Source organism: Pinus tabuliformis, chromosome 2_1 (genome assembly GCF_031772625.1).
Source record: "Pinus tabuliformis cultivar Carrire ecotype Pingquan chromosome 2_1, CPIR1, whole genome shotgun sequence".
NCBI lineage: Eukaryota > Viridiplantae > Streptophyta > Pinopsida > Pinales > Pinaceae > Pinus > Pinus tabuliformis.
In genome coordinates this window covers 209,223,208-209,367,386 of record NC_142299.1, presented here as the reverse complement: position 1 = coordinate 209,367,386, position 144,179 = coordinate 209,223,208, and the positions used below count along the sequence as shown (strand labels likewise).

At 38.8% G+C, this 144,179-nt stretch overlaps 2 protein-coding genes across 2 annotated transcripts; both read right to left on the bottom strand.

Annotated features, from left to right (window-relative positions):
* Nucleotides 1-39,923: 39,923 nt before the first annotated feature.
* Nucleotides 39,924-98,235, bottom strand: LOC149199484 (auxilin-related protein 2-like). Its single transcript, XM_089402458.1, is given in 9 exon segments — nucleotides 39,924-40,326; nucleotides 55,755-55,931; nucleotides 83,076-83,165; nucleotides 83,718-83,783; nucleotides 84,044-84,141; nucleotides 84,312-84,450; nucleotides 84,566-85,659; nucleotides 85,662-86,278; nucleotides 97,358-98,235. Coding segments are annotated over 9 exon segments (2,907 nt in total). The 5' UTR covers nucleotides 97,945-98,235; the 3' UTR covers nucleotides 39,924-40,287.
* Nucleotides 98,236-118,722: 20,487 nt separating this feature from the next.
* On the bottom strand, nucleotides 118,723-143,332 carry LOC149199483 (uncharacterized). The gene is made up of 3 exons (XM_089400586.1): nucleotides 142,413-143,332; nucleotides 122,263-122,860; nucleotides 118,723-122,094 (listed from the first exon to the last, which is right to left on the bottom strand). Exons 1-3 carry the CDS (start codon nucleotides 143,330-143,332, stop codon nucleotides 118,723-118,725), a joined length of 4,890 nt encoding a protein of 1,629 aa, XP_089256712.1.
* Nucleotides 143,333-144,179: the final 847 nt, after the last annotated feature.

Genomic DNA, 144,179 nt, shown 5'->3' with positions numbered 1-144,179 from the left:
AAGGAAATGCTTGAAAGAAATAAATAACTTAAAAGCAAATAACCACTTCCAATGGCACTAGACACCATTCATGCTGCTGCAAATAAAAGAAAAGAAAGTCACTTTTAAAATCAAAGATAATGATTATCTCTCCCTAACTCCCTACTTCAAACACATAGTGCTGTGTAAAGTACGATTAAGAAGTAGCTCAAGTTGAATTAGAAAAGTGATTAAAAATAAGAAAAATATACTTTAAAGACTAGTGATAACGTTTTGCTCTTTCTAACTCTCTACTTCTGCCATATGTACTATGCAAAGTATGATTAGAAAGTAGTGAAAGATTAGTCTAAAAAGCACTCAAAGCCAACTGCAAATTAGTGGTATTCTGATCCTTAAAAGATAGCAATTTATGATAAAAGATCATTCATGTGTTAGCAGAACTTTGAGAAATAAGACTAAAAATCAGCTATGAAAAACAAAGGCAGCAACTTGAACCTGTCAAATTCAAATACCATTAGTTTGTAAAGCAAATACACAAACATAAAAACAAATCCCGGGCTAAAAATCTGCAAGGAAACAATACTGATCAGCTTGAAAGAAAAGAAATCAAATAAATCAAACTATACATGTTTAAAGAAATGCTGAATGAGAAAATAAAGAAATGCTGAACATAAAATACTTTACAGAGGCTAACATGAATAGGGGCCCTCTACTCATTCAGCCACAAGAAGACTTAAGGAACTGAAAGCTTCAAAACATCACTATTTCTATTGCTCCATTTGCAGAAATATACAAAACAGAGTTTGCAAAAGCTCTTAAAATTATCACAAGTTCAGAAAGTACAGCCACTAAAAAGTAAAATAAGCGTACGCAGACGCAGGTATATATAAGCATCTGAAGGATGGTCTACACGTACAGCTAATAACTGAAAAACAACTAACTGTAATGCGTATTTAAGGTTCATTGACACATCATAAGGCTGCGTGGATGAGATGGAGGTTCTGTCGTCATGGGCAATGAATCCCATGTTGGATCATGTCCCCTACCACCTGCAAAACGCGGACAAGTCACCGTTTGAGCTGACGTGACCTAACAGCTTACAATCACCGTTGAGCTGCCTTTATTTGACCATAACTTGACCAGTTTTGACCGGCAGTACGGATGACGTGGATGGTTGAAAAAATGGCACAGGAACCTCGAGCACGTTGATACCTAAGTGCCCATGTGGCTCATTTAGCAAACTGACACGTGGAACCTTGGGTTTAACAAAAAGGCTGCATGATCATCAGATGGCTGCGGGATCGCTGAATGGCTGCGGGATTGCCAGACAGCTGCGGAATTCCTACAAGTAAGTCAAAATCTAAACAAAACAGTCATCCATTAGCAAAACTTACTTGATCATGCTTAATGACACCTAATGTAATGATCTGGGTGGTTTTACAGTGAAAATGAGGCAAAAGTGAAGAAAAGATGAGGAAAAACTGAGGGAAATGGTAGACAAGTAGGTGTAGAGTAGAGGCTCTACAGTGTCGTAGAAGCTAGTAAGGAAACCTTGTGGCTTCGTCAGAACCTGTCAGAATTTGGCTTTCAGTAGCAGCGTCTGACTACACTTTGGTGTGATAATCAAAGTGCCATTCAGCTATGCAAAGATCCAGTCCAACATTAACGCAGCAAACACATTGAACTGCACATGCACTTCATCAAAAATCTCATTCACGACCATGTTCTTGAAGTGCAATAGTGTTCAACAGATGATCAAGTTGCAGACATCTTTACAAAGGCTCTCACAGAGGCGAAGTTCACTAAACTTCGATTTATGGTTGGAGTTCAGGAAGTTGTCACTAAGGGGGGATAGGCTCTAGTGCCTCCTTCCTTCTCCTATTGTGTCATATTTGTAAATCCTTCAATCCTATCCCAAGTTGTTCTTAAGGGGGGATGTTAGGATATTCCGACACATAGGAAATAGTTAAGTACAACTTGGTCTAGTATAGATTTAGGTATAGAGTTAGGTAAAGTGTGTTTCTTTACTATGTACATTTTGTAACTTACAATCCGACGGTCACGATATGTAGTGATCCGACGGTTCATTCTCTCCTCGGTATTACCGACACTTGATCCGTGGCTTAACACCTGATTGGTCCATGATCTCTATTTAAAGAGCATGGAGGGTCATTTGTAGGGTAATCCGTCTATGAGAGAAGCATATGTAAATTTTCATTCTTTTATTAATAAATTGCCTGAAGTGGCCGCATTGGCTCAGGCCGTGGACTGTTTCCCTCTTTGAGGGTTTTAACCACATCAAAATACTGGTGTATTGATCTGTGATCTGTTTGTGAGCAGTGTCCTTTGGTGTTCTGTCTGAAGAACTTACCCTGTGTCGTGGCGGAAAAATTCATTTGGGCTGACACAACTGACCTCCCTAGGAGTCTAAACTCTCTAGCGACAAACAAGACAAAATGGAGTAATCTTTCTCTAAATATACCTTTTACAACATGAAAACTACAAGTGTTTAGGCTTACCTTATTCCAAAACGCTGTTGTTGTAGTCCGTCCTTGCCGATCCGGATGAGCTCCTCCTTCAAGTCAATTCCTGCAACCACAAACAATCAAACAATTACCAAGCACTTGTATTTCATATAATAAAACATACATCCAACATGCAGACCAAGGAACACATGAAATAACTCATTAACACAAGTTATTGAGAAAAATAAACCAGTTTGTATTAATAACGAAACAAAGAAACTCTTACAACCTGGCCTTGGTGTTGTGCAAGTTCCTCCCAGGGTCCATCAAGTGTCTTCCTCTACTTTGACAAAGCTCACCCACTTCCAAGTAGAATCATGTAAAGACAATCTTTCCTCACAAAGGTTCTAATGGAAGACCTAAATCCTGCAGCATTTACCCAAAGAAAATGTATAGCTCCAACCTCTTCTCCCTCTGGCTCAATGTCTTTATTTATAGTGCTGTAAAGAGGTTATTCAGGTCCACTATCAATGGGATCATCCCCCTCTATGGGTGGGATAGCTCCCTTATTGATGGGATAAGTTCCCTCTTAATAGAGATACATGAACCAACTGGAGGCGCATCCATTTCATCAAACCGACCTCTAGAATGTTCTAGAAGTAACCACAAGTAACTTTTTTAAGATGAAACTCGCGCATCTTGCCTTTTACAGAAGGACGCACCTGTCCTTTAACATACAGAGCGTCCATGGACGCAGCTTTTGTGAACATGGTCAGCATCCCCGCAGGTAAGGCTAGAGAGAACCTGCGACCCCAGAGATAAATATAGTTTTTACAAGACTTTCTCTCTTCTTTGAGTTTGAGATGGATAACAGAGGCATAAGACTTGCCTAAGAGGGTAGCATGACTGTTGATTTGAGCCATACTAACTGTAAGTAGTCAAGGTGACATTTTTTAGTGTAACACCCTGTAAATTCCTACAGTCTGGCCTTGTTTCTAATGACTTCTCCATTTTCATTCAACTTGTTTTTGAATATCCATTTAGTTCCTATAATATTTTTATCATGAGGTCTAGGAACTAATTCCCAAGTATTATTCTTTTCAGTTTTCTCAAGTTCTTCATTCATGGCCTTGACCCAACATCCATCTTTGCATACTTCATTTACATTTTGAGGTTCGGTGGAGGATAATATGCTAGATCGATTGAGGATTCTGTAATAGTTCTTCTTATCTGTACACCTGCCTCTTTTTCCCCTAAAATTTGAGTTTTTGGATGATTTTTCTGAACATACCTAAACGGAGTCTTTTCTTCTACCATTATCTCTTCTTCTGGTGCTTCATTAGTTTCTTCTTCAATATCAGCATGATTTGATGTGGGAAAATACTCTCCATCTTCTTCATTGTCATAATCTTCTGTTTTTGTTTGTTTTGGATTTTTGCATGCTTCATCAACTACAACATCAATACTTTCAACAATTTTCCCAAGTCTTTTATTATAACATTTATATCCTTTACTTCGAGAAGAGTAACCAAGAAGAATACCTTCATCTGCTCTGGGCTCAAACTTACCAAGTTTTTCATCAGTCTTTTTGATATAACATTTGCTACCAAAAACTTTAAAGTATTTTACAGTAGGAGTCTTATCATACCAAATTTCATGTGGAGTTTGATTGCTATTTACCCGAACGTTTGCTTGGTTGATAATAGTTACAGCAGCAAATGTAGCTTCACCCGAGAAGGTTGCAGGAGTTCCAGATTCATCTAGCATAGCTCGAGCCATTTGTTGAACAGTTTTGTTCATTCTTTCTACCACTCCATTTTGCTGAAGAGTCCTTGCAGTGGAGAACTGCCTTTTTATTCCATGTTGTTCACAAAAGTCAAAGAATTCATCCGAGGTAAATCCCCTCCTCGATCAGATCTGAGGCATTTGATTTTTCGATCTGATTCATTTTCAACCAGAGCTTTGAAGGCTTGGAACTTTTCAAATGCTTAATCTTTATGCTTTAGCAGACCTATCCAACACATTCTGGAAAAACTATTAATGAACAAAATAAAGCATTCTTCTCCACGAGGTGACTTTTTCCTTGATGGTCCACATAAATCAGTATGAACAAGCTCAAGAGGCTTGCTAGCTAACCCTTCTTTTTCAATGAAGTGAGCTCTGGTTTTCTTACCGAATTGACATGGTTTGCATATTGTATTTTTAGGGATGCTGATATCTGGAAGATCACGAACAACCTTGAATATGCGTGTTTTTCTTATTTAAGAAAAGCTTAGATGTCCCAATCTTCTATGCCACAGCCAGTTGTCATCATTTTTGCTTAGATAACACTGTTGTTGTCCTCCCTTGAGTATGTATAAGTTGTTTGGAGTTCTTGTACCTTTGATCACGGTCTCCATTGTATCAATTTCACGAACAACATATCTGTTTGATCGAAACACCACTTCATTTCCTCGATCACACATTTGACTGACACTCAACAGGTTATGCTTTAAACCGTCTACATACGTAACATTTCCAGCTTTAACCTTTTCTTTCAAGAAAACAGATATTTTACTTTTTATGATAGCAAGAGTGTCGTTTCCAAATGAGACATTCTTTCTTTTTCTAAGGCATTATATGAGTGAAGTTTTTCTTTGTCACATGTCATGTGTTTTGAGCATCCACTATCGATGTACCACTGATTTTCTTGTCCTTCTGCATACAAGGCTATACCACATCTTTCTGTTTGAGATTCTTTCCTTCTCCATATCTTGGGATTTAATGGAGTTTTCTCCTTTTGAGATGATTGCCGAAATTTTCTCCTACATTCAGATTCTTCATGACCAAAGTTGTTACAAATTGAGTATTCTATTTCATTCATTCATTTGATTTCGTTCTTCTCTAGTCATGATGGTTTTGTAAGCAACACATTGAGCAGCTTTGTGTCCAAAATTATGACATGAAAAAGATTGCCCATTAAAGAAGTTCCTACTACTATCGAATCTATTGACCTGGTGATTGTAGTTTCTATTGATATTCATCTTTGGAGCAAATTGAGTATGATTTACCTGAGATTGGTTGTGGCTTATATTCATCCTTTGAATAAATTGAGTCTGATTTACCTGGTGATCTGCTTTATGACTTTGTTGACGATTGTCATACTGTTCACTGGTCTTTGCTGCATCAAGATAGCTTTTAATGGAGGTTGACGGCTTTTGTGATTGAGATGCTTCTTCAGTATATCCAAGACCTATCTTTATTAGAGGATAACGTTACACTTTGATAATTTCATCTAATATTTCTAATCCTTTAGAAAATCTAAGATTGAGAGATTTCGTTTTCTCAAGATCCTTTCTTATACCCACAATTTCACATTCTAGTTTTTCATTGTGTTTTTCTTTTTCAGCAAGTTGGTATGTCAAGGTATCTATAATCATATTCTTTTCTTCTAAACAGATTTTGAGTTTAGAAATTTCTTCATGAAGGTCGTCTTCTTCTAAAGCATCCCAAAAATTATCTTCATCATAAGCCATTAGAAGTCTATAGTCATTACTATTTTCATTTTCATCACTATTTGATAAACCATCACTATCTTCATGAGTATAGTAACTTCTTTTATTTACAACTTGTTTTCTTTTCCATTTTGCATATTCCTTCCCTTTTTCATATTTATCCTTATGAGGACATTTGGCAACAAAATGACTGACTCTGCCACAAGAAAAGCATTTGAAGGGTAGCTTACCTCTAAATCTTCTGGAGCCCCGTTGAAGCTTCTTGACAAAGTTTACCTCATCTTCTTCTTCTGAAATATGTCCTGATTCATTGTGTTCTTCCTTTCCTTTCGCTAAAGCTTTAAATGCGGCTTCTCTCATATCTGATGGACCTCCTTTTCTCATCTGAAAGACAGTTAAGATTCCGTGAAGCTGTGTCATAGTGATAGTCTGCAGATCCTGTTTTTCTTCTATGGCAAACACTTTTGATTCAAATTTAGCAAACAAGGATCTCAACACTTTCTCAACTAAAGTAACTTCCTTTATATCTTCACCCAGATTCTTCATACAATTAACAACCTCATCTCTACGTAGGAAGTAACTAGCTATACTTTCATCATTGTGCATCTTAAGAGTTTCATACTGAATTATGAGAGTTTGAAGTTTAGCACGTTTTACCTGAGAGTCTCCTTCGTAGCTCAGAACGATTTTGTCCCATATTTCTTTAGCTGATTTGAGCTGCATGACTTTGACAAACTCTGATTGTGACAGACTTCCCAATAAGGTATTGACATTTTTGCCATTGGTTTCATATTGCTTCTTACCTACCGTATCTCTAGGAATTGTTGTTGGAAATGTATATCCTCCTTCCACAATATCTTAGATATATGTTCCAAGTGATTGTATATAGGTTGTGATTCTTATTTTCCAATAAACAAAGTTGCTCCCATCAAAGATTGGCGGTCTGATGGATCCCACGCTTTCTTGATTACTCATGATGATGGATCTCCCTTCAAGCGATCAAGCTTCTTCTGAAGTACCTGCTCTGATACCAATTTTTGGAAATAATACTGAGAGGGGGGTGAATCAGTATTATCAGATCAATAATTTAATTTTCCAAACAGATTTATATACGCTACTTCAGCTAAGTGAACTAGCGTGTGCACGCAAATGTACTTAAAGGAACCAGCATATATGCAGAAAACTTTTGATTTAGGTTGTTTATTGTGTATTGAACTTTAACCAGTATATTAGATATTTATTAGATGGTGCAATAAAAGCAGAATAAAGCATCACACATAAGCAACACACATGAACACCAAAATCTAAGGTGGAAACCCAATGTGGGTAAAGACCACCTGCTGCTATCATCTCTGTCTCAAATCTTGTACTGGTGCAGACTTATACCAGTACCCAGGCATCCAACTGCAGAAGGTTGCAACCTTCTCTCGTTCTCCAGCTTCTACTGGAAGGGAGCTACAACCCCCTAGCTCTTGTACTAGCCTATATGTTTACTAGTACGTAGGTGCCAACCTACAGAAGACTACGACCTTCTTTCTTCCTCCAGGGACCACGTTTCATAAATTTTCAATCTGGATACTCCTAGAACACAACACCATAATCTGAAGGCTACGTTTCATCCAATTTTCATACTGGACCCATCAACAACATTGAAGCTCAAAATCAATTACCACTACAATACAACTATCAAATACATCTGCATCAACCAATCACTGAAACTCAAACATCACACCTGAATCAATCAATCACTTTGACAACCCATCATCATTGTAGCAAATCATAATCAATCAATCTAATCATTCAAAATACTGTCACCAAAATACAGTCACCAGAACCCACAGCAGAACCCAGAACTCTGCAACAGCAAACAGAAACAATTGAAACATACTTCATAAGGTATACGCTACTTCCCTGTGTCGAACCAGCGTGTATATGCGCTTTTATCAAATCCAACCAGTGTACACATCTGTAAATATTAATTCATAATTTTGCAGCTATTCCAGACTTCAATTATACCCAGATCATAACATTTACATAATAACACATGTGTCAGTATTCAAATCTAGATTATACATGATCAAGCCATATAATGATAATTCATTTCAAGCCTTAAGATCCTGATCCATCATTAGATCTCATCCTTCATCAACCGCTAAGGTTCATCCTTATTCAAATCAAGCAACGCACCATAAGCCAATAACTTGCATACTAGATCTCACACTTCATCAGATATTCGATACTTGCACACCTTGGCCTAATGATCTTCTCCTCCTTATATAGTTTTAGGCCTTTCTCAATACCATGGATCAAAACCACTTAGGACCGATACCTTGAACCAAATACCTAGGGTTAATACCTCGGACCAAATACCTTGGACCAATACCATGGATCAAAATACCTCGGACCAAAAACTTATTTTTCCAACATATATGTGCTTTTCCTTCTATGAAAGTGTGTGTGTACGTATACGCTACTTGTGTTCATGGAACCTGTGTGTATACGCAGCTTGGTCAAGGTGAATCTACGTATACCTCTCTTTCTTCATTCTTTGTAGTCTGATTTGTAATTCTTTGTTGTTAACATGTTGCACCATGATCTTTCATCTGAGTGAGTTGCCATCAAGGACAACACCTGTATCATAATGCCAACAGTTTCGGCAGACAGGTGAACTTTGCACGCAGGGTCGAGTAGGTCGCAGTGTGGTGGGCGGCAGTAGAACATGACCAACGTGAAAGAGTGGTGCAGGCTGGTTACACGGCAAGCACGCTGCACAAGTATGACAACGAGTGGAGTTGAATGGTAGCGATGTTGGTATTCTGGGGCGAGGCCGCTACAATGGACCTGAGAGTTGCGATAGGTGATCCAGGAAAGGGTTGATACAGCAGGACGTTGTGGGCGACACAGTGGTGACTTGGGCAGTGCACGGTGGAGGTGCACAACTTTGGTAAAAAGTGTGCAGGTCGTTCAGAGGCTACATGAATTGGTGAAAAATTGTAATTTTTTGTAAACCGATATTTGCATAATTATATTATTGGGCATACTTAGATTTGAGAGTTTCCCCTCCCTTATGATATGTGTGTACACTATTGAATTATATTTTATTCTGCTACATATCAATATTAACTGATAAAATATAATTGAAGTAATTTTCGTTGCATGATAACACAGCGAAAAATTGGTTTAAGTGTTGAGTAGGAGTAGTCCGTGAACTCAAGTAGTGGTGAAACGAAAAAGTTCGACGATGTTGCACCTACTTATGTGTGGTTGGAAAACACCAATGGCGTAGGGACGTGACACTTGGCATCATTTAAAATAAACTAATAAATATAATCTGGATATGAAAATCTTACAAATTCACATCAAGTGGTAAATGATGTTAGAAATCTACCCTTGCCATGTTGGAAAATGTTAGGTAGATAATGTACATAAGTAACTTAATTAGGTAAAAGGAGGAAAGGGGGACATATATTTAAGTATAAAGATTAATCCTAAAATAGTTAAACTTCATTAAGAGAAGAAAGTGGTGAAATAAACTAAGATTAATAAATTAAAATTAAAGAAATTTAGAGAACCTCTGTGTGGCAGAAGCCAAAATAAGAATATCCATCTAAGAGGAGAATTGAGTTATATCAGGAGGTAGTTAGGGAACCAAATCTGAGACTTAGCAATTGAATTCAATAATGAACACAAAGTAAGAATTAGAAAAGGGGGATCAAGAGACAACTAGGAGAAGAAATAGGAAGTCTTGTTGGGGTGAGGAAAAATATTATTTTTAAATTAAAATTTAAGTAAATAATTTTGGAGAGCATTGGTGAGAGGGTGACATATGGGTATGTGAAAAATTAAACTTTTGGATTAATAAAAATAATTAATTATGCATGAAATTCCAAGTCACCTATGAATCATCCTATAAAAGAATGGGAAAAACATGGGAGAAGGGATGGAATTGACTATGTCAGTGTAGTGGTTACGAGTTATAGCCGAGTTTAGTGAGTTAGAAGAATTTAGAGAGGGAACTCTTGAGCCAAGGGGTGCTAACCTCTATTAGCTAGCACACTTCCTCCATTGTACATCCCCATTGCATCTCAGGGGTCCACGAGGAAGGAGAGTACCCAAGGAGTAGGATGGGAGGTCAAGCGGTGGGTCACCACATTCGTTCCAAGCACGTCAACATTCACACTTGGAGGCGAACGACAACAAGAGAGTGCAAGTACTGGCAAGTCAAAATTGAATCTTGTCTTCTGGTGAATGATACCTATGTTAGTTAGGATGTTCTTTTATGAGTTTATGTTGTGTCTATATTTAATAACATGTAAAATAGATGATATGTGTAATGCATTAAAATTCATGGATGTTTGATGTAAGTGCTTTAATATTTCTGAGTTCTCAATGTTTATCTGTTTATGGTAGTATTCCTAGTTTTTCTCGCAATGTTTTCCAAAAAAAATAGAGGGTAGGTCGGTCCCTACATTTCCCTCTATTCCCTTCAACGGTTATGTTCTCAGAATCTTCTTTAATGGATTTTGCATATAGTTCAACAATCATTAGGAATTCCCATCTTCTACCATCTTTATTAACTGAGCCATTAGGGAAATTCTTTTCTTCCTCCTGTTCATAATTAATTAGATGAACAAATTATCAATTAGTGTAAATTCAAATCCAGTCAGCTAACATTATTATTAACCAGGACACCAAGAATATAACCCACCGAAATAAATCCTAATTGAATCTCTTAGGTTTACCCATTCCACATGGCAGGCGTCAAGTAATAGAATTTTGTTCTATTAAGTGTTTTTTTGTTAATCAGACACTAGAAAGTTTGGAAAATAGGGCCACCAAGAGAAAATACAAATTGTCTTTTTGGATTCTAGGGCAGTCTTGTTTGGAGTATTACCTATTAAAAGTGGAAATTTCACTAGATTTAATCTACAAAGGGCCTAAAATGAACAAATTCCTCTATGCACTCATGATTCAATCCTTCTACCCTCCATTTCTATTGTACCAATCATGAATTCTACATAGAACCTCAAATGAAAACAACACTTCAAATATACATATGAATTTTATTTATAAAATCAAGCTAGGAGACAAACATCTATTCAATGGATTAACCAACTCTAAATAGTATAACAAATTTCTTTGTCACTCTCATTGTTCTCTTTATTCTCACTAGTCCCACTGTTGCATTTCATGCTCAATGGTTTTCTTTATAGATAGAAAATCTAAATCTAGACAAATACATTTGTATCCTCTAAACATACGAAAATCGAAACAATCCTCCAACTTGCCCTAGAATGTCTATCCCCTTCAACTTCCTACTTAGAATAAACATATAAGTTACATTACATGGAAAAACACTCTCTTATCATAAACACATTTGAAATTTTTATATAACTATGACAAACTTGGGAAAAATAAACAAAATTACAAAATTCCATGACAATGGGGAAACCAACTTCCTCTCATAAAAAATTTAAGTGAACGACTAATTTGACTTTGAAAGATGCCCCTACATCATCCAATTAGCAATAATCTTTGAGATAATTTTGTATAAAAGGTTACACAATGCAATGGATAAAAGGTTTAGCAAGATAAAATTGTACCGACCACCCATCAAGAACCAAGCTCTTCGCCTTCTTAAAAGAGTGCAAGACTTCCTTCAACTCCTCTTTGGACACAACTACTTCAAGATCTACTTCCATTTCTTGATCAACAATCCTAGGAAATAATGTGTTAACCTTCATGTTCACTTTTGAATGTGAGACCTCAACTCTTTAAGTTGAAAGTGGAAATGTGCCTCTACAATAGCTACAATGCCTTCAAAATAATTTGTTTTTCCATCATCTGACCACCTAATTTCCTATATCACATTCACAAAGTTCTTGTAGTTTGCAAATTCGTGAAATAAATTAATATATATTTCACCCTCTACTAGCCAAATTGCTTAGGTTTTTAATCTCCATTCAATTTCTTCCAAGTCTAATAACTTCTTTTTTTATCCTCTAAATCACCAATTATTGATCATTAAAAACGCCAACATAATTCAAGTCAAAAAGAGAAACGAACTAGACCTCAACTATGCTAGATCTACACACCTTTCTTCTTTTTCTAAATAGCCCAATGAATTGTTAGTCCTTTAATCCTTTTGAGGTTTTCCACCAATTGATACATAGTGGTTTCTCCTTGTCTTAGGTCAAAATGATTCCAATTTGATGAGACCAAAGTTATAAACTCCTCTTCAACCAACAAAGAATGGTTGAATTTGAAAAGGGGAGTGCTTTTACCACCCTTATCAATTTGAAGAAGAATGGAATGATGGTTGAAATCTCCACCCAAACCAACCCATGACATGAACCTATCAATATTCCTCGAAACACTACTTGGATATAATGAAATAATCTAATATTTTTAGATATGCTCATGGAATGAGTTAAACTGGTTCAATATCATCAAGTTTGGCTCCTTTAAAGTGACAAAACTAATATGAGGGGATCATGTTAGGTAGCTTCACCCTAAATCTACCGAGGAAGAGTGATATTTAAATCTCCACCAAAATCAAATTAGCCTCAACCCAAAAAGGTTGGTCTCTCATATTTTCCCAAAAAATATTTCTCTCACAGTATGGCCCATAAAGATTGATGATCCTGAAGACCTTCCCAAGATAACAAGCTTCCCCTTATAAGAGGATACCTTCATCAATAACATTGGATGACACTGCATTAAAACTAGGGTTCCAACCTATCAAAAGACCACCATAATGACCTACTAAATTGATGGAAAAAAATGACAATTTTACAAATTTGAAGACAAAACCTCCACGACTTTAGCAACTAAACACAAATTTATTGAGTAGAATAACATCTAGACGAGAAACAAAAAATGACCATCTAAAGGCTCATTGTTTTTGGGCATCACCCTATATGACATTTAAGGATTGAACAAATCATGTGTTCACCTTCTTCAGGGATTCACCTGCTCTAAGAACCCTATTAATGGTAAGTTAGTTACCCTCATGCACTTCCTTTAAAGGTTTGGATTTGGATTTTGATATATTATATTTTTTTTCCATGATTAATAAATTTATTTGCTAGTGGCCCTACGCCACCTTCTACCTCCCCTTTTTCATCAACTTCCAAGATTTTTTTTGACATAAGCTAATAACTTGAAGATACCTTAGGTTTATTGGACCCTTGGGAAGGGCTAGTAAACTATTTGACATAGCTTCTTTTAAATAAAAAATAGAAGTAGAAGGAACTGAAGAAATAGAAGAAAGTTCATTTTGTATGACATTAGGTTGACAAAGTCTAAAACGATATTCAACAAAGGCATAACCTTAATAAGGGAGACTTGGTTTAGCACAGTCGGAAAAAGGAGGGAAATACCTTGGATTTTCAAAACTCCAAGAGAAGGCACAACTTCAATATGATCATATAGTTGTAAGGTAATGATTAAAACTCCCAAGCTTGAGTGAATAGGGCTTCTCTCCTCTATTGTAGGAGTAGCCTCTACAAGTGAGGTGTCATTATATGGAACTTGGACTAGTTTGGATATATGCTTCTTGACCCAACACTACCAGGTTTCTTCATTAATACCGTCGTTGTCATAAATACTGCCACTCCTACCACTGGTTCATTATCCTGCATACCATTCATCGGAGCCACAGTTAATGAACAACGTGGAGGTGAGAGGTATGTGCCATACCACCGGTCTGCCCTCCATAATATATAACGCTTGTACAGTCATCCATTGGCTCTACAGCGTTAACACCTCCCTCAGTTGATATGTCTTCCAGGTTCACTCTCTCGGATGCCTGGGGTCGGCGGTTCGAATCTGGCGATTTGTTGGTCTGTTGAAGCTCGAGAACAGAGCAAACTTTCGTCCAGCTGCAATAAAATATTCTACCATTCGGTTGTGCCCTGTAAAACCTATGCTTCGCTCCCAATGATCTTCCATAATTTCAAGACAAAACCGTGAAGCCTTGTAAATTAAACCGCTGAATTCCACCAAAACCATTTTCAGTGCCTGTTGGAGAAGAAGAAAAAGTTGTGCGGGAAGAAGGAACCTCAAATCTTGGAAGCAGAAGAACACTGGATACCGCCATGATCTTAATGGAACGCCAATCCCGGTTGAGAATGAATCGTAAGTCAAGTAGTCATAAACCTAATTGTAGCATAACCGCAAATTCAGTTTTCAAATCAGAGAGATGTAAATGTGGATGATAGGTTAAGCAGAGGATCCCAAGAACTCTCTCGGCCCAGCTTCATGTTCCAGACATGCCATTCGACTAAGAAATATTGGTCCAAGATCTCGTCTTTCTCTTTGATATTACCTTGGCCAGCTACGCATAGTCTTAAAGAGAGAGAGTCCCAAAGTCTAGGATTTTCTCTATTGCTCTATGCATGGAAGAGTGAGTAGAGTGGCTGCAACTGAGAACCTGTAGATCACCTGTGCTTTATTGCTACCTTTGACTTCTTAATTGATTATGAATATATATATCAATGAATGATTTATGGCTTCTGTGGAAGGAGTGAGAAATTCGATGAACAAGTTAAATTGCATTTAATGATGGGACCAACTTAATTTATCAAATAGGGCTCCAATTTTAGTAGATCTGCCGACAGATGATCTGGAATCTGGAATTTTAGGTTTTGATAAAATGTCAATGGCTATGGAGATTCATAATGTACTTTGTTGTAACCTAAGAAGCTCACCATTTATGGACTCTGTATTGAATAAAGGTGCATCATTAAGTTGTTTGATTCAATAGCTACTCTTTCAGCTAGAGATAGTTTTGATGAGCTAATGAGATTGGGTGCCGAACTAGGTCTATTGTAGATCCTATTACTTAGATTATCAATGCTGACTTTGGTGTGTGTTGCATACTTAGTTATAAATGGGGCGAGACTCCATTAAACACCAGAAATTATTGAAGTGAATTTAGTGATAAAATATGATTGCGTTTGTGAATCTTGAAAGAAAAGGTGTTTTATAAGTAGGCTTTAGAATAGTTAGACAAATTTCATTTGCAAAGATATTCGAAGATTAGCTCTTCTTTTGCACAATGTGAGTAGTTTGAGAAGTAAGTGCATTGAAGTAGCGAGTCATTTCTGCGTTGAAATTGGTATTGAGTTTTCTGCTACAGTGACTTGGTGATATTGGTATTCTGCTACTCATGTAATAGTTGTAACTATTTATCATTTTATAGGTCAATTTGTAGTTGAAGATAACGTCATTTCTCTGATTATATTGGTTTGAAATGGATAGAACGGATGGTGTATTGAAGCTATTGAATAATTTAGTACACTCCATTGTTGATGAGATGGTTAAGATCAACAAAACCTCTCTTTCCAATATTAAAATTTGTCTCCAAAATGCACAGGATAATATTAAGTTTTTGCAGCGTGAGACAAAACTACAACAAGAAGAGCTACAACATCGTAAGCATCATTTTGTTCAGAACATTGAGATAAACTCCCATTAGCAGCAAGTCAATATTGTTGAAGTTCATTCAAATTTAGTACCCAATGAAGCAGCAGTTGCACATGCAGATGCATAAATTTAGTCTGCACTTCCCAAGTCGGTCATCAGACCTTAGGAAGAGCTTGTCCACAACAAGCACAGAAATGGTCTTGGATATGACAAGTACGTGTCCTTTCATATTCCATATTACTCAAAGCCCATTCAGTTTCAAAGTGATGGATTCCTTCATGACAGTTCACCTTCAGCTGTTCCAGATTCTTCTCCTCTTCCACAGCAACAACAACAGATTGTGAAATGCCAACACTGTGACCGAGCTGGCCATATGAAATATCATTGTTTTGATCTTCATCCATGTAAGCATTGTCATAAAACCAGTGATTCTTCAAATAGATGCTACAAAAACAAGCCCCCTGCAAGAAAAAAAATTCATGTTGGATGGATCGCTTCTTGGCAATGGGCATCAACACCCAAGAAGATATTTCAGTCATATGTCCAAACTTGTTCTAGAGTATTGAACAGTGTTGCAGTTGATTTTTCTCCATCATCTCACCTTGTATCTGACAGGGGGGGAAGTGATGATCATCTACAAGCTTCAAAGCCACATCAAGTGAGCCTGAGCCACAACCTACCATACTAGATTCAGAGTTGCAGCCAAAGACAAAGATGCCCCTTGGGCATGCCTTCAGTTGGTGGTGCCTCTTCAAAGAATTGGAGACACTTCCTCTAGCATAATACTTCAGCTTCTTTCCAGTTTTGGAAGAGTTCCAGGAATTGCATTAAGCATTCCAGAGTTGGTGGTAATCCTTAAACCATCACAGGTTGAGACCTCCCTTTTCAGGTTGAGGTTCTCCCTTTTATGCGGGGCGAGACCTCCCTTTCATGGTTGAAGGTTTCCCTCTTCAAAACATCAGGAATACTTCCTCTAGCAGAAGACCTCAGCTTCTTGTCAGACCTGGAAGAGTTCTGGGAACTGCACTAAGCATTCCAGTGTTGGTGGTCATCCTTAAACCACCTCCCTTGATACCAACATTTCAGAGAGCACATTCAGCCTAGCGCTGCCATTTTTGCACGTTTTGTATGACAGCTCTCTTCTTGGACTCATACATAACCCTTCGGATTAAGGGGGAATATTGGACACCTAATCCTCTAAGGGTTGGTGTGGCAATTGAACAACCAAAAGGAGTCCAAGGGACCACTTGGAATATGAAACCACGGGTCACTCCTATGTATTATAAATGTATATCATATCAATAATAGATGTACTCTCATGCTTATCATTCATACTCTGTTGTTGCCATGTATGTGTTTAACACTTTCAAACTAGTTCATATGTTTGGTCAATCTTTGTAAACGAATGTATCAAAGCTTGGGAAAAAAAAACGGGTACATTGAACATCATTCTCCATTCCAAATCCACTTTTGGATAGATCCATTCAACGAAGGCTCTCACAACCCTTCTATTAGAACAATGCCAAAAAAAATTATCAAGTGCAATAAACTTCCCCATAACATTGGATATATCCTTAAAAACAAATTCTGACCAGAGCTCAATTAGTGAACTTGGGAGGAGGACCCATATATATTGGATGATGAAAATCTCTTGATAAGAATCAAATGTTGGGAAATGATTACTTAAGCACCAACTTGGAAAGGCCCCAAGCCAAAATCGAGCTATGATTTCTTCCAAGTCTCCTTCTGTGCAAAACTAAAAATACAACCAACCCTTCAAAAGGATATGAAATTGAGGAACATATCCAATAACCTTCTTACAACGCACTTCCAACCAACCAAAAAGATATTCCCACTTTACATGTTTACTCATAAGTTTCTAACCAGGGCATGTGATGATAGTTCTTCGACCTTGTCCATACCCATGTCATGCCCAAATAGAAGTTTAACCTTCTCTACTATAGCCCTTGTACATTTAAGTTTGGGTTTTATTCTATTTAAAGACGTGAGCTCCACAGTTAGGATCATGTAGGGCAATAGATTCGATAGCGGATGTATGAAGAGGAGTCAAATCTACATGTTGAAGCTCCAAGATAGAGGTAGGAGATGAAAGATGGAGGAATCACATTAGGGGAATTTTGAGGTATAAAATGGGCCTCCTAAGGAAATTATAAAATAATAGTGGAAAAAATAAAATTAAATTAAATTACATCATCAAATTTAGAGGGAAAAAAGAGAACTATTTTTTCAACTCGTATTTTCATTTATCTCTTTATGAGTTTACTCAAATTTCGAGCGGAAGCACTCATTGGATGCATAATTTGATTCATCATCCAAGGAGTACCTATGTTGCATACTTTCAAAGGACCCTACTACACGAAAAATGAGAAATATATGAAAATGTGATTGCAATCACGTTTTTCATGTATTTCTCATTTTTCGTGTAGTAGGGTCCATAAAAAGTATGCAACCTGGGTACTCCTTGGATGAGGAAATAAATTTTGCATCCAATGAGTACTCCCACTCAAAATTTGAGTAAAACCTTAGAGACATAAGTTGAAAAAATAGTTTTATTATTTTATTATTTTTTAATCTTTTTATTTTTTTTACTCCAAAAATAGTGAATCATCCCCCATGGTTGACATCATCATCTTGAATCCTATTGGTTCTTATAAAGTTTATTTTGGTTGTACATTTTTCTTAGGAGGCCGATTTTAGACCTCAAAATTCCCCTAATGACAGAATGATATGATATTTAGGGGTCCATGGGGAGACAAGATTAGGAACCTATGAATGGATGTCAATTGACTCTTAAGCATCGTATACAAAAATAAGACCAACTCTTAAGCATCAGATGAAAAAATAAGATAAGTCTCCATTAGGTCAACACTAAGTGTAGAAGCAACGTTAGACCTCCATTAAGTCTTTCGGGGTATGGAAAATTGCAAGTGAGGTATTTAGATATTCCTCCTAGCAATCGAACAATTCATTCTTAGGGTCCATAACCTAGGTTCTAGCCTAGGACAACAGTTAATCCTTAGGGAACTCTAATTCAAGTCCAAGAGGAAAAAACTTCAATTATGTACCATATACCAAGGACATCCTTCGTAGACCTCCCTTTCCTTCCCATGAAGCAATTGCACACCAAAGAGTTCATACATGCATCACAAACCTCCTAGGACATCATAGTTCTACCATGTTCCATAAATCAATTTAGTTACAACAAATGGATGGACAATCCATTAATATATGGATGGTTTGTTAATATAATTGTTGTAATCATTCATCACAATTAAACCCTAACCAATGACTACAACTCTGAATAGGTTTACAATAGATTATGCCCATTGCAAGAATATTAATGATAGCTCGTGCTTAGAACACATGCAAAAAAACCCTATTCCATGACACATACCTCCTATCCAAACTTTTAACCTCATCCCGACTCATATTGTCTACATTCACCTCACAAAATCCTATCTTCACTTATGGTTGAACTAATCCAATATTTCTAATGTTTGCGATATCATGTGCATAGGATATGTGTGCATTCCAAAATATCACTAACATGGATGGCTCTTAGGTGTCTCCTCTGGTTGATACAAAGGTTTGAATGTATAGAACAAGACCGTCCAAAAGCAATCAATTATCACACTAACAAGATTTGACTTTATAACATCATACTATGACAATGTGCATTTCAATACTTAAGAGTGAGTTGGGGCATTAATTGATGAATTATTAATCTTTATTTCATTACTCAATTGAAAAAAGTTAAAAGAAATATTCATGACTTCCCAACAACTTCAAATAAATTGTTAATTTACTTACTCTCCATTAGTGAATATATCAGTTTCCCGATTATAAATATTGATTCAAAAATTGAAATGTCACTAGTACATCATAGGTAATATACAAGTGTACTAAATTGAGTTTACCCTAGATGGTTGAGGAAAATTGTTCTGACCCTCCCCATACAAGATCAAGTCTTAGAACTCAACATTTTTAAGTTATGGAATAGAGTAACTTATGTAGTGCTCTTAAGAGAGTATATATCATGCATTGTTCTAGTACTAGCAACCTCTCTCTTGCCTTCGACCTAAGAGGAAGGTCAATTATTTTCCCCATTCAATCCCCAAAGCCCAAAATGTTTCCTTAAAAAATTGAGATAATGTAAAAATGTTGAATTTCTCAATGTATAATTTAATAATAACACTTTTTTCAAATTAAGCATTGTCAATCAAATCTAACTAGGATGGTCAGAAAGGAGAAATGTTATTCTTCTACTTAGGTTCAATGCAACTTCAACATGTTTCATTATTTGTAAATCAATTGTTGTTGAGGATGTGCACCATAAGAAAACATCTCCCTTGGGGGGAGAAGGGTAGGGAAAATAGTTACATCTATTAAAAAACAATAAAAAACATTATGAAGGCATAAGAAAAAATTAACAACCACACTAAAATAAATCTGCACATTTTCATGTAAATGTTGGGTGTCTTGACATTGGTTCAATTTGATGTATTTGATCATTTTATGCACTAGACAATATCATAATCAAACCATTGTTGGCCATCTAATTAGGACTATAGTTCTATTTGATGTATTTGACCATTCGACGACTAGACAATATTAGATCAAACTATTGATAGCTATCTCATCAAGATTTTATTTCATTTGATGAATTCGACAATTTTTCATTCAAACCATCATTGGTCATCATATCTACAATTTTTCCTTATTTGATGAATATTCAATGCAAAGCCCAACCACAATACAAGCTAAAATCCAACTAAAATGCATCTTAAAAAGTGTCTTTATGTCATTGCACAAAATTCAATTCATACTTTCCTATGATAAGGTACTTGTCCAAGTTCCTTTGTAATTGGTAACTTGCTATAACTCCCTCTTAGCTAGGGACTTGTCTATTCATCAGCAACTTCTTCGTGGGTCCTTCAACGGCTTGATCTTCTTTCATGTGATGTCATGAAGTCTTGGTTCGAACTTCCTTTTGGTAGGGCACCATGCATCGATCACTTTCCTTCCTGGTTTGTCATGTCATTGGTTCCTTTGTGGAAAGTGGTATTCTTGTCAAATCTCAAGATCTCTTGTCATATGGCTACTCCCTTGTCATTTTGTCCATGCTTCGGAATACTCTTCTCATGCATGTTTCATTGAACTTGCTTGTTCCCATGCTTCGATCGAGTAGCCCTTCATGACTTCATCATGTTATTGTTTCAACATTAAATGGTGCTTTTGTTGGATGGCTTCTTCAGCATGACATCTTCGTAGAGTAGAATCAATTATATGCACCTTTCATATCTCCAAGGCCTTCATAGGTGTCATGGGTCCTTTGATCTTTTCCTTTCTTATTCAAAGTTGTCCTCCCTTCCTTCGGGAGATGTCCTCAATTGATCTTTGTCAAATAGTGATTATTTATGATCATGGTGTTCTTCACATGCTTGATCTCTTTCTTCTCTTGCTTCTTCTTTGATAGATTAGTCAACCACCTTATGCTCCTTGTGAGAGCACTTCTTCATTGCTTGCTTCTGGGACTAGTCAGCATTCCTTCTTCACTTGCTTCTTAGTCAACAATCTTATACTCCTTAAGTGATTTTTTTTTTGTTGACCTCCATTGCATTGTAGTACATGCCTTCGAGCATGTCATTGGTGAAAGAGATTATTTCCTACTTGATCATGTTATAGAACTATTCCCATGACTCAATAATATACAAATGATAACATGACTAAACTTTGATGCATACATACCTCATCTTGATTCTCCTTTGATCATCTTAGCTTCAGTTGGTTATCCTTGGTGTGGCCCTTCTTGCTTCATCTTAGCTTACCTGCATGTCATATTTTTCTTGAATCCCATGAATGGGATTCCCAATGAGACATCTACTTTGATTATGAATTTTCTTTTGAAAATTCCATCATAGGATCTTGAAGACCCTTACGCTGCAAATGTTTCTTTCCTTATGATGATGGAGGTCTTCTAAGATTCTTAATCATGATTAATTTTCTTTCATTATGGATGAGGTTCTTTCTAGGTATGCTCCTTCTACATTAATATTTTGAGCTATATCTACCATGCTCCTATATTCTAGAAGATATTCCTACCCATGCATTTTTTTCTATTTATAAATGCTTCTTCTACAGGAGTATTTTGAACTCTATGTACTTCATGCTTCTCTATTCTAGAAGCCTTGCAATTTTATTATATTCATACATGCTCCTATACTACTCAAAACTTTGAAAGAAGACTTTAAGTAAAGAGTTTAACTTATTCATAGTAGAGATCTGGAGGATCTTCCTTCTTTTGCTTCTTGTCTTCTTCTTTCATTTCTTAAGTCACATGAACTTCCTCCCTTCTTTTGTTGTTGTTGTCCTTCTTCAGTGTAGGACAATTCCTCTTGTAGTGTCCATATTCTTGGCATCCAACGCATTGGACTTTAGACATATCTTTGTTGTTTGTTCTTCCTGGACCAAATTTGCCAAATTTTCCCTTTCTCTTGGCCATGGAAGCAAATGCTTGCTCCTTTGATCCCACATCTTCCTTGGCTTTGAGTCTGGTTTCCTCTGTCTTGCATAGAGACCACATTTCACTTAGTGTGGTAGCTTCCTTCTTGGCATATATGCTAGATGTGAAGTTGCCCCAATCATCAGGTAGAGCATTGAGTACTATAGTTGTCATTTCTTTGTCGAACATGACTTTCCCTAGCTCTTGAAGTTGATCTCTCATCTCAAAGATCTTCATGAAGTAGGGAGTTATTCCTTCCTTTGATATCTTCATCTTGTACAATTCATTTCTTAGAGATATCACTTCTCCAACTGTGGTTACTGAGAATAGCTCTACTAGTTTATCATAGATTTCTTTTGATGTTTCAAATTTGGAGACATAAGGAATGAGAGAGTCATTGATAGATTCTATTAGAACCCTTTGAGCTCTTCTCTCATCCATATTATACTTGGCTAAGGCTTGGGTTTGTTCCTTAGCATGGATGGTGATATTCCCTTTGAAATGTTTTAGAAGTTCATTCTCCTTGAGAAGTAAATCAATCCTCTTCTTCCATGCAAGAAAGTTATTGGTACCTACCAATTTGTTGCTTTCCTTGCAAAAAGACATTGATGTATATTCAGAAGGGGACATATACTTGATAGATTTTGAGATGTAGTAGACTTGCTTTCTCCTTGAAGACTTGATGGCTTGTCTTTCTAAGATCTTGATGTTATTCAAGTTGCCTTCTCCAAGTGGACTTGCTTGATGATGAGGTTTGCTTGATGACTTGTAGATGATGTAGGTCCTTCATTGATCTTCTCTTCTTTGTAGGTGCCTTTATGTATGGCTCTTCTTCTTGCTACGTAGTCTTCCTTGATGTGATAGATAGTAGGCCTTCTTGCCCTTGAAGTGATTGAGACTTCTTGGCTTGATGCTTCAACTTTGTAGATGTCATTCCTCGATGAGTCACCTTATGAGTGTTCTTGAGATGCTCTTTCCTTGATGTGTCACCTTAGCTTTGAAACCATGTTGAAGAATCTAGGGCTATTAGTTGTAGTGTGATTCTTCTTTGACTTGATAACAATTCGTGAAGCACTTTTACAATTATCTTAGCTTGATCTTGTTCTTATTATTAGTGTGTGTGTTTCATCAAACTGCTACCAAAAATATAAAGACAAGAACACAGATGTTAGTTCTCTGGCATGGCCAAAGCCTCTCTCTCTTAGAGAGGAATACTCTTCGATAAGTTTCTCTTATTGAAGCTTCTTATTGATCACTGCCAAACCCTAGGCCCTTGACTAGGGTGTCCTCCAAGCACAAGGCAAGTCCTTCCTCTTTTCTGCACTACGTTCCTTGGCACATGGACTTCCTCCTTCCGGCACTTTGCTCCCCAACACTTCATCCTTTTCTTCACTACTTTGTCTAGAGATAGACCTCAATATGTTAGCTTCTTGATGAGATTCTCTTCAAGATGTTCTTCACTTAAGGAGACACCCTTCTCTTGATCCAATGAGACTCTACTTGAAGTATAGGTGTATGACTATAAGGTTGCCCTAGACCCTTGACTAGGGTGTCCTCCAAGCAGAAGTCAAGTCCTTCCTCTTTTCTGCACTATGTTCCTAGGCACATGGACTTCCTCCTTCAAGCACTTTGCTCCCCAACACTTCATCCTTTTCTTCACTGCTTTGTCTAGAGATAGACCTCGACTATGTTAGCTTCTTGATGAGATTCTCTTCAAGATGTTCTTCACTTAAGGAGACACCCTTCTAACGAGACTCTACTTGAAGTATAGGTGTATGACTATAAGGTTGCCGTAGTTTTCTCACGTGTGGTATGTACCCTAGAGAATTAGGGTCATTTTCCTTCACTAGAGAGATAAGGATTCTTCGCTTGACTTGGGAGGCCTTATAAGCCTAGTTTCAAGCCCAAACAACACTAGTTCATACACTGTTTGTCCCTGCTGTCATACTCACGGATTTAACCTCCTTTTCTTCGCACGTGTGACTATTTCTAGCCCTAAAAACAATCCTCTCTACTTCAATTTTCCTCCTCCTTCCTTCGCTACACTAGGAGACCCTTAAACTTGTCCTTTTGTCACTTCTTCTTGACTTATATACTTCATTGATTTCAGAGTTGCTTGGTTTACGTTGTGAGGGAGTGGACAACCTCTATATAGAGGAATGTCCCTCCTTTAGGCCGACTTGAGGCCGACATCATCACTATAGGCGGACTTGACTATTTCCTCATCATTTTCATCGTTTAGCTTCCTTTTGGAGGATGTTGTTGCATGGAGAGGACTTGCACTTGTCTTGGAGGTATTCCTTTGACCTTGTATAATATTATACATAGTGTAATATGCCCTCTAAGGGTCTTCAACATTTTCTTTTGACTCCTTGACTCACCTATAGCACTTAACATGTGCTAGACCTATTTCAATGAGCAAGAAACTGACACATATTATAAAAATAATATTACATTTTGTTGAATAAGTACAAATATCAAAATTATATTTATGAAGACCGAACCTAGTTCCAAAGTCGGTCATCAGACCTTAGGAAGAGCTTGTCCACAACAAGCACAGAACTAGTCTTGGATATGACAAGGACGTGTCCTTTCATATTCCATATTACTCAAAGCCCATCCATTTTCAGAGTGATGGATTCCTTCATGACAGTTCACCTTTAGCTGTTCCAAATTCTGCTCCTCTTCCACAGCAACAACAACAGATTGTGAAATGCCAACACTGTGACCGAGTTGGCCATATGAAAGATCATTGTTTTGATCTTCATCCATGTAAGCATTGTCATAAAACCAGTGATTATTCAAACAGATGCTACAAAAACAAGCCTCCTGCAAAAACAAAAATTCATGTTGGATGGATCGCTTCTTGGTAATGGGCATCAACAGCCAAGAAGATATTTCAGTCATATGTCCAAACTTGTTCTAGAGTATTGAACAGTCTTGCAGTTGATTTTTCTCCATCATCTCACCTTGTATCTGACAGGGGGGAAGTGATGATCATCTACAAGCTTCAAAGCCACATCAAGTGAGCTTGAGCCACAACCTACCATACTAGATTCAAAGTCGCAGATTCAAAGTTGCAGCCAAAGACAAAGATGCCCCTTGAGCATGCCTTCAGTTGGTGGTGCCTCTTCAAAGAATTGGAGACACTTCCTCTAGCATAATACTTCAGCTTCTTTCCAGTTTTGGAAGAGTTCCAGGAATTGCATTAAGCATTCCAGAGTTGGTGGTAATCCTTAAACCATCACAGGTTGAGACCTCCCTTTTCAGGTTGAGGTTCTCCCTTTTATGCGGGGCGAGACCTCCCTTTCATGGTTGAAGGTTTCCCTCTTCAAAACATCAGGAATACTTCCTCTAGCAGAAGACCTCAGCTTCTTGCCAGACCTGGAAGAGTTCTGGGAACTGCACTAAGCATTCCAGTATTGGTGGTCATCCTTAAACCACCTCCCTTAATACCAACATTTCAGAGAGCACATTCAGCCTAGTGCTGCCATTTTTGCACGTTTTGTATTACAGCTCTCTTCTTGGACTCATACATAACCCTTCGGATTAAGGGGGGAATATTGGACACCTAATCCTCTAAGGGTTGGTGTGGCAATTGAACAACCAAAAGGAGTCCAAGGGACCACTTGGAATATGAAACCAAGGGTCACTCCTATGTATTATAAATGTATATCATATCAATAATAGATGTACTCTCATGCTTATCATCCATACTCTGTTGTTGCCATGTATGTGTTTAACACTTTCAAACTAATTCATATGTTTGGTCAATCTTTGTAAACGAATGTATCAAAGCTTGGGAAAAAAATCGGGTACATTGAACATCATTCTCCATTCCAAATCCACTTTTGGATAGATCCATTCAACGAAGGCTCTCACAACCCTTCTATTAGAACAATGCCAAAAAAAATTATCAAGTGCAATAAACTTCCCATAACATTGGATATATCCTTAAAAACAAATTCTTACCAAAGCTCAATTAGTGAACTTGGGAGGAGGACCCATATATATTGAATGATGAAAATCTCTTGATAAGAATCAAATGTTGGAAATGATTACTTAAGACCCAACTTGTAAGGGCCCCAAAGCCAAAATCGAGCTATGATTTCTTCCAAGTCTCCTTCTGTGCAAAACTAAAAATACAACCAACCCTTCAAAAGGATATGAAATTGAGGAACATATCCAATAACCTTCTTACAACGCACTTCCGACCAACCAAAAAGATATTCCCACTTTACATGTTTACCCATAAGTTTCTAACCAGGGCATGTGATGATAGTTCTTCGACCTTGTCCATCCCCATGTCATGCCCAAATAGAAGTTTAACCTTCTCTACTATAGCCCTTATACATTTAAGTTTGGGTTTTATTCTATTTAAAGACGTGAGGTCCACAATTAGGATCATATAGGGCAGTAGATTCGATAGCAGATGTATGAAGAGGAGTCAAATCTACATGTTGAAGCTCCAAGATAGAGGTAGGAGATGAAAGATGGAGGAATCACATTAGGGGAATTTTGAGGTATAAAATGGGCCTCCTAAGGAAATTATAAAATAATAGTGGAAAAAATAAAATAAAATTAGATTACATCATCAAATTTAGAGGGAAAAAAGAGAACTATTTTTTCAACTCGTATTTTCAATTTATTTCTTTATGGGTTTACTCAAATTTCGAGCGGAAGCACTCATTGGATGCATAATTTGATTCATCATCCAAGGAAAAATGAGAAATATATAAAAATGTGATTGCAATCACGTTTTTTCATGTATTTCTCATTTTTTGTGTCGTAGGGTCCATAAAAAATATGCACCCTGGGTACTCCTTGGATGAGGAATTAAATTTTGCATCCAATGAGTACTCCCACTCAAACTTTGAGTAAAACCTTAGAGACATAAGTTGAAAATACGAGTTGAAAAATAGTTTTATTATTTTATTTTTTTTACTCCAAAAATAGTGAATCATCCCCCATGGTTGACATCATCATCTTGAATCCTATTGGTTCTTATAAAGTTTATTTTGGTTGTACATTTTTCTTAGGAGGCCCATTTTAGACCTCAAAATTCCCCTAATGACAGAACGATATGATAGTTAGGGGTCCACGGGGAGACAAGATTAAGGACCTATGAATGGATGTCAATTGAATCTTAAGCATCGTATACAAAAATAAGACCAACTCTTAAGCATCAGATGAAAAAATAAGATAAGTCTCCATTAGGTCAACACTAAGTGTAGAAGCAACGCCAGACCTCCATTAAGTCTTTGGGGGTAAGGAAAATTGCAAGTGAGGTATTTAGATATTCCTCCTAGCAATCCAACAATTCATTCTTAGGGTCCATAACCTAGGTTCTAGCCTAGGACAACAGTTAATCCTTAGGGAACTCTAATTCAAGTCCAAAAGGAAAAAACTTCAATTATGTACCATATACCAGGGACATCCTTCGTAGACCTCCCTTTCCTTCCCATGAAGCAATTGCACACCAAAGATTTCATACCTGCATCACAAACCTCCTAGGACATCATAGGTCTACCATGTTCCATAAATCAATTTAGTTACAACAAATGGATGGACAATCCATTAATATATGGATGGTCTGTTAATATAATTGTTGTAATCTTTCATCACAATTAAACCCTAACCAATGACTAAAACTCTGAATATATTTACAATAGATTATGCCCATTGCAAGAATATTAACGATAGCTTGTGCTTAGAACACATGCAAAAAAACCCTATTCCATGATGCATACCTCCTATCCAAATTTTTAACCTCATCCCGACTCATATTGTCTACATTCACCTCACAAAATCCTATCTTCACTTATGGTTGAACTAATCCAATATTTCTAATGTTTGCGATATCATCATGTGCATAGGATATGTGTGCATTCCAAAATATCACTAACATGGATGGCTCTTAGGTGTCTCCTCTTGTTGATACAAAGGTTTGAATGTATAGAACAAGACCCTCCAAAAGAAATCAATTATCACACTAACAAGATTTGACTTTATAATATCATACTATGACAATGTGCATTTCAATACTTAAGAGTGAGTTGGGGTATTAATTGATGAACTATTAATCTTTATTTCATTACTCAATTGAAAAAAGTTAAAAGAAATATTCATGACTTCCCAACAACTTCAAATAAATTGTTAATTTACTTACTCTCCATTAGTGAATATATCAGTTTCCCGATTATAAATATTGATTCAAAAATTGAAATGCCACTAGTACATCATAGGTAATATACAAGTGTACTAAATTGAGTTTACCCTAGATGGTTGAGCAAAATTGTTGTGACCCTCCCGATACAAGATCAAGTCTTATAACTCAACATGTTTAAGTTATGGAATAGAATAACTTATGTAGTGCTCTTAAGAGAGTATATATCATGCATTGTTCTAGTACTAGCAACCTCTCTCTTGCCTTCGACCTAAGAGGAAGGTCGATTGTTTTCCCCATTCAGTCCCCAAAGCCCAAAATGTTGCCTTAAAAAAATTGAGATAATGTAAAAATGTTGAATTTCTCAATGTATAATTTAATAATAACACTTTTTTCAAATTAAGCATTGTCAATCAGATCTAACTAGGATGGTCAGAAAGGAGAAATGTTATTCTTCTACTTAGGTTCAATGCAACTTCAACATGTTTCATTCTTTGTAAATCAATTGTTGTTGAGGATGTGCACCATAAGAAAATATATCCCTTGTGGGGAGAAGGGTAGGGAAAATAGTTACATCTATTAAAAACATTATGAAGGCATAAAAAAAATTTAACAACCACACTAAAATAAATATGCACATTTTCATGTAAATGTTGGGTGTCTTAACATTGGTTCAATTTGATGTATTTGATCATTTTATGCACTAGACAATATCAGAATCAAACCATTGTTGGCCATCTAATTAGGACTTTAGTTCTATTTGATGTATTTGACCATTCAACGACTAGACAATATCAGAATCAAACTATTGATAGCTATCTCATCAAGATTTTATTTCATTTGATGAATTCGACAATTTTTCATTCAAACCATCATTGGCCATCATATCTAGATTTTTTCCTTATTTGATGAATATTCAATTCAAAGCCCAACCACAATACAAGCTAAAATCCAACTAAAATGCATCTTAAAAAGTGTCTTTATGTCATTGCACAAAATTCAATTCATACTTTTCTTGCTAATACTGTTGAAGAATCTAGGGCTATTAGGTGTAGTGTGATTCTTCTTTGACTTGATAACAATTTGTGAAGCACTTCTACAATTATCTTAGCTTGATCTTATTCTTATTATTAGTGTGCGTGTTTCATCAAACTGCTACCAAAAACATAAATACAAGCACACAGATGTTGGCTCTCTGCCAGGGCGAAAACCTCTCTCTCTTAGAGAGGAAAGCCCCTTCAGTAAGTTTCTCTTATTGAAGCTTCTTATTAATCACTGCCAAGTTTCTCTTATTGAAGCTTCTTATTAATCACTGCCAAACCCTAGACCCTTGACTAGGGAGTCCTCCAAGCACAAGTCAAGTCCTTCCTCTTTTCTGCACTATGTTCCCTGGCACATGGACTTCCTCCTTCCGGCACTTTGCTCCCCAGCATTTCGTCCTTTTCTTCACTGCTTTGTCTAGAGATAGGCCTCGTCTATGTTAGCTTCTTGATTATATTCTCTTCAAGATGTTCTTCACTTAAGGAGACACCCTCCTCTTGATCCAACGAGACTCTACTTGAAGTATAGGAGTATGATTGTACCACTGCCCTACTTTTCTCATAGGTGGTACGTACCCTAGAGAATTAGGGTCATTTTCCTTCGCTAGAGAGATAGCCTTCTTCGATTGACTTGGGAGGCCTTGCAAGCCTAGTTTCAAGCCCAAACAACACTAGTTCATGGATTGTTTTTCCCTGTTGTCATACCTGCAGATTTGAACTTCTTTTCTTCGCGCATGTGATTGTTTCTAGCCCTAGAAATAGTCCTCTCTTCTTTGGTTTTCCTCCTCCTTCCTTCGCTGCACTAGGATACCCTTAAACTTGTCCTTTTGTCACTTCTTCTCGGCTTATATACTTTGTTGATTTCATAGTTGCTTGGTTTACGTTATGAGGGAGTGGAAAGCCTCTATATATAGAGGATTGTCCTTCCTTTAGGCTAACTTGAAGCCGACATCATGGTTGTAGGCCGAATTGTCTATTTCTTCATCATTTTCATCATTTAGCTTCCTTTTGGAGGACCTTGCTGGATGGAGAGGACTTGCACTTGTCTTGGAGGTATTCCTTTGACCTTATACAATATCATACATAGTGTAATATGCCCTATAAGGGTCTTCAACATTTTATTTTGACTCCTTGACTCACCTATAGCACTTAACATGTGCTAGACCTATTTCAATGAGAAAGAAACTTGTTGACATATATTATAAAAATAATATTTATTTTTAATGAATAAGTACAAATATCAAAATTACATTTATGAAGACCGAACCTAGTTACATTTCTTTCAACACTCCCTCTTAACTATGGAGGTATTCATACAACGTTATAAGGTGTTTAGCTATGTTTCAATCTTGAAGAATTCACATAAGAGAAACCGGATTTGCAATCCATCTGTTATAACGTCATAATAACCAACATTGTTTCCACGGCAAGGCCTTGACTGACAACTCTATCTCTCAATAGATCAGAGCACAATGTTGGCGAGACCAATGACTTATAGACACCTTAGTCATTGTCTCTCAAGGTACATACCCACCCGGGTGTTCATTGAGTATGACCTTCTAGGACTATTCTTATCTTGGGTTCCCAGCCCTCAAAGAATATCGGTCCTCTTGCCTACTCTTGTCTTGGATGCCCTACACATCTTCAAAGAGTATCGGATGCCAGATGATTACCCAATCCTCCCATTCTTTCTTCCCAAGTGAAGACAAGAATGTTGTGTCTATCTCTTCCTCTCAATTGAGGAAGACATGCCCAAGTATCCTATGACAAGGTACTTGTCCAAGTTCCTTTGTAATTGGTAACTTGCTATAACTCCCTCTTAGCTAGGGACTTGTCTATTCATCAGCAACTTCTTCGTGGGTCCTTCAGCGGCTTGATCTTCTTTCATGTGATGTCATGAAGTCTTGGTTCGAACTTCCTTTTGGTAGGGAACCATGCATCGATCACTTTCCTTCCTGGTTTGTCATGTCATTGATTCCTTTGTGGAAAGTGGTATTCTTGTCAAATCTCAAGATCTCTTGTCATATGGCTACTCCCTTGTCATTTTGTCCATGCTTCGGAATACTCTTCTCATGCATGTTTCGTTGAACTTGCTTGTTCCCATGCTTCGATCGAGTAGCCCTTCATGACTTCATCATGTTATTGTTTCAACATTAAATGGTGCTTTTGTTGGATGGCTTCTTCAACATGACATCTTCGTAGAGTAGAATCAATTATATGCACCTTTCATATCTCCAAGGCCTTCATAGGTGTCATGGGTCCTTTGATCTTTTCCTTTTAGTCAGAGTTGTCCTCCCTTCGGGAGATGTCCTCAATTGATCTTTGTCAGATAGTGATTCTTTGTGATCATGGTGTTCTTCACATGCTTGATCTCTTTCTTCTCTTGCTTCTTCTTGGATAGATTAGTCAACCACCTTATGCTCCTTGTGAGAGCACTTCTTCATTGCTTGCTTCTGGGACTAGTCAACATTCCTTCTTCACTTGCTTCTTAGTCAGCGATCTTATACTCCTTAAGTGATTATTTCTTTTGTTGACCTCCATTGCATTGTAGTACATGCCTTCGAGCATGTCATTGGTGAAAGAGATTATTTCCTACTTGATCATGTTATAGAACTATTCCCATGACTCAATAATATACAAATGATAACATGACTAAACTTTGATGCATACGTACCTCATCTTGATTCTCCTTTGATCATCTTAGCTTCAGTTGGTTATCCTTGGTGTGGCCCTTCTTGCTTCATGTTAGCTTACCTGCATGTCATCTTTTTCTTGAATCCCATGAATGGGATTCCCAATGAGACATCTGCTTTTGATTATGAATCTTCTTTTGAAAATTCCATCATAGGATCTTGAAGACCCTAAACCTGCAAATGTTTCTTTCCTTATGATGATGGAGGTCTTCTAAGATTCTTAATCATGATTAATTTTCTTTCATTATGGATGAGGTTCTTTCTAGGTATGCTCCTTCTACATGAATATTTTGAGCTATATCTACCATGCTCCTATATTCTAGAAGATATTCCTACCCATGCATTGTTTTCTATTTATAAATGCTTCTTCTACAGGAGTATTTTGAACTCTATGTACTTCATGCTTCTCTATTCTAGAAGCCTTGCAATTTTATTATATTCATACATGCTCCTATACTACTCAAAACTTTGAAAGAAGACTTTAAGTAAAGAGTTTGACTTATTCATGGTAGAGATCTGGAGGATCTTCCTTCTTTTACTTCTTGTCTTCTTTCATTTCTTAAGTCACATGAACTTCTTCCCTTCTTCTTTTGTTGTTGTTGTCCTTCTTCAGTGTAGGACAATTCCTCTTGTAGTGTCCATATTCTTGGCATCCAACGCATTGGACTTTAGACATATCTTTGTTGTTTGTTTTCCCTGGACCAAATTTGTCAAATTTTCCCCTTCTCTTGGCCATGGTAGCAACTACTTGCTCCTTTGATCCCACATCTTCCTTGGCTTTGAGTCTGGTTTCCTCTGTCTTGCATAGAGACCACATTTCACTTAGTGTGGTAGCTTCCTTCTTGGCATATATGCTAGATGTGAAGTTGCCCCAATCCTCAGGTTAAGCATCGAGTACTATAGTTGTCATTTCTTTGTCGAACATGACTTTCCCTAGCTCTTGAAGTTGATCTCTCATCTCAGAGATCTTCATGAAGTAGGGAGTTATTCCTCCCTTTGATATCTTCATCTTGTACAATTCATTTCTTAGAGATATCACTTCTCCAGCGGTGGTTATTGAGAATAGCTCTACTAGTTTATCATAGATTTCTTTTGATGTTTCAAATTTGGAGACATAAGGAATGAGAGAGTCATTGATAGATTCTATTAGAATCCTTTGAGCTCTTGTCTCATCCATATTATACTTGGCTAAGGCTTGGGTTTGTTCCTTAGCATGGATGGTGATATTCTCTTTGAAATGTTTTAGAAATTCATTCTCCTTGAGAAGTAAATCAATCCTCTTCTTCCATGCAAGAAAGTTATTGGTACCTACCAATTTGTTGCTTTCCTTGCAAAAAGACATTGATGTATATTCAGAAGGGGACATATACTTACTTGATAGATTTTGAGAGGTAGTAGACTTGCTTTCTCCTTGAAGACTTGATGGCTTGTCTTTCTAGGATCTTTATGGTCTTCAAGTTGCCTTCTCCAAGTGGACTTGCTTGATGATGAGGTTTGCTTGATGACTTGTAGATGATGTAGGTCCCTCATTGATCATCTCTTCTTTGTAGGTGCCTTTGTAAGGCTCTTCTTCTTGCTATGTAGTCTTCCCTGATGTGATAGATAGTAGGCCTTCTTTTCCTTGAAGTGATTGAGACTTCTTGGCTTGATGCTTCAACTTTGTAGATGTCATTCCTCGATGAGTCACCTTATGAGTGTTCTTGAGATGCTCTTTCCTTGATGTGTCACCTTAGCTTTGAAACCATGTTGAAGAATCTAGGGCTATTAGTTGTAGTGTGATTCTTCTTTGACTTGATAGCAATTTGTGAAGCACTTTTACAATTATCTTAGCTTGATCTTCTTCTTATTATTAGTGTGTGTGTTTCATCAAACTGCTACCAAAAATATAAAGACAAGAACATAGATGTTAGTTCTCTGCCATGGCCAAAACCTCTCTCTCTTAGAGAGGAAAACTCTTCGATAAGTTTCTCTTATTGAAGCTTCTTATTGATCACTGCCAAACCCTAGGCCCTTAACTAGGGTGTCCTCCAAGCACAAGGCAAGTCCTTCCTCTTTTCTACACTATGTTCCTTGGCACATGGACTTCCTCCTTCCAGCACTTTGCTCCCCAACACTTCATCCTTTTCTTCACTGCTTTGTCTAGAGATAGACCTCGATATGTTAGCTTCTTGATGAGATTCTCTTCAAGATGTTCTTCACTTAAGGAGACACCCTTCTAACAAGACTCTACTAGAAGTATAGGTGTATGACTATAAGGTTGCCATAGTTTTCTCACATGTGGTATGTACCGAGAGAATTAGGGTCATTTTCCTTCGCTAGAGAGATAAGGATTCTTCGCTTGACTTGGGAGGCCTTGTAAGCCTAGTTTCAAGCCCAAACAACACTAGTTCATACATTGTTTGTCCCTGCTGTCATACTCACGGATTTGACCTCCTTTTCTTCGCACGTGTGACTATTTCTAGCCCTAAAAACAATCCTCTCTATCCTTCGCTACACTAGGAGACCCTTAAACTTGTCCTTTTGTCACTTCTTCTTGACTTATATACTTCATTGATTTCAGAGTTGCTTGGTTTAGGTTGTGAGGGAGTGGACAACCTCTATATATAGAGGATTGTCCCTCCTTTAGGCCGACTTGAGGCCGACATCATCACTATAGGCCGACTTGACTATTTCTTCATCATTTTCATCGTTTAGCTTCCTTTTGGAGGACGTTGTTGCATGGAGAGGACTTGCACTTGTCTTGGAGGTATTCCTTTGACCTTGTATAATATTATACATAGTGTAATATGCCCTCTAAGGGTCTTCAACATTTTCTTTTGTCTCCTTGACTCACCTATAGCACTTAACATGTGCTAGACCTATTTCAATGAGCAAGAAACTGACATATATTATAAAAATAACATTTCATTTTGTCAAAAAAGTACAAATATCAAAATTATATTTATGAAGACCGAACCTAATTACATTTCCTTCAACAAATACATGGAGAAAAAATGCTCCTACTACAAACTATACACCAGTGTGATAAATTTGCATCAGTTATGATTCCCTTTGTACTTTTATCTCATTCATCTGGAATAAATTAAGATTATAATGTGAGAGCATGCTCTTCTTAGATATTTAACATCAACGACGTCATGTTCGTTACATGTATAACAACATATAATGTATCACAAGGGTTAATTTATGACATGGAAGTTACATGTATAACAACATATAATGTATCGCAAGGGTTAATTTATGACATGGAAGTACAGCCCGTTTTGCTAATACTTTTTTTAGCAATCTCGCTATATGTTTACCAATGCACCAAAATTTGTATTTTGCATGGTATTTTGTGTTGAAACAAATAGCTATACATGCAAATACAAAATGGAAACTGTTTTGTGTTTAAACTAATATTTATACGAACAATACAAGATGGAGCAATGTATAAATTATCAAACTCTATGGATAAAACATTATAAAGCTTTTGTAAACTATATAAAAATGTTTAGACTTGAATCATTAACTTGAAATAAAGATGCTGACAATATTCATTTGCATTAATGACACTTTTTTCTCGTTATGTAACTTTTTATCACGGAAACTTTACATCTCAACCATAGTTGCAACATTTGCATATGAACTTGAATTCAATGCTCAACACACAAAAAAATGGAAGTATACATCTCTTGTATATTAAAATATGCAATTGGTTTTGAATTTAAGAATCTTCATCTCAAACACTCAATAAAGCAGAAAAATATACTATTTCTTAAATTTTTTAGATTAATTTATATTTATACATGTATTTTAACCATCATATATAACAATTGAAAAATTGAAAGAAACATTGATTCACCCCACCCCCTCGGTATTTCAACAAATATATTATTAAATGCAATTAAAAGTAAGTTAATCACACCATAATAATTTGCTGAATTTCGTACTAGTGCCAATTTTTCATACAATAAAAACCAATATGCCCAAATCTTGTTACTATGGTCTCAACCAGAATTCAAAGCATGAATATTTATCAAAATTTTATACACTAGCCTAGCAGATTGATACAAACAAAGGTATTAATTATAACCAGTCAACTACAAATATTATCCAACTAACAAATTTCAATGGTATTAATTATAACTAGTCAACTACAAATATTATCCAACTATTTTTTAAGTAGGAAAATTGGAAAAACAATCTCATGAATCAACACACGATGATTAGGTTTCCTTTTGGTAAGTAGCTGCATTTCAAGATTATTGATATCATGAAAAGTCACCTAAGACTTGCACTTTGTCTCACCCGTTTGAACTTGTAGCATGCCTAATTAGAATTTGAACTTAGGTCATCATCATAATAAGCGTAATGCATGGCTGCTGGATAATTTTTTATCCATCATGCAGTGTGGATAACTTTAAATCGGAAGTGTACAAGTGATTTGGTGGTAAGTGAAGACGCATATCACAATGATGACTTAGGTTCAAATTCCAACAAGTGTGTACTTGTAAAGGACTACATCAAAATAGAGAATGTTAAATTTCTGAAACCAATCCAGATTTATTTTCTCAAAAATTATTTATTTTCATAAATTTATTATATTACCTAAATCATTTCTGAATCGTTGGAAAATAAAATCATTCGTCTTTTAAATCCCAAAAGTTAATATACCATGGAAAAAAAAACAGAGAGATCAATCACACCACAACCACAAATGTATACCCATTAAAACTCTCCTTCATTCAATAATATTGCGAAAATCTGGGTTTCGACCAATAGAAAAATATAAACAAAAAAAAAGATGCAATCACCGGAATCTATAACTCGACTCCACTAGAAATAATTAGGCCCCAAGGTATTTCAGCCCTCCACAAATCAGCCCCTGAAGAAATTCGACTTGGACAATTCATCCCACTTCTCATCATGGAAAATTTTAGGGGCTAATGTTCGCCCAGTGGGCTAATTTTGCATGATTTTCCACAAAAAATATTCGCCAATTTCCAATTTTTATAAAAGATTATTCGCCCAAATTTTAGAATATAAAACCATTTTACATTAAAAATCGCCAACATTACATAGAGACTATATATAAAATCATTATAAATTTGAATAATTTTACAAATATATCAATAAACATTTTATAGTTTGCATATTAGATATTAGTGAGATTCGCCAATGTTTTAAAATTCAAGAAAATTTTCCATCCTTAAAATTTTCCTTGCTTCTCATCAGCAATTCAGCCCTAGATAAACCAACCTCTCCAATTCGCAACCTCCTTCACGCTTTAGCAATTCGGCCTCCCACGATCTCCAATTCTTGGCCTCTTGGAAATAATCTTCCTTTTTCTCCTCGATCAAGATGGGCCTCTCGCTCCAAAGATCAAGATGGGCCTCTCGCTCCAAAGAGAATCAATCTCTCCCTCTTTGAGAAATTGTTTTCTCAAAATGTAGTAGCAGCTTGTCTTGTGTTTTCACCTCCCCCTTAGGCTTCTCTTTATAATCTTCATTAAGTCAAACCCCTTACCCTAATCTCCTAAGTGATTGACAGTTGAGATAGGATCTCAACTCACTTGAGTTAAACGGTTGAAATCATATGTCACTTAAATATTCAAATTATTTAAATCATATCTAAGTCACTTAAATATTCAATTTATTTATCTTTAGTGCTTTGGCTTAATAGTCCACAATAATTAATCGACTTTAATTATTGTATTTTTCCCATATCAGACTTCGAATTATTTATCCTTAATGCTTTGGCTTAATAGTCCACAATAATTAATAGACTTTAATTATTGTACTTTTCCAAAATCAGACTTCGGAAAAAAATCAAGAATCACTTCACCAAGCAAACACCTAAATAGGCAATTAACCATCTCATACATGCTACGACACCAATATCATGTATAAGACCTTCCAAAGCTACCACAAAGATCAACATAAAAAGGGAATGCATGCATGCAGTCGTACTAGTTTGCTCTAGTTGTATACAAAATAGTGTTTCATAATCATGTTTCTAAACCAAGAAAAAATTGTTCCAAGATATACGAATCCACGGATCTAATCCGGATCCGGATAGGCCTAAATACACGTCCAAGAACCACCAACGTGGCGAATCCAACGGATCTCGTGTAGAATTACGGATTTCAGAATTTATTCAATGCGGGAGTTTTTTAGTTTTAGGTTTTTTTGGTCTTGATTGCATGTGTGGTCCCTCATTGTTCTTTTTTATGAGTTTGTCGACCATATAAAAGGTTGAGACATTGAGATTCCTTCAGACAGCGCACATAGACAGTTTGAGATTTCTTCATCCAGCGCAAAGGTCTGAGGGTGATTAACCAGGTAACGACCCCACAGATTTGGTCTGTTGAATAACATTGCGGATAGCAACATTTCTTTACAGGTTCCGTCAGACAGCATAGAGGTCTGAGGACGATTCACAGGTTTTTAATTCGTTTAATTTTTTGAACTTTTTTGGGGTGGCCATTTCTCTATGCCTGCAGCCTGTGGTTCGACTTAGGGAATGCCGCATGCATTATGGGCTCAATACCCGTGACCAATCAATTTGCTGTCAACCCATGACCAATCAATTTGATGTCAGCTGTCTTTGCAACATAGTGACAAATCATGGATGAGACATTCATTTTTGTACTTAATATTATCGTTTTTGTTTTTTTTTTAAAAATGGTATTATTTTTTGTACTTACCGTATCCTTGTCCTATCCGGATCCTGGATTTTCAAAAATCTCGCGAATCCGGATCTGGATCCATATCCAAATCCTGGTAACTTATATATTGGGCATCATCACCTTATATTGGTGCAATGTCTGAAAATTCAAACACCTTAAAATGGTTAAATCCATCACTTCTAATTTGAAGAAACAAGAAAACATCCTTATGTTCATTAGGTGTAATCCTACCAACGGATTGTCAAAAACTATGGATTATTATCAAAAACTTAAAAGTTAGTTTAATTAATAGACATTTTGGTTTTATGGATTATTATCAAAAACTTAAAAGTTAGTTTAATTAATAGACATTTTGGTTTTTTTTAGCAATTTTCAGGGTCAATTTATTCCAATTTTTTGCAAAATTTGAGTGCCCAAGGGTTCTCCAGGTTACTGAATCCATTTATACACTCAAAAACACATTTCAAACGATAAGAAATCACAATCTTGCCCACAATTATATTGCCAGATTCCAACAAAAAAAACCAAAACATTTATTAGTTAGACTGCCAAACTTAAAAGTTCATCGACAATTGCTTGAAAGTTATTCCCAACAACTCCTAGGAAGTGGTGTTCAGCTGCACCATCAATATTCTTGATTTACAGTCTATGTTAATATGATGGATGTAACTAGAAGTATATGGAAATTTCCATACAAACTTTAGCAGCAATGAAATGCACGTCATTTTATAGTCCTTGAACATTATGCAAGTTTATGACATAATACATAATCAGTGCATATAAATCCAATTACTATTACTAAATTATTCTTAGGGAAAATTCCCACATGGGGAGGACACGTGAGAAAACTGGAATATGTACTTGATGGAACCGAACAATATAGAAACCCCTGCCCGATCACAACATGATAATTAACAATGGAAAAGCTGCGAAGCAGTCTGACTGCATGGAAGAAATGTTACGTGGAAGAAACTTCAAATTAAAGGAAAATTGATTACTTGATGATGACGTCATTAAAAACTGGATTGAAAAGATTTTAATCGGAGTGTCCAAACAAAGAAGTTACCCTAATGTCAAATATTTATGTTTCCACCATATATCTTTTGTATAATTTGATGCCCTAAAAGTAAATCTGCATTAGCATATGAAATTATATTATGTACCGCTCAAAGAGAACCACTAATTTTCTGCACTCCATCCTCTTCTTTGGTATTTCCATTACACTATCTTGGAGAATTACATTATAGAAGCATATGCTAAACATGCTTTTCTCGAGTCCAATGCAAGAATGAAGTCTAAGAAAAATCTATTGACTAAACATGACTCAGTAGATTACTATCAATACAACTCGTAGAATGAGACCATGCCACTCAGATGAAGTGGTCAAAACCAACGGTACACGCATTGATCAAGACGTCCACACCATTCACAGTAATGAAACAGCCTATATCTAGACACAGGTCATCTACGTAAAAAGCCTAGTTTAGCACATGTTACATCAGGCTAAAAAATCATATTGTAAGAGAATAAATTGCCTTCCATAAAAGCCCCAAAACAAATAGGCCTGTGACACAGCCCTGGTGCATGGAATAATACTTATAACCAATTCTACAAACTTCACACATGTCGACTGCTGAACCTGAATCTTGTCCGGAAATTGGTTGCAGATCTGTCGTGATCATGCTAAACAAGATCCATGAATCTGAATTTGAGACCTATAAAATAATAGCAGAACTTTTATATTCAGGTTGTGAAACTGACCTTCACAACTGTCCTCCGATCTTGTTGAAGAAAATATCCAGTTACCAAAGACTCAAAACTTTCATCACTAGAAGAGTTCTTCTGAATTGAATTTGTTCCAGGCCTCCTGCATCACAGCCCATAGTGAAAATCGAGACACGAAAAAGAGTTAGAAAAACTAAACACGTAAAAATGTGAAAAAAAACATCTGATGAAAAACAATTACTATTGTAAATGTGGATATGCTATAAGATCTGAATAGGTGCAAAATTGCAAATACATACATCTAACTTCACTAATCATCTGATGAACCTTTGTTAACATATATAAACAAACTTGGGATGGCAGATATGGGAAGGGTTGCCTAGAGAAACAATTGGAACATATTTTGCATGGGATATTCGTAATTCATCTAATCTCCAAGCAGAAGCCTATGCCTTAACGCAAGGTCTAGTGACAGCCATTAATTCTCACCACCAGTCTATTGACAGTGGTGGGAGATGCAAAGGATATTATAAATCAGATGGTAATGAACAGCACCCTAATTGGTGATTTATTAGCATCAGTGTTAGCTTACACAAAGCAAGAAGCAACCAAATTCACCAGCATCAAGTACTATCATGTAGAAGAATAATCACTTAGCAGTTTTGCTAATCAAGCTAAATCCATAAAAGAGGGGGTCATGAATATCAATGATAATATTTCCAACCAACCTATCCCATATAGTTATTTTAATATGAGAGCCAAGGCACATACATGCAATCAAGGCCTCACATGGCACAGTCGGGTGGCAGGATGAGTTATGAGAAGAGCCATGAGACACCCTTTACGCATGCCCAGGCTCTCAGCTCCGCACAAATTTGAAACCATAAATGGAAATCTCACCCATGGTGAAAGTTTGTTTTTCCTGCCTGATTTCTCTATGAATTTAAGTATTTTACAACTGGGCACATGCACAGACAGTAAATGCTCCAATACCAATTCTATATTGGATCCCCCAGGATTTGAAGCTGAAACAACGAATCTGGAGTCTGGACAGAGGGTAGAACAGAGAATTCAAAAGTGATTTGGAGATTTCACTATAACCAAATTAGATTATCTGGAGCTGCAGGAGATTAGGCGAGTTCCAAGGAATGAAAAAGGAGTCTGAAGGGAAGAGAACTTCAATTTTCACAACCCCAACAAAAATGCATGAAAGTGAACACCAGGTTACTACTCAGATAGCAGCAATAATGGGTACTTTTGTTCAACAGAAGTGTCAGACAGCTGCAGGAGGCAGCATGAAACATGCTTAAGAAAATGGTTATAAGTTTCTGTACAAGAGATCTATCTGTGGCTTCAAATCAAGTGCAGTCAGTCAATCCCAACTGTGAGGAGCTGAAGCAAGAAGAAACAGTGCATCAGCTAGCTGAAGGCATGGAAATTGTCGAACCGCATTCCAACCCAGAGAACGCAGCAATGGAAGCAGGCAGTCATCATGCTTTCTGTTAAGTCATATGTTTTATAAAGTCATTAAGATCCTAGGTTTATTTTGCAGAATCTATACCACAAAGAGATACTCGCAAGTTTTGCCTAAATATCTAGATAGGTTTTGTTATAGGCCAGTAATTACTAATTAGTGCTGTGTTTTGTTCTTGTTTAAAAACTCTGAAACATAACGTTGATGTAATTTCCCTGAGCTTCACTGCAGTTTTTTATATTAATATAAAATCTTCCAGTTATGGTTTAAGAAAAAAACAGATATAAACAAACAAGTCCAATTCTAACACAGCAGTTTAAAAGACCTCAGCAATGGAATACTTTTATGCAAACATAATAGGTAAGAACCCAAGCTGCAACCAAACTATGTACACTTTTTATCCACTTTTGCACTCCCATTGTGCGGTGCCATTGGAAGTACTTGAGTCCCAATAAACTACTTAATGTGTTATGTTGTGGACATTGATAAAATTATCTTGACTTATGTTAAATTCCTGAATACAGATCTGATTTATATCCCAAGCAATTTTTTTATGACAAATTTATTTAACACAGTAAATTATTTTCTGAAATTGCTGAATAAAAATATGCTGGTATTTTAACAATAAACTTTGACTGCAGAACCACCAGTAGAAAATCAATCACACAGCAGAAAATATAACCCCTCCAATTTATCCTTCACTTTTATCTCTCAGAATAGATAAGGGCTCCCTTACATGGAAATTGACCCACAGAGAAATACAGAACTTTTATATGAAAAGAAACCTGTAAAACTCGGATCCCTGAAAAAAATTCAATCTGGAAAAAGATCATAATAGACAGACACTCACTCAACATGAACAAACTCCTAGGGAGGCCTTGAACCACTGCATGCTTGACACCTAGCCTATGTAGAAGTACCAGTCAGATGTCACAATCATCAAAAGTCCCTCTTCGCAAGGAAGGTATTCTGCACTACTCCTAGTTTATCTCTGTAGCAGACAAACTGCCCCTTTAACAAGGGCTTGATGATAATGTCTACAACCTGCTCAACTATGGAGATAGAATGAAGCTTCACAGCTGCTCTCTGGACCATGTCTCTGATGAAGTGATATCTGATCTCTTTATGCTTGGACCTACCATGGAACACTGGATTCCCCATTGCTGAAAAATATGTAGCTGCAGTGGGTATTTGAAGCTCGGATACCAGAAACGCTTCCCCCAACTCCTAGAAATGTCGTTCAGTGTTTCGTATACTGAAACACGTACGAAATGGCTTGGAAACGGAATCGAAACATTTCCACCACGTTTCACTTTTCCGGAAATAGTCAGCCCAAGATCGGAAACGTTTCAACGGAGTTTGAAAAAAATTGGATCCGTTTCCAGAAAATATGGATCTGTTTCCAAGTTTCCAGGTTTCCAAATGTTCCAGGAAGTTTATTGCAGGAATATATTCCAGGTTGTTTGTCAAGAGCATGTAAATCCAGCGGTATTCTTTGTAGACCTGATATCTATTGATTACAGCTCATCTAAAAGTGAACGTTTATATTGAAAAAGGATCGATGATATGATAGAGGTATTTGCCAACAAGTTTTCGACAATGCCAGATCTAAAGGATGGAAACCTGGAATCTGGAATCGAAACTGATAAGGTATCTATGTTAACATAGCTTGAGGCTAAGTCAACTTTCCGTAGAATTTATCAATAAGGTCAATAAATATGAGGGTACATGCTTTTACCAGTAATTTTTTGAGTGCTCAGGAGTCTGTATATAGCTGCCACTCGTCAGTTTTGTTTGGGACTAACAAAGCTGGGGATCCACAGGGAAAGGTGTTGGGTCAAATCATGCCCTCGCTGAATAGCTGGGTTAGCTAGTTTTCTAGATCAGCACTCTCCATAATGGTAGTTATAGAGACAGGTTGACTAGGAAACTCTGACCCTTGAAAGAGCTCAAGAGAAACGTTGACAGCCCAGCATGGGAAGAAGTCCTTTACGTTACTTCATCTGATAAAGTATCTAAAAGCTCTTTTGTTTCTTTTGCTGGAAGAGTTTTACAATTTAATTTTACTTGTCAGATGATACAGAGGGCAAATTGCCTTAGCTCCTTTGTTGCCTTTGTTGGAAGAGTTTTACAATTTAATTTTACAACTAGTCAGATGATACACTGGGGTAATTGACTTAGCTCTTTTGTTGCCTTTGTTGGAAGAGTTTCACAACTTAATTTTACAACTTGTCAGATGATACACAGAGGAAATTGCCTTTAGCTGTGCTATCCATCTTCACTGCAGATTGCCTGAGATGAGGGTATTTGCTAACAAACACTGAAATGCAAAATTATTATCTGTGGGGCTTCATGGTCATAGAAGTTCAAAATTTCGGTAACTCATCAGCATAAAGGCAATGGCCGTCTCATGTAGCACAATGAGTGCATCCCAACATCCCCTGCCCTTTGATAACAAAAGCACATGCAGCACTGCGCTACATTATAATCTTCAATCATTAAGACTGCATCAATAACTCCGTCTTTACATGCAAAAACTAGAAAGAAACAAGCAGCCTCAAATCTTAGAATCTTTTGGAGTGAAGGTTGCAATCAGATACCACCTCAACATGCCCAGTACCTAGAAATAGATAATGACAGAGAGGGAAAACCTGAATAGGGATAAATGATAAATCATTACTATATCCTTAGCATAAGAAAGCTTCCACTATTTCCACGGGACCAATTTTCTCCATACATATAGTCATTTGGATTTCCATGAAAAAACATGTTGATTTTTAATGTACCTTGGACAAGTGGTTTCCCATGGGTTAGTCCCTACCAAGGGAAAAGTGTCCAAAATAATTCTTATCCTAAGTGTGACTTTATAAAGTGAAAGTGACTTTATAAGTGGTAAAGATAATGTTAAATTATAAAGTGAAAAGTGACTTTAGAGTCTTAGACATAAAGTACAATGTGGGTACTTTATTTAATGGGTGATTTAATAAATAAAAAGTGAGAATTAAATGCACATTTATTTTCATTCCTTGATCTAAATGAATCTGAACCATTAGATCTTAGGGTTGCCCAAAAGTCATTTAGGGAAACAAAAGGGGGAAAAAAGAGAGACTGCATTCATTCTTCATGAGCAGATTGGAGAAAGGAGGTTGAACGCTGGAGAAAAGTTCTGAAGGAGAAATTTGTTGCAGCGAGCTGAATCAGTTATTTCTAGGCAAAGTTGGGCACGGAAATCAAGGCATAGAAGACAGCAGAAGGTACAATACGAACAGCATTTAATGCTGAGATGCATGCTGTTCGAAAGAAGTTTTTGAGAAAAAAAATTGAAAAACAAATCCGTACAGTTTGTACAGCAATACATAAATCCGTATAGTCATTATGGAATCCATTCCGTACAGTCTGTATCTGTACAGTACATATTTTCAGTTTTAAGTAGGCACGGAAATCAAGGCAAAGTGGGCATGGATTTCAAGGAGTTCTGGGCTGAAGAGATAAGTTGTATATTGTTGTTTTGTTTTGTATGCAAATATACTTTTCTTGAACCTGAAAGATAAATAAATTTGAAGAGCTCTCTAACAGGTTTTCCCTGGAGAAGATTGAAGGGGTTTTGCTTGAGTCTAAATACACCAAAAATCTGTGTGTATTTTTATGTGTGTTGCTGGTCTGTTTATGTCCATATTTATTTTCAGCATGTGTTGACAGTCCCATGTGTTTTAATCTGAAAATTTCATTTCCATAATTCTATATGTTGAATGTATGTTTATGGGAAAAGACATTTAACTGAATGGTTGGGATAATGTGAAATTAAAACCGAGTTGGGATTGTAGGAAACCGAGTTGGGATTGTAGGAAACTTTTTAGTCATCAAATTTCAACAAAACATCACTTGTTCAATTCAAACAGCACTACGCAAAGAAGAGAAATAAAAAAATAGCAAATATATTGGCAATCTGTAGATCACCTTATGAGACCTTACAATTTACAGTAGAAGAAACTTAATCTGGGAAGTATATTTTTCACTCAATAGCGTGACGTAACAATTCAAAAGATAGCATTTTATAAATGCAGTCTAAGATTGGCAGTACATATACAGCTTTAACCAAAATTTCCACTACAGCCAGCAGCCAAGCATAAACTAATCAAGAATTACCTACAACCAAAATTGCATGTAATGGATACAGATTTCTTAAAAATATTACTAAACAAAAAAAATGAAAAGAACCAAAAACATAGAAAATTCACAAATTATGATCTCTGAAAATATCTTACTCCAAATTTGTTAAGTTATGGTATGTTCTATGCTTAGAACAGTTTACTTATCTTTCTTTTTATTATCCACAGATTAGCAATCACATGTATATTAAGTAAAGTGCAAGATAGAACATTTAAACGATCAACAGAAAACAAGCCAAGACAAGAGACACAAGATGTGGCGGCTAGCCAGGGACAAACCCCAATATGGGGAAACCCTTTGATCAAATCTTCTTTTATCTTCAATAATTCAGCAGAGAGAAATAGTACAAAGATCTGATTTATATCAGCAGCAGCAAACCCTAGATCAGCCCTAAACTAGGGCAGCAATCCCTAATTTGAACTTGTCAAGTCTCCACTGGAGAGTCGTTCACCGTGCACCAATCCAAGACTTCGTCGTGCACCAGTCCAAGACTTTGTCGCGCATCAGTCCAAGATTTCGCCGTGCACCAGTCCAAGACTTCGCCGCGCACCAGTCCAAGACTTCGCTGTGCACCAGTCCAAGACTTCGCTGTGCACCAGTCCAAGACTTTGCCGCCAAGACTTCGCCGCGCACCAGTCCAAGACTTCGTTGTGCACTAGTCCAAGACTTTGCCGCGCATCAGTCCAAGATTCGTCGTGCACCAATCCAAGATTTCGTCGTGCACCAGTCCAAGACTTCGCCGCGCACCAGTCCAAGATTTCGCCGTGCACCAGTCCAAGACTTCGTCGTGCACCAGTCCAAGACTTCAAACGACCTGTTTCGGCTCGAGTGAGAGAGAGAGCCTTTCTGCGTAGGAGAGAGGAGACTCTTTTTCTGTGCAGGAAAGAGAGAGATATGATGAGAAGTGAGTGACCAAATGAGGAGTCATCTTGTATTTATATCCAAACGTTGAAGGTATCTTGTATTTATATCCAAACATTGAAGGTGAATAGATGTGTCTGTTGGGCGTCTAAGCCTACATAAGTTGCTGGCCGACTTTGATAATTTGTCAATAATCAAATTAAATTCATATCTCCATAAATACTTATCGGAATCGGATGATCTTTAGATCAATCCTACACCTCTCGACGAGAGGAATCTAGGAAAAGAAAAAATATTACCAGCCATGAATAAAGTGACCCACATGGAGTTTGGCCCTAGTTGCCAATTTTAACACTCCATCTCAACTAGGGAAAACTCCATCTGCAATTCGTCTGACCGTCACTACTATTCATCCATCAAATGCACTGCCTTGTTCAGCTTAACCCCTGCTCTGCTTTGTTCTGTTCTGCTCGAACTATGAAGAAGAAGTGATCGAGGATGTCCTCCACCGACCCGAAGTCAGTCTAGAGTGTGTACCACTTTCATTGGTCCCAAACCAGTCCTCTACTGACCCAAAGTCAGTTTCAGAGGGTGTACCACTCTCACTAGTCCCAGACCAGTATCATTGATCCCAGATCAATGGAGGTCATCCTAGCATAGGGAGTACGGTAGATACAATGATGCGTCCATCGATAGAACTACTATGGTCCCTATCCTCATTTCCCTGCTCATTGATCAGATGAGAGGTACTTCCCATGAGTCCCAGACTGCATGGGTAGGATGCCTCGACAGGAGAACTAATCATCATTTCCACAGGAGAATGAATCATCCTATCCAGTGGATGCCACGAAGAACTAATCATCCTGGCCTACAGGAGAACAAATTATCCTGTTCCACAATCGCCATGGAGAATGAATCATCCTAGCCCACAGGAGAACTAATCATCATGTTCCATAGTCACCACGAGGTGTCAGGGGAAGGTTGAACCTTTTACCCTGTACAAAGTGCACCAAGAGGGGATGATGAGTTACCCTGTGGTCATATGTTGCTCCAAAAAGTACCCCGCACCCCCCTGGAGCTCCCAAAGCTCAGTACATCATACTTGACCCTCAAAAGAGGGTTTCTGAACAACTCCAAGTCATTCTAGGAAAGTCAGAAATTTGACCTTTCCTAGGGGCTTTGTCAAAATGTCGGCGACTTGTTCATTTGTACCGATATGTTGGACTCTTGGAGCCTTATAGCTCCCCGCTGCACCATGTCACGAATATAGTGGTACCTGATATCGATATGCTTGGAGCGATCATGGAATACGGGATTCTCTGATAAACGAATCCCGCTCTGGTTGTCACATAGGATCACGATGGTATCCAATGTAAATCCAAACAGCTCACTGAAGAGCTTTCATAACCAGACTGCCTCACAAGAGGCCATGCTAGCAGCAATGTACTCTACCTCGGTGGTGCTCAAAGCCACAGACTTCTGCTTCCTGCTCATCCAGGATATCGAAGCAGATCCCAAGGAGAAACAGCACCCGGAAGTGCTCTTACGGTCCACCACATTGCCTGCCCAATCAGCATCAGTATATCCAAGTAGTCTCACATTTCCGACAGTGTATCTTAACCCATAAGTAATTGTGCCACGAAGATATCTCAGCAGATTCTTGGCACCAATCCAATGTATGTGGTGAGGTTCAACCATGTGTTGACTCAATGTGTTGACTACAAAGCATATATCTGGATGAGAGTTCACTAGGAACATCAATGCTCCGACGAGTTGACGATACTCAGTGGTATTTCGTAAAACAGGTCCAGCAGCACTACCGCTTAACTTCTTGAAGTCAAGCTCCATCGGGGTGGTTACGGGCTTGCAGTCCACCATGCCGAATCTCTCCAATATCTTCACCACATATTTTCCTTGAGATAGGAATATCTCCCCTGGTTTCTGCCAGAATTCAAGTCCTAGGAAATAGTACACAAGTCCTAGGTCTTTCATCTCGAACTCAAAAGCCAGCTCCCTCTTACATTCGTGAATGAGAGGGTCTGCACCTATTAGAAAGAGGTCGTCAACATATAGCACCAGTATGAGAGGCTTGTCATCTATAACCTTAAAGGTTGGGATCGGCTTCACTCCTAGTGAATCCCAGCTTCATCAAGTAGTTATCAATCCTCTCATACCATGCACGGGGTGTTTGCTTTAGCCCATAGAGGGCATTCTTCAACCTGCACACATGAGATTCTCGATCATGAATCTCAAATCCTTCGAGTTGCTCCACATAGACCTCTTCTTTGATCGAACCATGTAAGAACGCAGTCTTGACATCCATCTGATGTAGGTTCCATCCTTGCGAAGCTGCAAGGGCTATGATCGAGCGGATGGTGGCATATCTGGCAATAGGTGCAAATATCTCGTCATAGTCTATACCTTCCTTCTAGGAGAAGCCACGAGCGACAAAACGAGCCTTATACATTTCCGCACTTCCATCAATTGCATGCTTTATCTTGTAAAGCCATTTTGAAGTGACAACTGCCTTGTCCTGGGGTCTGGGGACTACATCCCAGACATCGTTCTTCATAATAGACTCATATTCTTCGGTCATAGCATCCTTCCATACTTGATGCTTGACGGCATCTATGAATGATGAAGGCTCAATTTTGGATAATTGTGCTCATGATGGTCAGGTATCCCTGATACTTGTTTGGTTTCTTACTTTCACAGAGGTTCCTCAAGGTGATGTGTGTCCTTCAGCATCAAGTGTCCCCCTAAGCCATGAAGGCCTCTTCTTTGAAGAGGAGGGCTTAGGCGGAGGAGGATCAATAGGATCCAGGGGTCCTTCCACATCGGTCATTGTCTCCTCTTCTTTTTCTTTCGGTTCCCTGGTGTCAGCTTCTTGAGTGTTCCTCAAAGTAGGAAGATTGTCCACCTTGCTAAGGGCCATATCTTCGTCAAAGGTGACATCATGACTAATCTCGACTTCCCTTTGACCAGCTACATAGATTCTATAGCCCTTAGTATTTTCACTATAACCCACAAAGATTCCTTTCTTTCCAGATGCACCCAATTTATTCCTTTTCTCTTTCGGCACATGAAAATATACCGGGCTTCCAAAAATTCTAAAATGAGATACGTCAGGTTTCTTACCGGTGAACATGTCTTCAGGAGTTTTGGAACCCAATGCTTGATGAGGGCTTCGGTTTTGTACATATGCAGCGGTTTTTGCAGCTTCGGCCCATAGAAACTTTGGATGTCTTTGATCATGGAGCATAGCGCGGACAACTTCCACAATCGTACGGTTCTTCCTTTCTGCCACACCATTATGCTCAGGAGTATAGGGTGTAGTGGTCTCCCTCTTAATGCCAGCCACTTTGCAAAAGTCATGAAACTCATTGGATTCATATTCAGTCCCATTATCAATCTTTAGGATCTTGATCTTCTTTTCGGTTTGATTCTCGATCAAGGCTTTGAAGTGTCGAAAGCAGGAGAACACTTCATCCTTCTTTTTCAAGAAATATATCCAAGTCTTGCGAAAATAATCATCTTTAAAAGTGAGGTAATATAAATACCCTCCCAAAGAGTTCACAGGCATCATACCGGATATGTCTGAGTGAACCAACTACAATATATCAGAGGTCTTGCTTGGCTTGAGAGGAATGGTCCCCTATTGAGCTTCCCTTCGGCACATCCTGGACATACACCTTCTTGCTCTAATCTGAACTCAGGCATCCCAGTTACCATTTTTCTTATAACAGGTAGAGTTTTATAATGAAGGTGAGCAAACCTCCAATTCCATAATTCGGACTGAAGAGATGTGTCACAAGTCATGACACCCAACAGACTTCCTCCAACCTGATATAATGAATCAACTCGAAACCCAAGAGTAAAAGCATCTTTAAAGTTCTTTTTCCATACACGTACCTTGCCATCGTTGAAAGCCACCTTGTAGCCTTTGTCTTTCATTGCCGAAATGGACACCAAGTTCTTTTTGAGATCAGGTACATACAATACATCTTGTAAGTGGATGTTATTACCCTGATTTAGTTGAAGAGTGACATTTCCTACGCCTTTCACAGGATATTTTGAATTGTCTCCAAGAACAATTTCCAGGTTGGTTTCTTTCTCTACCAGATTATAGAGAGCTTCTTTGTAACCAATGAAGTGCCTTGAGGCACCACTATCAATAAGCCAATTTCCCAACGAGTCTGGGGGAGCAGTAGTAGATAGAGCAGCTGGTAGATAATATTCATCTTGCTTATTGTCAACAGTGTTAGATTCATACCTGGAATTTCTTGCCTTCTTGAATGGTTGTCCTCTTCCTTGATTTCCGGCACTTCTTTTACCTCTGCCATTTGACTTGCCATTCCTTTGATTGCTTTGAGAGGGATTTTGATCATCGTCCCAGTGTAAGTCCCTTTTATCAGGGCACTCCCTTGCATAGTGACCCGTTTTATTGCAATTGTAACATCGTCCTTTGACTTCTCCCTTGGTCCATTTGTTCCTAGCAGCAACGGATGCATTTGATGGATGCTCAACAATTCTGCCTCTCACATGGTCCACCACTTCCTGTTCTTCTAATGTTAGATCGAGAGACATCTTCCATCAGTGATAGTCAAACTTCTCACGAAGTTTGTCTTCAGCAGGGAAGTGTGTTGAGGACCCCATGATTTCTTTCAGATAGCCTTAAAAACCTTCTCTTCAGTGATTGCTCTTGCTCTTGCTTGGGCTTTGTCTTCACCTCAACACTGATACCATGTTAAGTTATGGTATGTTCTATGCTTAGAGCAGTTTACTTACCTTTCTTTTTATTATCCACAGATTAGCAATCACATGTACATTAAGTAAAGTGCAGATAGAACATTTAAACAATCAAAAGAAAACAAGCCAAGACAAGAGACACAAGATGTGGCAGCTAGCCAGGAACAAACCCCAATATGGAGAAACCCTTTGATCAAATCTTCTTTTATCTTCAATAATTCAGCAGAGAGAAATAGTACAAAGATCTGATTTATATCAGCAGCATCAAACCCTAGATCAGCCCTAAACTAGGGCAGCAATCCCTAGATCGAACTCGTCAAGTCTCCACCGGAGAGTCGTTCAGCGTGCACCAGTCCAAGACTTCGTCGAGCACCGGTCCAAGACTTCGTCGTGCACCAGTCCAAGACTTTTCCGCGCATCAGTCCAAGATTTCGCCATGCACTAGTCCAAGACTTCGCCGCTCATCAGTGCAAGATTTCGTTGTGCACCAGTCCAAGACTTCGCCGCGCACCAATCCAAGACTTTGCCGCACACCAATCCAAGACTTCGTCGTGCACTAGTCCAAGATTTTGCCGAGCACTAGTCCAAGACTTCGCCGCGCACCAGTCCAAGACTTCGCCGCACACCAATCCAAGACTTCGCCGTGCACCAGTCCAAAACTTTGTCGTGCATTAGTCCAAGATTTCGCCGTGCATTAGTCCAAGATTTCGCCGTCCAAACCCTAGATCAGCCCTAAACTAGGGAGATCGAACTCGTCAAGTCTCCACCAGAGAGTCGTTCACCGTGCACCAGTCCAAGACTTCGCCGAGCACCGGTCCAAGACTTCGTCGTGCACCAGTCTAAGAATTTTCCGCGCATCAGTCCAAGATTTCGTCATGCACCAGTCCAAGACTTTGCCGCGCACCAGTCCAAGATTTCGTTGTGCACCAGTCCAAGACTTCGTCGCGCACCAGTCCAAGACTTCGCCGCACACCAATCCAAGACTTCGCCGTGCACCAGTCCAAAACTTTGCCGCGCATTAGTCCAAGATTTCGTCGTCCACCAGTGCAAGACTTCACCGCGCATTATTCCAAGATTTCATCGTGCACCAGTCCAAGACTTCGCTGCACATCAGTCCAAAATTTTGTCGTGCACCAGTCCAGACTTCGCCGTGCACTAGTCCAAGACTTCGAACGATCTATTTCGGCTCGGGTGAGAGAGCCTTTCTACGCAAGAGTGAGAAGAGACTCTTTTTCTGCGCAAGAGAGAGAGAGATATGATGAGAAGTGAGTGACCAAATGAGGAGTCATCCTGTATTTATATCCAAACGTTGAAGGTGAATAGATGTGTCTGTTGGGCGTCTAAGCCTACATAAGATGCTGGCCGATTTTGATAATTTGTCAATAATCAAAATAAATGCATATCTCCATAAATATTTATCGGAATCAAATGATCTTTAGATCAATCCTACACCTCTCGATGAGAGGAATCTAGGAAAAATATTATCAGCCATGAATAAGGTGACCCACATGGAGTTTGGCCCTAGTTGCCAATTTTAACAAAATTGCTCTCACAAATTCAGAAAAGAGGACTGCAATGAGAAACTTCATGTTTTAACATGCGGGAGGGTTATTTTATAGACAAAAGTTAGGGTTTTAGGTCCTCACACTTTTCCGTTTTCTGTTATTATAATGTTTTTAAATGTGTTCTAATGAAATATGGTTATTTTTAAAATCCACCAGCTTGAAGTTATCAGGAAGCTGAAAACAAATCTCCAGCAGAACCCAGCAATTCCTAACCAGAAACATATCCTGGACGGTTCTGGTTGTGCAACAAAGTGGATCCTGGATAATACGTTGGTGGATCTGGTAACATCTCCTACATTAAATCTGATGGGAAAAATAATTGTTGCACTCTATGGCTTCAGAAAGAGACCAATGTCGCTTTGCAATTTACCATTCAGCTTCTCGATCAAAATCTATTTCATGGACCTATAAATAGTCGTTGCACTTCCATTTTTATATCGCGCATAAGGGTTTGCAGCACTGTTTCAAGTGAGACACGAATGCATGAGCATTTGCAGGATTAACCATGAACAGGAGTGCTGGCATGCACAATCTCTGGGCATCTAAATGGTAAACTAATATTGAGGATGACTCTGTCCAGCTGTCACTTCTAGTTCTCTGTGGTCTTACTTGGTCAGAAAGAAACAGGTAACTGCCCAGTGCACAAAAAAAATCATTAAATTTCAAATTGTTAAAATATACAGACATAAGAAACTGCAATCCTCAAGGAGATAAAAGACCAAGCCACATGAAAGAGCTGGCAGACACAGCAATATTTACTATAGATAATCGACGATATGAGACAAAACACCGGAAGATCTCTCCAGACTCCCATAGAATACACCACATCGATAAGATCACCAAGCCTAATTCAGTCATATTAACTTTAACAGAAGAACAGGCATCAGAGAAGCATGAAATGGAGAAATGGGTACTGCCACTTTTAGGTCCTTAGCTAGGTGTTCACAGAAAACATTTATATCTTGATCTGATTATACTGAAGTTTGTGTAAATCCAAACCTCAATTTAAAAGCCCTTTCTCACTTCAGTTATCCCATAACCATGGTTTGTGCATTTTTAATTCATCCTCTTAAAGCATCCATGTAGTTCTAGATGATGTAAAAAAGAGATGCAGGCTATTGCTCACATAATAGCTAGTAAGAGCTGAAAGATGAGCTGCAATGCATTTAGAGATCATCAGAATTCTTACAACATAACCTAAGTACACAAAAGTGTTATAATTTTAATAAATAACAAAAAGGACTTGTCCAGATTCCAAACTCTGAGTTTGGCAGGACTTATCCAGATTCCAAACTCTGACTTTGGCTAATTTTCAGACAACACGATATCAAAATAAGGGTAGAGTTAAACTGAAAATGAATATAATAGCATTATTCAAGTCGTGTAAAAGCCATAGTTTTAAAACTCAGAACCGGTCTTCAGACCTGTCATTTATCAAACTGGGTTTCAAACCAAATTCAATGAACCAGTTTCTAAAAATATACGCAAAATAATTCATTTTTAATGAAAAATTTACTTTTAAGATTCCAAACGAGTAAAAATATGTGAAGTTTATTCATCTATATACATATAAGGATGAATATATTAAAATGGCACTGAGTACAATACATATCAACAATAAAATACATAATCAATGAGGCGCTAAATGGCCTCTAGAATCACTAAGAAGAAGCTATATAAACGTCATCTGGCTCAGAGTCTTCAGACTCCACAGGGACCTCTGCAACCTCAATAGTAGTAGCAGTAGCTGTAGGAGTACTAGGCCTAGCAGGAACAAAATTGTTTGGAAACAAAACTTCTGTATGCAGTAACTGCAAAGGACTTACGCTGCAATTAGGGAACTTAAATATGAGAAATTTAAGTTCAGTGCACAAAGTTTGAAGATTTGACTTAAGAGTAGTTGTTTTTTCTGAGATTGTATTATTAACAAGTACGGTAGAGTTGGGTGGAGGGTCACTGTGTAGGAATGTTGCATATTCCTCTTTATAGAAGTAGAGTTAACAAATCATGATCACCTGATTTTGAGTGGAAAAGGATGTAACCTTCATATGCACTTACTGTTTCAGCAACGTTTAGCCAACTACCATCTTTAATATTCTCCCATTATCTTTCTTAATCTCTCCTTTGCCTCGTTCCTGTGCTCAGTTTTCTCTTTTATGCTTCATTCATTTGTGAGAAGGATGGGCAACTTGAAAACTTACACTGCCTGGTTCTGCTACCAGGCATATGCATCTTAGTTTCCTTGCAGGTCTTGATTGTAGATATGAGAACTGACCGGTTCAAACTGTTTTTAGATCCAAACTGTTTGTTTACTGTTTAAAGATGGAGTTGGAAAAGGTTTCTAAATCCTTGTTTATTATGCAGTGTGCATGCATGAACCTCTTCAGAAACCACTGAAAGCTTGGCCAGTTCAAATCATGACCTGCTGGTTTGGGCTGGTTTGGACTGGTTTGTACCAGTTTTCTACCAAACCAGCTCACCAGTCCAGTTTGCTGGGCAGTTTGTTACCCTGCCCTGTCCAACTGGCTGGTTGACCGGTTCCAGTTTAAACTGGGCCGGATTTTTAAACACTGGTAAAAACTGCATGGAAAATTGACCCAAACAAACAATATTTAAACATGGCAAGCCGCAATGAGCTAAAGTTCACAGAAAAGATGTCCCAAATGCCATAGAGCAACTGCTAACTGTCTCATAATTGATTCCCAAGAATAAAGTAGGACACTGAATAGGTATTATGAAAGAATTAAATACCTTTAAGAGATCAAAAACTTTCTCAGCAATATATTTTTGTTGGATAGTTGCACCCTTTTGCTGCACCTTATCTGGGTGCACACACAAAGTGGCTTTCCTATAAACTTTCTTGACAGAAGAACCAACAATGATATCTGTCAATGATACTGGCTGCCAGCCAGCTTCTGGCCAAAGAACCTGATGACATCAAAAGCAACGAATGAATTAGAATTATATGTCAGAATGTTCATTGGTTAAAATACCAACTTCATTAATGGTTTGCTCTTTCTTTACAAACCCACTAGAAACCCAATTGAATCTGAATACAGTACAAGCATACTAAAACTGATTATAGTAATGATGACTAGAATCCAAAAAACTTGACAAAGGACACAGAGAATAAAAATAGGCATTATAGTAATGATGACTAGAATCCAAAAGACTTGACAAAGACCGACAAAGAATAAATATTAAATATACATTCTTCCCACTAATTTACCCCTTGTGAAGTCATTTTTGACATTGTGACATAAATCATCAAGGTAACTCTTGCTCAGAATAAGCTTTTCAAAATTTAATTGTTAATTATATATATTCATCTCATTCATGCCCGTTAGTCCATTCCTTCATCCTTTTGGAGTCTTGGTTCATCTCCTTTATAACAGTTCAAACCTCATTCCCTTTTACAAGCTAATTCATTTACTTTATTTTTACTATAGTCTTTGTATTTTAAATGGCAACATTATAGTAAATATGATGAGTAACTACTAAAAGAGAGTAAGCCAATCTAACATATGATTGTAAATTCAAGATTCCTAATGGGAGAGTGAAACAAAACGCCTATATGTAGTGAAAGTGTGTAGTATACACATATCTTGGAATGTCTCAAGTAAGAAAACACTTTAGAGACATATTGTTCGTGATCAGGATAATCATAAACTTATACGAGGTATCCACCATAGCTTCCTTGTGTATGATATGCCTACAATCTTATATATGCTTTACATCATAGACACTATGATGCTACAATGTAATTTCAAAATGCACTGGAAATCCTAAAAATCAAATTAGTGCTATCATATACGAGGTATCTACCATAGCTTCCTTCAGTATGATATGCCTACAATCTTATAAATGCTTTACAAAATAGACATTATGATCTGGAGTGATGCTGCAATGTAATTTCAAAATGCACTGAAAATCCTAAAAATCAAATTAGTGCTATATTATACTGTAGATGCTATTCAATAATAGGTTGAAAATATATGTACTCGATAAATTTAAAAGAATAGGTCAAAACAATGTACAAACAGTTAAATGAGAACAACAGAGAAGCCTACATTACATTATTAAGTTGTTTAAAACCTGAGTAACCATGGGTCCAATTGACTAAAGAGCTGATCAATAATGACGAATTACAAATAGTTACAAGGCTAACAAAATTGAAAAAGAAAGCCATATTATATGAAAAGATGAACCAAGGACAAAGGAACAATCCACTACAACTAAAACACATAAAATGCTCAGGTGATTAAATTATTATATGCAAAAGAAATAGATTGCCTGACATTCCAATCTGGTGAACAACACAGTATCAAAGGCTATGGTTCTATTCATGCTCAATGGGCAGCAATGAGTCTGTTCCACTTCTCAATAAACCATTTGACTACTTATTTCACCTGATGTAAGGATATAGGGGATACAAGTTAATGATTGGCTATGCCGACTGTATCCTATTCTGTACAAGAAAATTAAAAATTTTATGAGCTTGTTTTAATTGACTTTGCATGAGCAATAGACAGTATGCAAATAGTTACATATTTGGCATTTGCTGTCAATTGTCATCCAAAATATAAAGTTAAGACTCTTGTAAATCACCCTCAATGTGTACAGCAGAATTAGCATCTGGTAATAGATATATTAAGTGAATCAACTCAACTACCATTCATTAATAGTGCATGTTTGTGTGATACCTAAATGCAAAAACAAAATCTTGAAGTTGCCTCGATTTGACAAATTTCCTACTGTTCCTCTGGCCATCTCAGAACCAGAGCAACCTGAAGAACCCAAGCAGAGCAGCTATGGATGGGAGCCCATAGTGGCTAATCCTGAGCCTACAGCTGGAGAATGGGGGCCTCACCCTGAGGACGAAGAACTTCCCATGAAGTGGGTTTGATTTCTACAGCATCTTGATCAGTTCACTCACTCTGCTGTTATGAATAAAATATATATAGAAATAATATAAATAATGTAAATAACAATAATAATGATTAATGATTAATTAACTAATAAATAGTAAATGAAGAGGTATGTCCCTAAGGTCATGACTGTTGGTGAAGAGGGACCTGCCTAGGGTATATAAGCAGGCTTTCACCCTCATTGTAATCATCTCATCAATTCTTATATAATATTCAATATACAGTTATTTGTCCTACAATGGATGTTTCCGTTTTCAAAGTATTCTGAAGATTACTATTTGTGTAGTACAAACTTTGCTCGTTATATTGGTATCAACGCATACAGCTGAAGTATACGAACCTTGTTCGTTACATTGGTATCACTGATGGCATGGTTGTTTGTACTTGGATGTTATGGCTCTTTCTGACACTTTAATTTTAGTGGATTATGTAGCCGGTTTTGATTGATTAGGTGTTCTTGCCTTGTAACTGTTGATATCTCACAGCCCATTTCTTTGTAAAAAGCATGTATATAATAATATATTTTGTCTATTGATGGAAACATGAAGCATTTTATCACAAGAATGCCAAAGCCTGAGCTAACTTGACAACTGCTTCAAGGCAACAAAACAAAAAGCAAGGTATAGCCACTCCAGGAGGCCTTCATTCAGTTTAAGTAATACTCAATTATACTACAAAAAGTATCATAAATCATAAAGAACTATATAGAACTCATAACAAGTCAACTCCTATGATCTAACAGGAATACATATTCTCTCATTTATGCCTCACAAGAATGTTAGAATTCTTGAAGTTAGACAATGATTTCATCCAATATACCAAGGGTTGTCCCTTACGTCAATCTTAGCACAACTGTAACTATCTTTACAAATCAATTAGCATGCCTGCCTTCTCAACCAACCTCTGCATAGCTGATTAAGCATTCAGTATATCAAAACCATGTGCCCAATCAGCACACCTGTTGTGCCTTATTAACCTTTTCTTACGGCTAATTCAAATTCTCATATACACAAGAGCCTTCATGTTAGCGTGCTTCTCCTTTTTCCAGTTGATCTTTCTACTCCTGCCAAACCAAAAGGATTTGGCATGTTGCATAGTTAACCTTTCAATCTTGACATACTCACCAGTTGAATTCTACAATCTGATTCATGTGCATTTCCTTATGTTGAGAAATCTAGGGCATAGCAATTAGGTGATTTCTCTTGTAATGGTAACTGCTTGTGAATGCTTCTTACTTCATTAGATTAGGATCTTCTCTTTTAGTTAGATTGTCATAGTGTTCATCAAAAAACTACCAAAGCATAAACAATAAAGAGACAAGAGACACAGAATGGTTCACCTTGTTCACCTTTCCCTACTATTGATGACATATGCATAAGATGAGTGGTTCACCTTCTCCTATGGCATATGAGCAGGATGAGTGGTTCACCTTCTCCTACAAATACCCCAGTGAGAGATGCATATAGGCATCTGTCAGTTGTCACATGTGGACATGTTGGTGGGACGTGGTTCATCCTTTCCCCACATGTAGGATGCTCATTCCCTACGATCGATGGTTGACATGTCAGTGGGACGTGGTTCTTCCTTTCCCCACGTGTAGGATCCTTCCTATGATTGTTGGTTGGCATGCATGTAGGACGTGGTTCATCCTTTCCCTACTCTCGGTGGTTTGCATGCACGTAGGATGTGGTTTATCCTTTCCCTACAATGGTTGTGACATGTGACTGTAGGATGTGGTTTATCCTTTCCCTACGTGTGGTTGTGAGCAGGATGTGATTTATTCTTTCCCTGTTGTTGCCCTAGCATCATCCTACCCATGTAGTCTGGGACACATGGGAAGTACCTCTCATCTGGCCAATGAGTTGGGAAAGGTGGTTAGGGACCATAGCACTACCGATGGACGCATCGTGTACTATCTTACTCCCTATGTTTAGGATGCGTGATGTTCAACAAACTTGATTATTTGGGATCAAGTCTAATTGCAATTCTACACCTAGTTATGTGGACTGACTTTTGCCAGTAAAAGAGTGGTAAGGTCTTGTGACTCACTCTTGATTGATTCTTCTTCATTATCTATATCAGTGTTCAACAAAGTTGAGACGAGATGCAGAGATGGTTCATGATGATAGGATGGCATGATGATGGATGGACTGGCAGGTGAAATTCTCCCTAGTTGAGAGGGGGTGTTAAAATTGGCAACTAGGGCCAAATTCCACTTTGGGTAGCTCTTTTGAAGAAGATAATTGTGGCAATGAATTCCTCTTCTGAGAGGACCAAATTCGACCTAAAGATCACTAAAATTAAATCCTCTTCTGAGAGGACCAAATTCGACCTAGAGATCACTAAAATTAAATAAGGAAAAATATATTTTTGAAAGCAAGCCCACTCATGTGTAACTCATCAAGGTCGACTTGGGGTTAATTAACCAAGTTAAACCCCTCTCCATCTCCTATAAAAGGAAGTGCCCTCCAACCTCATTAGACACATCTTCACCACATATTTTTCTCTCTGAAATGGCCGCAAAAGGAAGGATGGATTCAGTGAAGGAGGAACAACAAGCTTGTCACCATTGTTGGGTTGTTTGATGGGTCGAGGTCATTAGACAGGAGGTCGAGGTTGTTAGGGATAAGTCTAGGCTAGTTTGAGAACTGTTAAGGGCAGCCGTAGTTTTGAGGGTTGTTTGGAAGAACTTATTGGGTTGTTTTGTGTAGGGTTTCTCATGTGCAAGTGGGCCGCAGCACTGGGAGATTAATTCAAGTAGGTCGCAAGCCTAAAACAACTTGGACAAGGCACTGAAAAGGTAAGGAGCATCCCAGGTAGGACACAAACTTAACCATGTGGAAACAGGTGAGTCTTGGGGCATTTTTGAGGGTTGAAATTAGCCCAGATCAACCTGGAAGAATGGACCGAATTACTAAAAAGGAGGTTGCACTTGCAACCCTTGAAGGAGGTCTGGAGGCGAGAAAAGAAGTTGATGCAGTGAACTAAGAAGCCCTAACCAAAATTTAGATGTGCAGCAAGCAGACTTCAGTCATTAATGACACAAGTGGGCAAATGTTATAGCAGTTGGTTGAGTCTAGACTTGTAATCAAAGGGCAGCATTCTCATAACTCTAAATCAAGCCTAGATTGGATGACGTGTGAACAATATTGGCGAGTTGAGTGGGTTGTTTCGTTGACACTTGGTCAGTGATATTGATCATCAAATTGGCTAGTCAGTTTGACCTTGACTTTGCATTATTGTACTCTCTTTCTGTTGATCATTTGATAATAATAATAAGAAGAATTGATCAAGGGTTTTCACCATCTTGGGGTTTTTCCCTGGCTTGAGCCATATTCTTGTATCCTCTTGTCTTGGCTTGTCTTCTGCATTTTTCGTTTATGTTATTTCTACATTTATTGTCAAAGTGATCATGATTTATGTGATTGCTAATGGAAATGAAATGGATAGATAATCGGGCTAATATGGAACATTGAAGTAACTGTCCTAAGCAAAGAACATGTTAACTAAATTTTACCTCTAGGCACTTGACATATTGATGAACTACATTGCCCCCATTCAGGTGTCTTTTAGATTAGATACTAAGCACCAAATCTCACAACAAGATGAATTATGCCAGCTCTACCATAAGCAAGAGACAAAGACAAAGATAGCAAGCCACTTTCTTATCAGATGCCCCCCAATATTAGGGATCCCTTCACTTTTTCCCAATATCCAAATCACTAATGCAGTTTTATATATAAAAGAGAGGCCTTCGAGCTCAAATCTTATATCCTTTGACCACCCACTTTGTTAGACAAGACCTAGAGGATCACATCTTTCTTCATGATGCTCCTAGTGGATAGGGGCACTAAGAGGCACACATCATTTCAACCCCTATATCCATCAAATCATAAGAGGTAGTCTGACCCTTGGCAATGAGACCCTTGCAAAAATATTTACATAGATATCAGATATATATAAGCCAAACTAGCAGGGTACCCCTCCTCCAATTCCTAGCAAAGGGCCACTTAGTATAGACAAAGAGATATTTACCAAGCTAGAACTAACCCTTCAAATCAATCCTCTATCTAGAGATTTTTCCCTTCGACCTCAAATGGTAGGTAAGTTTCAAAAATAACAATGGATTCATTAGGAGGTCAATCTCCCCCCTCCTTAACACTTGAAGCCTTGAGGGAAGGCTTGAGGTACTTTTCCTTATGCCCTCTTCTAGAGCATTGTACTTCACATTGGCATTGCATCAATAGAGATGCTTATATCTCATTGATTAACTTTGTTATTTTTCCTTTTATAGGGGGTGGCCTTTGCAATCCCAATATGTATTGACACTAATATACTAAACCATCCCATTGACCTATTTTTCGTCATTTATTCAACATTAATAAACATAGCTTATCTTATGCAATACTTGCATAATTTCTCTTTCATTTCTCGTGTAAGTATTCATGTTGATGGTATTGTGCTCATATCACTCTCGTGTAATTTTCATTGAACAATAATCAATACTATCTTCATCACTTTTATCTATAGTTTGGAGCTTCAAGACTCTCCACACTCCCTTTTGGTTATTCTTGCTCAAAGCCTTAATATTTTAATTTATGAATCTTATTTGGAACCTCTCTAACTTCCATTGAAGGGTAAAATATTTAATAATGCTAACAACTAGGGAGAACCATGTCACTATTCAAAATTTGAAAGTAATGCCTACAGCCCATTACTTCTTCCTTTTTCCTTTATTTTTTTTTGTTATTGTTGTCAATGTAGTTATCCATGCTACTACTAAACTCCCACCTTTTATGCTACTTTGGAGTCTAGATGTGAATTTTTAACCTCATTGACCTACTTTTTTTGGCCTTCATCAGGAATTGACAAAATTATACTATCTTATCTATTTAGGTTACATTCTTTGAACATAGAACATGATGTGGTTCTAGTGGAAGGTCAAGCAATTGAGCCTGCCTTACTTCCCCCATGCCTTGATGTGCCTATAGTTCTCCTTTCTACTTCACCTGTTACAACTTCAAGTCACAATCTCTTCTCCATCTTTCTTTTACATATATCCTTTACACGTTGCAAAAGTTGGTTACTTAAGCTCTAGGGAGACAATTATTCAATGCTCAACATCTCTACCTAAAGATTCTTATAATGTAGCATTTTTAAATGATAGAATTAAGATGCACTGAAATGAAACATGAACATTTGGGAAGGAACCAAAACAACCATTTTGGCATTTCTAAAATCCAATATCTCGTTTTTATTCTCAAATTACAGCCCCCTTGCAACAAACGGAGTTAGTTGTTGAATACATCCAAAATTGATCCAATTATAGCAAAAACTAAAGCAATGCAACACAAAAATCCCAAGAGAAAGAAATTCTTGTCCATTCCCAAAAAAGCCAAAAAGCACCCATTTTGGTCAAACCATCAGATTTGTGCACTTAGTGCCTACAAATCTGTGACCCATGATGGAAAATTGCAGAACCTTGTAAAGCACGTGAAAATGTGAAATATTTTGGATCATTTAAATCTAGCTAAATCACGATGGCTTCTTTTCTAGTTGTCACCAATTCCAATCGAACTACTAGCTGAGTTTTGGAGAATTAAACCTCCCTAGAATTATTGCATTCTTGTGAGAAGAGGTTGCAATTCAATTTCCAAATATATCTATAAAAAGAGTCATCCCCCCCTAATTTTGCAAAACCATCAAAGTGATAATGTTTTACTTCTAATACTTCCATTAGATTGAGTTGCCCACTCGCACCGATTGCATTTCTTCATTTTCGATACCATTATCATGACAAAATATTGCATCAAATATCGCCATCATATTATGGTCATTCCTGAACAAAGATTGAAGAAAGAAGAGTTCCATATATGACGTTAGATTGAAGAGAGCACAAAGTGAGGAAAAACCCCAAAGGACGACAGATTCAAGCTACTTTCAGCACACTAGACGTTATATGCTTCCACTCTCCTTTGTAATGCTTCTTTTAATTCAGTGAACATAAAGATTTTATTTTCTTTCCACTCAAAACATGCTTTATTGGTTCATGCATTTTTCAGAAGCAAAATAGAGTTTGGTGAACTAACAATAGGATTTTGCATTGGTAGGCCATTGTTAGGAAGATCTTGGTTGGTTGTTTCAATGTGTGTAGGATCATCAAGAGATCATAGCAGTTTGCAAACCCTGCTCCTCCTGATTGACTCAAGGCTTGAAGATTCTTGGAGGAGCCTTCTACAAGTGTCCTCCCCATTTCCTCCCAAATCTTTCGCCTGGTTTTCTTAAATATTCTTGGAGGAACCTTCTACAAGTGTCCTCCCCATTTCCTCCCAAAACTTTTTCTTGGTTTGCTTACTTTTTTCATGGTACAAAAAGAAAAATTAGAATAGCCTCCTGCATAATTATAATGCACCCAAGCATTCCAACCAACCATTGTGAGAGTGTTTTGTAAATTTGCACACAAAACCCCCCAATCAACAGCGATTTCAGAAACTAGATACACAAGTCACTTCAATAGTTTTTTGAAGGCGTTTCCAATCAGACTTTGTTTCTAGAACATCAACTAATATTTCAGGGGTGCTTCCTTGGACATTTTAATAATACAATAATATAAACTCTCCATATAGATGCTTTGAGCAAAACATTTGCATTTTAGGTTGTTACAAGACCCATTAATAGGATCCCCACATGCCCAAAATGCATCCAAAGCCTTTGATATTTTCGTGGAAGATAAATATGACATAGTGTTATCAGAACCGGACCAAAACTGGTGGAACTAATTGATCCAACCGTTTTGGTGTTTAAACAAGTCCAACCAGCAGCACTAAACCAACCTTTTTTTACCAAACTGATTGAGTCTATACAATGCAACAAAGGACCCTCCAAATGCAAAACATTTTTAAAGAAAACAATAATTTGAGTGCAACCTAATATTCAACCCTAGGGCCTTACTAATGCTACATAATTAATGGTAAAATAAAACGATGAAAATAAATGTTTCTCCTTTATCTTCAATTTTCATTGTTTAACATAAATTGTTAACATTACCATTAATTGACTCTGGATGTTTGAGAGTAATTCTGACATCATTGGATTTCATATGGCCAGAGTATAATTTTAGATCCCACTCAAAATCCAGCAAACTTAACAATTTTTAGGATTTCGAGATCAGGGGAATCGCAATATTTCCATTGGATTTCATGGTGTACGAGGGTATGGAACTAGTATTTAATCAAGAAAACCAAGCCCTCTATGTACTTAGATGTTAGTAGCATTGACTATTCAACTCCTCTATCATGACATTTTATGGTATGTTCTATGCTCGCAACAATTACTTCAATAATTTATTAGCCCAATAATAATTTCACTTTAGATTCTAAATAGCAATCAATTAGCATTCACCACTGACAATAACTGTAGATAGAACATCAACAATAATATGCACAAGAAGACAAGCCAAGACAATGAACACAAAGGCTTAGGCTAATGCCAAGGCAAAACCCAAACAATCCTTCTTAATGATTAAATATCAAATCTCTGTTGGATAGAGTTGTCATTGATGTCAATTAGATGGCAACTTGGGTGCATTGTTGAAAATTATGCAAACCCTAATCTTAGCCTTGTCGATGCTTGATGATGAGAACCCTAAACTGAAACCCTAACATTGTTGAAGCCCCAAGTGAGTTGAAGAAACCTTTGCCTCAAACCCTAGAATGAAAGCCCTAATCTTAATCATTAATGTTACCCACCCTAAAGCTAATTGTCAAACCCTAGACTTATTGGCAAACTCTAGATGTTGCCTTGTTTGCCTATTGAAAACTTTAGTTGCATCCCTAGAATAGTATGCTTGATCAAACCCTCACCCTAGTTAATGCCCTAACCCTAATTCTAATTTAATTTCCTAAAAAAACACTTTAACCAATCTACCTCACATTATTCCTATTGTAGCCCTAATCATTGATGAAACCTAACCAAAAAACCCTAAATAACATATGACAAATATATGAAACTGAAACACTAGTCCTATAACCCTAACCCCAAGTCCTAAATCCTGAAAACCTAACCCTAAATCGTAAAACTCTAAAAAGTTATTCATGAAAAATTATTATTTAAAAAAGGCCTCAAAACAACTTTTTAACTCGCCATTCCTTCACATTCCACCATAACGGTTGAAGTTGATTTAATGCGGATGCGACACGGGTTTGGCAGGTGGCCGAGCCACATGGTCTTCCGCGCTCTCACCTGTGGGAATTTAAGGCAGGCCTCTGTCACCCGGTCGGCACCATTAATCCGATGCATTGGTCGAGACCGTCCCTGTAATCTTAAAATCATGGCTCCGAGCCATTGGCAGACCTCCATTCCGCCTCTGAAATGCTCTTGCCACCCTGCAGTAGCAGAGCCAAGCGCTTGCACCGCAACGGGGCGACGTTGTAGGCTTCTCAGCTGTGTTGATCTGGGAAATGGTATCCACTTCTCCCACTCTATTTACTGCACCTTGCAATTTGATGCCTCGGCCTCTGCCTCTATCCCTGAACTGCATTCCCCTGTCATTTATAGTGTTAACTCTGCTGCCCTCGTCCTGCTCCAAGTCTGTAACTTGAACATTTCGGCTCACTCCTCGCTGCACCACCCCACTCAGAGCAATATGTCGCGACTTCATCACCGCATGCGCTGCAAGCGAGGCGGCAGCCGCGGACGAGCCATTCGACCCCCTCTGCTATCTCCCTTTGCTTTGAATTCCCCTTCATCCTCCCCGCCCTCCACCCCGTCCACTCCCCATTTCCATGGCAGTGATCAGGTTACCCGAAGCGGTAGGGGACGAGCTCGTCCCTGTGCAGCTCGTCGGGTCAATGAGGCCACCTTGACGCCCAATCTAAGTGTTGCCACCCAGTCCACTCAATTTCACTTCCTTTGCTCCATAGATAGACCTGTCATTATAGCCACCGTTTCGGTGGACTTCAGGGAGGAAGCTGGCACGCACAGTGACCCAGAACACAGCGCAGCGAAGAACCTGGTGCATCTGCCCCCCGACATTGCACAGAAGGTGTCGAGCACCAGCGATCAGCAAGAGGCCAAGGATCATTCGACCACCAGCAGACTGAAGAAGGCTTCAAGAGGAAAGGCCACCAGCGAAGCCAAAGGAGTTCAGGAAGACGCCAGAGAGACACACAACAATACGGGTGGCAAGCAGGCACAGGATACTAATTCAGGCGAGAATGGGTGTCTGATAGTGGAGGAGAAGCCACCGTCATAAGACACCTAGCACTCTCAAGCAGACAGGTCACATGCCCAGCTTGGTTTTTTTAGTAGTTTGTCTTTTACTGTTGTTTATTTCAAAATACATGGACAATTTGGAAATTCACCATGACAGTTAATTCCGAGTTTTGGCGCTGTAACCCCTGCGCAGGTAGCTCGGTTTTTTCTCGTCGTCGGACTGGTTTCCCCTCCCGGGGCAGTCTCACTTTAGTTTTGATGTTTAAACTGGTTATTTGGCTGTTCCAAACCCGCAGAGGCCGAGGCCATAACAAATTTATTAATTTAAAGTTATAACCCTAAAAACTATTCATGAATTATTATTTAAAAAGACCTAAAGACACTTTTTTAACTCTGCATTCCTTAATGTTCTACCATTATAATTACTAATTTAAATACATTAATAAAACTTTTATAATGTTACCTCCACAACATGCATACTCAAAGAATAACGCTATATAACATAACGTTGGACAACTCCACTCTAGACGTATTACACAGCTCCACTCATTCATAAGTCGGCTCCACCAGTAGAAGTCAGCTCCTTGTGACCATTCGGATCCCTTGCAAATAATATAAATACAAGTCAAATCATTCGTTGGTCGGTTTTCATGAGCTGAGGTATAGGACAAGAAATATAAGCGAAGAACAAAAGAAGTTCACATCTCGTGAACTTAGAAGTAAAGCTCTGTGAAAGCATTTGTGGAGAACTATGCGAATCTGTAGTGGGACATTTTTGAAATTGTGGAAACCAGTTGCACTCCATAATATCTCTGAACCTGTGGAAATCAATTATACCCAGAATTGTGCAGATCTATAGTAGCATATATTTTGAACCTGTGGTGAGTGTTTACACTCCAGAATTGTGGATATATTTCTTGTGGACCTGTAGTAGCGTATTCTTGGACCTGCGGAGAGTCATTGCATTTCATAATTATGTGGAACCATAGTTGCGAACAGGTGAGACTATAAGAATACTATAATAACTAAATTTATAATATCAATTTTAGAGTTATAAGAATATTAAGAGTAATAAGTCCTTATTTTTTGGTTTTTTGTCTTTTTAGTCTTTTTTACGAATTTTCCATCATATTCTTTCCCTTAAATTTACTAGATATATCTAATCTAGAATTCATTAGATAGCTTAAATATACATATTTAATTATTGGGCTCCACTTATAAAAATATACAAGCCATTAATAACTTAGGATTATTAATTATTAAGTAATAATGATATAACAATATAATTTTAAAGTAATAATTAAATCTATAATATTAATATTATAGTTAGAAGGATATTAAAGATAATAAATACATAATATTATTAATATAATTCACTATTAAGCATTTTAACATCAATATAGTTACTTTTTCTTAATTATTAATACTACAAGTTTAGTTAAGCATTATAATATTCATAGCATTATTAATTTAACATTCAAGAACCCAGAGTACATTATAATAATAGATATTAATTCATTGATTAAATTTATCTAATAAAATTATTATAATTAAAATAGTGTTAAATAAAAATTTTGGTACATGTCCTTATCCCTTAATTCAATGGAGTCTGATTGGTTGGTCAAAGTTAGCCGCTATATGGTCAAATATAGCCGTTAGTCCAATCCCATATAATGGTTTCCTAGTCAAACTTAGTTGTTGGAAGTTCTGCTCTCCCTATTTAACATGCAGCCATGGTCTAATTCTTCAACTTGTCCTGACAATGAACCACACAACTTGGTTTGAAACACGTCGACAAATATATCATAATGTGATTTACGCCGAAAAATTTTCTCACAAGGTGAGAGTATTTTTGTGTGAATTATATTACAGACCTGTAGAGAAGCTTGTCTTTCAAAGACTTAGCAGACCTGTGGTAACTTATTATTGCAGACAGTTTTGAGAAGACTATATCGATATAGTTCATTGTTGCAGAACAAAATCTCACCCTCTTGAAGACTTGTGATGGCTCATTAAAAGCGTTATTGCAGACCTCAAAAACATCTTAATTGAAGATACAGTTACCTTGTTTGCTTTGGACAATGGATTGTAAGGTTTGTCGAGAGTCCCAAGCAAGAGGGGCAATGCAGAATTGTTGAAGAAGCACTATTGAAAACCACCAAGAGCTATTTGAGGAACAAACCATTGAAAAAGACTATAGCTAGCTGGTGAAATATGTGGCACGCCCAAACAAAGATATCTCCACAAAAATCGCAGCAAAACAGTGCCAAATAAGCCTCGGTCAAAGTTGCTCAAAGGTCACTACAGAAAAGTCAACGTAGAAGAGCAAAGATGCCCAGTCCACCAACTGCACGTGTAAGAAGAATCTACTGCCTCAGATGTGTACAAACCAATCAAAAAAGAGAGAATGTGATGTGTTATGAGGTGCCAAAATGAGGAGGACATGTGTTATATTTATAGTGGTTGACGTGGGGTGAAAAGACCAATGTTTTAAGACTCCGACTCCGACTCCGACTCGGTCGAGGATCGACTCCGACTCCGACTCCGAAACGGTAATGACTCAGCCGGCTAGATTTCAATGACTCGGTCGTTGTAAAAAATACATTAAATATTTATTTTTTTTATAAAAAAACATAATTTTAAAGCTTTTAAACATAATTTTAGAGATTTTCATTCATGTTTCCAAACACACAACATTATAATATAGATGGAAGACAACATATGATCAAAGTAGGCTCATGAACCAATCCATTTTATCAAAATGGTACCCAATGGAAATACATAGTCAATTGTCATACATGATCAAAGACTCAAAACAAAAACACATAACCAAGGAGGCTAGAAATGGCCTTTACAACAAAAGTAAACTGTGACCAGACTCCAGTACTAGTACTACAGCTACTGGCTAGTAGCTACTGCCAGAGGAGCCAAGATCATGTCGATCAATCTCTGGATCATCATCAGAGTCAGACAGGGGATCCATGGCTCCTCCTCATCATCATCATCTCCAACTGCAGCTGTAGAAGTGGTACCACTAGCAGGTTGTGCAACTGCAGCAGATGCAAGCTAAGATAGAGTAGATATGCGGCTGCGCTTCTGTTGTGGCGGAGCAGAGGAAGCACCTACAACTGGAGTCCTTGCTGGCTATGAGACTGAGGCTGGTGGATTGGGATCTGCATTCAACTGAACAGCATGTTCAAGTTCAATTGATGTCTCGATATCTAAATCTAAATCAAGATCCTCATCAAGATCAAACTCTACTGGACGACTCTCCACTACCCAATCTGATGTTGGATCAATGTCTTCCAACACAATGGGATTTGAATTAGGTCTTTTGTTCAGCAAATGGTTTCGTCTGAGCCGGAGGTTGTATTGGACATAAACTAGATCATTTAACCGTTTTTGATCCAAACGGTTTCTCTTCTTTGTGTTACTTGGGAGCAGGGGCGAAAATGGGAGCGGGAGCGACATTTTCAGAAGCTCCTTGTTTGGGAGCGAATCCCAGAGGAGTTCGACAACCAATGTCACTAACATCAAGGTACATAGAGGGATTGGTGCTCTTGATTAAATACGAGTTCCATACCCTAATACATGACAAAATTCAATGGAAACATTGCAATCCTCCAATCCTGAAAAACTGATAAGTCTGCTGGATTTTGAATGAAATCTAAAATTATACTTTCTCCATATGAAATCCAATGAGGCCGAAACCACTCTCAAACATCCTGAATCATTTCATGGTAATGTTAAAAATTTAAGTAAAAGGATGAAAATGAAGATTAAGGAGAATGTCACTTTTACTTTAAGAATTTAACATTACCATGAAATTTGAATAGCATATCAATAGTAGAGAGCATTTGAGTGTGTTAAATAGGGTTTGGGAGGGGGAAATGGACCCCAAATGACATTTAGCAAATTCATATAACACCTTGGAGTCCAAACCAATCAGAAACCACCTTAAAAATCCATTAAAAAAATATTAAATCGATGTTTAACGTGTTCTGGGCCGGCTTTTTGTGACTCGGCCGAGTCATAACGGAAACGGCCGAGTTGGCCGAGTCATGGCTGACTCGGCCAAACGTACCGTATCAAAGGCCGAGTCATGGCTGAGGGTATCGGCTTGGATCAACTCGGCCGTTTCGGTATCGAAACGGCCGTTTTTTAAAACAATGGAAAAGACATGTCTATTCATCACTGGGTCGACTTGAAGAGGGGCAAACCTGAGCCGACTTGAAAATGAGGCACTTATAGGTGAGCAAAAATTCTAATTTTTGAGGTGAAGAAGAATGCCATCAAGGGTGATCCAATGGAGGGATGATCCATCAAAGGCGGGGATTCTAGGATGGGGAATTAGCCCTAGTTTCACTCTTTAACACTCCCTCTCAACTAGGGAGTAATTATGATTGTCAAGCATCCATCTGCTTGCTATGCCATCATGTCCATCATGTACCATCTTTGCAACTTGTCTCATTTTTGTTGAAGATTGATATTGTAGATCAATAAGAAAGGACCGAAAGAGGGTGGGTCACACAACCCTGCCACCCTCGTCAAAATGACAAAGGCAAGTCCTCATGTCGAAGGGGTAGAACCCCTACCAGGCTTGATCCTTAATGACCAAGTTGTTGAACTTCATTAACCCTAGACATAGGGAATAAAGTAGTCACTAACGCATTTGTTGGTAGTACTAATTAACCCTATAACCACTTTTCCCAACTCATTGGCCATATGAGAGGTACTACCCAAGAGTCTCAGACTACAAGGGTGGGATGTATGTTAGGATATCCATAGGGGAAGGTGAACCACTCACCCTATGCTCACATGGAGCGATATGTACTCCACAGGGGAAGGTGAACCACTCACCCTATGCTTATATAGCTCCAAGAAGTACCTTGAGCCCCTAGGAGCTCCCAAATATCAATCTCCAACTCAAGCGAGACCCTCATGGGAGGGCCTTTCCAAGACTCCAAGTCTCTCTCTCAAGGCTAAGAACTTGGCCTTCCCCAAAGGCTTCATGAGGATGTCAACATGTTCATCCGTCCTGATGTGTTGGAGCCTTATTGCTCCCCAGTGTACCATATCCTGGATAAAATGGTACCTGATATCAATATGCTTGAATCAGTCATGGAACACGAGAGACTCTAAAAGGCAAATCCCACTTTGATTATCATAGTAAATGACGATGGTATCCAGCACATGCTCAAATAGCTCACTGAAGAGCTTCCTCAACCAAATGGCTTCACAACAAGCCATACTAGCTGCAATATATTCAGCCTCAACAGTGCTCAATGCAACAGATTTTTGTTTTCGGCTCATCAATGAAATTGAAGTGGATCCCAAAGAGAAATAGCATCTAGATGTGCTTTTTCTATCCACCACACTGCCAACCCAATCAGCATCAATATATCCATGTAGTCTCAGATTCCCGATAGTGTACCTCAGTCCAAGTTGATAGTACCATGAAGATGTCTCAAAAGATTTGTTGCAGCAACCCAATGTATATGATGAGGCCCAACCAAAAATTGACTTAGTGTATTAACAACAAAGAATATGTTTGGTCATGTGTTCACCAAGAAAATCAATGCTCCCACAAGTTGTCTATATTCAATAGGATTTGCCAAATCCGGACCAGCAACACTTCCAAAAGTTTCTTGAAATTTAATTCCATCAATGCAGTCATTGACTTACATTCCACCATGCCACATGTTTCTAACAACTTCACAATATATTTTCCTTAAGAAAGGAAAATCTCGCCTGGCTTTTGCCAAACCTCGAAGCCTAGGAAGTAATGCATTAGCCTTAGGTCCTTCATTTCAAGTTCGAAAGTCAACTCCCTCTTACATTGATAAATGAGAGTGTTTGCACCAGTCAAAATCAGATCATCAATATATAAGACCAAAATAAGTGGCATGTCCTTTTCAACCTTGAAGTATTAGTTCATATCAGCGTAGCTCCTTGTAAATCCCAACTTCATGAGATAATTATCAATCATCTCATACCAAGCCCTAGGGGCTTGCTTTAACCCATAGAGGGCTTTCTTCAACCTGCATACATGTGTCCTTCTATCCTTCTCTTCAAGCCAATGTTTCAAAACTTTGACTCCGACTCCGACTCGACCGAGGGTCGACTCTGACTCCAACTCCGACTCGGTATCGACTCGGCCGACTCGATTTCAATGACTCGGTTGTTGTAAAAAATACATTAAATATTTATTTTTTTATAAAAAACACAATTTTAAATATTTTCATTCATGTTTCCAAACACAGCATTAGAATATAGAGAGAAGACAACATATGATCGAAGTAGGCTCATGAATATATCCATTATATCAAAATGGCACCCAGTGCACTCTCCAATACATACATGATGATGATATAGAGATCAAAACAAAAACACATAACCAAGGAGGCTAGAAATGGCCTCTACAACAAAAGTAAATTGTGACCAATACTACTGGTCACTGCTAGAGGAGCCAACATCATCTGGCTCAACCTCTGAATCAGAGTCAGACAAGGAAACCCACAGCTCCTCCTCATCATCATCTCCAACTGCAACTGTAGAAGTGGTAGCACTAGCAGGTTGTGCAGCTAGTGTCTACTGAGATAGACGAGATATGCGCTTTCGTCATGGTTGAGCAGAGGAAACGCCTGCAACTGGAGGACTTGGCATTGGCCCTGAGGATGGTACAAGTGGATCTGCATCCAACTGAACATTATGTTCGAGTGTTGCCCTCCACTTGTAAATCCAAATCAAGATCCTCATCAGAATCAAACTCTGTTGGATGACTCTCCACTACCCAATTTGATGTTGGATCAATGTCTTCCAACACAATGGGATCAGAATCAGGTCTTTTGTTCAGCAATTGGTTGCGACTGGGCCAGAGGTTGTATTGGACATAGACTAGATCATTTAACCGTTTTTTATCCAAACAGTTTCTCTTCTTCATGTGAATCCTCTCAAAGACAGACAAATTGCACTCACACCCAGTAGCACTGCAATTGAGGACAATGGCTACCAAAAGCCTCCCACCATTGTGCTACAAAAAACATAGGAGTGCAATGAGTTAGCTCAACAAAATTACAAATTATATCCAACTTTCAAATTATAAACGATTTAACAAAATAAGTATTAAGAATTTCAAAATTGAAATTTTTGCTTACCTGGCTCAACTGCTTCCCTTGCAATCTTTGCTAGGTTCTTCCCAAAGGTACCTATGGCTTTGCTGAAGGTTGTGACCTGTCTGTGTATCTCTAGCTGATCACACTCCAATGGGATCATGCGATCAATGAAGTCAATCAATCCATCTCTAACCTCCCCCCTCAAAGCTTTGGCCACCAGAGCTTTATAATGATACTATGGGTTCAAAAAATACCCAGCTGTATGTATAGGGCGATGGAGTTGATTGTTCCATCATTCATCAATGATTGCCCAAATGGGCCCATACTTAGCCACTTTATCCTTGTATGCCCTCTTTATTTCCTCCTTTGCTTGATCCATAGCCTCATAAATGAAGCCCATAGCCAATCCTTCCCCATCCACCAACCGCAACACCTTAACCAGTGGCTCAGCAATCTTCACAATCTTTGCTGCCTTTCTCCAAAATATTTCTTCATTAACTTTATTTTTCAATTCTTTACCATCCTGTTTGTGAGACCATTGGCTTTGATTCCATTCATCACTGGAAAATATCTTTTGCAAGTTTCTATGTTGTGAAAGCATAGATTGCAATGTCAAAAAATGAGTAGCAAATCTAGTGATGGCAAGCCTAATAATACCCCTGCCCCTTGTGTGTCTCCTCGTAAAGCTCAAAATCCATGAATGGTTGTAGATAAATTTTGATATGCTTTTGGCATGATCTACAGTGTTTTTGACCCAATCTAAATTGCCAATATCCTCAAGCATGAGGTCTATGCAATGTGCAGTACATGGCGTCCAAAATATGGTTGTGTTTTCCTTTAACAATTTAGCAGCAAGAACATAGTTAGAGGCATTATTTGTGATGACTTGAACAACATTAGCCACCCCCACCTCCTCAACAACCTCATCCAATAGCTGAAACAACAATTGTCCATCTTTCACCCTATCAGATGCATCAACTGATTTTAGAAACATGGTTCCCTGTGGGCAGAAGATAAGAAAGTTTATGATGGTATGGTTCCTTTGATCAGTCCATCCATCTGACATGATGGTACACCTTGTTCTTGCCCATGAGTCCTTGAAATCTTTCAAATACTCATTAATGGAGGCAATTTCTTTCTGCAAACGATACCCCCTTATCTCATGCATAGTAGGGCCTTTGAAGCCTTTTCCAGCAGCATGTATGGCATCAAACATAGGCTCATAATATGGTGAACGGGAAGCATTGAAGGGGATATCAGCATCATACCATCGTCTACATATGTAATCACAGGCAGTCTCACTCAATTATTTCTTCCAATGGTTATCTAAAGTGGGCTGCAAAGTTCTACTAGCTCGAGGACCATGTGCATCTGATGGAGAGGAGGGTGTGACAGTGAAATAACTTTTGATATTCATATCACCTTTCTTTTTCATTTTACCCTTACCATTTTCTTGAATAGACTCCAAAGAGGGAGGAACATATCGGAAGGGGTTGGATGCATCAGTAAAAGGGATAGAAGAAGAACCCACAAAATCAAAATGCGGGTTGTTAGCCATCATTTGTTGTATACTCCTCTTCCTCCCAATTTCGGCCTCTAATTCTTTTTGCCTAGCCTTTTCTTCTTTAAACTTCTCAAAGTTGTTTAACAAATCCTTCCCAATCTCCCCAATTTTTGGTGATTCACATGGAGTAATTTGGCCTCTAATCCCTGCCAAGTGTTGTTTCAGCCTATTAATGCCCCCAGGACCTTCCTTAATTTTTCTATGGCAAAATATTTGACTATCAACCATTTCAAGATATGCCCAAGCAGCATATTTCACTCTAGGTGTCATTTTTTCACTTGGAAATCGAAGGAAAAATCTGAAAATGAAAACAAAAAAAATAGCACTGCTTCAATGTTCATTTCTTTCACAAAAAACACTCTTTTCAATTTCCAGATTTGCACAAAAAATAAATAAGCAAAAACAGATTTTTAGAAGTGAAAAAAATACCTCTAGGCACAAACTGCCTCCTCAAAATTCCTCCAACAAACCAACTCCTCAATGTTGCTCCAATGGCTGCCCAAGAAGCTCCTCACTCCTACTACAATGCTTGCCCAAGACTCCTCACTACTACTCCAAAAACAAACTCCACAACTCCTCACAAACTCTCACTCAAATTCTCACTTAAATGCAATGAGATGGTTGTGAGGAAATGAGAGGGGTTGGGCAGGTTTTATAAGGTTTAGGAGAGGGGAATGGACCCCAAAGAACCCAAAGGCACATTACAGTGGGCTTTGGGGTCCCCAAAAATCAATTTAAAAAAAATGTCGCGGAAATGAGTTGACTCGCAGCTCTTACCGAGTCGGCCGAGTTGACTTGGTCGGCTTGGTAACAACTCGGCCGACCGGTCTGGTTCACTTGTTGTTTCGACCCAACCACCATCTGACCTGGATTGACTCAGTCATTTCGGAGTCGATTTGGTCGGGTCTTAAAATAGAGCTTCAAACCCTTGAGGTTGTTCTAAGTAGACTTCTTCTTTAAGTGAACCATGTAAGAATGTGGTATTGACATCCATTTGATGCAGGCTCCATCCTTGATTTGCAACAAAGAGAAATTATGGATCGTATAGTGGTGCATCGAGCAACTGGTGCAAATATTTCATCATAGTCAACTCCTTCCTTTTGAGAAAAACCACGAGCCACAAACCTTGCCTTATATTTTTTTGCACTTTTATCAGCTCCATGTTTGATCTTGTAGATCCATTTTGAAGTGACCACGGCCTTGTCCTTTGGTCTAAGCACCACTTCCCAGACATTGTTCATCATGATCGATTCCTATTCCTTAGCCATAGCATCTTTTTGTACCTAGTACTTCACTACTTTGAAAGTGCAAGGTTCAGTTTGAATGATATTATGATAGTACTCATGGCAGCTATCCTTGATACCTAGTGGGGGCTTCTTACTTTACTGAAATGTCCCTCAAGGAGCAACATGATATTTAGCATCTTGAAATGTATCCTAGAGCCATAGTGGTCTTTTCTTTTGAGGTAGAGGGATCACCAAGAGGTGGATCAAGTGGATCCATCAGGCCATCAAGATCGAGCATGGGCTCATCCATCAGAGGTTCTTCTTGTTTTTCAGCGGCATAATCATCCTTCCTTGAGATAGGGAGGCCCCTTGCTTTCCCGAGGGTAGTGTCTTCATCAAAAGTAACATCTCTACTCATTTCCACATCACTTTGACTAGGTACATAAACTTGATATGCCTTTGAATCTTCACTATGTCCAACAAATACACATTTCTTCCCAGAGAGTTCTAACTTGTTCCTTTTCTCCTTTGGTACATGAAAATATACAGGGCAACCAAAGATTCTAAAATGAGCAACATCAAGTTTGTTACCAGTGAAGACTTCTTCAGGTGTCTTGAAATCCAAGCTTTGATGAGGGCTCCTATGTTGAACGTACACAACAGTCTTCGCAACTTATCCCCATAAAAACTTTAGTAGATCTTGGTCATAAATCATGGCATGGGTGGCTTCCATAATAGTTTGAAATTTCTCTCAGCAACTCCATTTTGTTGTGGATTATATGGAACGATTGTCTACCTCTTAATACATGCCTCTTTACAAAAGTCATTGAATTCATTAAATTCATACTCGATTCCATTATCTGTTCTTAATGTCTTGATCTTCTTTCCTGTATGATTCTCCACCAAGACTTTGAAAGAACGAAACCATCTAAATACTTCATCCTTCTTCTTTAGGAAATAAATCCAAGTCTTGCGAGAGAAGCCCGCCACAAATATCACATAGTGTAAGTATCCTCCCAACGAAGTCACAGGCAAAGGACCAGCCATATCAGAATGGATCAATTGAAGAATATCAGATGTCTTGCTTTCACTAGAAGGCAATGGTCCCTTTGTATGTTTTCCAACTACACAACCTTGACAAATTCCTTCATGATTCATATGAAACTCGGGCATCCCTATAACCATCTTCCTTACACCAGGTAAGGCTTTGTAATGTAAGTGAGCAAATCTTTGGTGCCATAGCTCACATTGAATAGAGGTATCATTTGCCAAAGCTCCCAAAGGACTTCCACCAACTTGATAAAGACCATCAACCCTAAACCCAAGAGTAAAAGCATCTTTAAAGTTCCTATGCCATGCACATACCTTTCCATCAATGAAAGCTACTTTGAAACCTTTGTCTTCCATTGCAGAAATAGAGACCAAATTCTTTTTCAAATTGGGCACATACAAGACTTCCTCATGATGTATGGTTTGTAAATAGTTCAAGTGAAGAGTAACAATTCCTATCCCTTTCACAGAGTAAGTGCCATTATCTCCGAGAATAATATTTAGATTAGTCTTCCTCTCAACTAAATTTGAAAGAAACTCCTTATAATGCCTGCTCCACTATCAATTAACCAATGATCCAAGGTGCCCGAAGGAGAGGCAATTGATAAAGCAAAAATAATATAATACTCATCTTGTTTTTCAACAACATTACTTTCATCATACCTAGCATTTCTTGATCTTTTGGGGGGTCAATTATTTCCTTCTCGAGCAGCAAGAGCATTCCTTTTTCCCATGTTGTTAGACCTATTGTTTCTTAGATTGTTATTATTATCCCTGAAGAGGATTCTTCTTGTTAGGACACTCTCTAGCATAGTGGTTGAACTCGTTGCAATTGTAGCATCTTCCTTTGCCTTTTCCTTTGAATCCCTTCTTAGATCCTTGACCCTATCTCCTTGAATTAGATGGACTAGCACCATTCCTCATTTTTGCATGTGCAGAGAAAGCAATAGGTTCATTTCCATTGTAGGACTTATCTCTCTCCGTCATCCTTATTTCCCCTTGAGTGCATCTAGCAAATAGTTCATCAAAACCAGGTATCCTGTCATTGTTGAGAATGGTGGTGACAAATGTTTCCCATGGTCTTGAAAGGCCTCCAAGAGCAATGAGGGTGAGTTCCTTGTCAGCAGTAACTTCTCCAATAGATAGCAGATCATTCTTCACTTGAGTTATTATCATGAAATAAGCTTGTATAGACTCCCCCTTGTCCATCTTGATATCCCTTAACATGTTCTTGAGAAAGAGGATTTGATTTGCATTGTTGACTTTGAATATCCCTATCAACTTATCATACATTTCCTTGGAAGCTCCCAAATCAAAAATATAAGAGATTATATGCTTTTGAATGGAGTCAACTAATATTCTCTTAGCTTTGAAGTTTGACCTCACCTTTCCTATACTTCGTTCTAGCAACAGCAGGTGCATTTGAAGGAGGCTCCACCAATTTCCCTTGCACATAATCCAACACTTCATGTTCCTCCAAGGTCAGATCAAGTGTCAACTTCCAAGCATCATAGTTTGATTTGTCATTGACCTTATCCTCTGTCTTGAAGTAAGAGATAGAAGCCATGGAAACTTGTCTCAATAGACCTTGTCCAACAGCAGCAAGAATTCCAAAAGTGATAGCTTACTTCTTCCTTGGGATTTATCTTCACCTTAGCTCTGATACCATGTTAATTTTATGGTATGTTCTATGCTTGCAACAATTACTTCAATAATTTATTAGCCCAATAATAATTTCACTTTAGATTCCAAATAGCAATCAATTAGCATTCACCATTAACAGTAATTGTAGATAGAACATCAACAATAATATGCATAAGAAGACAAGCCAAGACAATATACACAGAGATTTAGGCTAATGCTAGGGCAAAACCCCACAAGGGGGTAAACCCAACCAATTCTTCTTATTGATTAATATCAAATGTCAAGCAGAGAGAGAAAAATCCAATTTGTACAATGATGATAAACAAGAAGCCCAAAACTGATCCAAATTTGTCACTGTCAAATCGACAATTCTGAAGTTTGTCAACAGCAGTCAACTTGCCCTAACCAGTCCAGTCAACAGTGGTCAAACTCCAATCAAACGTCCTCAAAAATTTCAGTCTAGTAGCCCAGTCAATGCGACCTCAAGAGCTGATGAAAGTAATGCCAAAACAGTCCAGAAATCAGCGGTCAAAGGAGAGAGTAAACACCTGTCAGATCTGCGGTCAACCTGAGATCAGAGCCTGCGCTCAATGCAGGTCAAACTTAACCAAAAGCCTCGGTTCCTGTGTCAGAATGTGCAGCCTGCCCAAACATATATCTCCACAAAAATCGCAGCAAACAGTGACAAATAAGCCTCAGTCAAATCTGGTCAAAGGTCACTGCAGAAAAGTCAACGCAGAAGAACAAAGATGCCCAGTCCACCCTTCACACGTGTGAGAAGAATCTGCTGCCTCAGATGTGTACGAACCAATCAGAAGAGAGAGAATGTGATGTGTGATGAGGTGCCAAAATGAGGACATATGTTATATTTATAGCGGTTGGCGTGGAGAGAAAAGACACGTCTATTCATCACTGGGTTGACTTGAACATGGGCAAAGAGGCACTTATAGGTGAGCAAAATTTATAATTTTTCAGGTGAAGAAGAATGCCATCAAGGGTGATCCAATGGAGGGATGATCCATCAAAGGAGGGGCTTCTAGGATGGAGAATTAGCCCCTAGTTGCACTCTTTAACATAAAACGATGAAAACAAATGATTCTCCTTTATCTTTCATTTTCATCCTTTTACATAAATTTTTAACATTACCATTAATTGACTCAGGATGTTTGAGAGTCGTTCTGACATCATTGGATTTCATATGGACAAATTATAAGTTTGGATTTCAGGATCGGGGGAATCGCAACATTTCCATTGGATTCCGTGGCATACGAGGGTATGGAACTAACATTCAATCAAGAGCACAAAGCCCTCTATATACTTTGATGTTAGTAGCATTGACTATTCAACTCCTCTAACATGACCCTAGTAAAAATATACCCATCACTCAAACAAAATCTCGTTTTGATATGTGAAACTATTTCTATCATATTTGAATGCTTAGAGGGTGATATTGATGATGAGATCCCAATACAGCCAATGATTTTGATGATATGTAGATATTTGTTGTAGCATGATTTTTCTTACACTAGAGACCATCTAGAGCCCCTTTTTTGGTGAATTTTTGGTTCAGAGATGTATTGCACTAAGTGTTATTTTGGTTATATCCACTCTTGCTATATAAATGAGAACTCTTGCATATTTGTGTATAAATTATTTAAATTCATGTACAAGCACATGAATATATATGTCTTTTTAAATATGAATGTTTTATGTATTTTTTGGTCAACTGGTATTTTGTCCGATCTTTTTCCGGTTCCCAGTTTTGGGGTCAACTGGTTTGATGACCAGTTCATTTCTGATAACATTGATGTGATATGCCCAAAACGCATCCAGAGCTTTTGTATACTGGTGGAAGATAAATGCAACCTTAAGCAACCTTTGGGCAAAAAAATTAAAATATTTCAACCCTAAAAAACGTTTTCAAAATACATAATCTACAAAAGTTTATGGCAAACACTATATATGCAACAATCTTCTGAAAACAAACCTTCTCATTGCTGCATAAATCTACAAAAACTATAGGGAAGAAACATCTTTTCGAGGTGAAAATAATAAATAACGAATGGAAATTGTTGCCCAATTGACGAAAGACCCATTGCCAGCAATCAAACACCAACTTTCCCCTTTTCAACCATGCTGACACACTTCTCTCTCTCAGATATGCAAACAGCAAATCAAAATGAGCAGAAAAGGTGATCAAAGAGTTTTATTTACATTTTTTCATGCCTTGGTGAATTTTTCAAAAGAAAATTGCAATTTTTCCAATTTCTATAAAAAGCCAACTTTTTCCCTCTGATTTACCGTTTCATCAGTAACTCAGTAAAAAATCACCAAATTGTTGATCGATTGACCATTGTTCTAATAGAACTAAATACTACTCTTGTGTTGGCGTCCTTACTCAAAAGCAAAGTCACTATGACTGTAAAGAAGTGGATAACAGGACAACCCTATCAAATCCATGTTCTGTGTTCATTCACTCTTATCTCAAAATTGAGTCATTTGTAAACACTATGGAGACTAAGACCATTCTTCCATGATCAACAGATGCCTATATAACAATAGATATGAAACCTTACAATTTGACCTATTGACAGTGCTTAGCAGATGCTTTCAACTAGGCATATAAGCCTTCTTAGCTTTAATCCTAACCATCTATATCATATGCATTTAACAAAACGGAATGCTCACATTCTTCTACTTTCGTTTTTGCATAAGACCAAACTGACCTATAAAACAATGAACATTGATAAGTACACTCATGGGCTAAGTCAATCAACAAACATACCCGAAGAAATACAACAGATTCAACTCATTGTAGAAAATACTCCCTGAAAGAGACATTCAATTCCTGCACAGATCAATACACACGCATCTTCCTGCCACAAGATCGATGCATGATAATAGGATGAATTGATAAACAAAATCAATGATTTAGCTCAACACCAATAACTAATTGGATAAAAGTATCCCAAAGAGAATCAAATTGGTCGTCTCAAAATGGTGTGTATGTCAAAGAAAGGAGATTTTAAGTTTTCATCCAACATGACAGTATTATTCTCTCTTTCTCATGTGAGTATTCTCCCAATTCAATTTTCACCCTGCCCAGAGCAAACCATAATGAACTGGAAACTCTTCACACACTTGCAACCTTGAAGCATTACAAAGCTTCCTTCAAAACAAAACTTTAATCTTGTCTCAATCTCAAATTTATGTCCTACTCACTAACCATACTTCATGCCATGACAGCCATTATGAAAAAGCATATTTCTCGCAGAAAATGAAAGAAACCAGAGAAAACAGAATTCCGGATAAGGATTATTCATGAAACCTACATATTGTAATGTTGAGAGCAATGCTCTCAAATTTCCTTCTTTCCCCGCTGCCCACCGCTTAATATCAGCATCCAATGTTTCTGCAAATCTCTGCAAAGCAAATGGGGTAATGTAAGTGCCTTGAACTGCCTAAAAACATCGTTATGATACTCTTCATACAAAGATTAATGCAAAGATATCTCAACAAGCAAAGTAGTAACACTGAAATGAAATGAACAGATTTTATCTACGAGGATGTAATGCCTTCCAAATCTGTCTGAATATGCAGATTCAAGAGAAGAACCCCAACATCAAACAAAGCAGAAAAATGATAATTGCAAAACTATGTTGATAATTCGAGATTACAAAATGGAAGTTCATAACTTCATATGCTTGCTCTTTTAATCCATCTAACCAATTTGAAGGATTCCCAAAGCCAGCTATGGCAAAGTAGATGTTAGTAATAATGCAACAAATGACTCATTACTGTGTAAAAATTTAACATGATGTATTGTAAGAATCCATCCTCTGAAGATTAAACAATAACAGAGTTTTAGTGAAGTTAAGTTCACAGAGCCCCCCTCCCGTTTCTTATATTGATGCCAAGTAAATTGGGCCAAATCAGAATCCAAATAAAATGCTAGAGAAAGATCATCATCTTACATGTCTCTCAGCTTGATCTCTTTGAGCTTGCAAATCACGTTCATTCTTTTCAGCTAAAGCTTTGCTCTGAAACATCCAAAGACGAATGAGATAGAGATAAATGGGAAAAAAAGTTTCAATCATAGCAGTAAAACAAGTTTTTGACTTCAATCATGTGACAGACCATTATCATTCGTCTTCAAAAAACATTGCAGGATTGAGACGTGGTAAAATATAACTTTAAATTCCTATGTTACTGTCAGAAAAAGCATATTAATAAACTTATAAAGGGGGGTGGAACTCTCAAACAAATGCACATCTCCAAGTGAATAACCAATACACCATACCGCACGTTCAATGGTTCGCTGATGTCGGTCCAACCTAGCTCTCCTTCTCTCTTCAGTTTCACCTTCAAATTCTTGAAACTCTTCAGAGGATGGTACAGCTTTAGAAGCAAAATATATTTTGGTAAGAAATTTGAAAATGTTCCTAAATGGTGAGAAGATAACACTTGACATGGAAAAAATAACAAACTTATAAAGCCAGACAAGCTAACAGAATATTTCCTGGACTTAAAAGATATATCTAGTGGATGTTTCATCTTTTTTCCCTTACTGAAAAGAGACGTTAAATCATCAGCCACGTTTGTTGGTGGAGTTGTTTTCCTAAGGCCTGGTGGTACCCCTGCAGGTGGTCTCCGAGGCCCTTCACTAGAAAACCCCTTGTTTTGAACTTGTGAAGCAGAAGTGGGATCCTGCCAAGAATGAAACCTTGGTGAAATTTATGCTTGATGGATATGTTAAAAATATAATGATAGAAAATGCGGTAAGCTAAAAACAATGACATAATCAAAGTTTTCAATGCCTCACCGGAGCAGCAGGTCTTTGTTTAGGTGCACTGTTTGGTCGATGACCCATACTAAAGAAAGAGTCAAAATCATTGTCATTTCTCCTTTGCCTTTCTTTTGCTGCAGATGCTCTTTCTGCAGCACGTTCTCGAGCCTCAGCATTTGCTCTTTCTACTGCAGCACGCTCTGCTCTAAGCCTCACCTCTGTTGCTGCTCTTTCTACAGCAGCTCTCTCTGCTGCCATTCTTTCCCTTGCTTCTGCAGCGGCTCTTTCTCTTGCCTCTGCAGCTGCCCTTTCAAAAGCTGCCCTCTCTGCCCGTTCCCTTGCCTCCGCAGCTGCCCTCTCTGCAGCTGCTCTCTCTGCACGTTCTCTTGCCTCTGTAGCTGCCCTCTCACGTGCCTCTTTGGTTGCCCTCTCAACAGCAGCTCTCTGTGATTTCTCGCGTGCTTCGATAGCTGCCCTTTCACGTGCCTCTTTGGTTGCCCTCTCAACAGCTATTCTGTCTTTCTCTCTTTCCCTTTCTCTCTCACGTTCTTTCTCTCTCTCCTTTTCTATTCTCCGCCTTTCTCTTTCTTGATCCTCTTCTCGCTCACGAGACCCCTGAACTGCTCTTTCTGCCCTTTCTTTTTCTTCAGAGGCTATGGCCTCTTGTGCAGCAGTTTCCTCTCTATCTTGTTTTTCAGTTTCCCTGGTTTTAACCATTGTTGCTTCCCTTTCCCTCTCCTCCCTTTCTCTCTTTCTTGCCTCCTTGGCCTGTCTTAATTTTGCTTCAGCCTTCTCCATGGCTTCCTTCATTGCAGCTGCTGATGCTGCTGCTGCTGAATTACCATCTATATGTTCTCCATTTGATGGGATTTCTTGTTTCCCTTGGGCATGAACACGAGATCCACCCATCGCAAAGTCTTCAAGTTCTTCAATGGATGAAACCACAGATGGTCTATCATCATCAAATGCAGATTCAGATGATCTTTTAGATTGAGCTGGCTGCGCGTAACTGGAAAACCGGTTGAAGTTTGCTGCAGCGGATGCCTCTACCTTAGAATCTGAACTTTTCTTTGAAGAGGGTCCTTGCTTGATGACCAAAGGAGGGGGTGGCCTTGACGGTGGGGGGCCAATGTAGGTTCTGTAAAAAGTACAACCTCATCAACAGTAATCCAACTGTCTTTGGCAAATTCTGTACTATAATCAGACTTGCTATGTGGATCCCCCTGTGGATTCAAGTCACTAGAAAAATCTTCATGCAGAGAATGATCATCTCTATTTAAAGTAGATTTTATAGAAACATCAGCAATACCACCAGATAAATCAAAATCTGCCATGGGAGGACTCGAATATATCTTCTCGTGATTTTTCTCCGGGTTATTAACAAAATCTTTCTTTACAGACTTGTTTTCTACTGTGTCCCTGCTACCACTTGTCTGAGGAATGGAGCTTTGGCTTGTCTTCAATGGACTTCTGTCTGTTCTAGACTTATTTATTGGCGGTGCAGCTGAGGGTACTGTTTGTGAGAATCCATCAAAGACATCATCAATCCCTATAGTTCCATTGCTGAAAGCCTGTGTATCAGTCATACTTGCAGACTGTGTTGGCATACTAAACTCTTCAAGGGGATCATGAAATGTAGTGGAGGATGCATTTGATGAAAATGACTCTGCATCTAAAACAACAAAAGGTTCATCTGCAGGTTTCCTGGAAGAATCAATGGGATGCTGCAGCTTAGTGTCAGTACTGCCCCTGTGCAACACATTCCAAAAATAAGTAAGACATGTAGTAAATGAGGAAAGGTATAAAAACATACAACAAAAGGTGTCAAAGCATGAAAGCAAAGAATCAATAAACAACAAAAAATTTCCTTTAGGATATCACTGGATTTTCTCTTCTTTTTTTTATTATTACTATTATTATAATATTGGAGTAAGTATAAAATTATGTATACTATTAATCAACAGAGCAAAGCAAAACTGCCTATTGCAGATTAGGTAATCCTGTTGCATCAATCTTCATGACGGAGCTATAGTAGGATTCAATTTTTACATTACAATTTTTAATTTGTTTGTTTAGGATTTCTTGTCTATGTAGATTTGATAACAAATCTATATTCATTGCACAGCCACAGATGATAGTCTTTTGAAAACTAATCTTGGAATGGCACTCAACTTTGCTAGATGCAATGAAATTAAGATTTCCGCGCCGTTTTTGTAAATTTCAGCACAACTTATCTTGTTTCTGAGCATGGAAACAGTGTACTATCTCAACATGTCTTTAGATAATTGCATTCTACCCCTTCAATCAATAATAACAAAATCATATGTGGAACTAACATCCCAATGCACAGCTAGGTGCAATTGCCACATTCTTCACACATCCACCTAGAATAAGTGGATTCCCTTTCACTCCATTTTCAATTCTGAAAAAGGACACATCCTCTGAGCCCTGCATGTCATGTGTAACACACAGGATACATGATGCCCAAGTGTCAGAAATGGATGGGACATGTGTCTAATGCTCAGGTATCACATGTGCTGCATGTAGGATATTGATGAAACCAAAAAAATTCAGAAAGTGTGCAAATGTGTCCTAGTGTGTCGATAAAGGTGTCCCGATTTCAAAATATTAACATCTTTATGAACATATGTTTTTACAAGGGAAAACTTATGAGGAAACTCTCAAACACTATCCTGCATTTAGGGATGGTATCTAGATAAAACCTGTTGGTGTTGAATCCTGATTACTGAACCTAAGCCAATGATAACATCAAGTGAGGCAAGCAACAGAGGCAGCCAGCCCAAGAAATAAATCCTTAGACCTCCTGCATGAAGATCAAAGCACTCAACCAAACAAACAAGCCCATTGGGATATCATTATGTCGCAAACTTGCACATTGGACTATCATTATGTTTAATATATATATTTTCTGAGGAAAACCTTGGATCTACTTATTATACTCTTGGCATGTGTGTTTACATTTAAGATGGTATTGCTTGCATATCTCGCACTTAGAAATTTTTCTTGGTAAATTCTAGGTAATCTTGAGCAAACAATGAAGTGAATTACCTTGTGATTCAAGTTCTTGTTATTTTACATGGATTTACTTATTACGGCCTTGATTAAAGCAATTTTAAACCCTAACTCACAATCCATGACAACCTCCTTTAAGGTTGTTCATCTATCTCTCTAATTGATATTTATCAAAATTTCAAATCAATAATTCTACTTAAAATAACTCATAAAACAAATTTGGAGATTAAGGTCAACCCAAGTTTCATCTCGGACTTGCCCTGAGTAAGCATGCAACTAATTTGCACTTGAAATCATATCATATAAGGTCAATTTGTGTGAGACAACTACATCTCTTATGATACATTTGGCTTAAAGTTGCTTCTTTTCCTAGTCACTCCTTCTAAGTGGTTATTTTCTTGGGATGTTAAACAAATTATTGTATAATCCGAGTTCTCTTTCTTGCATATTTATAAATCAGATTTGGCACTAATCCACTAGTTTCTAACTCAATATATCTAAGTGGATCATTGCTATTTATGCTATCTATCTTGAAATATTATCTTAACGCAATAAATCACCTATTTGTTGGAATCCATATCTTTACTTCGCTATTTTGTGGGATTCACATACTGAAGTGAATCTTTACTTCATTGATTAAATCATTAATTAATATTTAATTAAGCCATATTATTAATAGACTAGGGATACAACCCTTAGCCTTTAAGAGTCTACCAAAAATGACGGGGAAAATGTGTTGAGGTGATAGTGACACAATTTCCATCCATTACTCTAAAGTGCCTTCTGTCGTTGGACTTTCCACTTGGATGCTAGTTTAGATAATAACAAGAAGCATTATCTATGATGATTTGAACAACATCCTCCCCTAGTGGCATAACAATCTCGTCCAAACGTTGCAATAACAAAATGTGTTGAGGTGATAGTGACACAATTTCCATCCATTACTCTAAAGTGCCTTCTGTGGTTGGACTTTCCACTTGGATGCTAGTTTAGATAATAACAAGAAGCATTATCTATGATGATTTGAACAACATCCTCCCCTAGTGGCATAACAATCTCGTCCAAACGTTGCAATAACAAGTTTGCATCTTTCACCTTATCATATGCATCAATCGATTTTGCAACCATGGCTTCCTATGGCCAAGAGACAAGGAAATTTCTTTGGTATGGTTTTTTCCACGAGTGCATCCATTTGACAAGATGGTGCATCCCATTTTGACCTGTATTGAACTAGTTTTCGAGACTAGGGAACGATGGTGACAAGCGAACACGTCCTCAAAATGACTAGAGTGCACCCCTAAATTGTTTGGGGGATGTTGTGTGTGTGTAAAGAATATTAAAAATTCAAATTCCACCAGAAACATTTGTAGTTGTCTCAAGATTGTAAGCATAACAAGCTATACCATATAGTATTATTCATAGCCCTTACACTTGCCAATTATGAAAAAACTTGTGCAATTTTAAATAAGAGTAGAGTGGCATTCCATTATTGACCACTAGACATGAGCAAAACGTACAAGTGCAATTATTTGCAATTTAGAATAAGATCTGCGAAGGGTCTATGAGATAAAGAACTGTCTCTACAATAGCTTTTCTTCCTCATATTTCTTGTTAATGATGATTATATTAAAACATAAATGTCATTCCCTTCTCATAGGTATTGCAAACTTTTAAAGTAGTGTTGAAAACCAGTATAAAACACTATAGTTGTATAAAGAGATTACATTCATATTTTAGATTTAGTAGGTGATGGAATAGGAATCTATTTAAACATTTTGTACCTAATCCAAGTCATTGTTATAATATTGTTTTCACAATGCATGAGCGATGTCATACGGTTTGGCCTTGAGGTTCAAAATTCATCAAACTAAAAAAAAAATCATTTAGGTTCGTTAAACTTGAACAAATTCAACTTGGTGTATATTCAAAGCCCAACACAAATTTCAAGATGAATTTTTCCCAATCTTTTACTAGGTTCAAGGAAAAAATCGGCCACACACATTCCCATTGCACCACACAGTATTACACTCTCGCCCTGCTACTTCTACATTTCATTCTTTTGCGCTCAAAGCTTGAACCTTCTTGACTACAAGTTTGTAACTATCAGCCTGCCCTCTCCCACTCAATCTCAAACCCTCGACCCTCACATAGTTACATGAAAGTAATGTCATCGATTTGTTTGGAAGTGGAACCCTGCTTAGCAAACCATGTGGGCATGCCCTCTCTAGCTCGAGCAGCAAGCCACCAATGATGAATCCTTGAATCCTCAGCCTCATATTGCTAATTTGCTACAACTGTGGGCTTGGGCTTGGGCTTGGACTTGCTAATTAATGTCACAGACGATTGGATGTTATCGTGATTAAGTTATTTATGTATGTTTATTGATCACGATCCTCATTCATATATGTTTTAACCTCATATGAACTTCATCAAAAAATTCAAATAATTAATCATTGTCGAACTCGAATTCAAACCAAAACCATGTAACATAGTGCTTGAGGTTGGGATGGTCGAAGCATTGAATTTGAATGGCTCCTGGAAATCCACGCACAATATGTAAAAGCTGAGATAACCCAAAAATAAGAAGAACAAAAGAACCACAAGGATCAACCCTCTGAAATGTTGCATTTCCTGTTTCTTGACATCGAAACTTTGCTTGCTGTAATGTTGCTGCTGAAAATAAAATATTTGAACACCCAAATTGAAACCTATCATACAAAACCCATGCTGCGAGCTGCAACTTGTACAACAGATTTAGATTCAGTGCAATATAAAAATAATGGTTAGTAAAAATTATCATATTGTCAAATCATCAATGTCCATGATTGTCAAAACTGAAGACATATGTCTAAAATATCTTTGACATCTGCCAAGAAAATCCCTGAAATCTGCCCAGAACATCCTTGAAATCTGTCAAATACATCCCTGAAATCTGCCAAGCACATCTTGGGGGCAGCCAGCAACAAGTCCCGAAATCCCCAGCAGTTTGGGGACATTTCCTAAGGATCCTCAAGTACCTGAAATGCAGGTACACAAAATACGCATGTTTTTAACTTTTTTGGGGGAGGACAGGTCCCCGTGCAACATAAAGTTTGACCCATGACTCTTTAAAACCCTTCCAAGTATTCATCTATGGACAAAACCCTTAGATTTGTCAGACTTGGGCATGAAAATTAAAATTCAGGTGACTCTAAAATCTTTGGTTTAGGTTTCCCAAATTTTTATACAGATTTGGCACAAATTTCAATGGTTATTCAAAGGATTAAAATAACACCCTACAGGTCACACCCATTCTAACTGATAAACTGTCAATGGAGGGAGATCACGTGTTTAGAAATCTGACAGTGCAATCAATTTGATGAGGAGATGTGATCTGCAAGCTAATACATGAAAAGGGCCTCAGCATTAACAAAATCAATGAAGCCAATCGGTTCTTTGATGTATGTGCAGGGTACAAATCAACAAAGAATCGATGAGTTACACGGGCAGGTTACAAAAGTCAACAAGAGTTACACAGGTAGTTTATGGGAGTTATGGGAATCAACATGAATTAGGCAAGGGCAGTTATCAGGTTATACCTGGGTTCTTGTAAAGTTAGCATTTCAAATGACAAAGTGACCTGTATTTTTAATATTTATATTATACATATTAAAAAAGGGGTTCAATGCTATTATAAATTTTATCAATTTGGTGTGTGTATTAATAAATTTCACATATAATATATAAATTTATCAATATATTACATAGTTATATTATTTATATATTTTGAAATTTTGAAATGGCAACTAGGGCCAAACTCCATGTGGGTCATCTTATTAATGAAAGCTGATATTTTTCTTGGATCCCTCTCATTGAAAGGTGTACGATTGATCTAAAGATCATCTGATTCCGATAAGTACTCATGGATATATGAATTTATTTGTGTTATGGGACAATTCGTCAAGGTCGGCCAGCAAGCAAATAAACCCCACTTGTGCTCAACGTTTTAGTATAAATACAGGTGACCTTCAAGTCATTTCAACACACTTGGGATCTCTTCCTCTCTACTTGTCTTTGGGTTTTAGTAGGAGGAGAGATCCTAAGGAATAACGCTGCCCTAATCTAGAGGGCAAAAGCCGGAACTGTCGAGAATAGCCGAGAACTGCCGGAACAGCCGGGAAAGCTGATGCAGAGGGGAAAAGCCGGAACTGCCGGGAAAAGCCGGAACTACCGAAACTGCCCGAACTGTTGGGAATAGCCAGAATAGCCGGAATTGCCGAAACTGTAGGGAACTGCCAGAACAACTGGGAACTGCCGGAACAGGCGAGAAAGCTGACACAGAGGGTAGAAGCCGAAACTGTCGGGAACAGCTGAAATTGTTGGAACTGCAAGAATTGCCGAAACTACCGGAACTGTCGGAACTATCGGGAACTACCGAGAACTGCCAAAACAGCCAGAGCATCTGTCTCTGAAGGAGAGCAGCATGCAAGGGACAACTAACTAACATTGGGACAATTGTATGGTACTTAGCAGCAAATACACCAAGCATGCAATGTTACAGCTAGCATGCAAGGGACAACTAGCATGCAATGTTACAGCTAGCATGCAAGGGACAACTAGCATGCAACAGCAAGCATGCTAAGGACAACAAGCAAGCAAGATGCAACCAACACATAGGTCAGTATGGCACATAATGCAATACATTGATGGGTACAGTCATGATTAGTGAAGTGTGATGAGATGCAGCATAGTGATGATGGGTGCAACATGGTGCAGCACAGTGAGGTGCAACATGATGACGAAATGCAACACAACGATAGGCGGAGTCACCTTGGAGAATCAATTGAAGCAGCATGTCTTCAACTGATCTCACGTATCATCTTCTTATAGATGATCTATGCTCTTATCTAGATAAGTCAAAGTGTTGACTTCCGTTGTAAACGTACTATCTCTCTCTCTCTCTGCTTAACTATTGAAGAACATATAAGAAGAATTGATCAAGGGTTTCCCCACATTGGGGTTTGTACCTGGCTAGCGCCACATCTTGAGTCCTCTTGTCTTGGCTTGTCTTCTGCGATTTATGTTTATGTTCTATCTGCAATTTACTTTAACGCTGATGTGATTGCTAATCTGGGAAAGATATTGAGCTAACTGTGAAAATTGAAATAAATTGCTCTAAGCATAGAACATATCTATAATTAACATATATAGTCAAACTTAATGGCAAACCTTATCCCAACCCCATCACTAAATTCAAATTCGAATCAAATTTCATCCTTGCCGAACTTGAACTCGAACTGGAACCATGTGACATTGGGTAGTGGTAAGGACGGCTTTCAATGAGCCATTCTGATAGAATAGGAACATCAACTGGTAAAAATCTCCAGAGATAAAAGCCAAGAGTCTTCTGGACTTTTCTTAAAAAGTCAAGACTACTGAGATCTCCATTTCAAGTCCCAACTTGCATTTCATCGCTGGTACAAAGCACTGACTTGGGGCTTTAAGTATTGACAGTCTTTAGTCAGTCTTTTGGGATTCAACTGCGTTAAAAGTCATTCCTCTATGACCATTTCCATAAGAGGTAGTCGTCACTGACTAATTTCTCGTGATTTTTGAATAGTCCACTTAGCACTCATTGCATCGGGTGATGCTCACAGGGGTGAAGAAGTGGGATTGAAACTAGTGAAATGAATCGCATAGTGTCAATCATCACTTCCGAGGCTTGCACCCAATAACCAGGACTTCCCGGGAGGTCACCCATCCCAGATCGCCTCTGGCTCAAACACGCTTAACTGTGTTGTTTTCCCCACAATCAAGCCCACTTAGCATGCTACCCCATTTGCAAACCTTAGCAAGTATTGTGCCTCATGAACCATTCAAGTAGAGCTCCCTTCACTCTTATGTATTTAAGTATTGAAGGTCTTTCGCAGTGCATTATATTAGATATCATTTTTTGGGATTCAACTGTGTTAAGAAAGTCATTCATCTAGGACCATTTCCATAAGAGGTAGTCAGTGGTAACTGACTAATTTCTCATGATTTTTGAATAGTCCACTTAGCACTCATTGCATCGGGTGATGCTCATAGGGGTGAAGAAATGGGATTGAAACTAGTGAAATGAATCACATAGCGTCAATCATCACTTCCGGGGCTTGCACCCGGTAATCAGGACTTCCCGGGAGTTCACCCATCCCAGATCGCCTCTTGCTCAAGCGCGCTTAACTACCTCAGTTACGACTACCTCTCATGGAAATGGTCATAGATGGATGACTTTCTTAACGCAGTTGAATCCCAAAAAATGATATCTAAACTTGGGGCTGTTAATTTTGAACCATTTACAGCATATTAATTTCACAAAGCAATGCAGCAACCATAGGTTAAAAGGTCCATTAAAATTGTATTTGCACAGACTATACCTGATATTGGATATAACCGCATGCAAAACAGTTCAGTAACAGGATTCTGACAAGCCGTCTTATAAACTTTACATTGGAATATGGCAACATGAAATTGTTCATCACCCAACACTTTGCACTGGAAATTATTATGCTGACTGCAGCTTAGTTTCATGGATAGAGTTACCTGTGTATTCAGTCCTTACTATTGAATCATCCGACACCAACAACTTTGTTTCAAATGAACACAATCTAGAAAGCTATAAACAACATAAAGCACAAATGATTTAGGAATATATGCCCCTGCAACATAAAGCACAAATGGTTTAGGAATATATGCCCCTGTTTTGGGTTCCAAACCGTAGTTATGCCTCTTATAGCCTACTATGACACAATTGAAGACACCAATCTGCTACAAGCAAGAGCCAGAGTCTTAAATATTTTTCAGAGCCCACAAATATAACAAGGAAGGCAATTACCAGGGAAACTTGAATTCACGGCAATACATATAGCTTACTCTGTGAAGCTCCACATATAATTTTTAGTATCTATCAATAATTAAAATACTATGGTGTTAACTCTTATTGAGGTGACTTTGCTTCTGATGGTTACCAACATACTTATCAGTTGTTTGTACACAGCAATACATATAGCTTACTCTGTGAAGCTCCACATATAATTTTTAGTATCTATCAATAATTAAAATACTATGGTGTTAACTCTTATTGAGGTGACTTTGCTTCTGATGGTTACCAACATACCTATCAGTTGTTTGTAAGATCCTTAATCCTTAGTGGTCCCACACAGGACCCAAGTTGACTTAAGTGTAGGTTATTGCATGAAGAATAACCATAACAGATAGGATGACTTTCCATGAAAAAGATGAAAAGTCAACTGAGTCAAAATAAAGAAGAGACACTACTTTCTAAACGACAGATGCTAATATACATATCTAGTTGCTATAACACGAGTCCTAGAATACAGCATGCTATCTCTCCAAGAAAATCAGCAAGCCTATTTATATCTAAGTTCTGCTTTGTCTGAATTCCATATTGTTCAAATTCATTTATTACTCTGTCCTGGTTTGGCAGGATCTCACATTGCTCTCATGTCAAGCAGAACCATATCTTATGTTCTTAGATGGTATATACTATAATATTAGTTACACCAGAACTGCTCTCGAGAAATGGGAAACCCGTCCCAATGGTTCCCGTGCTCCCAGGAGCTTTGGAACTGTATGGGAACGTTACCTTTTCAGCGGGAGCTGCAATGGGAGCTGGGGAAAATTCCGGGAGCTTTGAAGACTGTTTTTTTTAAGTTCCGGCGTTTCCTGAGATTGGGGAATACAAACCCTGTAGAGAAATATGCTGAAATGCCCACAAAACATGAGCCTATGTTGAAATCTTCACAGGAAGAAAAGCCAAAAACATCCTTAACACCAATATCTTTAATTGAGAAGCTGGAGCAATCTCATGATGGGTTAAGGAAGCGTGTGACACTTTAGAGAGAATTTTTCGGCGAAAATCACAAGGAAAATCATTTGTCGACGCGTTTCGAACCAACCAGTGTGGTTCATCGTCAGGAAGCGTGTGACACCTCAACCTAAGGGCCAGATCTGGGATGTCATGCTGATGAGTATTTCTTTTGCTGTTTATGTTTATATATGGCAGAATATTGTGTGTGCATATTGTATGTGGTAGTCAATGCTTAAACATTAGAGTTGTTTTTTCTCTTACGAGAACTGATAATGAACTTGACATTTTATATATATATCTATATATATATATATATATATATAAGGGAGAGATTCAGGGAATATATTTATATATAAGAGAGGTTATATATTTATTATTTATATATTTAAATTGATTTTAATATTTGAATATTTTGATTCAGTATTAATTTTGATTATTATATAAATTATATAATTAAAAAATTATTTTTAACTTTTATATTTTTATTTTTTATTATATAATATTACCTCTCCTAATTAGCCATTTCATGTAAATTTTGGGAAAACCTCTAGCCATTCCGGACACCCTTACCTAAGTTCCCAACATTCCCACAAGTTCCAGAAACTCATGCAACATATAATAATATATAATAATAGGTAAGCCTATTTAATGATATTATTAAAAATTTGCTCTTAGGAATGCTGCTTTTACAGGTATGATATTTTTATGGGATTACAATTTGGTCGGTAAAAGAAGTGCAAGGATCCCTAATTAAGGGAATGAATTGTAGTATCTCATTCAGACAGATAAGTTGTAAGCATAAGCCTTTAATGAAGAACAGGATTTGTGGAAAAGCTGTCTAGGAGTTTCAGCAAATTTAGCTCCATGAATATTAACCCATTATTTTGATTGAATCGCTCAAAATTCTGTACGTTGTTTCTATGAAATCTACAACTACATACGGATATTCCAAGGGATTTTCAAAAAATTTGACAAACTTAAGTCCAAACATTGTATCAAAGAATATGATTGTTTTTCAACTCATTTAATAGAAAGGCAGTACAATCATAATCAACGATTTTCTAAAAAAATGACATTTGCCAAAACTTAAGAACTGGCAACAAAGCCTAGCCAGATTCCACAAATTTAATCGCCAAAAAGGCTATCCATACACAAAATTCTGAGATAACGGAGTTTTAATTTAATACTTAAAATAAATTTCTTATGTCAGAAATTTAAGATAACAGGGTGGTTAGATTTTTAACCTACTCTTAATTATGAATTTATTTGCCGCAAATGTGATAGCATAAGCTTAATTTTCTTTGCAAAACTTAATGGACTTAATGGCAAATGCTAATTCTCATTCAGTAGTTTTTCTTCTTTAAGCTTCCGCTTTACCTTTTACCATTTAGGTTATAGAAGTTCCTCTGGTACTCCTACAGTTTGTCACCGTTGATTGTACATTTCAGTCCCATTGACCTACCTTTTTGGTCAATCGAGGCCATGAATAAAATTATCGCTTATTAAAATTATCGCTTCTTTTCTCGTCTTTTCTCAATGGAGAACGTTTTCCTAATTTCATTTTTTCCTAATTCGAGCAAAAACCAGCTTGTTAGACTCAGATTGTGAAACAAAAGTATGATCATTTTTCTCTATCATGAAATCGTAAACGGATTACATACTTTTTTATCCGACAGAAGAACGTTACCACAATTCTAGCTAACAATAATTGCTATAAAATTCAGATTCATCACAAAAAATAAGAGCAGACGGATTTCATTTGTAATAAAATGTGACCGCACTTTTAAAAACAAAAATGTTATCAATCATCAAAGTGTACAACAATATATCAATAAGGATGAATTTCAATTGCAAGGTTATCAAACTTTAATAAAAATCACAACAAAATGCAATAGAATTTTAGCATTTCTAAAAGAAGTAATCAATTTTATAAATGAGATACTGACCTCGGCTTCGCCGGTTCAGTGTAACCAAACCCTGGGATTAAATCATCAAATAATGTCTCGTCCCTAGACGGCTTAGTGTTTACTGGTGCTTTATTCTTCCCTAAATCCCCGAGCAGATCTTCGAAAGAAGCGGGAGCAGGGCTTGGGCTCGCAGACCTCATGCTGAAAACGTCATCGTATGTGACCGTAGTGGATGAGCTCTTCACGCCCTGTACGCCCCCGAAAATGTCATCGTCGTAAACAGGGGCATCGTAGACGGGAACCGGTGAGGGTTTGCTATTCGGAGCCGAGAAACTGTTAAAGATATCATCGTAGCCAGTGGTCGTATGAGAAGAAGGGTTTGTGGACTTCGGCAGCCCCCCGAAGACATCGTCATATGCGTTGAAATCGGCTGTTCCTCTCTGATTTGAGCTAAATATATCGTCAACATCATTCACAGGTTTTGCTTGGTTCATAGACGAAGATCTGCCGTTGAGATTGAAATTAAAATTGCTGCCATACGTGCCCTTGCTTGATCCCATGGGAGCCGATTTGCCCTGCGGCCTTAATCCATAGTCCCGCTGCAATATGTTCGAAAAATCCTCCATCTGGTCGCAGATCTGCCCCTCGACAGGTCGCTGGATCGAATCTCAGACCGAACACCGGCACAATCTAAATAAAAATAGCTCAAATTGGGCGATTTCAGGGTCGTTTGAAGCTGGGGGACCCTGGCAATTGAAGACCAGCGAGACAGATTTGCGCAAATATGAAGGATTTCATGGAAAAACCAGGACGGATTGCAGCTACCTGAGATTTAGCGCTCTCTGTCTCTCTGTGGAACGGCCTCCCCTGGCAGGCCAAATTCCGATACAAAGGACGGTGATGCTGGATGACAAAGATACTTAGAATTATAAAATTTGAACGCGCTTGAGTTATAATCAATTTTTACCTCGGTAAACGATTAGTGTAATTTGTTGTAATTTTCTTTTCATTGTCGCGTTAGTGACCCTCCCATGTGGGTCCCTTTGGTTCCTTTGTATTAATTTTTTTAATTTAATATTTGTTTGTTATTTTTTATTATATTTTTCCTTCTGGGTGTCCTTTAAGGGGTGGACTGGGTAAATTGTGTTGTTTTGCGTGTTTATTGGATTTGAATTAGTCTTTTTAGGCCGAAGCTACGATGAGATAATTTGGGATATGTTGTTTTGTTTTGTTTTAGAATTTATTAAAATAGTTGGTATAAACAGAAAATTGAGATAGTTTTAATTTATAAGAAGTTGAAATGTTATGTGATTTAGATTTATTAAAATTATAATATGATATTTTTTCAAATATTTTATTAATAAAATTGTAAATTATAGTATTTTAGGATTAATTAAATACATTCTTATAGATCATAAAAGATTTTAAATATATTTAAAATTTATAATATATATATATATATATATATATATATATTATAATTTTATAATTTAGGTAATTAATATGAACATTATATATTTTTTTAACATATTTTAAATAAAATAATTAAAAAACAAATTATAATGTGTTAATTGTATTGTGTATCATAATGTATAGAAAAATTTTCGGAAAAAATTATATTGAAAATTTTGGTCAATGCATTTGGAACCTGTGGTTCACCTTTAGTATACAATGAAACACTCACTGGTTCGAAACGCATCGAACCAAAATCTTCAATATGATTTTTTCCAAAAAATTCTCTATATAATATAATATGGGTCGCAAGAGCTTAAATTGGAGTATTGTGTATCATTTCATTTAGTTATTACTTTTCCATTAAAAAACTTTTTTAATAACATTAAAATTTTGATCAATGCAACTGTTTTTTTTTAATATTAAAATTTTAAATTTAATATTAACAAATTATTATTTTTCATAATTATTATATCCAAGTTTTTAAAAGTCAAAATGGGTTAATCTTAAGAAGAACGTGAAGTGGCTCTGGCTTTTGAATTGTTTGGTTAGTGATATATAACACAATGAACCACTCTTTATTATAACTATCATATCATAGAAAGTCAAATTAACTCTCACAAAAATTAAAAAAATCTTGGTTAATGGTAAGAAATCTTTTAGGTTGTATTTAAATTATTTTTAATGAGTATAAAGAGAATTTTGTTAATATTTAAATGTTTTAGGCTGGAAGGAAAGGGAATTTTTTTTTTCATAATTAAGAAGAATATAGGTATGCTTTGGGTTTAGGTTACATTTCCAACAATATTGCTCAAACCTATGTCTTATATCATGGTTTGAGTCAAATTGTGAATCTCGGAATTCAAGAGGTGATTGTTTTTGGTGATTCTTGGAATATAATTCACTATTTATGTTGAGGATCTCTCCCCTTGGATACAAAGTTAAGTCAGATTTTCAAGCAGATTTATCAATTACATCAGTATGTCCCTAAGAAGAAATGTCTCCAGTTCTCATATCAAACAACTCCAAGGTTGATCACATGGCTAATTTGGGGTCAATGCTAAATCAAGGTGAACTTTGGTGGCAAGGGCAAAAGGGGTGTGTCTCCCTACCTTAATGGTTAATCAGGAGACTCAAAAATCAAATAGGAGGAATAGTTCCTCATGGTTTAATGTCACGTTTTGATGCTTTGTAAAGTTTGGTTTTTGTTAGGTCAATATTGGTGAATGTACAAGTGGAATGCTAAAGATATTGCACCATTGTTTTCAAAAACTTCAATATATACTCCATTACAACCATATCCACTAGTTTCAACTGCTTATGTAAATCATATATACACTAAGCTTTGACTCAATGTCTTTTAATATAATAGCTACTCTCGGTTCTTGTTTTATATATATATAATTTTAAAATTTTAACTTTTTTAACACTTAATATTTTTCAAAACTAATTAAGTAACTTTTGTTAAAAAAATTGTACATTTAAATGGATGAAACTGTTATTTTGGGTGTATAAATAGATTCAAAGCTTTTGGATAGCTCTATTGTAACGAAAATGTGCAATAATGAGATTTAATATTTGCAATCTACTTAATAAAAAATTATTAATGTCAAATTTTAGACTAGAAATTCCAAAGATAAGAAAGGTGAAAAAATGAGATGATAATGATAATTATGGACTTCTATAGAATAAATTTATAGGCACTAAGCAAAAATCACACCCCCTTATATGGATGGGTGTGACTCGACTTTGAGGATCTAGTTTGCACCCCAATCAAAGGGACATATGTAAACCCAATTATATTTGTATAATTAGTCTTGTCAATCCATCTCTTGGTTGAATAAAAATGTGTCACTTAGTCCAGTGGAGCATACAGTTTTGGATAATTGTCCACATATCATTTGCTTTTTGTAATTTGGTTGCTCTTAAACTGCATTAACTAATAACATTTTCTACCACATCAAGATTGAGATATATAACTAAGAGCGGGGCTACCAATTTTCCATCCTCAACAAGAAAAAAGTCATTTCATCACGTATTAAAACAACTGCAATAGAGAAGTATTTGATATTGAAACTCCTTTAAAACCTAGCATTTAGGATATGATTATAACATATACATTCTTTTCCCCGCGATAGGTGAACTGTAACTCCATTTTGAATGTCTATGACATTGATTAAAATGCAAGTGAAGCGGGGTATTGAGGGTCCCCCTACCTAGCAAAAACGAGATAGGGGAAAACATACAGGCATTAATGGGAATTCATGTTTTCAAGGCTTTTTAATCTCCATTGCATGGTTGTTCAATCTTGTGTACTTTAGCATCATGGAAAATCAAGGCATTCGAGAAGGACATAATGGATTTGCAATTATTAAGGTTGTAGGGATTGTTAACCATCGAATGAGTGCGTTGTGCAAATGGTTAGCAGACATAACGTTCTTGCTCTAGTATCATTACGCTTAGTGGATGTGCTTCACGATTTTGAGGGGTTTCTTTCTGTGGTTGGTGAGAGCTTCTTTATACCCTATCTTAGTTCCTCTGGGTTTTTCTTTAAAGGCTTCTTATTAGCTAATTCTCTTTATGGGTATTTGGTTTCTTTAGTATTTTCATGATCTTGTATTGGCTTTCTCTTTAATTTTCCTATGGTTATCCAAGTGGAACATCCTCCTTTATGGTAAGGCTTCCATCATCTGTTTCCTTTGAGTTTTCGTTCTCAATTGTCTAAATCCCCTTACCTTCCCTTCATTATGTTATCTACTTCTATGGTTTCTTACATGGCATGAGGAAAGGAAGTCTAATTCTACTTGGGTATCATATTTGGTCTTATGTTATTTCCTACTTCAAACTGTTTTTAAGCTTTGGTTAGTTCGTTTAAGAGGTTCCTTGTACCCTTTGTGGTTTCTTTTAGTTAATCTTTCAACCACGCCCATAAAGCATGGGTCAAGTGGGAGAAGGCGCAGACATAACTCAAGACCCCTCTATATATTAAGCTTAATTAGTAACAAAGCAGTTTGTTTAAAAACAATTATGATGTGTGACTAATCTAATGTCGCAAATCAATAGTTACACCCCAAAAAGTATATGGAAATATATACTTATAAATTAATATATAGATATTCACATTTTACACCAAAATATAATATATATATATTATTTTATAATTACAATTAAATTATATTACTCCAACAAAAGATCTATATAAAGATACAATGGCCGATGACCATCAAGTATACTTCAAAAGTTCCATGAATAATTTATATCAATGTTTTCAAGCCAAATCATATTTATTTCTAAATGGTTAAATGTCAATTTCATTCTTGAAAGCTACATTTTGGCTTAATTTTTTCCTAAGATTAAAGAAAAAAGTCATATATATCGTTAAGGATCACAATTTCCTTTTTTGTTTGCTTTGTATTTTGTCACTTGTAATGGAGTTAAGAGAATTTGGTTGCTTTCTTAATGAAAAGAAAGTTATTTTGCAAATATAACTATATTTTATCCAACAACATTAGAAAGAGCACCATAATATTTATTAAAATTATTAAAAAAAATTAAAAAGAAAATGTGCAGGAAAAAAAGTTTTCTTCCAAAAACTTTCTACAATATGAGCAACTATGTAAGTCTACATTCACTTTAATAAAACTAGTTAGATAAATTTGTTATAAATTTTATTTAATGATAATCCACTTTCATACATTTCTATTAAAATATTTCGTATTTTATCTTAATAGTTTATGAAAAAATTACTATGATATAAAATATTTTCTTTTCTTTTCTTTTCTTAGAAAAATAACCATATTTTTTGTTAAGAGAAAATAAAAATTGCATTATGTAGACACACAAAGTGTTTATGTAATCTTGAGCAATTACATGGTTCGAACAAAGAACAAGAGCACATGTGAGAGGCATTCGAAAGACTATTGTCACTCAGCAGATTAAAAAATATACAAAAACTAAGCAAGGAACCCTAGCCACAAATAATGGCATACATCGGGGTAGAAAAACCTAACAATAGAGGAAAAAAAGGGGGGTCGATAAGCCCAACGAGAACCCATTCAACAAATTGTGATGACAACTTCTAGAAAAGACAAGAAATGTAGTGAGAAGAGGCAATGACGAGATGCACCCAAAACACAAATGCAAAACCCAAACCAGAGACAACGACGACGATGCCTACGAAAGCATAAAGCCACTTAAATATGAAGAAGATCACTCATAGAACCATAACTCGCTGCAGAAAATCCCCAGCCAAATGTCAACAACAAAACCTTGGCAACGATAAGAAAAGGCACAAAGCTAAGGGATGAGCAGCAGAGCACCCGCCTAACCCTCTTCCCCTTCAACTCTTCAAACAGTGGGCCTAGCAATGACGCAATAGAGAAAACTTCAAGAAGACTAACACCATATCAAACCACAATAACATAAAACTCACCAGACACATCACAAAAATGCCACCACAAACCAACAACAACACTTGCAAGGAAAGAAAATCATGGTGGAATTGTGAAGAGAGGCACGAACCAATGTTGAAGTAACTAGGGTTTAGCCATCCCAACCCCGCTCCCTCAACTCCACTTCCCCAAAATATTTTCAACTACGATACAAATCTTGTTATAATATATTATTTATTTTTCCAATTTCAAATGTTAAAAAAGTTATTATATTTTTAACATAATACAATAAAATAAATGTAAACACTTATAATATTTATAAAAATACAATGCAAAATATACTTATAACAATATGATTCATAAATATTTATTAATTCGTTTTTTAACTTTTCATCATCTCTAAAATATGTGTATTCATTTAACATAATAATGTTTATTAAAACTAATTATATATTTTTTGTTAAATATAATATAATAATATTTTATTTTCATACATTTTTATGGAAAATAATATATCTCGAAAAAATAAAGTGTGGTCTCTTATGGATTACTAACTAATACTTCTAAGTTATGTAATTTTCCTTGAATAATAATAATGAATCAACCTACATTCACAAATAACAACCAATAATAATTATCGTGCTACTGATTCAATAACTAAATTATGATAATTTTTCAAAAATAAATAAACAAAAATTCTTTTAAAAAATTCTAATCATAATTCACCTTCACCTTTTCATTGAAAAACTTCCACAGAAATTCAACTATTAAGAAGACTTTTTAATTTCTCCATTGAGTCAATAAAAATTTTACTTACCAAATCTAACAAAAACATATTTTTTTCCTATATGTAGAGTTAAAAGTTATTAAGTTTCAAATATTTTTCCAACGAATAAATCTTAGTTTAGAAAAAGCAAATGTGTAAACTTGATTAGGTATTGCTCGTAATGGTACACATTGATGTGGACTATCAAAATAACGTTTTAACTACTTTGTGTAGAGTATAATATTCCCAATGTTTGTTGTGTTGTGCCTTTGTAATAAGGTAGACACATTATTATAATAATGTTTATTAAAATTTTGTCGGTATTTTTATTAAGTAATTCATTGAATTGTTATAAGGTGTAAGTGGTTTCCACGTTACGACTAAAATTTATTTTTGGTTGATAAAAAAAAAAAATTAATGGGTATGGTGTTGTTTATAATAGCAATAATATACTTTAATTTTAAAGTTAAGATTAAGTTAGAAAATAAATGGGTGTATATTTTTTTTTTTTGAAAAAAGAGTTTATTTTTATGTAGTAATTTGATTGTTGAAGTTTATAGAGGTGTATATATTCTACTAGGTATTTTAAATTATGACTTTTTACAAGAAAACATACGCGTAGTCTAACTAGGCGAAGGAGTTGCTCGGAAAGTTATGGAAATTATGGTCATATTTAGAGAAAATTCGGTGAGGATTTTTGTAAATCCAAGTTATAGTTGTTAAACTTCAAAATTGTAGGTGTCGTAGATGTTTTTTATGGTGCTGAATCCATTTCCATCACCAAAAACACGATTCAAACACTGCCTTTACAAGATTTTTTGAAAAAAATTTGCCCGGATTCTGACCACTTTTGGCTGTCCGGGCAATTCCTCCGCCTCGTTAGACGACTCCGAAAACATATATTCTTAACTATTAGGTCCACTAATCTCTCGTTTAAAAGTTTATTGATGTATTTTGATGTGTATTTAGTTAATTACATTTTTATAAAGTATGTGTCATATGATATAATAAAAAAAATTGTGGTCGAGGGTTGATAGGTGTGATAGATTGTTTTTATTTTAATGGATAAATGGAACTAAGTTTTGAATGAGGGTTCGATTCAACTTATAAATAACAAAGTTGAGGCCTTGGCATTTTATCAAAGGCTAAATATTCTAGACTCAATATATTATGGATAACTACAAATTATCGGTAACTTGTCTCTTATGAAAAGCATGTGAAAAATGGCTCAACTTAAGAGGAAATAAAAAAGAAAAAGTAGCTGAAGTAAGCATCAAAACCCTACCCAGCCTTGTCATTAACTTCATTGCTACTCATGTAGTCTCTCCAATTCTTGTCGCCACAGCCAATGTTGTAGAAGGGAGTGGAGCTCCCTCTCATAACAAAGTTACTACATGGGACCATTGCCTCAATCAATCAACTAATCCTTGCTTTAATAAGGCTACAAAAATTCTAGGCTAAAATCAACAACAAGGATCCTCATGGCAGGCTTCAACTAGCCAAAGACCTCCAAGAAGTTGCCTTCCAAAAGCAGCTACAGATCCAAATTTTGTGCATTCCAATCAAATTGGGGAGTAAATTTAATCAACAAATTCATGGGCATTTAGCCCTTGGTAAAATCCCTCACATATTGAATCTATTGGATTCAATACAAGTGGAAGCCAAAGGGATAGATTAAATTGGAGCTGGGGGAAAAAGGTTTTTTCACATTATCTTTGCCAATGTGGAAGATCGCATGAGGATTTTAAAAAATGGCCCATACTTCTTCAACTCTACAAGATTATATCTTAGGTTTTCAATAGAGAGATTTGTTTTAGACAAAGAGAAATTTACAACATCCCTAGTTCAAATCTACATGTACTCCTTGTGTAGAGAATTCTGGAATGAAGAAATATTAGTAGTTATTGGAAATGCTTTGGGTCATTTTTTAAAACTCTTCAAAGCCATTAAGCAAGCAAGATACATAACTTATGCTCACATATGCATATATGAATATCTCAAAGCCCCTTACTGAGTCAATTGATGTTTATTATCTAGATGAACTCTATAAGAAAACCTTGGACTATGATTATATTATGTTCCATTGTCGTAGATGTCACAAATACAAACATCTCTATGGAAATTTCCCTATGTTGGTTCCTGAGACCAGTCCAGATCAAGCCTGAGTTGTAGATCAAGATGGCTTCTCTAGATTGATTAATCTCCGTGATGGACCCAAGCCTCCACTCTCGCAGACATACTTTGGCAAAACCCTATTACCTGCAACAACTTTAAACATCTTGCAAATCTTGAATGCCTAGCCCTTCATTTGCACCCCTTCACCCCAATGATAAACATGCTTGATACTAACATCACCAAATAATCATTTAATGTTCCTCCTATTACCTCTTCACAACCCTCAAATCCAAATCCTCAAGAACCCTTAGAGAAAGATTCTAAGTTGTCGCACAATAATGAGGGCACCAAAGAAATGGATTTGAATGCTCCTGACCTCCCAAGGAATGCTCAAGCATGGAAAGATATAGACCCAAACTCATTCTCAGAGCATCAATTCAAAATACTAAGCAAAGGCATTCTCAAATAGAGGAAACAAGCCCAAAAATCGTCAATGGGACAAACCAAGTGCCAATCCTTTAGGGGCTCGTGTGCAACCTATGAAGGAGACTACAAAGAAGGACAAGGATGAGAAGAAAAAAGGTCGTAAAAATAATCAATGAATTATTCTAAAAGAACTGGGCTACATTCTTATTAACTTAGGTATAATAAAGTTGATCTTGAAGGTTTATCCCTCCACAAACTCTGTTATGCTCTTAACCTGCAAAGCAATACCCAAACATAGAATTTGCGAAGAAAAGATACCGAGAACACAGAATATGCGAAAAATATACCCAGAGCACAGAATAGCAATGATTTTATTATTCAGAGAGAAATGTTCACAGGCCTCTTCGAGGGGGCAACCTCCAATAGAGCAGAGATCGATCACAAAAACAAGACACGACACTCCTCGCAGGGAGTCTCTATCCTTTCTATATGCCTCATACATGCAATACCACGGGCCAATACCGTGGGTTTTATTAGTACCATCTATCTAATACTACCGCCCATTTACCATCTATCTAATACTACCGCCCATTTGCAACTAACTGTGGTCCCGTCATTAATTGCGGGTTAACCACTTACAAATATTAATATGGGCTTTATTGACTCTTGACTATGACGTGATCCCATGACATAAATAAGGGGGTTAGGGTGGGACCCTAACATGCCCTCCCCCTTAAGACTAGCCTTGTCCTCAAGGCTGAAGCTGCGGAAACTGCTGAAGAATAGTGGTTGGTTCCCAAGTTGCATCTTCCGAAGAGGTGTCTTTCCATTTGACGAGGACCTCCTTAATCATGCGGCCGCGCAGGTGCTTGTCTCGGGTGTCTAGAACCTGTTCAGGTTGAAGCCAGATTGACCCTTCTTCGTCTAACTCAGGTAGTCTGGTTTGAACTCGGCAATTGTTCCCAATCACTTTCTTGAGGCACGATACATGGAAAACTGGATGGATTTTTGCCATAGGTGGTAAAGCCAACTTGTAAGCTACTTCTCCAATGCGCTGAAGTACTTGGTATGGTCCGTAGAATTTTGGAGCGAGCTTTTGACAACCCTTATCTTTGAGTGATGTTTGCTTATATGGTTGCAGCCTCAAAAACACCTGATCCCCTTCTTGAAATTGGCGCTCTGAGCGATGTTGGTCGGCCTATTGCTTCATGCGGTTCTGAGCTTGATGAAGATTCTCGCGAAGGTGGGCGAGCATGGTTGCGCAGTGTTGTAGGAGTTGATCCACTGCTTGTACTTTGGAGCATCCCTTGAGATAAGAAGTAGGGGAAGGCGGAAGTTGACCATATATTGCTTCATAGGGAGTCATTTTGGTGGTAGCATGATAGTTGGTGTTATACCACCATTCAGCCAGAGGTAACCACTGTGCCCAAAGGTGTTGCTTCTCTGAAGTGAAACATCTAAGGTAGGTTTCTAGACATTTGTTGACAGCTTCGGTTTGACCATCTGTTTGCGGATGATATGAAGTACTGAGTTTGAGTTGAGTGCCTTGTAGTCTGAAGAGTTCCTGCCAAAAATTGCTGGTGAAGATCGGGTCGCGGTCGGACACTATTGAAGTGGGCATGCCATGTAATTTGAAGATCTGATCCATGAAAGTTTGAGCAACCAAGGTTGGTGTAAACGGGTGGGGTAGGGCGCAGAAATGAGCATACTTCGACAGTCGGTCCACAACCACCATGATGACTGACTTGTTTCCTGACTTTGGAAGACCTGTAATGAAATCCATAGAAACCTCCGTCCAAATTGAGGCCGGAATGGGCAATGGTTGTAAGGTGCCTGGTGTGTTGACGGTTTCCCCTTTGTGGCGTTGACAGACATCACATTCGGCTACGAAAGTAAGGACGTCCTTTTTCATGCCTGTCCAAAAGAATGATCTTCTGGTGCGAGCATACGTCTTCTGAAAGCCCGAATGTCCTGCAATGGGAGATGAGTGCAATTCTGCCAAAAGGCGACTTTTGAGGGTAGACGTTGGTGATATGACGACTCTGTCCTTGTAGCGAAGAATATCATTCTGCCACGAGTAGCCCGTGCTGGAATTAGGATCTACCTGCAATTGAGAAATGAGTTGGGAGAGCCCTGGGTGTGAAAACCATTCCCTGCGAGCCTCTTCAATCCAGTCTGGAATGGGAAGGGAAATTGCGAGCAGAGTACTTTCCTCCTCAAATTGGCGCGATAATGCATCTGCTACCCTGTTGTCTTTCCCTTTCTTGTAAATGATCTCATAATCATATCCCAGCATTTTGGCTAACCATTTGTTTTGTTGTGGGGAGGATAGGCGTTGCTCCAAAAAATATTTAAGACTGTGATGATCTGTGCGGATTTGGAAACGTCGCCCCAATAAGTAAGGTCGTCAGGTCTCGACTGCATGTAAGATGGCCATCATTTCCTTCTCGTAGGTAGATTGGCCCAGATTCCTCCCACTGAGTTGTTGGTTTGTGAAGGCCAATGGTCGCCCTTCCTGCATTAAGACTGCCCCAATACCTGTACCCGAAGCATCACTTTCAATGACAAAGGATTTGGTGAAGTCAGGAAGTGCTAAGACTGGAGTGGTACACATGGCGTTTTTGAGCGCGGTAAATGCCTGTTGTGCTTCCTCGGTCCAGAAGAAGGAATTTTTCTTTAGGAGTTGAGTGAGGGGCTTCGCTATGCGGCCATAGTTGCAGACAAATTTACGATAATAGCCTGTGAGACCCAAAAATCCTCTCAAGCTCTTCAAAGTCTTAGGTTGAAGCCATTCTTGCATTGCCTGGATCTTTTTGGGGTCCACCTTGACACCTTCACGCCCCACAATGTGGCCCAAATACTCAACTTCTTCCATGCCAAACGCACACTTAGACATTTTGACAAATAATTTATGCTTGCGGAGCAGTTGCAAGAGTAGATCTACATGCTGAAGATGTGTCGCCCAGGTGCCACTGTAGATGAGAATGTCATCGAAGAAGACAAGAACAAATTTTCTGAGATATGGTTTGAGGATGTGATTCATAAGACTCTGAAAAGTAGAAGGGGCATTACAGAGACCAAATGGCATGACCAGAAACTCATAATGGCCTTCATGAGTTCTGAAAGCCGTCTTGGGAATGTCGACTTCCTTCATGCGAATTTGGTGGTAGCCGGAGCGAAGATCCAACTTGTGAAGAATTGAGCCCCATTGAGTTCGTCCAGCAAATCGTCAACCACCGGAATGGGAAATTTATCTTTGACTGTCAACTTGTTGAGGGCCCTGAAGTCGGGACACATCCTCCACTCCCCATCTTTCTTGAGGACCATGACCACTGGGGATGAATAAGGACTAATGCTGGGACGAATGACACCTGCTTCCAACAATTCCTTGATGATTTTTTCTATTTCATTCTTTTGAGTGAACGGATATCGGTATGGCCGCACATTTGGGGGTTGAGCCCCTGGAACCAAGGTGATGCTATGATCATGTTCCCCTCGCGAGGGTGGAAGCTCATGAGGCTTGTCAAAGACCGTCCGATGGGTATTTAAAATCTGCTGCATCTCAGGATGAATTGGCAGAGGTCTGGTGTCGACTACCTGGATGGCATTAAATTGCGCTACCACTCCATGATGGCCCTTTTTTAACAATTTTTCCATCCGATGTGAGCTGATGACCGAGGGGGCTCCCGCCTGGAGGCCACGGAGGGTATGTGTGGAGTTGTTCTGCTTAAAACTCATATATAACTCCTGGAAATCCATTGTGATTGGCCCAAGGGTGCGGAGCCATTCAACACCTAGGACAATGTCGCATCCCCCCATGTGTATGGCAAACATGTGGGTTTTCAACTGATAATCCCCCATTTGAAGTTTGACATTTTCACAGCGGCCTTCACATTTCATTGTGCCCCCATCTGCAATTTGGACTTGGAAGTTAGAAACTGCCCTTACAAAACAGTGCGCTGCTTCGGCGATTTTTTGATGGATGAAATTATGGGTACTTCCACTATCAATCAGGACTATTACTGGGCGATGTTTAAGAAAACCCCTGATTTTGAGAGTTTGAGGGGAAGAGATTCCTGCCAACGCATTGAGCGAAATAACTGGGTCGTCAGATACAATCTCCTTTTGGCTGTCTTCTTCGATCGCCTCTGATTCCTCAAGAGGTGGATCTTCCTCGGTGGAGCTGTAGTCAGTGGCATCTATTTGAAAAAATTTGGGCTCCTTGCATTTATGACCAGGGGAATATTTTTCATCACAGTAGTAACATAGTCCTTGCTTCCTTCTTTTGGCCATTTCCTGAGGTGACACCTTTTGGACCTTAAGTGTCTGAGTCGTGGTGTGAGCTTGTGGGGAACGACCTTTAGTGGGGAAATTGGGGCGGCTGTATTGGGCTGATATGGCACGTTCCACCTTACGGGCTACCTGGCAAGCCTCCGTCCATGTGGGAGGGTGGTGGAGTAGAACTTGAGCTTTGATGGCTTCTTTAAGACCACTAATAAAACATTCCGTGTAGAACTCATCTGAGAGATGCTGAGTGCGGAAGGCTAAGGCTTCAAAAGCGGTGATATATTCATCCACTGTACCCGTCTGTCGGAGCTTAGTGAGACGGCCCAAAAAGGAGTCTCCCTGTTCAAAGCGATCTTGAAGAGCTTTGGCAAATTGGGCCCAACTCGAAAAAGGTGCATTGCGACGTTGATGCCATTCCGCCCATTGCCATCGTTCATTGTCCAAGTACATGGTCGCCACTCCAATCTTAGTCCAATCATCTTGGAGACGATTCAATTTGAAATACTGGTTCATTTGTGCTAGCCATGCGGACGGGTTAGAACCATCAAATTTCTGCATATCCAACTTGGGAGGTCGCTGACTATCCAACTTGGGAGGTGGTGGATGGGTGTGCCAGACGTGAGGAGAGTGGCTAGACTCACCCTCATGGTGTATATGGTCATTATAGGGTTCCTCAAGAGCTGGCTCCTTGCCCTTATCGAGTGCTTGCCGTACCATGCTCGCTAGTCCATCAAGCGTATTTTTGAGCTCGTTCATATCTGTTTCAAGTTTGTCTAGTCTTTCATTGGCCATTGCTTGAGCTCTAGTTTCTACCATACACCAACTTGATGAAAAATTGGGACCGCCAAATTTTTTTTTTCTAAGAAACTGAATGGTACCACCGTGCTCAGCTCGTTGTCCTGATGCTGATGGGCTAGATCACAAATAAGCACTTCGGAAGATCTCAGACTCTTTTTTTTTTTTTTGGAAAACTCCTAACGGAGTTTTACTCCTTCCTGATCAATACTGCAGTCGCCAAATCCTCAAAATGTCAATGCCACCAAAAGTCCTGCGAAAATTATATCCAGGTACAGGAACCCTTCACAACTACTCCGATCTGGTGGATCTGGAAGATCTGAATGGTGGAACAACTGCTGCTGCTGATCTGGAATATCCGATCTGGTGGGTCTGAGAGATCTGAATGGTGGAACAACTGCTGCTGCTGATCTGGAATATCCGATCTGGTGGATCTGAGAGATCTGAATGGTGGAACAACTGCTGCTGCTGATCTGGAATAGATGATGTGTGATCCCCCGATCGAAAGGGAACTATGGTCTTGGGGAGTGTCAGGTGCTACAGATCACAATATACATAAGGGTCTGACAGTAGTACTCGACCCAATGTTTCAGGGCTCTAACTAAGGAGGATCGACCGTACCCTTAGCCGTACAACCCGACTACCCTATCGTACGGGCGAGTAATCTCTCCGAGTGCTGTTCTCGGTGTACTGTAGCCACAAGACGACCGAAGGTTTATCTATGGCGAGGTTTCAAGGGAGCTAGGGGGCTTCCTATATACCCAGAGGGTACGTGGAAGACAGTCCGTGCGCGGTTCTGTCTAATGCGCTACTACTCGAAGGGGTACCCACAGGGGTTACAAGGGAGTCCAACAGACGTGACCACCTCTTGTATTTCCTGCGTGCATGCCTCCCCAAATCCGCAGGTTTATGCGCTTAATGTCAGATCCCGTGGTTTAAAGACGCCGGAACACGTCTCTAGCCAAAAAAAAATTGCTAAAATTTGGAGATCCCACCGAGCCCTGGAAAGTGCTCTGATACCACTTGTTATGCTCTTAACCTGCAAAGCAATACCCAAACATAGAATTTGCGAAGAAAAGATACCGAGAACACAGAATATGCGAAAAATATACCCAGAGCACAGAATAGCAATGATTTTATTATTCAGAGAGAAATGTTCACAGGCCTCTTCGAGGGGGCAACCTCCAATAGAGCAGAGCTCGATCACAAAAACAAGACACGACACTCCCTGCAGGGAGTCTCTATCCTTTATATATGACTCATACATGCAATACCACGGGCCAATACCGTGGGTTTTATTAGTACCATCTATCTAATACTACCGCCCATTTGCAACTAACTGTGGTCCCGTCATTAATTGCAGGTTAACCACTTACAAATATTAATATGGGCTTTATTGACTCTTGACTATGACGTGATCCCATGACATAAATAAGGGGGTTAGGGTGGGACCCTAACAAACTCATCTCCCTTGTGAATATAATACCCTAGAATATTAAGGGCCTCATTGCAAGGGCAAGCAAAGGCTTCTCAAAGACAAGTGACCCATGGAACATCTAACCTTTTTAATTATTTAGGAAACCAAAACTTCCTATGAATTTTTATGCAAAGTGATAAACAAATGGGGTTGAGGATGCCAATCATTAGCTCTTGATCCCCAAGGTCAATGTGGAGGTTTCACTATCATATAAAACTCTCAAGATATGTCCATCCTTAATATGTTTTCTTCTTTCAGAATTATCACTGTAATTTTAGCTCATAAGATCATCATAAACTTGTTTTCCTTCAAACGTCTACAATCCCTCGTTGCCAAGGCACAAGATGCATTTTATTAACTCCTTTAAACAACTTAGTCTTCTCATCTCCTCGACATATTGGATCTTGGGGGGATTTAAATTTGATAAAATCCTTAGAAGAAAAAAAAATAATGGTGTTAGAAAGTTAAAAGTGGGATCTAGACTCTATCAAGATGTTGCAACTTCTTCTCATTCAACAACACTTATACTTGGAACAACCATAAAGGTGACTCCCAACAAATAGCTTCAGAGTTGGATAGGTATCTCATCTATGAAAATATAATGTATAGGGACATTTTTATGGAGGGTTCCATCCTCCCTAGACATGGCTCAGATCATTAGCAGATTAAATTAAACATTGAAATCAAGTCTTACCTCATAAATAGGGTTTTTTCGCTTAGAGTGTTTTTGGCTCCAACATCCTGAATTCCAATCCATCATCAAGGATTCATGGGACAATCTAGCCAACTTGGAAGCATCAACTATGTTTTTACTATAAATGAAGTTGAAGCACATTAAATATCAGCTCAAAACCTAGAATAAAGAAAAAACGGGAACATCATTTAGGATAAATAGAACCTAGAATACCAAATGGAACACATCCAATAAGAAGCCTATTGTAATCTAGCGAATAGCAAACATGGTTACCAGTAGACAAACTTCAAGCAATTATACAGTAAGCATATAAAGGTACGAGAAAATAGTAATGGAGAGATAGCCAAGCAGAAAATAGATATATTCTTATTATATATCAGAAGACGTACATTATATTGTTATACATATGCACATATATAGACTACAATTACACGGGTCTAACTGTCTGATTGATTAGCCGACATTAGTTAATCTTATATTACAATGTGATCTGCAAACTTGACTGTGGCTAGTCGGCAGGGTCGACTAGCCCTTTTATTATCCAACTATTCGATCAAGTCATGTAGCTCCTCCAACATGTCCCCCACCCACAAAGCCTTCTTCTTCCCAAAGAAGGGGAGAGTTGGTGTGAAACAAAATTACAAAAGACAAAATAACTGTTTACATATTCAGTAGACAGTTTTTGAAAAGAAATAGTATAATAAAGAAAATGCAAGTGCCTCTCTTGTTGTGATCGTGTTCTCTGAACCTGGTTAAGTGGAATGGTTGATTACTTGGTTGACTTCCTCTTCTCAAGAATTTTGTTCTGAAGTAGTAGCAATCATCGAAACACTAGGTGCATAAAACTGATGGGTTGATCGTTGGGGATGTGGTGAAGTGAAATGAGTTCGTGGCGATGGAATTGAACCTAGGAAAGTAGTTTGATAAATAACTAGAGCAAGCATCTACAATTTCTCATCAAATATTGACCATTCTCTGACTACAACTATAGCCTTCACGTTGGAATCTAGAAGATCAGTCAGATACTACACATTTTCTTCTACAGATGAGTCGTATGTTATCCGCTGACTGAAAGATTTGGTTACCTCGATGCTCACAACTTGCTAAAGAATCCGCTGTAGGAATTAGGACATGTTTGATAGTTCTTGTTGAGACTTATTTCCTTCACGCAACCATTACCAATATTGTTGTAGGAGCTGCGAGTGGGTTTCCCTTTCTTGTTCCAGTTGAGTCTGAATGGTCTATTGGACTCTAAGATCTGATGATTTTTTGGTTGATAACTCTCCGATGAGCATCTCATGAGCTCTTGTATTTGAATGAGCAGAGGCTGGATAGATGGGACAATTATTTAGTGTCATAGTAATGGTGATATCTCTATCTAGTGTAGCTTCTAGAGTTTATTTTGTTGCTAGAAACTCATCTTGAGCTCTTCACAGAGCTTGTGTGAAGCTAGGATTTGCAACCACTATGGGTCGGTTCTGCAACTCAGACACTTGTGCCTAAAGCCTGACATTTTGGTTGATGAGATGGTATACCATCTGTTGAATAGCAATGAGATGATCTTCGATTTTGGCTAGAGCTGATATATTTAGGTCTTATGTTGCCTGGCTCTGACACCGCAACTGAGTCTCCCTTTCTCGTTCATGTAGGCGTTGAATCATGTTGGTATCCTTCTTCCTCTTCTACAACCGCTTTTTGGAAGCTTTGACAGATTGATCAATAACTTGGAAGAGTTGCTTGTCACTGGAGAGTTTAATGTCATAATATTTTGCAGTAATATCAACGGGCTTCTTTTTATCTTTCACTGCTAGAGTGGATGTTGAAGCTGGTTTTGTTGTTGTTTGAGCAGTTAGGATATATTTAGTACATAGGTTGTTTGCAACTATTGTTTTAACGACAAACACTTCATTTATTTCCTCTTGTTGGTGTTTAGTCGAAGTTCCAGTAAACTGTTGATTGTAATCTTTGATGATTTCATGGGATTGGGTTCTCTTAGACGAATTATCTTTGGAGTTAATCTCTGAATTATTCTGGATATGTGATTGATTCAATCCCAACTGATTATTCTTTGACTGGGTGTGTTCTAACTGGTGTTCCTCAATCTGTTATGGCTGCTCTTTGTCCGACTGCTCTTTTTTTATTGTTCTTTGTCTGACTAATCTTTATCATATTGCTCTTTATCTGACTACTCTTTATCGAAGTTTTCTTTGTCAAATTGTTCTTCTTCAGAGTGTTCATTCCCATACTATTGATGATCCTGTTGGTTGCATTCTTATGGGACCTAGGTTGGAGAGTGGATGGGAGAATCAACTCTTAAGTCGATCTCTATGACTGTAGCAGATAGTCATTTTGACTCTGCGATTGACCTGTTGTACCATTAAATTGTTGCGTTGTGAAGAACAACCATTATCATTCTTATGCTTTTGGCATAACTCATTCATTTTTTGTTGGATTCTTTTAGAAAGAATGCTTTTGGCATTCTCTAAGGCATCACAGATTTGTGTTTTGATGGATGGGGCCCTCAGCTTGCGAGGCTTATTTGTGAACTTCCCTTCAAGCTGCAATTGCTTGATCACCTCACCTAATTGTTGTTCCTCCTTAGGGTTATTCAATTTGATTGATTTAATTACTTTTTTCCACTGGGATGACTTGGCTTTTGGGTTGGTAGACTCTATGTGGACAGAATTGTGAGAAGACTCAGGTAAGGGTGTGGACAGATCAACCTTAAAGGGTTGCAAATATAGGGCGACTTGGACTTCTTCCTCGACTTCACCATCGCTTAAAGGAGTAGTAACTTCATGGGAAGGTTCAAAGACTGTGGTTGGGATAATATAGTTTGTATTTGATTGACAACATGATTCGTCAAATATTTGGTCGATAGTGGGTTGATAGGGGAGTTCTTGGGGATTGACCTAGGGTGAATTGTTGTACCATACTTTGGTATAATCGAGACAAAGTTGAATATGAGAACAAGGAGGAAGGGGTCGACAAATGTGCTGCGACACCCTCCACTTATTGGAAATATTTTTAATGTTCAACAGTCAATGCCTGAAAATTTCACAAGGTCCTAGGGATTGGGGTTTCCCCGACCAGTTATTGGTAAACATTCTAAAATTGTTCATCAACTGCGTGCCTTTTATTGTGAAGTTTGCTTCCCAAACTAGTGGGTTTGACTTCATGGAAATCCATATTAACAGAGAGGGAAAATGAATAACCTTACCGGAATTTTGGCAATCATGGCAATTGGCTTTGATGAGATCAACTACATGGTCGTCCCAATTGTATTGAATTCTAGATTTTGCAATTTCGTCGATAGCTTCAAGCATTGTAAGCTTGACATATTAAGTTCGAGGCTCGACTTGCCGAGGTAAGACATATAGAAACAATCATGCATACCCATCTAGCCAACGGGTCTTAGACTTGGCCAATGACTAAACCACAGGAATTCTTTCCTGAAGCACCTCTCACGAGCTTTGTAAGCCAATCATTTACATTTGTAGTGGTCGACACCTTGGTTCCTTTGTAAGTAAGCTTGGCTATCAAATGGATAGTAGTGCCGAAGATAGAATGTCGATAGTCTACCTAGATTTTACCATTGTGGTACCTGCTAACGAGGTACTTGGTTGCTTCCTCTTTCACCACTTGAAGATATGTGACTAGAGGGGCACCAAGAATGTCACAAATTTCAACTTTCTCTAAGTGGTTTGTGCAACCATTCCACTAGTATCTTGTTTTGTCCCATTTGAGGTAGGCCTCGAAGTGCATCTCCCGCGCAGGCTTGTCAAATTTCATCTACCTGATATTGTGCATGCCTATCTCGAGCTTCGTTTTACTAGAAAGATCGAAATGGGATTTGGTTTGAGGCTCTACTATAATTTCTTCTTCATATGTTATAGTTTTCCTCTTCGCCATGGAGAAGCCATCTAGAAATTCCTTTGTTCAGAGGCAATCTAAGAGCTATGAGTTCGAAATTATGGGACTGGGGATATCTGGTATGTCTTCAAGGTCGTAGGGAATATCACTAGGAATTTAAGGAAATATTTTTAACAAACCCAAGCTTTCCTTTATTTTTATAGATGTGGCATTAAATGTGCCATCATTGTCAATTGATCATTTCTGTTCGGAATGTCTTTTCAGATTTTGATGGATTTTTTTATCGTCATCTCACTTGTGCATGCGACCAGTTCGCCACCTTTCATGCAGAGTGGATAGTAAATAAGGATTAATTTGAAAAGACTTTTGGTAATTATTTGGCGGTGGTGGAATGTGTGAAGCGTGTGATGTGACAAGGGCAGGTGGCAGTGCATGGTTGTTCTAATTTTTCGGAGCCTCTTTTTGTCTTTTACGTAGAGTTTTGTCCGAACTGCTTCCTGGTGAATAAATGTATTTTTCTTCTAACTCCATTGTTCTAGGGAATCGTATTCTACATGATGGTTCTGTTGGATGATGTTTTCTAGGTCGACTTCTCCCTCGGTATTCTATACCTTGATCATCTTTGTTTTTTCATTTCTCAGAGCCTTGTTTTTCTCTGAGAAGGTTGCGTAAGTAGGCTCACCACACCATAACGATACTCGGTATAGTTGCCAAATGTATTCTTGCAATCTGTTTTTATTGATATGCCGACTTTTATGTCAGTTATTCTTTTATAACTACTATTTGTTTATTTAATTAATTAATTTTAATTAAAAAATGGATAACTTCACAATATATTAATAAAGTTTCTTTTTGTTTTCCACTGGAAAAATCTGTAACTTTCATTAATGATTTGAAAATTACATTGATATCGCTATGAAAATGCTAGAGGTCACTGTGTATACAGCGAGCCTATGCCATCAGCAAAAATTTGAGATCAGTTCAAACTTAAGATGTTCCGCGCAGGGTCATCTTATCTTTTGTCAAAATTTATCACAAAAAAGCCACATTTGGCTCGCTTACTGCTCTATAAGTTCTTGAAAATATATACATAAATACTGCTATAAACAATCAAAAAGATTCATAAAGTTATTGCTCTGATGCTTGCTGGTATCGTTGATCTATGTAAGGACGGTGGTAATATTTGAATTCCCGCTGTCCTTGAACTTCAGTAACTTCCCATACACCTCGGTCCATTTGCGCGGCCTCCTTGGATAATCTGTCGGCACTCTCATTGTGCTCCCTGTAGATGTGCGAACATGAGATGATGTTGAATGCAGTTTTGAAATCTTGAATCTCATGCAAAATTATACTGAGTGTGTGTATGTGACATATTGCATTGTTGTTGAACCAATCAATAATGATTTTTGAATCCCCAAATATGTTTATGCAAGTAATGTTATGGCCTAATGCAAAGTGGAGGAGGTGTTTGAGAGTAATAAGTTCGGCATAATTGTTTGAGCCAGTGCCCAATCCCGCTTTGATTCTGTAGTGGTGCTGATCCGATTTGTGTATGATGATTCCTCCTCCACAGCCCTGCTGATTTGCTGCGCCGTCAAAGAATGCCCACGGGGTAGATCGGTCTATGAGTGGAGGCGGGTGTGGTCGTCGAACGTGAGCAGGTGGGGGTTCCGGGAGTTCGTTGAATGCCGCAATGATGCGAGCTTCTATCAGGTGCCAGTATACAGGTTTGTCCTGGAAGACAATCATGTTCCGCGCCTTCCATAAGTGCCATATTACTATGGCAGGAAGGTTTATCGATTTAGAGCCTTTGTGTCTGGTAGACCATTCAGTCCATGCCTCCATGATGTTATGTCCAGCCCAGAACCCGTTGTATGCAATGGTGTTTCTGATATTAGTCCACAATGCAATCCCGGCGCTGCAATGTAGAAATATGTGGTCTGTAGATTCCGACGCGGATTGACATAACACACACCAGGTTGGGCCCTGGTGTGCTCTGCGTTGAAGATTGTCTCCTGTGGGAACCTTATTCCGGAGAACGCACCAGAAAAAAAGCTTGGATTGCGGAGGTGTGGATAGCTTCCAGATATATTGCCACCAGTCCATCAATGTATCTGGTTTTCTGTGGCTGATGAGGAGTGTATACCCATCCTTTGGAGTGTAATATCCCGCATCCGACGGACTCCAAATCAGCTCGTCTCGTCCCTCAGTAATTCTAATGTGAGATTCCGTCAGAGCCTCCCTGTAAGATTCCCATGCTTGATGCCACCGCAGAGGGAGATTCAGTTGCTGTGGTGTACGCCAGGCCTGATGGAATATATCGGAGCCATCTTGATCCGCTATGTGTGCAATTACCTTGATGTCGCGAGTGAGTAGATACTCTACTAATTCCCGCGGAAGTTGATGCCTTCCCCCACTGCCAGCCCAGGGGTCAATGCCAATCCTGGCTTGTGCACCATCTCTGATCCGCCAAGCCAAATTATCCCTTATCATGGGCATTGAGTAGATAATGGCCTTCCAAAATGATGATGCCCCTGTACTGTTCCAGGTGGGAAGTCTGATCCAATCCATGGTATCAAGGGGCCAAATGTACTTGTGGTATGAGAGACGAGTCCATAAATTTTGACTAGTTATCAGTGCCCAACTCATCTTTGCTGCCAGTGCTTGTGCAAAAAGTGGGAGATCTTTGAGTCCCCATCCTCCCCACTTCTTGGGGATGGCTATCTTCTGCCAGCCAATCCATGCGAAAATTCGCTTGTCTTGACTACCTGCCCACAGATATCTATTACAGATTTGTTGTAACCGAGCAAGTGTATGTCTGGGAATCCATGCAAGAGCCATCCAGAATACCGGGGTGGCCTCTAGTACTGATTTAATGAGGATCAACCTGCCAGCCCTGGATATATACCTGTAGCTCCAGCATGTGAGGCGTTTCTCTAATTTCGCTATTAACCAGGTCCAGTCAGCGATCCTTTGACATGTGGGTTTTAACCAGAATCCAAGGTATTTGAGCCCTCTGTCAATCGGGTGTATGCTGAATGGGAAAGCCTGTAGGGCGCGTTGGGCTTCATTAACCGATGTACGAGTCAATGAAATAGTAGATTTTGCTCTGTTCACCTGCATTCCTGTAGCTTGTGAAAAGAGTGCCAGAATATGGGAGAAAGTCATCGTGTCTCTCAAGCTTCCATCCAGAAGGATGAGAACATCGTCCACAAACAGAAGATGAGTGAGGAAGCATTCATCTGAAATCTTTAGTCCCCGGAGTGTCCCATCCCTGGTGGCTGAAATGATGAGGCGGCTCAATCCTTCCATGACTAGGAGAAACAATAGCGGAGATAGTGGGCAGCCCTGCCTCAGGCCCCTTTCGGAGTGAAAGAAATGTGAGGCAGATCCATTGATCAGGATGCTGAAAGTAGGAGTGGTGATACAGGCCATAATCCAGTTGATGAAGGAGATAGGAAACCCCAGATGAATGAGGATCATCTTTATGTACATCCAGCTAACCCTGTCGAAAGCTTTTGAGAGATCAATCTTCAGGAGGGTACTCTTGAGATGTTTGGTCCAGATGGAGTGTAAGGCCTCCTGAGCTGACCCAATGGCTTCATGAATCTGCCTGTCCTCGAGGAAAGCAAATTGATGGGGGGCAATGTGAGTGGACAGAATGGGTCTGAGTCTATTGGCAATGATTTTTGAGATGATCTTGTATAGGACATTACAGAGGGATATAGGGCAAAAATCATCAAAAGATGATGGAGAGTCCGACTTGGGGATGAGAGCAATGAAAGTGGAATTTATTGCATGGTATAAAGATCCCGATATCCTGCATTCCTCAATCACACTAAGAAGGTCCTGACCAATCAGCTCAAAGAAAGCAAGATAAAATTCTATTGTCCATCCGTCAGGTCCGGGACTCTTGTCCTTTTTGAACCATTTGAGAGTGCTTTCCAATTCTTCCATGGTTACCGGGATCATGAGATCTTCCGAGTCTTCCTCATTTACAAATCTCGGAAAGTGAGAAGCCACTTCAATGATTTCAGCCAAGTTTGCACCTGGAGGATTTTTGAATAAGCCTCGAAAGTGTGCGGTACCCATCTGGGAGAGTTTGTTGAAATTATCAGCCACACCCCCTTCTGGGTGTGGCAGGCTCCAGATGGTATTGGATACCTTCCTTCCTTTTGCAAAGTTATGGAAGAATTTTGAGTTTTCATCCCCTGCTTTTAACCAAATAGCCCTGCTTCGTAACCTGAGGGATTCCTCCCGTTGTTTAAGTAATGAGGCCCGCTGATTTTCAAGTACAATAAGTCGAGTCTTATCACCTGCCGATCTGAATCCCAGGTTCCTATCATCAAGCATAGAACTCAGCTCTTCTTCCACCGATATGAGCTGTGCCGAGTCCCTTTTGTTCTTCTCCTTGGCCCAATTAATGACAATATGTTTCAACTCCGTAAGATTCTTGCAAAAACCTCTGGCTAATGATGCCTCCCTATTGATAGGGTGGATCTGCTAGAAATCAGATACCAGCTTGATGAAGTTCTGATCTTGTAGCCAGGTATGATTGAATTTGTATGGAGCCTTTGGTTTAGCCAGAGGCCCAAGGATCTCCAAGAGAATAGGGGAATGGTCCGATAATCCCCCAGATCCCACCCATTGTTTATAGTGGTGCAGTACCTGAATCAGAGATCCCTTCAGAAGGAAACGGTCAAGTCTGCGAGCCAATGCAGCTTCTCCCACTCTCCTGTTGCGCCATGTAGGCATGGGTTGCTGCATGGGAACATCCACAAAATCTGCTTGTTCTAGGGCATTCCTCATGTAGTCTGTGATCGAATCCACTTGGGCCATAGAGCCCCAAGATTCTCGGAACCCCAGCGAAAAATTCAGGTCTCCTCCCAGAATGGTGTGGCTCGCAGTCATCAGGGATAGATTGAACAGTCTGTTCCAGAAAGGTTCTCTGTGCTGGCAAGGTCCGTAAATATTCACAATTCGGAATGCCCCACCCAGGTCCGCCGAGAATATGTCTGCCCCAAGGAACCCTTGCCCACCCCAGGAAGAATCCAATCTGATAGTTCTGGGGTTGATTCCAATTGCCAGCCCCCTCGATCTCCCCGAGGCGTCTGTGGCCAGAAATTTCCATCGAGGGGTGATAGAGTTTAGGCAATGTTCAATGGAAGCAGCAGAGCCCAGGGTTTCCTGGAGAAAAATGATGTCAGGTTGTTCTGATTCAAATAGTCTCCGAATGGCTAGTTTTTTGGGTTCACTGGCCAAACCCCTGCAGTTAAAAGATAGGCACTTCATGGAGAACCATGTCTCGGGGTGGGTGCTGCTCTAAGGACCCCTTCTATGGTGGACTGCCTTCCGGATGCAACTTCTGCTCCGACTTTTCGAATAGCTTTAGAGAGATCTGTCTTGCGTCCCCGAGAGTTTTGATACCCCAAATTCAGGGGTATGATGCCCAAACCCCCATAAGTTCCCGAGACCAGAGGTCGGGGGCGAAGGGAGTATGGGTGGGATGATCTTGAGGAAGATGAAAGAGATGGAGAGGATGGAGAAAGAGCTATGGTAGGCGGAATGGTGGATTCACTCAAAGGGGGCACAGATGGGGGACAATGTGCCATAGTGCATGATACAGATGCAGATGCAGATGGTAATGTAGATGTGCCATCGAAAGACAGAGAGACAGGGGTGTGACTAGTATCCGGAGCCTGTGTTGTTGCTGCCGCCGCTCTTGCCCTTGTTAGTGGAGGCGATGGAGGCCTCTGCTCTTTCCGCCTTGGTTTCGCCGACTTCTCCTGTGCCGGAATCCCATCCTGAGTTGCGCGTATGGTGATCGGAGTAGCCTCCCGCGTGACCGAGGGCGAGATTTTTGGGGAAGTAACCGGGCTTTTGAGTAGTGGACAATCCTTAGCTAAATGCCCAACTTGATGGCAGTGATAGCACCGAAACGGAACACCCTCGTAGTCTAATAACTGAATCTTGCTGAATTTCCCCCATGTAAGTGTGATCTTCTTCTCCAGCCCTTCTCGCGTATCCAGGTGCACGAGAACACAGGTGTAGAGCAATGGAAAGGTATGTTTTAACGAACAACTTAGTGGTGTTTCAAGCAATAGTTGTAACCTTTTCTTTGTTATAAAATAAGGAGAATGTAATGAGAATGAGCACGAATGACCCAATCACTAATAGTTATCTTCTCTACGCAGGAAAAGACAAAAGTAGGAAGGCGCGGTGCAAAACGAGAATTCCATGAGGAGATAACGACTGTCCCTCCAAAACCAAATAAAATCCAGACCAGAGCGAGTAAATCAAGGCAGATCAATCCGGGACGAGATAAAGGACTGTCAGTTCGGAAGGCTAGGCCGAGAAAAGAGAGGAGTTAACAGTCTAACAGATCCCTCAGGATCTTTGATCCTGAGGGATCATTACTTTCAATTATTTTGTTGTTTAGTTAACTCCGCCATTACTTGTATAAAAAGGGGCAGCATCGAAGACTTCAGGGACTTTTGATTATCTTGTATCTTTACTTTCTGTTTACAGACTTCACAGTTGGTTAAACTCAGACTATCGAGTCCCTTTGAGACTTAGTTTTGTTGTACTATCATTGATGCGTTAATATAATATATTTGGTGTTACTTTCTCCCTGCATCTAAAGTAAGTTACGGCGGTGTGCCATTGGAAGCTAAGGGCCCGGCTCCAACGGACACTGGATGATTGTATCATTACAGTTTGGCTTTGCGTGGTTTGTTTATTGTTCTTAATAATCTGATATACTTACATGCTGTTCCATACTCGTTCATCAGTAGTTTTCCTTTTGTAAATCTTTGTGACAAGTTTACATCACATTTCCAGAATTGATTACATAACATTGTTTTGAGTTGTTCACTTCTGTTACAGAATTTATAAGTGGAATGTTTTAGCTACATATGGTTGGAGTGACGATCATAAGAAGATGGAATTAACGTTGTGTGTGGACTACTGGTGATCATTTCAGATTATGTGTACATATGATTGACGTTTCCTGTTTATGGTGGTTTGCTGTTCCATTTGATTAAGTTGTCTACTTGTACAAAAGATTGCTCTTTCCTTGTATGCAAGTTGATGCCAAGAATTGAGAGTGTTGAACTCGCGAGATTTAGTTTCTTTACTGCCGTTCCTTTTATTTCTGTTCCATTTCTGAATTGTCGTTCCATTCTGCTTTCTTGCTGTTCCTTTTTACTTGCATTCATTGGTTTGGTGTGGGAGGAGGATCAAGGCTGTCGTGAGACACAGCAGACGCTATTATGCTCCCAGATCCATGATCCATACTCTAATTCCTTTTCCTCCATCAGTTTCTAGAGGGATGGGTTACTATTTCCGAACCCTTGACTGATAAAGTTGCCGCGTGTGATTTCTTTATGCAAAAGTAATTTAGCCATAGCTTAGCATCTGTTTACTCTTGTATTTCTTAGACCTATACTACTAAGCATTACTCTGACAAATAGCCTCAAATTGAGATACCCTGTACAATAACAAAACGCTCCCGGATTGACTTGTAATGTGAGATAACTAGAGGTGAAAAAGACCCTTGTTACAACTCTACATTTTGGCGCCGTTGCCGGGGAAAGGGTATAGCCATTTGTCTTTTAAACAGGGTAGTGTACGAATCTGCTAGGGGAGAGTTGGATTTTAAAAACGGAAGGTAAGAACCTGCGTACGGAGCATGTAAAAGCCCTACTCCACCATCCGCTTTCCTAGCAGAATTGATTGGTTAAATAGGATTTAGCAGTTTAATTGGAGTGCATGACTAAGCAGAAAAAGCCAGAGAAAGATCAAAAGCCTCCATCAAAAGCCAAGGGGCCGGTGACCCTTGGACGAACGACCTTCATAGACGAAATCTATAAGAAAGCCGAATCTCAGCCATCAGTAGGTTATAGGAAAATCAATTCTAAACAGCCTACTAGTTCCCTTCAGGCCTCGGGATCACCATCTGAAGCCTTTGCTGAAGTGCACAGTCAAACAGATGAGCAGGACTTTCAAGAAATTGAAAATTTGACTCCTGGACTATTGCACGAAGGGAATCTTAGTAACCTTTGCGAAGGAGGAGGAGAAACAGGGGAAATCGGGGAACCTAGATCTCCTATTGAACCAAACCAACCTTTAAATAGCCCGGATAAAGGAAGCGCTGCAAAAATCCTCGTTGAAGGAATTCATTCACCTCAGACAGTTGGGACCATCATTATCCCTGATAAAGGGAGTGTTGTCAAAACAATCCCTGTTAAGACTATCCCTCCTCAACCAAGGAACACTCTCTTGGAAATTCCTGAAGATTACTGGCATATATTCGATCCCATGGCGCAGAATCAGCCAAACACCCAGACCTCCACATTGCAATATCCTATAGTAGATTCTGCAGCAAATGCGCCCATGAAAGCTATCCCTCTCCAGCATATCCCCACATTTCATGGCCTTACATCAGAAGATCCGGATGCATTCTTGTTCGAATTTGATGTATTATGTAGAGGATACGATTACACCACCGATCCTCAGAAATTAAAATTGTTCCCCTCCACATTAAAAGGGGCTGCTTTAAGATGGTTTATGGGCTTAGGTGGTGGGGTTATTAACAATTGGGATCAAATGAAAGAAGCCTTTTTAAAGAAATATCAGGATTACTGTAGGTCAAGAGAACTAAAAGATGAAATCTTTCAAATGTCAGCCAGACCAAACGAAACTCTAGAAGAATATGTGGAACGTTTCCAATATAACTTGCAAAGACCTCCCTATGCATCGTTATCTCTGCCTGATAACGTGTTGAAAACCGCATTAATTAGAGGTATGAAAGAACAATGGATTGAAACGTTGAATATTATGGGGAAAGGAGACATTTATCAGGAAAATTTTGCTGATATCATTGATCTGTGTATCAGGAGCTCAAGAGGCAGCACGAGGATAAAACCAGCAGAATATGATCGCTTTACCAGAGATAACAGAACATCAACAGAGGGAGTAACACGTGTGGAACTTGGAAATTTGCTAGAAAATTTTAAAACTGATATCCTGGGGACATTAACTACACAGCTTGATATTGTGCAGGCTAAACAGAAGCAAGCAGAGGTGGAACAGAATCTAGCGGTTTTCTGCCCTCGATGCAGGAAGAAACATAGCCACAAGGAATGCTCGCTGGATACAGTCCAAGTATGTGCTATCTGTACCAAGGACCACCTGACTGAAAGCTGCCCCTCACTTCCTGGTTTGAAGGCAGTATACAAAGAAGCAGAAGAGGAGCCAGAATCAGCATATTTTATTAACCAGCGTCGTCAATGGCAGCCTAGGCAATCTGGTATGTTTTCAGACCCCTCCTCTTCTTTTCAACCCCCGCAGTTCAATGCTCAGCAACAGAATATGTGGCAAAACCAGTCTTAGCCCCCATTTTCGAATTGGTCACCTCAAATGTTTCCTACTCCGAATCCTTGGATGACCCAATTTGGTTGGCCAAACTTCCCTTATCCCCCACCATATTGGCAGAATAATTCATATCCTCCGCAGTGGACCCCTTCTACTTCGCAAGGTTCACCCTGGCAGACAAGCTGTCCAAAATCGACATATCAGCCAGCAGGATCAATTCCACTCCCTCAACCAACTCTGCCAGCCTTACAACAAAATCCCCAGCCTAATCTGAGACTGCAGCTCCCAGCCCAACCCAACCCCAATCCAAATAATAGACCAGTTCAATCTCTTCAAATTATAGAATCCTCAGAGATTGAATCTGATCTGCGGGAGTGCAATGATCTTCAGTTAAGATCTGGGCGAATAATAGAAACTGAGGGACATAGAACAACTCACATTGAAGATCAGTTACCTATAGAACCGCTGTCACAACAGGAAGATGTAAATAAAGACCAGGCTCATCAGCAAGTAATTACATCTCCTCCACCTTTCCCAGAACGATTGGCCATTCCACGACCAACACAATATCCAAATTTTGATATTCTGGGAGAACTACAAAACTTGTATATAAGAATTCCATTCCTTCAAGCTATACAGGATATCCCCATATATGCAAAAACCATAAAAGACCTGTGTAGCAGAAAATAAAAAAGAAATGTAACCTCTAACCCAAGAGTCCAGGTAGTCGGCACTTTATCCGACCTCCTATCAGGAAAAGAAACACCAGTTAAATACGAGGACCCTGGAAACCCAATTGTCACTGTTCAAATCTATGGGCAGACCTTGACCAACGTCTTAGTTGATCTAGGGGCTGCAATTAACATCCTGACAACATCGACTTGCCAGAAGCTTAGAATTACATCGGTAGAACCTACTTTCACTTTGTTAGAACTAGCTGATCAATCAGTAATTAGACCAGAAGGCATCTTGTATGATGTCATGGTTTCAGTGGATTCCTGGGAATACCCGACCGATTTCCTGATAATTAATCCGAAAACCCGACTAGATGGACATCCGCTAATTCTAGGTAGACCGTGGCTCGCTACTGCTGACGCCTACATTGGTTGCCGGCAGGGAAACATGACCATAACCAGAGGGCCGGATATCAAAAATTTAATCTTGTACCCTCCAGCGCAGCCAAGCATCACGATGATGAGAACCAATCTGCGCCCTGCCTCATATATCACTGACAATATTAGACCCCCATTAACAGTCCAGGAAGCGCTAGATTTCAAAGATCAAACGGAAGACGATGCCATCAATAAATTCATTAATCAAGCAGAATCCACATCGTATACACAATGTTTTATGATAAAAGTGGCATTTGATAACGAATTAGAGGAGGATCCTCTGAAAGACGAACATGACCAAATTATACCTGTGACTTCTGTCGCTAATAGCAAAGTAGTGCAAATTGAACCCGGGAAAACTTTAAATATTAATGCTAATCTGACACCAGATCAAGAGACAAAACTCATCCAGCTGTTACGAAAGTATCAGGAGGCATTTGCATGGGACTATCCCGATATGAAAGGGATTGATTCCCAGCTATGCACACATCATATTTATATCGAAAAAGATGCAAGACCTGTTCGACAACCGCAAAGAAGACTCAACCCCCATTTAAAAGATGTTGTAAAAGCTGAGCTTCAGAAACTTTTAGATGTTGATTTTATTTATCCTATTTCTGACAGCAAATGGGTCTCTCCACTTGTGGTAGTACCTAAAAAGAACGGGAAATGGAGGATCTGTGTGGATTATAGAGAATTAAACAAAGCCACACAAAAAGATCACTTCTCTCTTCCATTCATAGATCAGGTACTGGACACCTTAGCAGGTAAGAAATTCTTTTCTTTCCTGGATGGCTTCAGCGGATACAATCAGATTCAGATTGCCCCTGAAGACCAGGATAAGACTACCTTTACTTGTCCCTGGGGAACGTTCGCTTATCGAGTCTTACCTTTTGGTTTATGTAATGCTCCAGCCACATTCCAAAGGGCTGTTCTTAGCATCTTTGCAGATTTAATTAATGATGGATTGGAAGTCTACATGGATGACTTCACACCATATGGAGATGACTTTGATCCAGCTCTAGATACTCTCGAAAAAGTCCTACAGCGCTGCATCGCTACCAGACTTTGCTTGAGTCACGAAAAGTGTTACATGATGATGACCGAAGGACTCATTCTGGGACACTATATTTCAGCAGCTGGTATTCAGGTAGACCCGGCTAAAATTCAAATACTTTTGCTTATTCCGACTCCCACTAATCAAACAGAGGTACGCAGTTTTCTTGGTTTTTCTGGGTATTATAGACGATTCATACAACATTATTCACATATTGCCTCACCTTTACATGCATTAACTGGAAATGTTGACTTCTTATGGACAGAGAAATGTGATCGAGCTTTCAAAGAATTAAAGAAGCTGGTATCTACAGCTCCAGTTCTCCGAGGACCTAATTGGAATTTACCATTCCAAATTTCAACTGACGCCTCAGACACAGTAATCGGTGCAGTTCTGGGCCAAGAAGAGGATAAAAGACCATACGCCATCTATTACGTCAGCAAAAATTTGGCTCCGGCTGAATTAAATTACACTGTCACCAAAAAAGAATTTTTAGCTGTGATACACGCTGTTAATAAATTTAGACACTATATTACAGGCTATCCCGTTATTTTGTATACAGACTGTTATAGCTCCAAATCTCACTCTTATGGTTTGTGATGCTGCACTTATGGCCTAGGGCAACCCCTCCTTCCAGACCTGGTCCAAAAATTTAAAAAACAGTGTTTTATTCCCTATACGCGACTTTGCCCTGTGTTAAACGCGTGTACACGCGGGTCTGTCATACCCAACCCGCGTGTATCTATTAAAACACTTAAAAAAATATAATTTCCTCTTTTTCGGGCGGTGATCGCGGGTTTACCTGCTGGATCACCTGTTAGTGCCCGTGGCCCAACTGTTCCCAACCAACTCCTAACTAAAAAACTACTTTGGAGAGGGTATAAAAAGACATCAAAGGGAAGGCCAAGGAGAGAGAGAAAGGAGAGCAAGATTATTATGCTGAGATTTTTCCCTTAGACCAGGTCTGAAGTCCTTGGTGCATTCTGCACTTCCCCCATTTTGCATAGGAAACCTTTGTTTCCATGTGTATTGGTGATCATTCATCCTTGACATCATCATTGAGTAAGACTTGGAAGGAGCTCTTGTTGGAGGCTGGAGGCTGGAACGAATCCGGGAGGAAGCTTGCTTGGAGCCTGCTGAAGGTGTTCAGGTGATATCTTTCCGATATATGTACTTTATTTGCCTTTATATATAAAGAAACACGTCATTGTTCCCGAATAATCTTTCTTTATGCTTATGAGATTCTTGTGTTGAATTCTTATGAAAGTGGTTACTTAAAGATTTTTTATAACTAACTTTATAGCATAAAGATGATTTATATATAAACTTCTATACATGTACTGTTGTGTTCTTTGATTTGTTTGTCTTGCAGGTCAAAGAAAGAAGAAGGGAACTCCAAGAAGGGTTTGCACCCTAACGGTCTTCTCGAACGTAGGACCTTAGGTATGTACCCTAAACATTAGAATTTGCTTAAAAGTAAAAAAGATGGCTGTGTGTGTGTGTTTCTTTGTATAAGCAATTTTCAGTCTGGTAGAGTCTTAGCCCAAAGGACCCTAGGGGTACTTTCCCTTCAACCAGAATTGGCGACTCCACTGGGGACAACACTCTTGTTGTTCCTAGTTTGGGTAGTCCTCAAGCCAATCAAGGCTCAGTCCCTCTGTTTGTTGGTTCTGACTGTCTGATATTTTCTTGAACTCCAAGCTTTTCCAGTTTTTCAGTTTGTGTTTTTTATTTTTCTTGAAAGACTTCATATACGCACTTTTTCTGGATTACAGAAGCGTATATACGCAAGTTGCACTAAGTAAACCCGCGTATACGCATGTTTCCTTAGTTACAGTCGCGTATACACGCATTCTGCAAATAATTGCAGGCGCGTATATCACATAATTTTCAAGATTTATAATTTTTCTTTTGCTGAATGTCTGTCTGGTGGTTTGGGTCAGTTTAAAACAGTCAATTTCCAGTGACAGTTCTCTGTTTAACAGGGGGCATCTTGTTTCGAACTCTCTCTAGTTATAAGGAGTGCTAGTCTTGTTTTTCGTTGATTGCAAGCGTCATTGATTTTTGACACACAAGATTTCTGTTTAAGAATCTTGATCGCTCTGTTTCGGCAGAGTGGGAAGATTGTCTTAAAATCTTTGTGTCCATTTTGTTTTCATGACATTTGTGTTTGCTTAACGAAATCATTTTTATGACCATTTACTCCTTTGTTTCGGGAAATTTGTTTGTTACCAGTTTCTTGAAACTTGTCTTTTGATATTTTGGACTTTCATTGCTGCTCTTGATTGTCAAAAGCGTTTTCGAACACATTTTATTTTTGTTGAGTTTTCATCATTTGAAAGGTGTCAATTCACAAAAGTGTTTGGTGGCTTGTTTATCAATCATTAGTGTCAGTTTTTTTTGAGAGTTTTCCTTTGAAAAAGACTTTTTGGTTTGATTGAAAGAAAATCTTTTGAAAGTTTTTGAGTTTCGCTTTCTTAAACTTGCTTCTCATTTGATTTCCTTTTTTGCGAAGTGAAAGTGCTTTGTTTTTTATCTTAAACTTGTTTTTATTGTTTGGACGAAATGATTAGTAACAAATCATCTTCTATCTAAGCATTTCAGTGGCAAGACAAAATTTGGTAAAGCAGCAACTTTCCTTCTTTGTTTTTAGAGTAGTCTTTGAATCGTGCATCCACATTTAGTTCTTGCATTAGGGTAAGATTTGCATCTCTTTTTAGGCATATTTAGTTTTGTTAGTTTTTGTGAGTGTGGAGTCTGAAAAGAAAAAGGAAAATTTTTTTTGTTTATATTACAAGTGCCTTCTGAACCTCATAGAAATTGCTATTCATCGAAAACAAAAGTGCATATGCATGTAGCTAGGTTTTATTAATTTCTTTTGCGTCCATAAAACACCACAAGTTTCACCTCCATTACCTTTGACTTAAAGAACAGCCTAATAAAATCAAGCGCTTAATTAAAATCCACTAGAACTTTTTGTTTTAGTTATTACACCAACAAGTTTAGGATTTTAGGGCCTTGGATTAGGCGAGTGGAGAGTTAACTCTCCAAGGCCACACAAAACATCAAACATAAGAGTCTGATTAAAGAGAGTAAATCCAATAGCGTTAGGGAGACCAGGAAAGCTCCGGATCTGGGAGTTAAGCACGAGGGTCTGTGAAGACAGGGAAGAGAGATACCCCCTCTCCTACTTGTCCGAACTTACCTCACGACTGTTCCGCCTGGCTTCTGCGACGAGTTGGTACCCATAGTTGCCTCTCCTAGGGATCTGCATAGGTGGCTGCGGAGGGGAATCCCGTGGCACCTGAGGTCGACGTTGTATCACTCTCGACAGTACTTCCGGAGGGCACCCTTGCGAAGCTTGGGGGCTTTCACCGGCGCAGGCTGTTGTTAGGAGGTCAGCGTAACTTCCTCTGATACCTTCGCTGATAGGACTGGGCCCTCATCATCCCAGACTATCCTCGGAATGCCCTTTGATTCACTTTCTCGTATTTTGGTGTCCGGTCTCAATCACCCGGAGCGGAAATACTTGAAAGTTGTTTGACTGGCTGTATCTTTAGGAACTTTATACTGTGTGCTCTGTGCTCCTAGTCGGCTTAGCTTTTAATTTTTTTACAGTCATTTATACTTGTATACTTAGTGGATCCGCTTGTACTTGATATGCGGACATGCTTTACTTTTCCTGAGCATGGGTATGCCCGCCTCAGACAGTGTTTCTTTCTGATCTCCTTTCGGTGGCTTGGCAGGCTGAATTCTGGTGAAGTTCTCCTCGGTTTTTCGGCAGAGTTCCTTTCCTTGTACTTACTTAATGTATTTCGGCCATCATGTTCCCCTTCTGACCTCATACATTAGGGGGCATCTGTTATAGCTCCAAATCTCACTCTTATGGTTTGTGATGCTGCACTTATGGCCTAGGGCAACCCCTCCTTCCAGACCTGGTCCAAAAATTTAAAAAACAGTGTTTTATTCCCTATACGCGACTTTGCCCTGTGTTAAACGCGTGTACACGCGGGTCTGTCATACCCAACCCGCGTGTATCTATTAAAACACTTAAAAAAATATAATTTCCTCTTTTTCGGGCGGTGATCGCGGGTTTACCTGCTGGATCACCTGTTAGTGCCCGTGGCCCAACTGTTCCCAACCAACTCCTAACTAAAAAACTACTTTGGAGAGGGTATAAAAAGACATCAAAGGGAAGGCCAAGGAGAGAGAGAAAGGAGAGCAAGATTATTATGCTGAGATTTTTCCCTTAGACCAGGTCTGAAGTCCTTGGTGCATTCTGCACTTCCCCCATTTTGCATAGGAAACCTTTGTTTCCATGTGTATTGGTGATCATTCATCCTTGACATCATCATTGAGTAAGACTTGGAAGGAGCTCTTGTTGGAGGCTGGAGGCTGGAACGAATCCGGGAGGAAGCTTGCTTGGAGCCTGCTGAAGGTGTTCAGGTGATATCTTTCCGATATATGTACTTTATTTGCCTTTATATATAAAGAAACACGTCTTTGTTCCCGAATAATCTTTCTTTATGCTTATGAGATTCTTGTGTTGAATTCTTATGAAAGTGGTTACTTAAAGATTTTTTATAACTAACTTTATAGCATAAAGATGATTTATATATAAACTTCTATACATGTACTGTTGTGTTCTTTGATTTGTTTGTCTTGCAGGTCAAAGAAAGAAGAAGGGAACTCCAAGAAGGGTTTGCACCCTAACGGTCTTCTCGAACGTAGGACCTTAGGTATGTACCCTAAACATTAGAATTTGCTTAAAAGTAAAAAAGATGGCTGTGTGTGTGTGTTTCTTTGTATAAGCAATTTTCAGTCTGGTAGAGTCTTAGCCCAAAGGACCCTAGGGGTACTTTCCCTTCAACCACAGACCATTCTGCTATTAAGTATTTAGCAAATAAGCCTGTTACAAATGGAAGAATAACCAGGTGGTTGATCCTGTTGCAGGAGTTTGATATTACAATCAGAGATCGACCGGGGAAGGAGAACCCAGTAGCTGATTTCCTCTCACGAATACCAAAATCAGTTGAAGCAGGAGCAGTCGAGGACCAATTTCCAGACGAACACTTACTTGCTGTCGCTGTTCAGACTCCCTGGTACGCTGATGTTGCTAACTATCTTGCAGTAGGTAAGCTTCCAAAACATTTAACCCCCAATGAACGGAAGCATATTGTTCAGAAAAGCAATCGATTTTCGTGGGTTGGGGGCTATTTGTTTCACACAGTAGCAGATATGGAAATCAGAAGATGTATTCGAGAGGACGAAATCTTTGATATCTTGAAAGCCTGCCATGACGGGCCATGTGGAGGACATTTTGCTGAACGAAGAACAACACACAAAGTATTACAAATGGGATATTACTGGCCTACAATTTTCAAGGATGCGAAAAAATTTGTCCAGGCCTGTGATAGCTGTCAGCGTGTAGGACGACTTGGTCCAGCCGACGAAATGCCTTTACGGCCTCAATTAGTGATCGAACCTTTCAAACGCTGGGCTCTGGACTTCGTCGGACCCATCAGCCCGCCATCAAACCAAAGAACCTACATTTTGGTGGCAACTGAATATGTTACCAAATGGGTTGAAGCGGAGGCATTGCCTAGAGCTATAGAAGATTCAGTAATACAGTTCTTGTTCCATTTGTTTGTACGTTATGGTCTTTCGAGGGAAGTAATTACAGACGGAGGACCACAATTTGTGGGGCATAAATTAGCTGCAACACTCAATAACTATCGTGTCCAGCATAAAATTACTACCCCATACCATCCTCAGGCAAATGGGCAAGTGGAGAGCAGCAATAAGGTAATAGAATCTATTTTGACAAAAACTGTTGCCTCACATCAGCGTGATTGGGCCGCCCGACTACCCGAGGCACTGTGGGCTTATCGAACCACATGGAGAAGCACCACCGGCTATTCACCATATCACTTAGTGTTTGGAAAGCAACCCATTTTTCCTATAGAATTTGAGATCCAAACGCTGCGAACGGCCCAAGAAGTCGGATTGGATTTAAGTGAAGCACAGAAAAATCGATTACAGCAAATTAATGAATTAGATGAAATAAGGCTCTCTGCATTACAGAATACAGCACTCATTCAACAGCAGCGAGCCAAATGGCATGATGCGCTTATCAAAAACAAGATATTTCATGAAGGAGATTGGGCTCTGTTATATGATTCTAGATTTCAGGATTTCCCGGGGAAGCTTCAGACTCGTTGGTTGGGACCATACGAGATTCAAAAAGTCCATGACAATGGGACCCTTACTCTGATCATAATCGATGGGTCTGGATATACATTTAAGGTAAACGGCCACCGAGTTCGTCTGTATCGCAAACCGCTCACTCGGGAATCTTTTTGTCAGCAGCTACGCCAAGATACTAACATTGAGATTATGGGCGAGGAAGCAAAAACTTCCTCACCTATAGATCAGTAAGAAATTCATCTTTTATTACCACATCTTGTATATAAGATTGTAAATTTTGTATATATGTTTTTAGTATTTGTGCGTGCTGTTCCTTTTGAAAAGGAACAACACTTGTGAGTGTTTTTGCTGTTCCTTTTCAAAAGGAACAACACTTGTGTGTTTTTGCTGTTCCTTTTCAAAAGGAACAACACTTGTGTGTTTTTGCTGTTCCTTTTCAAAAGGAACAGCACTTGTGTGTTTTGCTGTTCCTTTTCAAAAGGAACAACACTTGTGTGTTTTTGCTGTTCCTTTTCAAAAGGAACAACACTTGTGTGTTTTGCTGTTCCTTTTCAAAAGGAACAACACTTTTGGGTTTTGCTGTTCCTTTTCAAAAGGAACAACACTTGTGTGTTTTTGCTGTTCCTTTTCAAAAGGAACAACACTTGTGTGTTTTTTCTGTTCCTTTTCAAAAGGAACAACACTTTTGGGTTTTTGCTGTTCCTTTTCAAAAGGAACAAAACTTGTGTGTTTTTGCTGTTCCTTTTCAAAAGGAACAACACTTGAGTATTTTTGGCTGTTCCTTTTTCAAAGGAAGCAGCATTTGTGTGCTTTTGCTTTTTTTAAGGCAATGCATCAGATGAACTCCTCCTCACCCTCCCTTTCAAAAAGGAGTAGTATGCTCTTGTCCCTTTCATATAAAGGATGTGTTGTCCATCCTCTTTCCAAGGCCATAAGTAGCAGCTATACATTTATGCACTGAATATAAAAGTCAGGATATATCGAGATCAGCATATCATAAATCGCTATCTTTAACAGCTCTAGTATTGATGCAACAACAAAGGAAGGGTCCACACACTCATCATTTTTGCTGTCATGGTCTCACCTCCTCTGCCTTGTTGGAAAATTTCATCATGTTGAGTTCCTACAATTTTCTCTATTATTACTTGGAAATAAGAACAGAAGATTTATATCTTCCTATTGGGATGACAAGACTTCTTCCGCCATTCCCACTCTTAAGGAGGGCTGAACCACCCTTATGTGTAATTACACAAGAGCAAAGTCTGTTGAAAAAAAAAAAAAGAAGGCAAAAGCAAAATAAAAAGAAATTATTTGTCAAATGCAGGATAGGGGGTTTCATTAAAGAACCAGCCTACTATGATCATAAGATTGGAAGCGAAGTGGCATTCCCATCATGGCCACCACACCAGGGATATGGTCCAACGGGTTCACTACATAAACAAACCTTGGAACAGGGGGTCTCATTACGAGCCGGCCTGCCCACGTTTCGCGCCTCTCTGTTGAATGGCATCATGGTTATCTGGTTACCAAGCCAGCATGATGGCCTGCATTTTGACAAGAATTGCTCTTCAAAAATACACAAAGGACCATGGTTCCAGGGTGAAATAAACAACTCTGCCAAGGTTATGAACACCTGTCGGCAGCAGAGCTCTGTTAATGGTATCGGAGTCGTAATAGATACACCAATTTGGATCATATCAAATACTTCTTTCTATCCTCGTAATAATTATATCTTACACTTTGATGGATACGTCGCATGAATATCTATCACCACCAATCATGGCAAAGGTATTGACTATGACTACCTCAGACTTTATATGAGTGCTAGGCGTCCTATCCTCCTGTTTTGCATCACATCACGCAGGCTTATGCAAAACGCGATCTACCTTTTGCCTCGATCTCGGTATTTCTTTGTCTAATCTGAAACATGGCAAAACTCTATATGCTGTTCCTTTATGACTTGGTGACGGGACGGCGGCTCCTCCTCCATCTGACGGCTGGGACAGCCTATCATATTGCGAGGGGGGAGGTGACCTCATTACTCCGCCGGCCACGTGTTAGCACATCATTCGGAAATGATATGGTACGAAGGTACGATATGGGTTAACGGCATGACAATGCTATTTTTGCAATAAGTTGTTATTTACAATCAATTTTCATGCATGCTCTGTGTTTTTTCTTGCTGCGATTACGTTCTTTGCGACAGGTAATTGCTGTTCCATCTAGGATCCCGAAACAGAACCATGGGAGGCAAGGCTATCAGAAGCGAGCCTAGTGAGCTAGTAGTCTCCGAAGCTGCTCGAGAAATCCTAGAAAGGGCGGGGTGGCTAACTTATTTTAGCCGCCTGCGTGAATCAAATGAAACTGTGGCCATGGAATTCCTGCAGAATTTGCAGGAAGAACACTCCGTAGTAGGTGGGAAGCAGATAATGGTCACGAAGGAAATAATCGCGGAAGTAACAGGATTACCGGCCTCAGGACCAATATGGACGATAAAGAAAGAGAGGTTGCAAAAGATCATAGAAATTTTCGAAGACGAAGGACAGAATCTAACAGTGAAGGGAAAAGGAGTGCTGCCGGCAACGCTAGGAGAACCCTGAAGCGAATTGGCAAAGGTGGTGCAGAGCTACATCACCTGCGAGGGGCGAAAAGATGTGGTAAGACCGTGTCACCTTAAGCTCCTGGCTGTGTTAAAAGGAAAATGTTCTGTGAATCTCCCTGCATTGTTAAATTCATTACTGCATGATGCCTCTCGGAGTCTGAAAAAGGCACACCATGAAGACGCAGTGGTTAGCCACCATGGGTTGATCCACCTGATAGTGAGCTACAGTCTCACTCAGGAGCAGAGTAGCTGGGGGGAGCTTATTACAGCAATTGGAGGGGGAGTGGCATCACCATCCCCAAAGGCTAAGCATCCCGCTAGTACCTCTGAAGCACCCAAGGAGCCCAGAGAATCACCAAAACCCAAGCATCCCTCGGATACACCCGAGCAACCCAAGAAACGCATGAAGTCAGTAAAACGAAAACGTTCCTCTAGAGCATCTGGACATGCAGAAAAACATAAGGAACTGGCCACAGAAGAGCGTGCTGCCTCGAAACGTAGGCATTCCTCTGGCACGCCAGAACAATCTGAAAAATGCAGAAAGGTGGTGGTGGAAGAACAGGTGGCCAGCACACCTGAACAGCCCGAGAGGCCTAGGAAGTCAGCTCGGTTGGCAAGAATAAGAGGCAGGCTGGAGAAAATCCAGCTAAGTATTGACCAGCCGATCGAAATAACAGATGAGCCACCAGTGCCAGAACAGGAACCCTTGAGGGAAAATGTGGAACAAATTGAGAACGAAGCAGAAGCCGAGGAAGGAAATGAACATTCTGACTCTGAGGCCGAGGCCGACTATCCGGAGGCAGCCACTGAGCAGCCAATTCAGGAGGAGGAGATGGAACAATTGGGGGACAACCCTCCACAGGTCGTCGTGGAGGAAGAAGAGCTGGCCACCATCTTGGCCAGCCTGGGAGATTATGCTTCACCTTCCAGTCCAGCAAACCCTCCTGAAGGACCCTCTGGGGAAGAGACGCATGAATAATTGCATGAAGAAATGGCAGGAGGAGAAAACCTCCCTGTTGTTGACAAAGAAAATGTAAATACCAACCGGGAACAATCCTTCCCAAGACACCAGAAGAAAACCCACCTGCTGATGACGTGGGGAATGAAAATACTTGTCGGGAACAGTTCGTTCCCAGAATGCCAGAAGAAACCCTCGATGAAAGAGGAGCAGAACTGAGGGCCACTCATGCGCCCACTGCCGAGGCAAGAGAAATTAAGAAATTGAGAAAGAAACAACAGAGACTGCTGAATATTATAGCCCAGCTTCGGCAGAAAATTCGAAGTTTGAAAGCCAGTCTGAGAATAAGAAGGACCATAAGGAGAAAAAGAAGGACAAAGGCAGCAGGGTCCTATCAGATGAGAAGGCAAGGGGCTTATAGGCGTCTCGTAGGTCAATACTCCACTGATAGACCTCCGACTGTTCCAACCAGCACTGAGGAACAAAATGTCGTTCCATCTGATATGGAACATCAGAATGTCGTTCCTATTGACGCTGAGGAACAGACTGCTGTTCCAAATAGCCCATTGGGACCAACTGCCGTTCCAATCAAAACCGAGCCGCAAGACGACATTCCATTTACAGAGGGGCCATCGTACCCCTTTATTCATGTTAAGAAAGAAAGGGAAAACAAAGCAGTCCAAACTGAGGCACCACCTTTAGGGATAATTCGGGATACGAATTCCAGGCAGCGAAACGTGAAGGTCCAGGTAAAACTCCCTGCCTCTGAGAAATCATGGAAAAAGGATCCAAAAACCAAGGCCTTGCACCACGAGATGAAGCAAGCCCGACAGGAGGCTGACCAGCTAAGGGAACAAATGATCCCTCGGGAAAAATACGAGGAGTTGCAGCAGGAAGCTGAGCAGTTAAAGGAACAAATGATCCCTCGGGAAAAACATGAAGAACTACAGCAGCAACTGCGGAACATTAGTCAATCAGAGAGTCAGGCCTTTGAAGGATGGCAAAAGGAACAGGAAAAGGTTGCCAAGGTAACACGTTGACTAGATGCTGTTATTAAACAATTGGACACTGTATGTTCGTTGTATAATGATGTTTTGACTTGCAGGGCCCCTGCAAAGAATTATGCTTTATTTCTCCTTGAAAGATACTTAAGATTGAAAATAAAAGCTGTCAGGGCAGGTGCCCCTATTCAGATTAATATTGTTAATGATTTTATTGATTGTTGCAAACATTATGGGGTTAAGGTCCAACAGTTACTATGTGAATTCTATTTGCACAATATGGTGCTTTAGCAGGAAACTGATTTAAACCCTGGCCCTTTCGTGGGAGATATACAGCTACAAGCCTTTGTTTCATTTGGGGTCAATCAGTTAAAGTGGCTCAGGGCTTACAATGCCTTTCAGAGGCAGGAGAACAACCTAGATCTATGGGTCAGGGCCGAGCCTAGAGACCCAGTTCACCTATGGCAATCACACAAAAGCCTTATGAGAACCCCGGGCGTCATAGAACTGCTAGGACCATGCATGAGGATTTGATCCGAAATAGCTTGGAATACTTTCTGGCTATTAAGGATTCTGCCCTGGATGTTGCCAAATTCCGTTATCGGATTTCTACCCCAAGCATCCAGCTCACGGAGCCATTCAAATACGAGAATTTTGAGCTGGCTGCTGAACGGTTGAGCCTTTATGGCCAGCGCATTCTACAAGCTGGGCCGTCTTGGTTAGGATACCGGTTCCGTAGCCCAATTATTTGGCACCATGCACCTGGGTACCAGGCCTTGTATAATATGCCTGCAGATCAATTGAATCAATTCTTTGATAATCTGGTTGCTCACCATGGTTGCAGACCTCCTCATGAGGTGCCCTCTCCCGCCTATTCTCTTACCGCTCTCCATGTTAATTATAACGTTTTCATGAGGCCATGAAACAGAGTAAGCCGGGGGGTGTGTAGAGCATTGGAAAGGTATGTTTTAACGAACAACTTAGTGGTGTTTCAAGCAATAGTTGTAACCTTTTCTTTGTTATAAAATAAGGAGAATGTAATGAGAATGAGAACGAATGACCCAATCATTAATAGTTATCTTCTCTACGCAGGAAAAGACAAAAGTAGGAAGGCGTGGTGCAAAACGAGAATTCCATGAGGAGATAACGGCTGTCCCTCCAAAACCAAATAAAATCCAGACCAGAGCGAGTAAATCAAGGCAGATCAATCCGGGACGAGATAAAGGACTGTCAGTTCGGAAGGCTAGGCCGAGAAAAGAGAGGAGTTAACAGTCTAACAGATCCCTCAGGATCTTTGATCCTGAGGGATCGTTACTTTCAATTATTTTGTTGTTTAGTTAACTCCGCCATTACTTGTATAAAAAGGGGCAGCATCGAAGACTTCAGGGACTTTTGATTATCTTGTATCTTTACTTTCTGTTTACAGACTTCACAGTTGGTTAAACTCAGACTATCGAGTCTCTTTGAGACTTAGTTTTGCTGTACTATCATTGATGCGTTAATATAATATATTTGGTGTTACTTTCTCCCTGCATCTGAAGTAAGTTACGGCGGTGTGCCATTGGAAGCTAAGGGCCCGGCTCCAACGGACACTGGCTGATTGTATCATTACAGTTTGGCTTTGCGTGGTTTGTTTATTGTTCTTAATAATCTGATATACTTACATGCTGTTCCATACTCGTTCATCAGTAGTTTTCCTTTTGTAAATATTTGTGACAAGTTTACATCACATTTCCAGAATTGATTACATAACATTGTTATGAGTTGTTCACTTCTGTTACAGAATTTATAAGTGGAATGTTTTAGCTACATATGGTTGGAGTGACGATCATAAGAAGATGGAATTAACGTTGTGTGTGGACTACTGGTGATCATTTCAGATTATGTGTACATATGATTGACGTTTCCTGTTTATGGTGGTTTGCTGTTCCATTTGATTAAGCTGTCTACTTGTACAAAAGATTGCTCTTTCCTTGTATGCAAGTTGATGCCAAGAATTGAGAGTGTTGAACTCGCGAGATTTAGTTTCTTTACTGCCGTTCCTTTTATTTCTGTTCCATTTCTGAATTGCCGTTCCATTCTGCTTTCTTGCTGTTCCTTTTTACTTGCATTCATTGGTTTGGTGTGGGAGGAGGATCAAGGCTGTCGTGAGACACAACAGACGCTATTATGCTCCCAGATCCATGATCCATACTCTAATTCCTTTTCCTCCATCAGTTTCTAGAGGGATGGGTTACTATTTCCGAACCCTTGACTGATAAAGTTGCCGCGTGTGATTTCTTTATGCAAAAGTAATTTAGCCATAGCTTAGCATCCGTTTACTCTTGTATTTCTTAGACCTATACTACTAAGCATTACTCTGACAAATAGCCTCAAATTGAGATACCCTTTACAATAACAAAACGCTCCCGGATTGACTTGTAATGTGAGATAACTAGAGGCGAAAAAGACCCTTGTTACAACTCTACAACGGGCGAGGGTTCTCTGCCTGGATTCAATGTATGACCTGTCGTGATCCAGATACGTTCCCAGTGCATTCCCAATTCTTTGAAGAGCCTCTTCACTCCAGTATTGTAGAGGGAGTCCTGGCAGCCTAACCCACAGAGGACCAGCTCCAATCTGTTCGCGTTCTGGATCGAACAGGGGGCTCCATCGTTTGAGCAGAACAGGTGCAGATCCAATATGCCAATATTTAGCCAGAACGAGATCGATGTAGTCCTCCTTGGAGAAATGAAGAGAAAACCACCCGCGCGGAAGAATGTGAACCTCAGGTAGATCCCTGAGCAGGTTTCCCCAGATCTCTTCTACCCATTTAGTCAATCTGTCCACAGTGAAGGTGCGACCCCTCACGTGTCCCACCAGAACAGATCGAGCCATATGAGCCGCAGCCCCAAAATCAGCAGGATCTCCGAACGGGACCGTAATCTCCTTATCAGTCGCCTTAATGCACTTAGTCTTCTGTTTCTTCGTGCGGGGAGCCGAGGGATGGTCAACCAAAGGGCTGGATCCACCAGCAGGAGGTGTGGGCTTTACATTCTTCACATTTGCCACCGGAGTACTTAAGCATCCAGAGGGTTGAATCCCCGAAGATGGCTGCGGGTGAGGAGCCGAGGATTGGGGATTCGAAGACGGAGGCGGGTCACCCTGAGGGAGAAAGGCTTGGTCGAAAGACAATATCTGGGGAGATAGAGAAGCCAGAAGGTGTTCCGAGCCAGGAGAAAGCGGAGGTGCGGCTAAACCGGGATGGAAATCAGAGATCACTGAAGAAGGGGGACCGCTAGGGTTAGGGTTAGGGTTTGAATGAGCTAGTGGTGAGACCAAGGAACCGTGAACGGCTGTGCCAACAAAATATGGATTATCGAAAATAATATTGTTTTCTAATGGATCCGCGGAGTAATCCACCAGGTCTTCCATGTGCCCGTCCATATTGTCTGCAGCTTCGCGGTGATCGTGGAAACGAGGGATGGCAGGGATGGCGACAGAGATGTGGTCGGCGGGTGCGAAAGCGAGATAGACCGATAACCGTGCCCTCAATAAAGTTTCTTTTTATTTATTATTATTAAGGAATTAATATTTTACATGTTAGTCAGTTAGATTTTCTATTAAAACGCTTACAGCTAACCTATAGTAATTATTTTTATGAAGTGTACTTTTTTAAACGGGCATCGTTAACAAGAGACTTGAAAAGGTGACCTTGTAGTGTCTTTAGTTGGATTGCTCCTAATGGTCAAATATATTCGATAACAAATGGACCAAGCCATGTGACTTAAGTTTCTTTAGTTTGCCTTTGACATGACTATTGTACAATAAGACTAAGTTTTTGACTTGAAGGTGTTTAGCTTGAAGATTCTGGTTGTGCTATGCTTTTTGTCGGTCTTTGTTAATTTGTTGATGATACAATGTGAAAATTACATCTTGCTCTAATTGATGTAGCTGTGTGATGTGTTGTGCTTGTAACTTTGTGTCATACTTTAGTAGAGTCGACACAACCTGTGCATTTGTTGAGAAATGGAACAACACGACTGCTTATTGTCCATAAACAAGATTAAATGGTGTCGATCCTGTCAACTGCTTGTATACTGTAAGATATAGCCATAGGATTGATAGAATCTTATCGTCATAATCATTGTTTTCTATGTTACAAACTTTTAGTAATCCTTTATACAGAGTTTTCTTGAACACTTCAACTGCACCATTTGTTTGGGGATGATAAGTTGTAGTCTTTATATGATCTATCATAATTTTCTTTGTTAGTGCTTCAATTGTGCCATTA

Bases quoted from the DNA above. Each gene is read 5' to 3' on its own strand.
- LOC149199483 (XM_089400586.1), bottom strand. From the start codon at position 143,332: ATGGACGGGCACATGGAAGACCTGGTGGATTACTCCGCGGATCCATTA. The intron at 122,861-142,412 runs GTCATACATTGA...TTTTAACTGCAG, and splicing joins ACGTATCTGGATCACGACAG to GGGTTTGGCCAGTGAACCCA. The intron at 122,095-122,262 runs GTACTGCACCAC...GATTTCTAGCAG, and splicing joins TGAAGGGATCTCTGATTCAG to ATCCACCCTATCAATAGGGA.